Source organism: Podarcis filfolensis (assembly GCF_964270895.1).
Source record: "Podarcis filfolensis genome assembly, chromosome: 12".
Taxonomy (NCBI): domain Eukaryota; kingdom Metazoa; phylum Chordata; class Lepidosauria; order Squamata; family Lacertidae; genus Podarcis; species Podarcis filfolensis.
The window spans coordinates 29728336-29853699 of NC_139614.1; the positions used below are offsets into that span (position 1 = coordinate 29728336).

The 125364-nt window shown below is 42.8% G+C and overlaps 2 protein-coding genes and 1 long non-coding RNA gene across 16 annotated transcripts in view; 1 reads left to right on the forward strand and 2 right to left on the reverse strand.

Annotated features, from left to right (window-relative positions):
* Positions 1–1692, reverse strand: part of NXPH1 (neurexophilin 1) — a 171669-nt gene extending 169977 nt beyond the window's left edge. The window contains exon 1 of one of the 3 annotated variants that reach the window (XM_083578869.1): positions 521–1692. The gene's annotated coding sequence lies outside the window, so the exon portion shown is untranslated. Of the gene's footprint in view, positions 1–141; positions 334–516 lie in introns of those variants that run through there. The other 2 variants (XM_083578870.1, XM_083578871.1) reach the window with 2 other exon arrangements.
* A 56821-nt stretch (positions 1693–58513) lies between these two features.
* On the forward strand, positions 58514–121603 carry ICA1 (islet cell autoantigen 1). Of its 12 annotated transcripts, none has more exons than XM_083578688.1 (15): positions 58514–58815; positions 70272–70310; positions 70642–70810; positions 73002–73074; positions 74847–74970; positions 77557–77755; positions 96535–96660; positions 96844–96942; positions 103983–104080; positions 106591–106640; positions 108149–108211; positions 108406–108447; positions 114779–115051; positions 119372–119467; positions 120658–121603. In XM_083578688.1, the coding sequence occupies exons 2-15, from the start codon at positions 70294–70296 to the stop codon at positions 120777–120779; spliced, it is 1551 nt and encodes a 516-aa protein (XP_083434814.1). In that variant the 5' UTR covers positions 58514–58815; positions 70272–70293; the 3' UTR covers positions 120780–121603. The 12 variants fall into 12 exon arrangements, with proteins under 12 accessions (XP_083434814.1, XP_083434811.1, XP_083434817.1 ...); XM_083578685.1 differs by having other exon boundaries at positions 58539–58815; positions 70639–70810; XM_083578691.1 differs by having other exon boundaries at positions 58548–58815; positions 70639–70810; positions 114782–115051.
* Positions 109252–110879, reverse strand: LOC310745869. Its single transcript, XR_014540408.1, has 2 exons — positions 110688–110879; positions 109252–110553 (listed from the first exon to the last, which is right to left on the reverse strand). It is a non-coding gene; the product is annotated as an uncharacterized lncRNA (long non-coding RNA).
* Positions 121604–125364: the final 3761 nt, after the last annotated feature.

Genomic DNA, 125364 nt, shown 5'->3' on the forward strand with positions numbered 1-125364 from the left:
AGGGAGGTGCAGAATGACAGGACTGGGCAGGGGCGGGGTGGGGATCCAGAGCTGACTGCTTATTCTTGTAAGGAAGATGGGGACGGCTGGTGCATCATCGCCAGCGCAGACACCCCAGATATGAGAGAGAGAGAGACTCACACGCAGCCAGGCGCGTGGAAGGTAAAGGAGGAGGGGGCGAGGGATGGAGCTTAGTCTAGGGTCTCGGATCAAGCCCCAGATCCAGGCTCCAGGCTAAAGGTGCCCCAGAGGTGCCAAGGGGTGCTCGGGCGCGCACATACGCCTCCTTCCTGCGCCCCGTCTCCGCGCAAACGCGCGCGCGCACACACACACACACAGATCCCTCGCCCGTCTCCCAACTCCCGTCTCTGCCTCCGCCAGCTCGCCCTCAACCCACGGCGGAGCTCCCAGCACCCCGCCCCTCGTTTCCTTCCCAACAAAAAAAAAAGGGAAGGAAAATCAGATCCGATTTCCTTCCTCCCCACCTCCCACAAAAACAAGAGTAGACGGGGCTACCTACTGCATGGAGGGTCCGAAAGCAGGCGCCGATCTCTGGCAATAGTCCATGGGAAGAGGAGAGGCGAGGCGAGGAGAGAGGGAAGCAAGCAAGCTACAGGGTCTCGGCAGCAGCGCCCAGGGCTGCGCGAGGATCCCCGCCTCGGCGCGGCTGCTGCTGCTGCTGCTGCTCCATGCTGTGGCCAGCGGGGTCCCGCGGAAACAGGCGCCCCCGCGGAGCCAGCCTGCGCAAGGGAGGCGCCCCGCGGACGGGCACGGCGGCAGGAAACTTCGCCAAGGAGGGAGGAGAAGAAGGCGGCCCGGAGCGCACGACCGCTTCCTATCGTCTCTGTCTTGGCACAGAGGCAGTCCGGGCGTGCCGAGCGATTTGTCTCTTGCAAAAAAAATAATAAGAAGAAGGACTTCTTGGCTGCTCCTTGTTGCCTTCTTCTTTTTAACTTTGGACAAGGGATGAAGCAGCCCAGCTGCAAAGCCCTCGGCCGATCATCCCTTCCAGGGCAAAGCGAGGCTGCAGAAGGAGGCCGGCGCTGGAGGAGGAGAAGCGCCGAAAAGCCGCCTCGAGCGCTGTCCGAGAGTCATTCCAGCTGCGAGGAGGAGCGAGAGAGAAAAGAAGAAGAATCGGCGAGACTTGCGAGAGAGGCAGCCGCGTCCCAGCCTCTCCAAGTCCGACCGGCTGGCTGGCTGGCTGGCGGGCGACGAATCAGAGCCGTGCCAAGGCGCGCTGCGGCGCGCTGCCCTGCCGCTAGGGGGCTCCCTCCGCACGCGGAGCTCCGCGGCTGCGGAGGGAGGAGGAAAAGGACGCGCTGATAGGAAGAAGGGAGAGGGAGAGGGAGAAAGAAAGAGAGCAGGAGAGTTTGCGTCGCTTCCCGCTCTTCAACGCGCACATAAACACACACACCCCGTCCAGGCTCCGGCTTTCCTTCCTTCCTTCCTCTTCTTCTTCAATAGCAATTAATATCCCATGAATATGAATAATGACGTCGCCCTTGGCTCCCGCACAAATAATAAAGCACTTGAAAGAGGAGCTTGATACCTTCCGATGGTTTCCTGGAGATGACTGCAGGGGCTGCGAGATGGCTGGAGAAATGGGGCGTGAAGTCTGGCACCCGAGATAAGAGAAGTTGGGTTACAGGGCCAGGAGAGAGAGAGAGAGAGAGAGAGAGAGAGAGAGAGAGAGAGAGAGAGAGAGAGAGAGATGCTGTCTCTTCTGAGACGGAGGGACTGCCTTTTTTCCAGGGCGGGGCGGGAATTGAGAGACGGGGGAACGGACGGAGTGAGCACTCGGGAATTTTGATTTCTGGGAGCATGGTGTGTCTCGCTGCCCTCCCTGTAGCCAGTGGCGTAGCGTGGGTTGTCAGCACCCGGGGCAAGGCAAGTAATTTGCGCCCCCTAACCCATGGATTTGCGCCCCCTAGCCCATGGATTTGCGCCCCCTAACCCTAACCCCCAGATGTTGCGCCCGGTGCGGCCGGCCCCCCCTGTACCCCCCACGCTACGCCACTGCCTGTAGCACACTCCTCCGGCGGGCTCAGAGGCCTCCCCTAACTCGCTTTAACTCCACGTTAGTTACTTCGGAATCATTACCTCGCCTGCTTCTGTGCTCCGCTCAAGCCAGGGAGATGATAACCCTGGCTTCAGTCAGAGAAGAGCGTTGAAGCCATGGAAGAGCACCGAAAGTATGGAATGAAAAATAAATCTTTCTCCTTGCCCAGTATATACACACACCTCCCCGTACTGGATCAGGGCCACGGCCCCTCTAGTCCAGCGTCCTGTTCTCATAGTGGCCACCCATATGCCCCTACGAAACCCTCAAGTAGGACTTGAACACAAGACTCTCCCCCTGTGGCTTCCAGCAGCTGGTATTCAGAAGCGTTGACTTCCTCCGACATCATGGCTAGCAGCCTCTGAGAAACTTCTTCGTGAATTTGTTCAATCCTCTTTCAAAGCCATCGGAACTGGTGGCCACCCTGTGGGAGGGAGTTCCGTAGTTTATGGAGTCACCAGTCAATGCCGGGGGGTGGGGGGAGGCTGTTTAAAGAAGTCTCAAACTTAAGATGGTGTACCACAGATCAGTTGTCCCATTCTGGAGTACTGTACTAAAGAGTAATCTCTCACATATATTCACTGTTAGTGTATGTCTATGCATCAGGTGGGGATTTAAAAAAAAAAGATTAGTGATTATGGGTTGTAATTCATAGTAAAAAGTGTTTGTGAGAGAGGGAAGGCTGATAAGAAGCCATTAATCTATGAGTATGGATGTCACATCTTGATTTTGGAGGGATGTTTCTCTCTCTTTTCCACTCCAGAAGACATGGACATAGCCAAGGGGGTAGGCAGGGAGGGGCAGCTGCTACCCCCTAAATCAATAAAAATACATAAAAATACATAGCAAACCGAGGTTCTGCCCCCCCCAACAAAAAGCCTGTCCCCCTAACATGCCCATGCCCCAGGCTTGTCAAGGGAGACACAGATTGCTACCTATAGTTACTCAAGAGTTAGTACCACTGAACTCAGGTGGGACTTCCGAGCCGACATGTATAAGATTGCACTGGGTGTTTGTTGTAGCAGGGTGCATATTGGATATCAGCTAAGTGGCCAGAAAGACCTAATAAATCACACACTTGCTGTTCGGGCTACACAAAATCCCACTGCTCTTTCTAAAACAAACAGAAAACCTTGCCTAGAAAGCATTGTAAAACCTAATATTTAGAGTGTTGTTTTTTTCAGGCAGCTCTCATATTTGGCACTTTCCCATTATCATTATTATTATTATTATTATTATTAAAATTCCCACCATCTAGATTTGCGGAGTACAGGGTGCGAGGGGCAGGCTTGGTTTGTATTCATTGACATCTGCCTGCTTGCAAATATGTCTGACTTGTGTACATCTGCTCAGCTGGTTTTTCCCACTCACCATGGGACTATCCCAGAATAAAAGCGATCTAGAATATCCCTGGGGTGTGCATATAAAAGCCTAGGTCCAATTCTGGGCAACTCTGCCTAACATTGGGTTGCAGGTGATCTCTGCCTCAGACCTGGAAGAGCTGCATCATCCTGGGGCTGGGCTGAGGAACCTGTGGTCCTTCCAGAGTTGATAGGCTACAGTTCCCACCCCCCTGGATGTTGACCATGTTTGTTGGGGTTGGTGGCTGACCAAAAATGGAGGGTCATGGACTGGCCACCTTTGCCTTAGCAAAATAGGTCCTACATACAAATGCACATACATTTAAAGCACATGACTTCCCCAGAGAAACTTGGGAACTGTAGTTTGTTAAGAGTCTGGGAACTGTAGCTCTCTGATGGGTAAACTGTAGTTCCCAAGATCCTTGGGGGAAGCCATGTGCTGTAAATGCATGGTTTGTAGGCAGCCATGAGTTTAAAGCACATGACTTCCCTCCAAAGAATCCTGGGAACTGCAGTTTCCCTCTCACTGAGCTACAATTCCCAGCATACCTGACAGACTACAATTCCCAGGAATCCTTTTGAGGAAAAGTCATGTGCATTTGGTGTAAATTGGATGGGCTTTAAATATATGTTGTGGATTTGTAGATGATAGATATAGATAGATGATATAGATAGATAGATAGATAGATAGATAGATAGATAGATAGATGATAGATAGATAGATAGATGATAGATATAGATTTAGATTATCTTTACCTGGGACATACATCATCACCTTGCAGTGCATCCAACTATCTTCATCCTTGATGCCCTGAATGAGAGGTACCTGTTTTCTTATTATCATGATCTTTCATACTTGCTGGTGGGACAAAACGGCTTCAGAGTGAGGGGGAGTGGGGAAGGGAAAAGGGCAATCTTTGGCCTTTGAAATAATCACAATAATTTTGTTAAAAACCAGAGTCCCAGCCTTTGAAGCTGTGGGAGTCTGGCATTTGCTTGGGTAAAGTCTAACAAGCCGAGGCTCAGCCTCCTCTCATTACTTGTTGATGAAGGCTGTGATTTATCATCTTCCAAAGGAGGAAACCAGGAGACAGTCATCCCATGAATGCTCTAGCAGAAAAGAAAAGGACTTCATTTGTCCTGCCAAGTACCTGCTCCCTTGGAACACGTCGGGGTGATTAATACCTCCGCTTGACATTTTGATACTAATCTCTAAAATATTGTTTCAACTCAGAGGCCTTGCTTCAGAACATTGTAATAAAAAAACGCTGATTGGTGATTTAAAGGCCTTTAAGATAAACTCTGCTGGAATCTGGATGTGACCAGGATGAAGGCCATGATGGGGACTTTTCTCAGCCTTGAGTGTGGAACCCCCTATTCTGGTGCCCTGAACCCACCAGAAAACAACTTAATTTGTACAGTCAGGCTCCAGCCTTGTCTATTTCATGTTCCTAAGAGCCCTGGGTAATGGCCAAGCTAATATCCCTCACCACTAAAGGGTAGATGAACAACCCTCTCCTTGGGAAAAAGAGTCACTGATTAATGACAGGAAGTCAAGTTGATAAAATAAGCCATCATTCCTACTATTCCCAAAGTTCAGGTCATGATGTCACTGCTCATGTGGCCAGAACGGTCACACACAAGAATGAGGTATCAGCAGCTTTGAGGGAACCCAAGGCTTTTGCAGTAGTACAAAAAAATATTTATTAGATCATAGAATTGTAGAGTTGGAAGGGATCACGAGGGTCATCCAATCCCTTGGAGGTGGTGGTTGTTTTGTCCAGTCTAGGGCTCAAACCCACAACCTTGAGGTTAAGAGTCTCATGCTCTACTGACTGAGCTATAGGAGGGGAAGAAAAACCAAAAAAGGGAGAGGGAACTCTCCCAAAGCAGCCACATGTGGACTGAGCATGCTCAGTGGTCACTAAATGCTGGCTGGCTGACGGCTGGGGAGGGGCCATGGAATGGAGTGGCTGGAACTCAGAACAGGAGCATTCCACAAGGCAACATTTTAAAGGTCCTACTTAGATTCCTAGAGTTAGAAGGGATCTTGTCTAGTCCACACCCTCAATACTGGAACTCCCTGCCACAGGTTTCCACCCCTGCAGTAAAATATTGTAGTGATTAATATTATATTTATATGAAAATTTCCCTGCGTACTTCAAGTTATTTGTATACATTCTCCTAGGACCATTTTCAATAGCTCTGTATTGTGTCTATGGTTTTGTTTTTGTTTTTTTAGCAAATACTGTATTTCCTGGCACTTTTTAATCTTATTGAACGAATCACGAGGACTAGGAAATTGATTCGAATGAAAGCTGAAATTCTTAATCATCCAATGGGGCAATCGGAGTCAAATGGCTCTTGGCACAATTTCAAATTGGCTGTTGACCTGAATTGTTGCCAGACATTGCCTCATGGTGAGAAAAGCGTAGGCTGCTTGTCATTGATTTAAGAGTAAAATACAATCCTTTTAATTGTGTCAGCCAGTGTCAGACAGGTTGTGTACATGCTATACCCAGGCACTGAATTCAGCTTTTGACGTGCCACCAGAAACATAGTGCTTTGAACATAGTGTTTTGGTAGCACACCAAAATCTTCCTTCCTTCCTTCCCTCACTCCTTCCCTCCTTCCCTCCTTCCTTCTGTATTCACAACAACCTGATGAGGTGGGTTAGGCATGGAACTGGTGCCTGGCCCATGGTCACCCCAGAGATCACCATGGCATAGTCATTTGCCCCTGGGTCTCTTCAATCCTAGTCCCCCACTGTAACCCTCACATCTTCCTGGCCCTCTTAACATCACATGCATGGGATTGTTAAGGCAAGCACAGAATTCTATGTGAATCAGGAGTGGCCAACATTCCCCCCCTCATCAAGGACCACATTTGCTCTTGGCCAACCCTCTGACAGCCACAAGCCAACCATGGGCCAGAGCAAAAAAAGAGCACTGTCAAAGTAGGTGTGATTGACCCACACTCAGCCTCACACACACAATGCACGCGTGCACAGATAGACAGACAGACAATTGTGCACATGCAGGCAGACAATGGTACCTGCATGCAGGAAAAGTGTCCCTCCCCATTAGGGTGCTGGAGTGGGGAAAAAATTCCTCTCCATCTCCCTCTTCTCCACTCTGCTGCTGCAGCACTCTAGCAGGGAGAATGACAAGTGTCCCTTCCCCCACTCCACCAAATAACGTAATGTCATGGTGGAGTGGGATGATTTATCTGCATCCCCATCATAGTGCTGGACTGGGCAGAAACATCTCTGTCCAGCCCAGTGCTATGGTGAAAATGGCAATAAATCTACTCATCCCCGCAAAGTGGGCTACCAGGGAAAGCTTGGCAGGGTGGATGAGGTCTCCTGGTCCACCTGAATGCCTTATGCATTCAAGATGCTCAGTTGCAATGCTGGACTACAACTCCCATCATCCCTAATTGGTCATTGGGCTGGGGCTAATGGGAGCTGGAGTCCAACAATCAGAGGGCTGCAGGTTCCACACCTCGGATTTAAATGGAGAGGCGTGTGCCCTATCACCCATGCCATTTCCCCCTCCAATGGAAACCCTTTTTTAAAAATGTGTTTGCCTAGCTTTGGAATTGTAGAGCAGGGGTGTTTACTTGGAAGTAAGCTTCAGTGATTGTAATGGAACTTACTGCTGAAGTGTGCCTATATCGTTCCAGGCATTCTGATTTAAATTGGTCTCTGAAGTGAGCTCAGAAAGAAGGGGGAATGAGACAATCTGTATAATTCAGAACTACAGACCAGATTTAAATCAGTTTAGCTTCATTGACTTCAAGGGAGAATCACAACAACGAAGCAGCTGGGAAGTTAAGTTGTGTGAAAATCTAGAGTAACTTTTCATTCCTATCCTTTTGTGGGGGGGACGGACCAATCTTGGGAAGTGAGCAAAAAAAAACCCTGGAGTCTGCCTCTATTACTGAAGAAATGCAGGTTTAAATGGAAAGTGTCTTATATCTTAACAAAGAAGGACAGGAGGGTCAGAGGAGATTTGGAAGTTGCCTTGGATTCAGACAATGGGTCCATTTACAGCAGTGTCTACAGCAATGTCTCTCTAGGGTTTTAGGCAAAGGTCTGTCCGAACCATTCCTAGATATATGAGGGACCTTCAGGATGCAAAGCAGATGCTTGACCACCAGTGGAGGCTGCTGCCCATTGGGTGAAGACAGGGAGGGCAAGAGTAGATAAAGCCAATGGCAGGCAGAGCTGGAGTCATTGATAGGTAGACCCAACTAATGCTGGTTTTGTCCCCACCCATCTCCTTGTTGTGTTTTATCAAGGCAATGGTGAAATTTAGGAGGATGAGACTGACCTTGACTGTGCTAATGTTTGAATGGTTGTAAGCAAGGAGATGTTATGGACTGGTTGGATGCAGAAGAGTGGCAGGAAGAACCAGCTGGGGAACCACCAAGGGGAAAAGGCTCAGAAAAGGTAGTGATGGTGGTGGGACACCATCTGAGTGGTCAGAGGGAGAAGACTGGGAAGAAGAGGTGTCAGAAGCTGAAAAGGTAACAGGACTTGCTGTAGTCCCACCCAAGTGAACTTTAATACCCTGTTCTAATGGGCAAAAAAAATCTTAATTGCTCATGGGGTCTGAGCTGGTTGTGACTCATGACTGACCAAAAGTGGGACTCTGGCATTGTAGCAGATAGCTCGATGGTGATGCTGATCCCAGAAAGTGGCAGCTGTGAGAAAGGCAAATTCCATGCTAGGGATCATTGGGAAAGGAATTGAAAACAAGACCGATGGCATCATAATGCTGTTATACTAATCTATGGTACAAGTGTATTTGGAATACTGTCTACAGTTCTGGTTACCTCACCTCAAAAAGGATATTGTGGGGTTGGAAAAGGTTCAGAAAAGGGCAGCCAAAATGATAAAGGGGATGGAGTGGCAATGTTCTGAAGAAAGGTTTCAGCATCTGGGACTTTTTAGTTAAGAAAGAGGTAACCTGTTAGAAGTTTATGGAATTATGCATGGCATGGAGAAAGTAGATAAAAGAAAAGTTTTTGCCCTCTCTCATAATACAGGAACTCATGGACATCTAACAAAGCTGAACAAGATTCCAAACAGATAAAAGGAAGTACTTCTTCACTCAGCATTTAGGTAAACTATGGAACTCACTCCCACAGGATTTTGGTTTGATTTTGATTTAATATTTGTATTCCACTTTTCCAGCAACAAATGTTGAGTTCAAAGCAGCTCACAATGATATATACATAAAGCAAACAGCAATAAATTAATCAATAAAATGAATACAATTCAGGAAAACCACAATACTACCAGTAGATGGGTAGCCAGTACAGATGTTTCAAGAATGGTGCCACATTCTCTGTTGGCCATGTGCCCCCAACGACAGTCTGGTTGCGTCATTCTGCACCAGCTGGAGCTCCCAAACCAGGCCTATCCTATCATCACAGATGACTACCAGGTGTATGCCTGTTGAACAAGCAACTTTTATCTAGAGCATATGGGATGGCTCAGTTGGTAGATCATGAGACTATTAATCTCAGGGTCATGGGTTTGAGACTCACGTTGGACAAAAAGATTCCTGCATTGCAGGGGGTTGGACTTGATGACCCTCATGGTCCCTTCCAACTCTGCAGTTCTATGGTCCTGTGTAGGGAAATCTGCATACCTAAGATAAGAATCTTTAAAGGTTGTCAGTGTGATATCATTATACAAGCTGTGCCCTCTTGCCGCCTCTTTAATCCACCCAATTAGCATTTACCACCTAAGAAGACCAAGAATATACCGTTTTATTTTGTAATAAGAGGCAGCCCGATCCACAACCCAATGAAGTAAAACGGTACAACTGACAGCTCAATCCCACCATGTTTACCGAGAGAAGTAAACCCAGCCTGAGTTCAATGGGGCTTACTCCCTACTGCGTCTCCTTGGAATTGTAACTTTATGCCGATATCGCTTCATTGAGTTAAATGACAATGGAAGCCACAACGACCCAATGTATCACCCTAAGCTGCTGCAGTGGCTTGCTCATCTGCAACCAAAGCACAGTGCCACACCAAGGAAGCTTCTCTATCCTCTCCCTTGCTTTATGTTATGGCTCGGTTTTGTGGCTGTTATGAAACAGGCAAAAAAGCTTCATAAAATCCTTCATAATAGCAGATGGTGGGCAACTGGTCCTTCCTTGCCAGAAGAGAAGAAGAGGCTTGCTGGATCAGGCCAGTGGCCCATCTAGTCCAGCATCTGACCAACCAGATGCCTATGGGAAACCTGCAAGCAGGACTTGGGTGCAAGCATTCCTCTGCCTACCTGTGGCTTCCAGCAGCTGATATTCAGAAGCATCCTTGCCTCTGGTTGTGGTGCAGTGAATTTTACATGGCACCAGGGTGAGAGGGATAGTAATGCAGCTGAACTGAAGGCAGCTGTTGTACCAGGCTAGGATGTGGGAGGGGGAGCTGCCACTAACTTGCGAGGACAAAGTGCCTTAGCAGAATGTCATGGACTGGTTGGACACAGAGGAATGGTGGGAGGAACCAGCTGGAAACCACCAAGGGAAGAAGGCTCAGAGCCTGGGGAGTAGTGGTGGGACAGTGATGGAGGGAGGAGGTAGAGGGAGAAGATTTGAAGAAGGAAGCCAAAGAGCTAACAGGGCTTAGTGAGCTGGAAGAGTTGGTGGCAGAGAGAAGACCAGAATCAGAGGCAGAAGCTGAAGCCAGAGAGTGGGATGAAGGAGGCCAAGAGGCAGAGATGAGTCAAGCTGGTGAAGAATCACAGATGTCTTCCCCGCTTCTGCTATGACAAGCTCCCATCCCTGCTTGTCTCCAGAACCAGAAGAGACATGAAGAGGGTGGAGGAGAGGTTGGCTGCATACAGGTTCAGTCTCCAATTGCTTGGGGAAAGCCCTGGTGAGGAGGTGGGAATGTTCAGTCTTGGCAAATGATTTTCATGGAGGAAGACCACCGGGCATGAGCTGCTGTGCTCATTAGGCCTGACAATCCAAGTCTGTGGAGGTCAAGTTTTTGCTAATAAAGAGTTAACTCCACCTTTGAACCTTGTGAATACTGACCCACATGACACAGAACAACCTGCAAAGCCTATGGCTGCAAATGAAGGAGTGCAAAACATACGGCGAGGACCACTTTGACTGCGCCTGGCTGAGAGAATCAGACTGTGAATTGCTTTGGGTTAAAATCAGTGATAGGGAACCATTTTCAACCCAAGGCTCTTCTGGTCAGCCTCCCAAGGCTATATGCCAAGGGTGGAGGGGCCAGGGTAGACCGGTGAATGTAAATTTTACCTTTGTACAACAAGCTGCTTTCTACCCACATACCCCTCTCTAGGCAGAGAAGCAAAAGTTCTTGCTGAACAAAAACACTGGCAGAGCCAGCAAGGGAGGTGTGGCCTGGCTTAGACCCAAGTCACTTGATTCAATGCAGCCTTGCAAAACCTGTAGCAACACTAGCCAGTTGTCATGCGCTTGACAGCCTGAGCCTGTGTGGTGCAGTGGTCAGAGTGCCTGACTAGGACCTAGGAGATCAGGGTTCGAATCCCCACTTGCCCCTGAAGCTCACTTTGTGTGATTTTGGACCAGTCGTTGCCTCTCAGCCTAATCTACCTCACAGGGTGGTTGTGGGGGATTAAGTGAGATGGGGAAGAACCACATATGCCAACTTGAGACCCTTGGAGGAAAAGTTGGGGGTAGAAATGTAGTAACAACAACAACAATAATAATAAAAACTTCTCTGTTGTTGCAGCCTTGGGTGGTCAGCGGAAAAAACCTCAGAGGGATAAATGACGCTTTGGTAGGGCACAGTCCTATTGGGTCACACATTGCAGAAGCCTGATTTGGGTATTATAACTTTCCTTTCCCTTTTCTTACCATTTCTGCAACTTTTCTCATTCCATTGATAAATGAGCTCAGAAACATGCGCTACAGGAATAACATGCTCATTTTTCCTGTTAAAGTCAAAACCTTCCACAGATAAAAGGCAGCGTGCATGCAGCCAAATGTGTTAAAATTGTTCTCCCTGATCAAGGCTCAATTCACCTCTTGCTAGAGTCAAATAAGACCCAGCTTCACTCCCTCAATGACAGCCCAGCAATGTAGCACTTAGTCCCTCGAGCGCCAGATTCTGATTATCACAGCAATACTTTTCCTAGATCTTCCACAGCAGGCAGCTCTCGCCCCAGAAGGAGGAATGGCTGGAGAAGGTGGAGGGACCAACGGGTGACTTTTATTGCCTGCAAGCGAAGAAGTCAGATGGATACCAGAGCAAGCAAGAAGACCAATCCCCATCTGTGAAATGTGGAAGTCAAAAAAGGCAGACTCTCTGCCACTTCAGAAAGGAAAATAAGGAGGGCAGTTCTGCACATTTGCAACTAACGTGTTTTAACTCAAACTTTGGGCAGTTACAGGAAGGAGGACAAATGTTGCCCACCCACCCATGCCCCTTGTTTATTTTAAGGCGCTGGCTGCTTCATGACAACACCCGGCCAACACTTCTGTTCTCCAGGAACCCCTTGGAGCAAGGGCAGGAAGCAGCCATGTTCTGAAGCCAGTTAAGAGTGAGGGCATATTGCGGATCTTAAGACTGTGTAGCTAGAAGCGACTGGATGCATAAAAGCAGACTCCTTTTGGAAGCAAACATTGTCCACGTCCACCCACAAGCTTGATCCAAAGCTTTACTTACAGAACCTTCCTCAGAACAGAACAAAATACAGTAAAAAAATGTATCCAAACAGTTCCACAAGATCTTGTACATGCACAGCACAGGTTCAGCATCTTAGAAATAACTTTACTTCTTCCAGAAATCAAAACTGTGTCTCCACCCCCCCCCCATTCCAGCCTTCATGAGTCTTTATTCCAGCTCCAAGGGGCTAGGCAGCTCCAGAAGAGCACCCTTATCCCATCTTACTTCCACTCGGCTGGGAACAAAAGACCAAACATAACTCCCTTCAAAATGGTGATTTGCAATTCAATACCGTAATCACCTGATCTAAGGTTAAAGACCACATCAGAACTAGCAAAGAACAGCAGTTACCGTATATTTCCATGCATAAGACGCCCCCATGTATTAGAGGACACCTTTTTGAGCCCCAAATTAAGAAATAAATATTTTAAACACCAAACAGAACAACTTTGATATTTTATTAAATATTCAAAACACCAGTATATTTAGTACCGTATATTTAAACATCAAACAGTGAGGCAAACTGTGTAATGCTGGCTGCTCCTGTCAGTTCAGTGTAACTCCACTGCAGCTGCAGCTCCAGCTCTCCCACCTTTGTGTTGCACTTTTGTCTCAGTATTTACGGCATGTACCGTATTTACTCCACAAGCGCCGGCAGATGCAAATGCTGATCGAGGAGCTGCGACTGCCAGAGCTGCCTGAGTGAGTGCGCTTGCAGAATGGGGGGTCTGGCTAGCCAGGACGCAGCTGAGGGTGGAAGGAACAATGTCCAGAGTAGGGGCTGCTGGGGGGGGAGTACCAGACCAGGGTTGTTGTGAGGCCAATAGTGAGGGAAGACTGGGGGGGGGAGAATATGGATGGCAGCAGAATTGCGACATTCTGTGTATAAGACGACCCCCAATTTTAAACTTAAAAAAATTGGGGGGAAATATCACCTTATACACAGAAAAATACGGTAATTATTAACCCATATAGGAGCTCAGAGAGTTTAATATAGCCCTATGGAAAATCCCAGTGTTAAAGCCTTCAGTAAAATCAAGGCATTCTCCATTTCAGTGTGAATTCAACCACCATACTCAACAGGGCAATGCTCTCTTTTTTAAAAAAGCATTGTTAAAAGGCAGCATCATAATTCCACTCCCAAAACACAAATAAAGTCAAGATACCAAGGGTGCCTGTGGAGCAGCAATGGCAAAAATTTCTGGGCAGTGAAGAAGAAGAAGAAAAAGAAGAGGAAAAAGAAAAAGAAGAGGAGTTTGGATATGATATCCCGCTTTATCACTACCCAAAGGAGTCTCAAAGCAGCTAACAATCTCCTTTCCCTTCCTCCCCCACAACAAACACTCTGTGAGGTGAGTGGGGCTGAGAGACTTCAGAGAAGTGTGACTGGCCCAAGTTCACCCAGCAGCTGCATGTGGAGGAGCGGGGAAGCGAACCCGGTTCCCCAGATTACGAGTCTACCGCTCTTAACCACTACACCACACTGGCTCTCCAAAAAGACAAAAAGAGTAATGAAACCAGAGCCACATGTGAGCAACAGCACCAGGGGAACTTGGTGGCCAGCTCCACCTTCTCAGGTATGATGACATGCTAGATGTCCTTGATGGTCAGTAAGTCAGGGTGGTCATGCCCATTTTTGATCACACTCACCATTGGGCTTGCAGCTTCCAGAGGAGTTGAAGTGGGGCAAAACAGGCATCAAGCAAGCCACTTCTGGTTTTGCATGACATGAAAACTAGACCACTGTATGATGAAGTGTCTTCAGTTGAGTGCATTAATTTAGATACACACACACACACACACACACACACACACACACACACACACTTATAGTTCGGAAAAGCAAAGTCTGCGTTCCAAAGCTACCTAGAAACAAACAACTCAGCAGTAGCTGTTGAGGTCATGTATAAAAAGGCTGCACCCCCAAAGGCCATTTACATGGAAGAAAGTCCCATTGAATTGAATGGGACTTACTTCTGAGCGGAGATGTATAACATTGCACTGTAATTTTACCTCAGGCTCCAGCTTCGTGGGCTTCCTTCACCGGAAAGCTGATGTGAAAAAGATTGAAGTGCAAAATATACAATGCATCTTTGTTTGGGGTTTTTGTTTTTTTGAACATCTCACATAGTTAATTTATCAGATACGAGAGGTCTTCTCTAGCAGTACTCTGTGGAATGCCACACTTTTAATTACTCATGCACACTTGTACAAGAAAATACCTTACAGCAAAATTACAAGGAGAGGCTTGTGAGGAGCGAGCAAATAATACATTGCAGAAAAGCAATGAATTGGGTGGTCCTCCTAAAGAGATAATTAGATTTCAAAAATTGCTGTGTGACTAAAGTGAAGTTTGTCATTAAAATCCAATTAGTGGGATTCTTTATGTTGGTCACCCTAGGGACGATTAATTGACAGGTTCCCCAAGGCAAAGAGAAGTTGACAACAAACATTATTATCATAGCATTGGATCTACACTGAGTTGGTCATGCTGTAATCCTATTGATGTCAACGGCACTTAAGCTGGTCAGCTAAATTGTCCCACTTATCTGGACATGTAACTGTTAAGGGCCAAGGGCACTGCTGGGGTGGGGAAGGATATCAGTTTAGGTCAGTGTTCTCCTGGGCAGATTTAGAGTCCCCACAGAAAAATTAGTCTTTACAGGAATAAATCAATAAGGGTAAGCAGGAATGATTTTAAGCTTCTTCTGAAAGTCAATAATGAAGGAGGCAGGTGCACCTTACCAGGGAGGGCATTCTACAATTGGGGAACCACCACCGAAAAGACCCTATCATGGGTCAACATCAACCAGCAACTGACCACAATTTACTCCTGAGGAGACAGGAGTGGAAGCTCTGGAGAAGGAAAAACACTGAAGCAGCCACACCAGGAGAGGAAGCCAGCTGAAAAACTTTGCTTATCAGTTAAAGTTCCCTGGGTGATAGGCAGAAGCAGGAACGTGAAGAAGCAACATCAGCGTACCTTGCAGCAGGCTAGATTTGACTTTCTTCAACGCTATAGTCAGGCGCAGTCAATGGGACTTCTGCAATGTACCTCCTTTGATGTGTCAGTTCATGTGGGGCCTTCTTCTTCTTTGGTAGCCGAGTGAGATTGTCTTCCATGAACACAGTTTTAACAGTGAGTCCATAAGTGACTATGCAGGCCAATTCTGGATCCACACGCCCTTCCACAGTGGGGACATAGGTTTCCGGGCAGGAGTTGATCATGGTGAGGGTTTGCCAAGCGTGACTTCCTCTTAGCATGTTTCTCCCTTGCGTCCTGAGTTCAAGCGTCTTCAAAACCCATGACAGCTTTGGTAAAGGCTGTTCTCCAATTGGAGCGCTCACAGGCCTGTGTTTCCCAGTTGTCAGTGTTTATACTACTCTTTTTTAGACTTGAGACAGTCTTTAAACCTCTTTTGTTGACCACCAGCATTATGCTTACCATTTTTAAGTTCAGAATAGAGTAGTTGTTTTGGAAAACGATAAACAGGCATCCGCACAACATGAGCAGTCCAGTGAAATTGATGTTGAAGAATCATTGCTTCAACACTGGTGATCTTTGCTTCTTCCAGTACACTGGCATTAATTCACCTGTCTTCCCAAGTGATGTGTAAAAATTTTCAGAGACACCGTTGATGGAATCTTTTGAGGAGTTGGAGATGGCGTTTAAAAGTGGTCCATGTTTCACAAGCATACAGTAGGGTTGGTAGTACAGTAAGGTTGTGGGGTACAGCACAGTGTACATATAGAAACAGATATAGACATATTCTCCTGTTTAATGAGACATGCTATCGCTTTGGTGAGAGCTTGAACATGTTTTCTCAAAGAAAATTTAGGAATGGCAAGAGATTAGAAGAGGCTGGCTAGTCATACACGTACCCTTGGGGGGGGAATATTAGTGTGTATTATTAGCCCTTCCGTGTTATATGCTTAGATTTGGCAAAGACTGTCCCCCAAATTTCTGCCTCAATCTTGTGTTGTGACTGTGTAAGATGGGGAATAACCGTCATAGAACCTGTTGTCATTCAGGGATAGAAGTCTATGAGACTAGCAGCTTTCTCAAAACACTCTCAGGAAAAGCTGAGATTTTTACTCTCCATAAGAACATAAGGCAAGCCTGCTGGATGAGACCAATGGCCCACGTAGTCCAGCAACCTGTTCTCACAGTGGCCAACCAGATGCCCATGGGAAACCTGCACTCTGCTCACCTGTGATTCCCAGAAACTGGGATTCAGAGGCATAATACCTCTGACAATAGCCTGGAATGTTGGCACACCTGGAGGCGTTTCCTGCTAGCCCTTCCTGTTGGTCTCCCTTTTCCCAGGTGAACTTCACCTTCTTCTGAACTTTATAAGCCATCACAGGTCAGGGAGAAAGTCAGTTCGGCTGATATGGAACTTACCTTATTTGCACTTCCTGAAACAATACACAACCCAAAACACAGCACTCCTTTGAAATGTGCGCTTACCTAATTTTTACGTTGCGGCTCTCCAACCTCAAAATGTGTCTATTAGACAAAAGAGTGCAGAAAAACCACATTTCAGTGATAATAACATACGAAACCACATTATATCAGGTAAAAATGCTTGCTGAAATGTACACTTTGGGAGAAACACTGATTTTCATTCGGATCTTTAAAATAGATACAGTATGGAAGTGAGAGCTGGACCATAAAGAAGGCTGATCACCGAAGAATTGATGCTTTTGAATTATGGTGCTGGAGGAGACTCTTGAGAGTCCCATGGACTGCAAGAAGATCAAACGTATCCATTCTGAAGGAAATAAGCCCTGAGTGCTCACTGGAAGGACAGATCCTGAAGCTGAGGCTCCAGTACTTTGGCCACCTCATGAGAAGAGAAGACTCCCTGGAAAAGACCCTGATGTTGGGAAAGATGGAGGGCACAAGGAGAAGGGGACGACAGAGGATGAGACAGTTGGACAGTGTTCTCGAAGCTATGAACATGAGTTTGACCAAACTGCGGGAGGCAGTGGAAGACAGGAGTGCCTGGCATGCTCTGGTCCATGGGGTCACGAAGAGCCGGACACGACTAAACAACATAAATTGAAAAGTGTTTTGAAATGTGGCAAACTGTAGATTGGGGGTGGGACTTAGAAACTGCAAACAATGGATTTCTCCATCCCTAGCACGCAGTGCTGCTGCCATGACGTGATGTGAAGGGTGAGGCTTCTTAGCAATATCCGGTTGCCTTTTTTAATTTATCAAAAAAATTAAAAAATCAATTAGGCTGCACTCCTAAACCAACTTACCTGAGAGTAAGGGCTCACTCACACCTTTATTTGCCCCATATAGTAATCAGATTGTATACCAATTAATTCCCCCGGGGTCCAAGAGCTTTTCTCATTTTTCTGTGACTGTGGCTTAGGAAAATCTGATTTTGCCCACTGTATCGAGAGCTCGGTAAGCAAAACCTCTCTTCAGATTTCCCATGCATCTGATAAGACCCATTTCAGCAGGCAATTTTTCACAAGGCAACGAGGAAAGCTCTTGGACCCGGGGGAATTAATCAGTTCATGATATGATCAAAATACAGGTCAAGAAAACGGGTGTATGACCCCTCAGTTTCTCTGAACTCAATGGGGCTTCCTTTTAAGTAGCCATGGGTACGGCTGGGCTGCTAAGTAACTAATTGAGCTATTAGCTGTATGTCATAAAGCATTAAATTAGCCCTGGGGTTGATTTGGTCTAAAGGGTGCATTTTAGCTTTCATTGTGAAAACACCCTTAGCTATTTTAGATACTAGCTCTTCAGATTATCGTGACTGTGGCTCAAGGAAGAGTATTGGACATCTATCCACCAGTCCTGTCCCTCCTGATGTTATTGATGGAGCCAATTCCATGGCTAGCCGTAAATTGAAACCACCATGTGCACATTCTGTGTGATATCTTTTTGAAACAATATGCATCCTTACCCTTTTGCTGTAATTCAGCGAGTGAACGATTGCCAAGCCCACTTCAGTCCCCTGTCTGGGTCAATAGATGCAGTTGCCATCAATCCATTGCTTGCAGTTTCTTCCCGAACTGCAGCACATCTGGCTAAGTCGGAATAAATAAATAAAAGCCGGTGACATGTTTTTCTGCTTCCTGCTCACTTTTAATTTAATTTATGAAAATGATTTGAATTACGGAGCAAGGAAACCATTCTCACCCTTAGTACCATCCCCGTCTCTTCTGACTTTGAAATTACATTACTTTTTCTTTCTTTTTTAATCCTGTCTAGTGTCCCTTTTCACGGTTGAATGCCACACATTAAAAATATATTTTTTTCTGGACATTTTAATAGAAATGCTAGTTGCGTGCATTCATAGAGGCAATGAACCAAGACCTTTTCTGATCATCGGCTTGTTTCAGCTGCCCTACCCAGGATGGGAGGAATCCAACAGGCCTCGCTGCTAGAGAACCGCAAGTTGCATCAATAGAATCCATGACTTCGTTCACTTGGCTTTCCAACGTGGAGGTCACCCACAGTTCTGCGCCACAGTTTAAGAAGGATATTGGCAAGCTGGAATGTGGGCAGAGGAGGGCAAACAAGATGATCAAGGGTCTGGAAGCCAAGCCGTATGAGGAACGGTCGAAGGAGCTGGATATGTTTAGCCTGGAAATGAGGAGACTGAGAGGAGATATGATACCCATCTCAAGGGCTGTCATGTGGAAAAGGGAACAAGCTTGTTTTCTCCTGCTCTGGAGAGTAGGACTCGAACCAAGAGCTTCAAGTTACATGAAAGGAGGGTCCGACTAAACATGAGGAAGAACTTTCTGACAGTAAGAGCTGTTCGACAGGCTGCCCTTTCCCACTCTTCCCAGATGGCTGCTGCTGAAGAGAATAGACATTGAAGCAGGAGCCCTACTCGAGCCACCTTGATAGGGGCACAGACTACGCAGCAGGGGTGAGGAACCTTAGGGCCCCAACCCAGCCCTCCAGGCCTCTCTGTTTGACCCTTGGGGTTCTTTCCATGCCACCCCATGCTGGTGATTTTGCCTGGCTGGAATGGGCGATTCAACTGGGGTGATGCTTTTTTGCTTGTTTGCTTGGATGGAGGGACGAGTGTGCTTGTGTGTGTGTAGAATGCTCTGCCTTTTGCATAGCTGGAATGGAGCCTTCCTGGACAAAGGTACGTTGCTCTGTCCATTTTTGCCTCTAGTCAGCCTCACCCCTGGAAGGTTGTCCATGAGAGCTTGTGTCCCTCTGGCTTGGAAAGGCAATACAGCAGAGCTGGTCTGAATGGCTCCTTCTCCCCAAGGAGCCTGCCCAACGTGTACACACTGGAGATCTGAAATCAACATTTCGAGTACATTAATCTCGGGGTTCCTTCCAACTCTACAATTCTATGGTTTCATTATTCTGACTCCAATATTTGGCATCTTCTAGATACAAGTTGGCGCTGCAACAAAAAGCTGCAGTGTAACTTTTCCTCCCAGCAGGAGTGCTGCTGTTTGAGAATCCCACCAGCCAGACCATAAAGAGCTCAAGCAGGGTATTCAACTCCCCTCCCTCTTCCCCTAAACCAGTTCCCCATTTTACTTTTATTATTTGTTTGTTTGTTTCAAATTTGTGACCAGCTCTTCCTCCTCACCAAAGGGAGTGAAAGGCAGCTCTTGACAACAGATAAGTAGCAAAAAAAAAGGATACATGACATTTAAAAAAAAATGTTTTGAAATGTTCTGTACGGTGTTTTGTTCCTTCTTTGTGTCACTCTTTACAGAATTGTAAAAAAAAAAAAGAAAACAGTTGAGGCAGTGAAAGCACATCTGAATAAAGAGCAATGACCGATTTTCAAGACTTGCATCATTTAATGTAAAAGTCCTTTCTTATTTTGACTTGGACAAGGATGTGATTTACAAAGCCCTCTTAATTGCACGGCATTGCTATAATCCTCTACCGCCATCTTGTGGCAATGTTTAATATCATGTAGTAATATCCGTCCACCAGACAACAGGATAACATGAAGACGTACAGATCTAGATGTAGCTGGTGTGGCGCGGAATAACTTTGATTTTAATACACACACATACACACAATTGTTTTGAAACATTTATGTTTTAAACTATTATCAACAGCCCAGAAGCCTGACAGTCAAAGACACACACTGAAATTGTCTATCAGAGTTCGAGCCCAATTACTCAGAGCCTGAAAAGGAAACTCTCAAGCATTCTCAAGTACAGTATTTTTAAAAATAGTAAATGCTGTTATACCTGTGCTCTGAACAAAGAAACCTCAGCCAGTCTTTAATTCTGAACAATACAGCCCCTCCCCATCCCAAAAAGTTTACAGAGGTTAAGGTTGGCATCCGTCTTTCTCAGGAAACAATGAAAGAATGCAGCTTTGGGGGTGAGGTCAAGCTGTTGGAAGGTTGCAGCGCCTGCTGCGGCTGTAGAGACTGATGCAGGAAAAACATGTTTTATTGCAGCTGGGGCAGATGAAGGCGTTTGGTTGTGCTGCTGCAAATACACCACGGCATTCCTTCTCTCTGCACTCCTCCCAGCGGTCATTTCTCTTCTGGCCACTGCTATGGATACAAGACTTGACTGCCTGTCTCCAGTCACCTAAGGTACCACTGTTCAGAGTCCACTTATAAAACACAGTGTTCATTAATAAAGTAGTAACATAAATCTCCATTGCTACATATTGGGTGTATATTTTAGCAGTTGAATGTACAGCTTTATGGCCATGCTGTAGTGTAGTGCTTATGCGACTGTGAATAAGAGGTGGCTGGGCTCATTGTCTCGGGGTTTGGGGGGGAAGAGGTGACAAAACTGATTTCCAGTAAGTGTCCCCCCCTTATTTCCATAACAAGTCCTTGAGTCTGTACTCTGAATAGTGACACCAGGGACCTAGAAGGTGCAGGGCTTGTCAGTCCATCTCCTGCACAGTCTCATCAGGGCTGACCTTAAGGCAATTGGAGCAATTTGGCCAAATTGGGCCCCGCGTGCTGCTCCTAAGGGGACCCCCGCACCAGGGCAATCTAGATGAATTTTATTTATATCTATAAGATTTTGCAGACTTTGGCTGTGAACTGGGGCCCTACCAAAAGAAAAATCAATTTGTGCCCCACTGCTTCAAATTGGGCCCCACTGGCCAGCCCCGAGTCTCATAGTTGCTGGGCCTGAGTTGCCCTGCCCTTGCATGAAGTCTTGGATTTACAGTTTTGGGAGAGGGGATACTGCCCGCTGGGGAGCGGGAGGGCTGGCGAGGACCCCTAGATTTAGAGGCCCTAGGCTTCAGCCTACTTAGCCTATACGTAAATCCAGCACTGCCCCTAATCTAGTATTGTATCTTTTTTGTGGCAGCGCTTTGTATGCAGTACATTTGGTTGATGTTAAAACCAAGGGCTTTTCAGGTTGATGCACAGGATGCTAACAGGATCTAGAGAAGGAAGTGTGACAGATGCCCCGGGTCTCTCTACCTCCGTCTGAGCAAATGACACATGAAATTGAACAGGTCCCAAACCTCATTGCTGGGATAGTAAACTTTCCTCAGCCAGATTCAAATCCAGCTCTCTCTGTTACACACAAGCAGCCCAAGAAACGCTTAGCTTTCTTATAACTAAGCCTTAAAAGCTTTTACAGTATCTGTGGTAAGCAATAAATCTTTAGAACGAACAACACTTACCTCACCATCCAACGTAAAGAATAATTGGCAATTAAAATTGGCAATTAAAACTAGCCAATAAAGAACACCATGACCTAGCAGAAACCCAACTTTTTAGGGACATCGTGACCTAATGAAATTCCGGTCCTGTGAGCAGTCTGGCCACCTCATTCTGCACTAGAGACAGCTTTTGGACCAGATCCAAGGGCAGCTACATGTAAAATGTGTTGTAGTAATCAAGGCATGAGGTTACTGGTGCATGGACCACTGTGGTAAGGCTATCCCAGTCCAGGAACAGTAACAGCTTTTTGATACTATAATTATTTGCGACTATTTCCAGTATTTTTTACTTGCTACATTTATTGTTCAATTGATACATTGTGTGCCATTTTGAACCACCCCACTTCCTCTTTTCTCCCATTCTGACACCATCCTGGGAAAAAAACAATGTAAATAGGTCAGAAATCAAATCGTTATAACAAAAGAAGAAAAACGCTTTGCAAAACTGCATAGAAAAGTTTTCTGCTCTACAGCACCATCTGGTGTTGCATGTTTATAACGCATTCAAAATGCTGTTTATTGACTAACGTAAGCTGAGTCCACACTTACATGAAGAAGAAAGAAAAGCTACTTTATTTTGTCTTAAAATAAAGGCATTTCTACCCCACTATTCCTGCGTAATTCAAATAATCTTAGAGCAGAGCGAAAAACAAAGCCTAAAATGGTATTAAACACAAAAAGCCTAATTTTTTTTAAAAAAAAAATCATGTATCAGATTGTCAGAAAAATTATTCCATGGAGAAATCCTAAAAGCATGACAAAAGCCCTTCTAGGATGTTAGCAAGAGAATTAATTTCTCATAGAGAACATTGTAGAAGACCAGCAGGTTCACACATTCAGTTTTTGAGATTTGAAGGCAAGATTTTTAGCTGGACTTGGCTTCACCTCAGGCGTTAATGGAATCTGACAGTTTTGCTCACGGAAGCTTCCCGCACTGAAGATGTTATTATATCATCACACCATATATGGGCAGAGGCCTCCTAAACCACCCTGCTATGTTGACATCATTGTGTCACACTGTCACAGAAAGCCTTTGGACAGGCCTACTCTGTCAGGGGAGCCTCTGGAGCCTTTGGAAAGTTCTAGTTTTTAGCCAAATCAGCCAATGGAAGTGGGGTACCCAAAATTCGAACAGTCCCTGGGCACCATAGCAGAATTTGTGGAGCAGGAGAGGGCTGTGGCCTTGGTGTCCTGCTCGTGGGCCTCTCCTAGGCATCTGGTTGGCCACTGTAGGAAACCAAACACTGGGTCTTTTAGCCTTGGGTCTCATCCAGCAGAGCTTTTCTTATATTCTTAGGACATCCAAAAGAGATGGAGAAATCCAGGTTCACTAAACTCTCACTAGACCATCTTAGGAATTTCCCCTGATGTCTGGCTCCAGCTGCCTTCGGAAGCATAAGCCAAGGCTTCAGCTGTGGCACAAACCTTCATGTACATAAAATGGAGCCTTTTCTAAACGACTGCATTAAGCCAATATTTGCGTGCTTACTATATATAGCTCATCGGTACTGAAAATACATCTCTTTTCATAGCGCAGGTGCTTAGGCAATTAGAAGCACGTTACCCAGAATCAAGCCATGGCGTGGAGGAGATGGGAACGAACAAAGCCTTTTTAAAATGGCTGACGCCGCTCTTTCTCCCTCCCCGCCAGATTTCCTAGCTGTTCTGCTCTCAACGCTTCTGAAGTCTGAACTTACAGAGGCCGAGGGCTTCCGCGAGGCGAGAGAGAGGTGCAGATTTTTGTCAGAAAAGGAAATGGAAGAGCTGTTACTCAACCTGTGCTGCGAGATCGCTAAATCTCCCAGCTTGTTTTATAGTGGAGGAGCAGCCAAGCAGGAAATTGCTAATGCAAAGTATTGGGGGGAGACTCGCGTGACAAGGGGATGCTGGAGAAGGGGAGAGGAAGCAGGAGACTTTGAACAAGGAACTTCATCATCCCCATACACAATGAAGAAGGGAACTGGAAGAAGACAGCGCACACAAGGGATGGGAAGGGACCACGGGGGCAGGGAAAAGCATCCATTCCAAAATAATGCTTCTTGACCCTGTTCTTGTATATCCCACTACGCTTTGGAGAAGTTTAATCATCTAATGAGACCGAATGGTGTTGTATCTCTGTAACTATCTGCTGCATTGTATTAAGGAAAGAGGAGAAATTTGTTGAGTCTGCAATTTAAAGCAAACCAGCTTAATTCACTGGCCAGGACTACATAGTAATCAGAATGCATTTATCAATCAGATCACACGTTTTTCTGAACATTGCGATGCAGTTTTGATTCTGTGCCCCCACTCCCCAAAAGCACAGGAAAATGCATACTTTGAGAGGAAAGGTGTAGAATTTAAATGCAAACTTTTCATGTTTAAAAAGCAAATCTGTGGGGTGGAAATGGGACATGATGAAGCTGTGAGTGTACACATCTGAACAAACTGATTCAGAATGGGAAAAGGCCAATCTGTTTGTGCTGTGCATATTAGACTTACCACACTGCTTCTTAGTCTGAAATCTGAAAGTGATGGCAAATTCTTAGAATTTTATTTTATACTAAACCAAATTTGTAGATAGTTCACCATTCAACCCTAAATAATCTAAATGACATTTATTTATGTAAAGAAGACAGGCTTAGAAATGATTTCAAGAGGTGTGAGGGATAGTGGGTGCTCCCCTAAAATATTTCCTTCTACACCAGTCTCTCTGCCTCTGCTTTCCAATCAAGAGTATACAGTATTTGTATTCAGCGTGCAATGCAAAATCCTTGCTCCCTTTAACAATGGTCTCTGTAAGGTGACCTGTCAAAAATGGAAAAACCCCATGCTACCTTCTCTTGCTTCCTGATTGGTTAAAGTTTGGGAAATGGATGGGTGACTTTATTAGATTTAGAGGAGGCCGACAAAAAGGCAATCAGGTCATTGAAAAATAGAGTTTATTTGTATTTTATTGGGACAATAAAGCACAAGATCAAATTAATCTAAGTTCTTTACACAGAAGACACAGCTATAGTATAACATAGTATGATAGAATATAATCCACCTTGTTCTTGCAAAATCTTTCCATAAACTTAGAGTAATTGAAATATAAACATAACTTTTTCCTAGTCTCTTTGTACTCATAAAAAACAGAACAATCACACCATTCCATATAAATGAAGATGAGCTATTAGATTGTTCCCGTAAATCTGTAAGTGGTTTTGTAAGTTTATATGATTATTTTATCTGTGGATCTGCTGTATATCTTTCTGCTTATAACAATATTTTGTATATTTTGCACAAAAAGTTGTTGGTTTTTTTAATGGACTTTGCCACCCCTTTATTCCAACAAACTATTTTTCGTATAGCTGCTCTTTCCACAAATGGGTTGTTGCATTGCCCGTGTTTTAGCATGTTGCTTTATATAGCAATATCTTTGGCTTACCACTAGGCAGAGGGAGGAAAATGCCTTGGGCAGTGAATTGTGTTAAACAGAGAGCACTGGCAAGAATACAGCTATGTGAGATGCTGTCCTGTGCTCCTTTTACCTTGCTGTAGTCAGATGCAACAGACGATGGTGTCCAATCTCCAATATTTATGGCTTCCCATTGGCATTTGGTTGGCCATTGTGAGAACAGGATCAGGGCCATCTTAAGTACATCCGGCACCGGGTGCAAAGATCCCTCCAGTGTCGGCGTCCCCCCCCCATTTCCCAGAGTTGCCGACCTTTCTACGGCGCTGCTAGCAGCTTTGCGGGGCTGGAGGAGGCAGGCAGCGGCTGGAGGGCGGCTCCGGGCGCATCCAGCCTCCGCCTCTTCCCTGGCGCCCTCCAGAACTTGGCGCCCTGGCACCCCACGCCACTTGCCTCTATGGGCAAGATGCCCCTGAACAGGATGCTGGACTAGATGCGCCACTTGCCTGACCCAACAGACGCATCTTATACTCTTAATGTCTCCCCCACCCATCTCCAAGTTCAAGCCTGAATTAAGTTGACTTAAGCAGAGCAGACTGAAAATGAAAGCACAGAAGCAACTTTGAAACATGAATGGCATGATAGTTTAGGGTAGAGGCAGATTTAGGGCAACCCGAGCAGTTCCTCCGCACTGGGCACCAAGCCTAGAGGGCACTGTAGGGCATCACAACTGTCATAGTGAATTGAACAGAACAGAAGGTGAGGAGAAGAAGAAGAAGAAGAGGAGGAGGAGGAGTTTGGATCTGATATCCCGCTTTATCACTACCCTAAGGAGTCTCAAAGCGACTAACAATCTCCTTTCCCTTCCTCCCCCACAAGAAACACTCTGTGAGGTGAGCGGGGCTGAGAGAAGTGTGACTAGCCCAAGGTCACCCAGCAGCTGCATGTGGAGGAGCGGTGACGCGAACCCGGTTCACCAGATTACGAGTCTATCGCTCTTAACCACTACACCACACTGGCTCTCTGGCAGAGGTGCCAAATTTTGGGCTCAATCAGGGCGCCACTGAAATTTGAAAGACCAAAGTCGGCCCTGTTTAGAGGCTGAAACCATGGTTTAGCATGATGGGTATACTCTGCCTCCATGGTCAGAGGCAGGTATGCTTCTGAATACCAGTTGCTGGAAACCACAGGAGGGGAGAGTGCTACTATGCTCAGGGCCTGTTTGTGGGCTTCTGTAAGGGGCTGGACTGAGGAGAAATTATGGGAGCCACCCTCTCTTCTCCTGAACCTTCCCAAGGGCAGGAGGACAGTATTGATTTAGAACAGTGGTTTGCAGAGGGGCATAGTTCAGAGGGAAAAAGCTGGGAAATACTGGGTGAAGAACAGCTAGAAGAGGGAACACCAGGAAAGAGACAGCTGGCAGATTCAGTGTCCTCGGACTCCCCTTCGCCTAGGACTAGACAGGCTCTGAGAGTGATAAAACAGAAAGCTCAGAGGCAACAAACTCAGATTACATGACGTAGGAGTGATGTAAATTAATGGGAACGGAGGGGGTGAACCTTAACTTGGAGCAACGCCATTTTAGAGAGATATTCATTCCTTTGTCTCTCGCTGTGATTATTAAGAACTATCTAGTAAGAGCGCTCCTTTCATTTGATCTGCTTAATTACTGCCACTGGGGGAGGGATCCATTTCCCTGAAGCCTGACTTCTTCCCATAGACACTTGGCTGGTCATTGTGAGAACAAGAAGTTGGACTAGATGGGCCACTGGATTGATCCAACAGGCTCTTCTTATGCTCTTAAAGAAGATTCAATTGTCCATCTATTTGGATTCTGTATGTGGAATGGGGAAGTAGTCCTTTGCCTCAAGCAGCAAAAAAATGTCTTGGGAGCCATTGAGAACCAATGTGGTGCAGTGGTTAGTGTTGGAACAGGACATGGGTTCAAATCCCCACTCAGCCCCAAAGCTGACCTTGGGTGACCTTGGGTCAGCCTGTTTCTGGGCCTAACCTACCTCACAGAGTTGTTGTGAGCAGTGCTATGCCTGGCATACATAACACTAGTTGTTTGTCTTATTCTGTGCAGCCACTCTGAATGCTACCACTCTTCCAGGAAATGCTAAACAGTGTCAACTGAGTTGCCAACCAGAGGGGTTCTTATCAAGTGTAAAGGGGGATGCAGTGTTTTGAATAAGGCAGGAAAAACATCTGATGTGGCAAGAGCAAAGTCCTCCTGGCAAAGGTGAGGTGCGCAAATAGAAAATGCATGCAAGTTGATGGCAAGGCGTGGTGTGGAGCCAGGGAAAGGCCATTGTAAAAGAATGGGGAGCAGGGAAGGTCATTGGCCCAGAAGCAGGGACTGGCAGAGAAGAAAGAGAACATGAGGAAAGACATCTTTTGATGTCCAACCGCAAACGACTCAAAATGGAAACACCTGTTGCGCCACCGTATATTGGCTGCTAGGAGATGAGATGGCAGAGAGGAAAGTGACATCATGCAAGGAAAATGAGGTGGGAATAATAATAATAATAATAATAATAATAATAATAATAATAAATTTTATTTATACCCCTCCCTCCCTGGTCACAGTCGGGCTCAGGGCGGCTAACATCAGTAAAATTACAATAGAAACATAATGGGTGGGGGGAGAGAAAAGAAAAGAAAAACAATTTAAAATACAGGTTGAAATGCAATTTAAAATGCAGCCTCATTTTAAAAGTAGCCCATAGATCAAAACTGTAAGGGGAGGGAAGACATAAGGGTCAGACTGAGTCCAAACCAAAGGGCAGGTGGAATAGCTCTGTCTTGCAGGCCCTGCGGAAAGATCGAAGAAGAAAGGTGCCTGGGAAATATGGAACCACTTAAAGAGATTACCATTGCCTTGGATGGTCTATCCAGTGTTTTAGATGCCATCATCAATTTGGGAAGCAGAAGCACACCTCCATCCTACTGAGATGAAATAAAAGCTGTAGTGGGTGGAAGGGGAAATGGCCAATAAGTTTACGGCTGGGCTGTGTGTGGGCCATGACTTCTGTGTGGGTGCAGAAGCTCAGCTTTCACTAGAAATTCAAGTTTCTAGAACTCACGGCTCTGTATATGTTTAAAAGTGGGTGGGCGGGAGCATCAGTGCCCTGTATACATCCTTGGCCCACTTAACAATTAGCCAGGCAGAAAGATATGCTTATTTTTCAAAATGGAGCTACTAACCATGATGACTATACTGTGCCTCAACGGTTGGAGGCTGTAACACTTCTGAATAGTAGTTGTTAGAAACCCCAGGAGGAGAGAGGGCTGTTGTGCTTGAGTCCTGCTTGCTGGTTCACACGGGCATGTGCTTGGCCACTTGTGAGGACAGAATGTTGTCATTTGCCATTGGCCTGATCCAGCAGGCTTTTTAAAAATGTGCTTTAGTTTAAACAAGGCTAGAGGAGTCTCACTTGAGACTTCTTCTCATACTATGTGCTGTGCACAACATGGACAGCTGGAGTTAGACACCAGCTAGAACCCTCCTGTAAATGACAACCTGGATATCCATCTACAGTGGTACCTCTGGTTACATACTTAATTCGTTCCAGAGGTCCGTTCTTAACCTGAAGCACCACTTTAGCTAATGGGGCCTCCCGCTGCTGCCGTGCCTCCGGAGCACGATTTCTGTTCTCATCCTGAAGCAAAGTTCTTAACCCGAGGTACTACTTCCGCGTTAGCGGAGTCTGTAACCTGAAGTGTCTGTAACCTGAAGCGTATGTAACCCGAGGTACCACTGTACAAGAACAGTCATGAGCAAGGGCATAATTTAATAAATAGGTTATATAAAGGAGGCAATGAAAGTCTTTAAAATGCTTATTGTACTTTGGTAAACATAAGCATTGACGGGCTAGATTTTGCTCTTTCAGCTTAATTCTCTTAACACAGAAAGGATCAGCATTCTTCATAACTTCTGTCTAGCATCCTTTATGTGTTAAAAGCCTTTCCTGAAATGCATATTAAAGGATTATGTGAGTCAAAGGTATATTTGCTGGAACCACAGCATGAACCCTCAGCATAAGAAAATTATATGCTATGCCGAAGTGTTGGACTCCAGCCTTCCTAAAGAAGAGACGCCCTCTTTGTACACCCTGACAAATATTCTTTGGTTTGCAATCACAATTTGCTTCTCTGCCTAGCAGCACTGAGCGATTGCCTCCCAGCACCCTCACCTTCAGACTGCATGGACATTATCCCCGAGTCATGCAAAACAAAACAAAACAAAAACACCAGCCACATTTAAAAGAAGCCTGGCCCAAATGCAAGCAATTATATAAATCTTCTCCAGAAACAAAGGGAGGTAGGGATGAAAAAGAGTTTGCTTTGGCAGCTATTCAAGCATGCTTCCAGAGAAAAAAGACAAACCTAACTAGGAGGCAGCAAGTAGTTAGTCTTTGCTCTCAGCCACCCTCTCATAGGTCTGGTCTCTTCAGTCAAACGTGACCCAGCCATATTTCTCAGCTTTGTTACCAAACCTCTTGGGCACCGACAGAAAGTCACTGCTGGCATTGGTTCAAGACTGCTTCCTGTGCCATCTTCAAACCTGAGGGTAGTGTGCTGTTGTGAACCGTAAAAGCAGCAGGAGGATAAAACTCTACATGCTTTCTTGAGAGGACATAAATCAAGATAGCAACAATAATAGTAAGTTTTCCCCAAGATCTCTTTATCACTCTTGGGCAAATCCCTCCCAGAACTTCTATGCATCTGTAATCATTTCTCTGGAATTTATATGGCCAAAAATGCAAGAGAATCCATCTCTCTCCATCTATCATTTCTAGGACTGAGTATATAATCTACAGTGGGCAAATGTTGTTCAGCAAATAACTCGGTTTATAAGAAGCTGCGGCCGATCCTACACACTTGCTGATATATATATAGGCAGGGCAATCCCAGTACGGAATGTTTTATTTGTTAGGACTCTCAGCTCCACCTCGCCCAGAAATCAATTACGGAGAAAATGCTTCTGGGCTGCGTATGTATTTTCGTAATCAATAGAGCACCATGTCTGCCGCTTCTATTGAATTGGGTTTACAAAGCTCTTTTGTTCTCACCTGCCTCTAAGAGAAATCACTCATGGCATCCTGGATCTCTGCTCGCATAGAGCGCATGAATCAAAAAGGTAAAGCATTCAGTCTCCGGGGAGGGTGCCAGCTGCCTCATTGATTCAACACAGCTCTTGGCCAATTCTGAAGGAGCACTGGCATGATTTCCAGAGAGAGCTATATAATAAGGGTCCATTAGGCTTGCTGTTACCAAGCAGAAATAGACTGTCTGGTCCGGAACAAAGAAGAAGTCCCTAGCAGGAGCTTGGCTGTCAGCACCTGTGTGTGTGTGTGTGTGTGTGTGTGTGTGTGTGTGTGTGTAGTGAAGGGCACTATCTTGTGCCAAAAGCATTTGGTCCAAAAAGAAAAGATCTGGAGGGAAAGCGATTCCACCACCCCTCCAATCTAGGAAGAAGTTCAGAAAAATAATGCTTTTCCCTCACCATGGTTCACTGTTATCTGTTAAGAGTTATTTACACACTTTTATTTGTTTGTTTGTTATTTCATTTCTTAATTGGTTCCTATGAAGCATCTCAAAGCAATTTCACAATACAATATAAACCATATACAAAGTAATTGCAAACGTAAAATCAATTAAAACAATTGCATGTATAAAACCAGGTGTGGGGGTGTGGGTGTAACAATTTCAAATAAATTCAGACGTTGACCGGGATAGAGGATATACTGCTAATGACATATTAAAAACCTAATCAGCCAAAATGAAGAATCAAAGAGATATTACTTGAGATATTGTTGATCTGCTTTGTTGATCTGCATGTGCTTTTCTCTAGTTTATCATCTTTATCGTAAGAGCCCTGCTTGCTCAGGCCATTGGCCCATCTAGTTTAGCATCCTGTTCTCACAGTAGCCAACCAGGTGCCTGTTAGAATTCCTGCTCCGTGACTGCAGTCATGGGATTGTTGTCTTTCGCATGACGTGGTATGTTTTGACTCCACAATGTGGGAAGTGATGGAGACAGGATGTTTGTCTTACTGTGTTCCATGAAGTAGGATTATTGTCCTTTATTCTTTCTCTTTGCTGACTGATGCTAGAGAGAGAGGGAGCCATGTTGCAGTGCTCCATGTGTAAATAAAGTAGATTAGCCAATATGCTGAGTTGCTGAGGTCTGTTATGCGAACTGCGAAGACTCTACGGATCCTTAAGGTTGCCGGTCTTGGTTGGCATTGGTCGCTGTGATGTTCGGGCTGAAGAAAGCTTTTGAAGCTCCCAAACGATCGACCAGGAGGGAGAGAACATGCCAGTCGGGCATGTGTCTCTGCCAGGGTCCTACTCGAGTGTAGGCCGAGCTCCTGAGAACAATGCCTGTTAGCAGTACCTGACCACAAGAGTACTCTGCCCTCCTGTGGCTTCCAGACACTGGCATTCAGGCACATACCGCCTCCAACAGTTTGTCTGCTTTTGCTTGTAACAATTAAAAGACAAATGACCACTGGCAACAAGAACCTTACAAGAGGTTGCCTCCTTTGTTCTTCCGCCCATTGGTTTCTGAACATTGCTAGCCTGAGATGCTTGCTGCAGGCGAGTGGTGCTAAATATGGATCCCTGGAATCTGCCAGGGTGTGTGGTTTTTTTTCAAAATCGATGCTTGGGCTGACTTTTAGCCTCTCCCATCTGGCTGTGTGTCACAAGAGCTTGATGTGATATGCTTGAACTGCAACATCAAAGAGAGCTGTCTAGGAAGGAATGAGGGAATAAGATAGCCATGACCCTTCTCAACCAAAATGCAGATTTTCCCATCGCCTTCCTTATCCTAATAAAAAAAAGAGTATCAAATGCACACAACTGTTCTTTTTCTTTTTCCTTTAACCACTTCCTACGAACACAAGCACACCGTATCCTGATGCTCTTGTTGCAAAGGCAAGGCCAAAACATGGAAGGAAGTGGTCAGGAATGAATAAACCCCTGAAGTTCTGTTCCGGTTTTATGAATGAATAACACGTGTAAAGATGAGTAGCTAATATGGTGGAGTTACCTCCTTCTGCCCACAATGCCCCACCTCTGTGAAGGTGTGAAGAGGGCTTCTAAGCTATGTGCTTTTTCTCTTCCTCCTCCTCTACACAATAATGCTTCGAAATACCAGTTGCTGGAAACCCTAGGAGACAAGAGAACTCTTGTGCTCAGGTCCTGTTTGAGGGTTCCTCATGGGCATCTGGTTGGTCACTGTGAAGATGCTGGACTAGATGGGCCACTGTGAAGATGCTGGACTATGTGGCCTAGGACCCACGTACCTACAGGACCGCCTCTCCTGGTATGCCCCGCGGAGGACCTTAAGGTCCACAAATGACAAATGTCCCACAAATTTTGAGGTCCCACAAATTTTGAGGTCCCAAGTCACAAGGTGGTTAGGTTGGTCTCAACTAGGGCCAGGGCCTTTTCAGTACTGGCCCCAACTTGGTGGAATGCTCTGTCACAAGAGACTAGGGCCCTGTGGGACTTGACATCTTTCTGCAGGGCCTGCAAGACAGAGCTGTTCTGCCTGGCCTTTGGTTTGGACTCAGTCTGACCGTTATGTTTCCCTCCCTTATGGTCTTGATTTATCGGCTACTTTTAAAATGAGGCTGCATTTTAAATTGCATTTTAACCTGTATTTTAAATTGTCCCCCCCCCATTATGTTTTTACTGTGATTTTATTGGTGTTAGCTGCCCTGAGCCCGTCTCTGGCTGGGGAGGGCGGAGTATAAATAAATAAAATTATTATTATTAAATTTATTACTGTCCTGACCCAGCAGACTGTTCTTATGTTCTAACTGTTATTGCAAACTTGAGCTCACTAACTTGTGAGGGGGATGTACTTTAGAACACTTTGCCCAAGCCCCCTTCAAAACCTGCCATGGCCCTGTCTAGGGTAAAATAATTATAATGCATTTACCCAGTTCAACACCTTGGGGCGGGGCAAGGGACCTGAGGCCCTCCAGATGGTGCTGGAATCCATCTCCCATTAGTCCCAGCCAGCATAGCCAATGGGCAGGGGATGATGGGATATGTAGTCCAGCAACATTTAGAGGACCACAGGTGCCTCATCACTTCCCTGGGAGATGGACAGGCTACAACTGCATTTTTTTAAAAAAATGTGTTTCTCTTATTCTGGCTGTTATCCAATGTACAAACCCATTCAGAACCAGACTGAAGCAAAGTAAATCACAGAGAAAGAGAGAGAGGGAAATCATCTTAAAATGGAAAGTGTCGGAGTCTGTTTTTCAGGCCCAGCTGTGTGAGCCTGATAATAATTAATAATCTCATCACTCTTCCGATATTGTTCCTGAAATCACTTCTTGAACATTTCCATGAAAACAGTTTTTCTTCTTCTTCCTATTTCGGCACATGGGACACTTTTATTAAAGGAGGCACTTATTTAAGCTTAGTCTTCTGCTTCTATTTATAACCCATTGAAAACGAGTTGGAAGAAGCACGTGCTTTCCTTCCCTCACAGTCCATGGCTGGTCCCCAAGGAGCGGAAGGAGAGGAACGGCATGGAAAGATGCAGGGATCAGCTGATGGGCCAGGGCTGGGGGGCAAGGAATAGACCATGTCTCATTCACAGAGCAAAGGTTTGGCAGGCAAAAGCACAGCATCACTATTTAAAATAAGGGTGCTGGTGGACTCCAACTCCCATTAGTGCCAGCTGGAAGGGAAAAATGGAGGGGAATGATGGGTGTTTGGGGTCTGACAGCAATTGAAGGGCCATGGGATCTCCACCTCTGATTTAAAGGGGTCTTAGGTACCAGGCAGGGAATAACCACTTTCTGAGCCCTTGGAAAAATCCCATCAAGGTAGACTGTCCTGGACTAGATCCTAAAGTACATGCTGCATTATAAAGGACTACAGAAATCAAATCTGAGTAGATTATTTATGTAACCACTGGATCTATTTGACTTTCAGAAAATATCAGGGAAGTTTTTAATGGCTGATGTTTTACTGTGTTTTTAATATTTTGTTGGGAGCCACACAGAGTATCTGGGGAAACCCAGCCAGAAGGGCAGCATATAAATAATAAAGTTGTTGTTGTTCTTATCTTGGGGAGTGACTGGCTGGTTAGCAGCAGCAAGCGGTCAATAATAATATAATATAATGATAATAATTTATTATTTATACACTACCCAGCCGGCTGGGTTTCCCCAGCCACTCTGGGCGGCTCCCAACAGATTAAAAATGGAAGACATCAAACATTAAAAGCTTCCCTAAACAGGGCTGCCTTCAGATGTCTTCTAAAAGTCAGATAGTTGTTTATTTCTTTGACATCTGATGGAAGGGTGTTCCACAGGGCAGGCGCCACCACCGAAAAGGCACTGCAGCTCTGCAGGGGATGTGGGGTGGAAACAGTGGGTGATGGACATAGGCACCGGCTCCTAGGGGCTGAAGCATCAGGGCCCCGAAAATGTGGGGGTTTTTTGAGGGAGCTGGGCCCCCTCAATGTTCAGAAGGCATTTGGCTCCGCCCCCTGGCTCCTCACACATTGCACACACCATGTCAGGACATCGTGTCAGCTTCATCATCCTGAGAAGCTGGCGCCTCTGGTGATAGGTGAGAGCAGAGGTCAGAAAACTTTTTCAGCAGGGGGCCAGTCCACTGTCCCTTAGACCTTGTGGGGGGGGCAGACTATATTTTGGAAAAAAAAATGATGCAAGAGCACCACGAGCCCCGGTGGCTGCTTACCTGTGTCTTGTGAGCGGCAGGGGCTGTCGGCAGAGGGACGATGAGCAGCGCGTGAATGGGTTCTGGAGAGGGGCTGCTTTAAATGGCGGCCGCTCAAGCGTCGTTGCTGCTGGCACCAACAAAGCCCAGCCCCCTTCCTCCTCTAGGCAGGGCAGGGAGAAGCCAAGAGGAGGGAAGGAGGAAGCACCACCGCTGCCGTGTGAGAGAGAGGGAAACAACCTGGGCGCGCTGATGATCCACGCAGCAATTCCTGGACCATCCGCGGGCCGGATCCAGAAGGCAGTTGGGCCTGATCCAGCCCCTGGGCCTTAGTTTGCCGACCCATGGGCTAGAGCATGGGTAGGCAAACTAATTGGCCAGGGGCCAGATCCGGCCCAATCGCCTTTCAAATCCAGCCCGCGGAGGGTCCAGTAATCAGCGTGTTTTTACATGAGTAGAATGTGTCCTTTTATTTAAAATGCATCTTTGGGTTATTTGTGGGGCCTGCCTGGTGTTTTTACATGAGTAGAATGTGTGCTTTTATTTAAAATGCATCTTTGGGTTATTTGTGGGGCCTGCCTGGTGTTTTTACATGAGTAGAATGTGTGCTTTTATTTAAAATGCATTTCTGGGTTATTTGTGGGGCATAAAAATTCGTTCATTTCCTCCAAAAAAAATATAGTCCGCCCCCCCCACAAGGTCTGAGGGACAGTGGACCAGCCCTCTGCTGAAAAAGTTTGCTGACACCTGGGCTAGAGGCATTGATCCGCCACCCTGGTAACCAACCACTTGAGGCAAGCAGCTCACTTAAGCTTATAAGTGAGCTGACCCTGTTCACACAGCAACATTTTATTGCAGCTTGTCCTTATCCTTACTATTTATGTAACAATAGTAGATGAAATAAGGAACGCTTCCGACTTAATACATAAATCTCTGACCCAGAAATGAATGTTTTGATAGCCTGTCGTGTGATATTGCACTCCGATGACTGATAAAGAGAGACAGTGATTTAATTTATTGCATCAGTAAAGATATTAATTTAATTTATCTCTGTTGATTATTATTGCCATCAAGAAAAGTGCATGTTCTAAAAAGGGAGTTAAACAGATAACTGAATTATGATTCCGTTTCAGGGGAAATAAAGGGTTGGAAACGACAAATGGAACTTCTTTAGGACAATTTGGAGGGCTCAGAGAATGAGTAATTCTTTTCATAAAATACGCTGATTTCTGTCTCATTTTCTAACCCTTTTAATAAGTATTTCAGAAACTCTGGCTTAGCAATAGAGAGAAATGGCATATACTGTTTTGGCTCATCAGGCTTCAAGCAGCCTCACTTGATACTAAGAACTTTATTAAGTTGGCGTTTCTGCTGAAGATCAGGAGAATGTTTCAAAGATAACATGAAGAAACAGTGACTGCAAAGCAGACTGTGAAGGGTTGTTTCCTCTAAGAAATAATATGCTCTAATTAATTTCAGAAGTTACATTAAAGTTACTCTGGGGATGGCTTGAACTTAGAAAAATTATGACGCTAATTAAATTCCCTGCACATACATTTGGATTATAAAGGTAGGGCTTTAAAAATGTCACTTTTAATTTCTTCATTCTTCTTTTTACAGATCTGCAATGAGACATTGTAGTCCTGGTGGGCTATCGTGGCTGTTCGGGTGACTCACCCTTTGAGAGTCATCTCCCCTAATACACAGGCAGCCCAAGGGCTGGTTTGAGTTTTACACTGCGGGAGGCATGGTGAATGCACACAAATTACTTGTGCTTTCCTGCATACCCACTAATAATGTTAACACCAAATTGCTGACTCACGCATCTCAACATGATTCTCTCAAAGTGACCTGAAGTGATCTCTGGAGCACCTGGATCTGACTGTGGGTGAGATCCATGTGGCAACAATCTGGATTTTACTATTTGATGAGCATTTACACACACACAAACACACACACACACAGAGAGAGAGAGAGAGAGAGAGAGAGAGAGAGAGAGAGAGAGAGAAAGCGCTAGTGAATCTCAGCTCTGCAATATTGTGCCTGGTACAATATAACATTTGAACTGGCTCTGATGCCCAAGCAAGAGAAGCACATGTCGGACATGGGACAAAATGCTACAGCAGGGGTAGCCAACAAGGTGCCCTGATGTCAGGGATTGGACTCAAGAGGGTGAGATGGAGGAGGAGGAATGGTGGAGATCACACACACCCCTGCTCCTGACGCTGTAGGGGAAGAGGGAGACAGCCTTGAATTACAGCAGGGGTTTGAGGAGTTTGAGGAAAGTCACAGCTCAGAGAGAGAGAAACAGAAAAGTTGGGAAGTGTTAGAAGAAGTAGAAGTGGGGGAAACTGCGGCAGGGCAGCCAGATGACAGGTTGTCACTGGAAAGTATTTCTGATCCCCCTTCTCCCAGAATGTGGTATTCGTTAAGAGTACAGAAACAAAGGACTCAAAGACATTTGGCCACAAGTGGCCACTATAAGAGAAAATGCTGTTTGCTAGGAAGGTGTCAGGAATGAACCAGCTCCAAGTGGAACTTTACAACCAGCTGCAGAATACGGGCAGGAACAGAGAGATTTAGATTTGATGCAGGCTGACCAGAGGCCAGCGCTGACGCCCTCTGACCTTGGATGGCCAGTTGCCAAGGGAACAACTGAGAGTGGGCTGGAACACAGCCAAAGCTATCAGGAAACTCAAACAGGTGCTAACAGGCGCAGAGACAGTCTTTCGGAACAGGAAGAGGTTGCAGCTGATCCAATAAGTCTGAAGGTTCGACGAATGGGAGGGCTGCTACACAGGAAGAAAAGCAAGAGATGTAAGGGGTGAAGGTTCAATATCTTCTGTAGGAACTGGAAGGAGTCTTCAGAAGGGTCATCTTGAGTGATAATGTAGGCGGCTTTGTCAGAGCCGTTTGCAATAAATCCTCCTTTTTAATTACCTACACTTACTGTGTTATCGAGTCAGGAACCTGGACTCCTGACAGAGGGAGGGAGGAGGAGCCCAGTTTGGAGCAATGCCATTGTTGAGGCTTGTTGCATTCTTTTGTCTCTCACTATTAGGATTGAATAAAGCTCATTAAAAAAAAAAAGACTCTACCTTGTTTTCTCTGCTCTTGCTGCAGCCAGGGGAGGAATAGCTTTCCCAAAGCCTTAGCAGAGCCTTGACACCTGCAGGTGTCATGGGACTCCAACTCACATTGGCCCCAGCTGGCATGGCCAATGGTCAGGGATGATGGGAGTTGTATCATCTGGAGGGCACCAGGTTGGCTACCCTTGTGTTACAGTGTGGAAGGCTCCTTGTTCAATATTCTAGTCTCCCTCTCCTCCCACCAACAGTTCTCCATCCCTGCCCCCCTCCAAACCATCAGGCAGCATTCTCTGGGCACTGAGAACATTCTGACTTAATTAAGGTTTTTGGTTTTTCCCCCTGAAGGGGAGGTGTTTCATATTTTCTAAAACTCTAATTTCATTGTACTTGCATGTTGGTGGTGCCATTTTGGCTCCATCAGAAATCAGAGAAGCATAGTATGGGGATGAACCCCAAAGTCATGAAGTCTACCCTCCAGGGATCTACAAGCAAGACATTCATCCCTCCGTGATCAGCACACACAACCTGTTGGGATTTTTGACTACATGCCATTCTGTGCAGCTTCACACACAGTCAATTAAGCGTTGGCCGAAAGCCAAGATGACTGAGCAGAGAGGAGTTATTCTGCCTAGAAATATGAAGCCTTGGAGGTCTCACAGAGGCATGATGACTTATGACCTTACTCACTGGAGTGTTTGTTGGTCAGTGTGGTGTTCTGAGTTCTGAGAGTCATTTGGAGTTTGTTAAGAGAGAGCTAGTTAAGATCCGTTTCTGTTCTTGTATATAGTAATGTAATGGTTCTAGGGGTTGCTCGTGCATAAGCAGGTGTCTATCTCCCCGGCTGGATGCAAACACCTGGGTGGGTTGCCAAAGTGAACCTTTTCTGTCCGGACAGCCACTCACCCGTGGCTGACTCAATCGCTGGCAGAATCCGTCAGTGGGCGTTTCTTAAACTTCTTCCAGCAAAGAAGCTCTTTGACGCCTAGTCTCCTCCTACTCTCTCTGCGCGAAAGCCTTCTGCGCAAGGAGGGTGTGGGCAACGGAGGACCCCTATTCTCCCCGCTGGTCCCAGGCAAGGAGTCATGAGACCGCCTCGCCGCTTCCCCCATCTGCCCCCCTTCTCCGCTGGTGCTACGCTGATTCTCTTCCCCAGAAGATGGGCTGCTTCTCCCGATCCCTGGACGCTCTCTGGAATCCGTCTGGCTTTTGCTCTCTCCCTCCGGCACTGATGGCAGTTCCCTGACAAGTAACTTGTAGAGACTGCTGTAAATAATAAACACCTCTAAGTAACCAAGTTGCTAGTAGCAGCGTCTTGTTCCTGCTTCGTCCATCATGCCTGCAACTGATTGCTTTCTGGAACTCTGCGTATGCTCTGCTAAGGTCTGGCTAAGGTCCTGCAATAGGTCAAAGTTGCGAAACACCAATACAACCTGGACAACAGTATAATTTTATTCAGTCACAAGGAAACCAGTCACAAAGAAATCCCATTACACACACACACACACACACACACACACACACACACACCACATTTAAATGTGTGTTTTCAAAATGGGATTTAGCTAAAAGATATATAGGGAGGCGGATGTTTGATGCCATTCTCTTTCAAGGCTGTCTTCCTGCTTAGCCCTCTGCCTCTAGAGAGCTCTCCTTTCAAAGGAAGCCAAACTGCCCCTGGAACTTCCACACCATTCGCAGAAGTAGGGAGCTAACACAACAATGCTAACACAGCACCTCATCATCAGGGTGAGTAACTTGGGTGAGTAACCTTGGAAGTCTTTCCCTTCACTTCCACGGACTTCAGATCCAGCTCTTTATCATATTTGTTAATGTCAGTTGCCTTGGGGAGACACGCGCTGAATTCATCCTGGCCCTCTTTCTCGCTCTTGTTATAATCTTTGTTGCGGAGATAATAGCAATCCTGATACTTTGGCCTTTTCATTGTTCAGCAATTTGATGGCAATTCCCATTCTCGGCATTAATAACCTGTGGGGAAGAAGTGAAACAGAGAGGTTGTTCAAAATATAAAGAATACAGAAATGGCTTAAATAACTGAGTCATTAAGATTCTGATAGCCTCTTTTCCATGACAAAGATGGTAATGAGAAAAGGAAATAGCATACTATGCATGTATTCATTGGTAAAATGACTATAATGAGACCTGAGGACAGGAAATAATAGGAATGCAGACCATTTTCATTATAGTCCAGAGACTGACATTTAGTGTTCATCTCTGCATTCTATCCATCTTGATATTTTCCTTGCATGACGATCAAATTCTCTCCCTCTCTCGATCTCTCTCACTCTTTCTTATTTCCTTGAAGAGCTTGTTTCAGTGAGTATGCTATGCTTCTCCCAATCTTCAAAGAGATAATTGTAGATCAAAACTGGGTGGCAAAAAAAAAGTTGATGCATTTGTTCTGTCACCTGCAGATATTAACATTAAAAAGTCTCAGTTGGTCAAAGTCACATAAAATATTTTCCAACGGATCAGTCACAGGCATTTTTTTTTAAAAAAAAGCCTTCTTATGTCCATGACAGATCTCTCTTGATGCTCAATGCAGCGGAGAGGCCATGTTATTTTGGGAGGAGAAAAGAAGAAATGGATCCAGTTTTTGTGGTTTTGTGGCTTGGCAAAGCATTTTCTGGTGAGCCCCTTCCTTCATCAGTAAGTTCCCACGGGCTTATCCGGCAGCAGTAAACAACAGCAATACTCTGATCAGCATTCAGAATGTTACAAGCTGCTGTGTCGGGGTATTAAAACATACTTAAGGCAAAAGAAACCCACAGTGTGAATGTGAACTGTCCAATTTATTTTACCTCACCATTATGCTCTTTAAGCCTTAAGACTGTCAGCCTGGGTAGCTCAGTGGGTTAAGAGTGTGGTGCTAAGAATGCCAAGGTTGCAAGTTTGTTCCCCGTATGGGAGAGCTGCGTATCCCTGCAATGCAAGGAGTTGGACCAGACGATCCTCAGGATCCAGTGGCGTAGCGTGGGGGTGCAGGGGGGCCCGGCCGCACCGGGCGCAACATCTGGGGGTTAGGGTTAGGGGGCGCAAATCCACGGGTTAGGGGGCGCAAATCCACGGGTTAGGGGGCGCAAATTACTTGCCTTGCCCCGGGTGCTGACAACCCATGCTACGCCACTGTCAGGATCCCTTCCAACTCTACAATTCTATGACTCTATGACCCAAAGAGCTTAAAGGTTAAAAAACAACAACAACCATGAAAGTTCTATCTCGTTCGCTTTCTAAAGGGATGTTTGTGAACTGGTTTGAGTTCCTCCAGGGACATGTTGAACCTGAACTTTAGAACCAGCTCTATGTGGGGCTACCTTTGAAGGTGATCCAGAAACTACAATTAATCCAGAATGAGGCAGCTAGACTGGTGACTGGAAGTGGCCACCGAGACCACATAACACCGGTCCTGAAAGACCTACATCGGCTCCCAGTACGTTTCTGAGCACAATTCAAAGTGTTGGTGCTGACATTTAAAGCCCTAAATGACTTTGGCCCAGTATACCTGAAGGAGTGTCTCCACCTTCATCATTCACTGAGGTCCAGCGCCAAGGGCCTTCTGGCGGTTCCCTCACTGCAAGAAGTGAGGTTACAGGGAACCAGGCAGAGGGCCTTCTCAGTAGTGGCCTCCGCCCTGTGGAACGCCCTCCCACCAGATGTCAAGTAAATAAACAACTACCTGGCTTTTAGAAGACATCTGAAGGCAGTCCTGTTTAGGGAAGTTTTTAATGTTTGATGTTTTATTGTGTTCTGCTGGGAGCCACCCAGAGTGGCTGGGGAAACCTAGCCAGATGAGCAGGATATAAATAATATATTATTATTATTATTATTATTATTATTATTATTATTATTATTACTGGACTTCCCAAGCTCTGCAAGGATGACTAATGTCAAGAAGAACAGGGTAGAGCAGAGAAGGTTGGTTAAAGGTCAGGCTGAGTCAACAGCAGTGCCAGGTGTTCAGAAGCAGAAGAGGCACAATGTGACCATGACTTTGTGTCCTCTTCCATTGAGCAATCACTTCATACACAGGGACCAAAGCTCAGTGGTAGAGCATCTGCTTTGCATGCAGAAGTTCAGAGGTTTAATCTCCGGTATCTCCAATTCAGGTTGGGAAAGACTCAGTGCCTGAAATCTCACAGAGTCATCTGCCAGTCAGGGAAGACAAGACTGGGCTAGTTGGACAAAGGGTCTGACAGGATAAGGCAGCTTTCTGGTCTCATGGTGGTCTGCATCTTTCCCTGCCCACTCTTCCTCAGAACCCCATGACATCCATGGTCTTCTGCCCTCGCAAGCAAATAGAGATGTAGGTGTCTGTTTATCACCTACTTAAATCCGAAATGGTGCCTCTGGAACCCCTGGATTCCAAGGAATATGGACACAGGAAAGCTACAAAGATCTGAATAGAACCAGTCCCAATGGAACCATTTGGGATGCATTGAAAACGTCTGCCATTATCTGAAGATACGCATGATATCCTCAGATGAAGCTTTTGACGTCTAGAGAGAGCTTGTGTCCTTTTTTCATTGACAGCTGCTGAGAAGAAGCATCGCCACCCAGCTGCACAACTTCACGCTTTTCTCAGCTATGGATTGAACAAGCCTGGACTTTGTGTTTAAAGCTCGCTGAATGTTGCAATTGCCTCTTGACAAAGGGAAATCAAACGCACTCCCTTCCCCCCCCCCCCCCGGCCGCTCCCCACTGCCAGACTCAGAGGGGGAAGAAAAGAGACTCATCCTGATGGAGTAGCAGACAGGATGCACTCATCTTCTTTCTTCTTTCATTTTATTTAATTACCTACTCGAGGTTAACTATCAGGCAGTGGGCAATCTGGTCGATGCAGAAACATAATAGCCTGACTACAAAAAGCCAGTGGAAGCCTTTTCCCAGAAAAAAAAAAAAGTGTTCTAAATTTCTAATCACATTAATCTTTTCATGCAGGAGCTTGCATCGGAGAGAAAGGCTTAGAAGACTTGCTTGTAAACAAGTCCACAATTTCTCTGTAATCTAAAGCAAGGGTAGCCATCTTGGTGCCTTCCAAATGGTGTTGAATTCTGATCAGCCCCAGCCAGTGTCGCATGGGGTTAGGGAGGACAGGAGTTGTTGCCTGAGGGCACACTGATAACCTCAGATTTCACCTCTGAAAGTTGAGGTAGAATGTAGTCATCATGGCAGGTAACCATTGATAGCAGTAACTGGCCTTCGGCTGTGACTTTCTCTCAGCCTACCCTACCTCAGATGACTGTTGTGATGATACATAGGGGAAATGGTTAACGGGGCCATAATGAAATGAATGACATAATCATACATCGTCCTCTTGACACAAACTGTCACTTGCCCCTTAACGAACTGCTCTCGGCCTAGGCAGGAATTTTGCTTAAAAAATGTTTTTGGGGTTCTTCATTTTTGCAACATTTTTCATGTCTCATTTATATTTTGATACAGAGCCCAGTTCAGTTCAGTTCCATTACAGGCCTTTTACATCCCCGAGTTAATTTTGTCTTCATTTTCCAAAATGGGCATTCGCGTCATTTGAAAGTAACTTTTAATTAAATGTACCAGTAGCGCTGTCATTATTACACCTGAAAGATCCAAATGTAGATGAGAGCCAAACAGCCACAATAGAATCCACTGAATTCCGCTCATATTCCTTTTTGGAGGCTGATCACCTTTAAAAACTAATGAGAATGAACAGTGGGACAATATAGGACAGATCTAATTAAGATAATGAACTGGAGATTATGAGCATTGCTACTGTGTGTCTGAAGAATTTTAATAGAGCAGGTTAACAGAAGGTTAAGCAGCCATCAAATATATTATTTAGAGACAGACAGATAGACAAGCATAAAACTGGGTTTGGAGAGTGTTTGATTCACCAATGAGAAATAGATACTTTGGATCAGTAAAACCTCTGTGCTTAATTTACTCCGTGCTCTTGTTGCGAAAAATAATTCTGACAACACACACCAAACTATGCAGATTGAGAAATGTAAGGAATCCATCCAGGAAACATTACAAGAAGCAGATAGACATGTATATGGTTGCAACTCTGGGATAACATTTCTTGTTCTGGCGGACGAGACCCCAGTCTCCCTCTCAGTGCATGAAAGGTGTTTCATTTGAACACCCCTAAAAAGGGTATTCAGGATGGAGAAGAGCCATAAATCAGAAGGTCCCAGGTTCAATCTCTGGCATCTCCAGGTTGGACCAGAAGAGACTCCTTGTCTGAAACCCTTGAGAGCTGCTGAGAGCATTGTGTGGGCAATACTGAGTTTGATGGACCAATGGTCTCACTGAAGCCTTATCATAACTTACCATTCCTCCACTCTTTCCAGGCATGCTCTGTGTTTCGAAGCTCCATGTCAGGGTGCCCTATTTTTCCTACAGAGCTTTCCCCATGAAAACCTGTTCTTTAAAGCTTAATCAGAGCAAATAGCAATCTGCAGAAAACCTGAAGTGATGTTTGTTCCAAATGGGTGATAAAGAGTGGGTTTTCACGGGGAAAACTCCAGGATAAAAACAAACCAAAAACCATGCTCAGGCACAGATTTTTTTAGCACTGACCTGTGCCTGGAAACTGCGGGGCAAAAGATAAGTAAGGATAAGCCCTCAGCAGGAGGCAGCTTCCTATGTTCCTAAGATTGTTCCAGAAATGCAATCCTGAATCAGTGCAAATAAAACATGGAAAACAGCTGGAATAAAAGGATGTGCAAATATGCCCAATTTTGATTTAGTTTCAGATGGACCAAAAGCTGTTTCTTCAATCCTAGCCAGAAAAAATGTAAGAGTAAGATTTATTCTTCTTCTTGTTGTTGTTTTATTAATCCATGAATCTCCCTTCATGCAAGTTCCAAGGCGATTTGCAATCATACAACAAAAACAAAAGAAAATAGGTTTAAAAACAGTACAAATAAACACTCAGGGTAGGAGAGGCCCCTGTACAAACTGATGTGGTATATGTACAGAAGATGTAGTTCTCTCCACAATTTAAGGTTGGAGAAAAGAGAAACTGAAATGGTTGGCTTAGCCCAGATTATGTGGAAAGGCATTTGCAGCACTGCTCAAAAGCACACTGCTGTATTTGTTGCATAGATTGTGGATTCTTTGTATGAACACATGTGAAATATGTTTAAGATGTGGGAAATGAAAGTAAAATTGACAGATTCACCCACCTCTATGGGGGTTGCAGTCCAACAATATCTGGAAGGTCACAGGTCCCCCAGCCCTGCTGTGGAAACTGGGAATGTGGCAGATAGGCTGGATCTCGGGAGGCGTTTCCAACACGAGAAGAGAAAAAATAGGTAGCTCAGGGATGCTTGAAGTAGCTTGAGAACTATTTATCATAAATGACAAATGAAGAATGCAGCGGTGAACTAGTTTCATCAAAGCTTGTAATTCTAATTGCTTGAGCACAAGTCTCTGGAGCCCTTCTAACTGGAATGAGTTTTGATGAGCTCAGGGCAACAGCGGACATCTCCCCTTCCCATTCGAGCTTTCATCTCCGTAGCAGAAAATAAGACAAAGTCAACTAGTGGTCTTTCAGTTCCTTTAGCTAGTGAAAGGGATGGTTTCCTTTTGAGTATATTTCAAGAGCTAGCTCTTTGTGTGAGGGGGCACAACCCTATTAAAAATGCCTATATTAGTGGGAATACACAAGTGTATCACAATAGGGAAAATTACTTCCCAATATGTGTGCATTAGTCAAAGCTACATACAAAAAAATGTGTTTACTAAGAGAAATGTGCATTAAAATGGTGACATATTTTTGTTAGGCTTCTATAACAGTAATAGTAATTACCATCATCTGATGGGGAAATTTAGTGATCTGAAAAATGAGAATCTGAGAGAAACTGGAAATTGACAGATTCACACATCCCTAGCTGTAAATTGCACCAGAAGAGTAGCCACGTAATTCTTTCAGTGGTTGGGAAAATTCACAAAGCATATGCTTTTCACCTGTTTTGCAACATATTTAAGGCTTTAAACACGTTTGCTCAGTTTCAGACTATTAGGTCCGTGATGCAATTCTCACTAAAGATACCAGAATGACCTCTGAATAGACGGGAATTCTCTTTAGTTTGGTATATCAGAATTAAATCCATCAGATATGCAATTAACTCAGCTTGTATTTGAAACCATGCCTTCAACTCAGCACCTCTTGTCCAGGGCCCCCTCAGACACTACTGGTCAGAAGTGTTGGGTCCGGAGATGGTGGCAAAGTGTTGGGTCCAGAGATGGTGGCAAGGAATGCTGGGACCTTGAAAGTTGCTTGAGGATGACAATCCTCAAGTATGATGCTAAGCAAAGAGGTGGGGGGGACGATGACTAAGCACTAATGCAACCTTTAGACAACAAGAACCATGATGCATTGTGAGTGCTGGCTGCATGTGCCTGTTCCCAGCAAGGGGAAAAAAAACACACACACAGTCAAACTCAGTAGGATTAAACCTACTAGTGAGTGGAGGGTGAAATCCTGCTGGCTGCAAGGGTCTGCTTCCACACCATGTTTGCCACAAAGAATGCTCTGCAGAAGCAGACACAAGCAGGATTGGATCCTCCACTCATCACGAATTAGGTAGGTTTGTCTTTAAATATGAACTGAATAATAATAATAAAATCCTCATCCCTAGACAGGAGGGAGTAATCTTGCTGTTGAGAGAGACACATGCACTTTTTTAAAAAAAAAACAACAACATAAAAATGTGCTGTGCTCTGTACAAGAACCGTAATCTGGTTAAGTCTTTTGTACAATCCTATTACAGAGGTTGTGTATTGCAAAACAATTGTGGTGAATGCAAACAGCCGCCAGGTGTCACTATTGCTGCATACAAATGGTGTTTTGCTAGCTTTGAGGTTAAAAACCCTTGGACAATGAAACACAGTGAAAAGGACCCGAATTTATGGTGTAACTTTAACCACAGTTACTAGTCAGACCTATCAAACTCAAAGTCTCTTACATTCGATGCTCTTGAGCTTCAGCTCCCATAATCCCTGGCCATGATGGCTGGAGCTGATGGGAACTGGAGTCTGATAACATCAGGAGGGCCACAAATGGTTCTCCATCCTTGGTCTTAAACTTTAAGACTGAAAGAGGCATTGGGACAACAGTGCTGTTGGGTACAATGTATAACCAGGAAAGCACCAGCTTTCTGTGGGCAAAGTATCCATTTGCTTGCCCAAACTGGATCAATCAATCTGTTGAAAAACTTTGATAGGTTTTTCTGAGCATTCAAACCTGAAAAGCTGACCTAGGGAAGGGAGACAACTTGGCGAAAGCAGAAATGTGGCAACTGTGTGCTTCCAGATCCTCTGGGACTACAACTCCCCTCATCCTTGACCATTGCCCCTTGCTGCCTGGGACTGATGGGAGTTGGAATCTAAGAATGTCCTATGGGCCATAGGTTCCCTGCTCATGACATATTGCCTTCACACTCTCACCAGACATTATCAGTGCTGCTGTAGGATGTTCAGTTAATACCTGCTTGTGAGAATATGGGCCCGAGATCTTACAGCTCAGCAACCCTGGTTGCAACCAAGTTCTCTGGAAAAACTGTGATAGCAATAACACAACTGGCATCTTCTTTCAGGAAGCAAAATTGAAAGACCACTTAACTGCTGCAGAACAGTCCCCCAGCAGCTCTTTCCCTTCAAGGTGCCTTCAGTGGAAGTTTCAGGCACTAAAAATAAAAGCCTTAGATCATCAACCCACTTCTGGTCACTGAGCTGGTTAATGCAGACCTTATGGGGGGAAATATATATATTTGCAGTACTTTCCGATGAGCTGTGTAATACAATCCACTGGGCATCCCTATATTGATCTAATGTAATTATTTTCAGCAGAGTGGAGTTTGGAAAATATAAGGTCCTCTAATGAATACCATGAAGGGAAGGGGAAATATAGCTTCAATGCATTAAGTCTTAATTGAAAACACCAAAGATGGAAAGATGAGGATTATTTAGAAGCAGGAGGGAGAGGCTGTAATGTAAGTCCTCTGTAATCACAAACAGGGTAGCAGTTATAATTACAGAGAGGCATTATATAACAAGATCTAATAATTTAACCGACTCAGCCTATCCTCAAGTTAATTCTGCTGTGCTAGATAGGATAGCTCTTCTTGAACCCCCTTTTGCCTGCAGAGAGCAATGTTATGCTGGCAGACAAGATTATGCAAGAGGGGAAACTGAGGCAAGATGAGGGCATGAGTGACAGAAAGCTGCTGTGTGCTAAAACATACCATTGGCTCATTTCTCTCAATTTTGCCTATGCTGACAGGCAGCTGCTCTCCATGTTTTCCAGTAAGGATTTTTTTCCAGCCCTACCTGGGGATTTTGCCTCAAACCCTCTGCATACAAGGTATGTGCTGCTCAATTGAGCTATAGTGGTGCTGTGGTCTAAACCACTGAGCATCTTGGGCTTGCTGATCAGAAGGTCAGCGGTTCGAATCCCCACGACGGGGTGAGCTCCTGTTGCTCTGTCCCAGCTCCTGCCAACCTAGCAGTTTGAAAGCACGCCCGTGCAAGTAGATAAATAGGTACCACTGCGGCAGGAAGGTAAATTGTGTTTCCGTGCGCTCTAGCATTCGTCACAGTCCTCTGTGCGCCGGTAGCAGTTTAGTCAAGCTGGCCCATGACCCGGAAAACTGTCTGTGGACAAACGCCGGCTCCCTTGGCTTGAAAGCGAGATGAGAGCCACAACCCCACAGTCACCTTTGACTGGACTTCAGTCCAGGGGTCCTTTACCTTAGACAGACTTCCAGAGGAGGAGAGTGCAAATGACACAGAAATGAGCACTGAACTTTCCCTGTGTTCTGCTATATTTCCAGAAATGGCTTTTACATCATGTAAAATGCAGTATAAAGGTAAAGGGTAAAGGGAACCCTGACCATTAGGTCCAGTCGTGGCCGACTCTGGGGTTGCGGCGCTCATCTCGCTTTATTGGCCGAGGGAGCCAGCGTACAGCTTCCGGGTCATGTGGCCAGCATGACTAAGCCGCTTCTGGCGAACCAGAGCAGCGCATGGAAATACCATTTACCTTCCTGTCGGAGCGGTACCTATTTATCTACTTGCACTTTGACATGCTTTCGAACTGCTAGGTTGGCAGGAGCAGGGACTGAGCAACGGGAGCTCACCCCATCACAGGGATTTAAACCGCCGACCTTCTGATCGGCAAGTCCTAGGCTCTGTGATTTAACCCACAGCGCCACCCCCGTCCCAAATAGCAGTATACATCAAGTATAAATGCAGAAATCAACAGTTAGGGAAATCTCAGGAAAACAGAATAAACTGTCTTGTGAACACAGCCACAGTGTTGCAACCCAGGAAGCAAGAGTCACAGTTCAAAACACATTCCAGTCAGGGAAAAGCACTCAAGGAGGGTGTGGAGCAGGGCAGGTGAGTGGCATGGCATTGAGAGAGGATAGGCGTGGCCTGGATGGAGTCTCGAAGGCCTGATAGAGAAATCCAGAGAGCTGCATTTGATCCCTGGGCTTGCAGTTGCCACCTCTCCTTTAATGGTTTCCTATAAAGTTTAACACTGGCAGAAATACTCTGTATGATGTGGTGTTCTGCAGAGTATATCATATCAACAGCTCTTCTGAAACCCAGATAGTCTAGGTCAACTGCCTATTGAGAGTGAACCAGAAAATCTAAGCCATAAGTCTTCAGAGGAGAAAATAATAACTATTTTACATGGTCCAGGAAACAGTCCTTATTACACATTAGAGTGCAGGTTATCTTCTGAGCCAGATGATCTCTGCCCTGAAAAAGAGAGAAATTGTCCTTAGTGTTGTATAAGCGATTGATCCGCACTTTGAAAAATAGCAGTTTTGTTGGACTCACATTGCAGCCACTTTTCCCAAATCAGAATTGCAGCCACTTTTTCTCAATTCAGCAAAGGTGCATGAGATAATGAGTGACACTTGTACCTAGAGATGGAGCTGGAAAGACTATTTTCCACAGCAATTGGTAGCTCTCAGCAGACAAAATACAGTTTTTCTTCTTTAAACAAGTGCTGTTTCACAACAGGACAACGGCTACAGCTGTCAGGAGAAGCGACCTGGCAACCCAGGTAAGTTACTACAGAGAGACAGAAGTAAAAGAGAATCTTCTGCAGATGACACAAAAAGACCTTAATATCCTATTTTACGGTGACAACTTACCAGAGTATTTTGAGTGGCTTAACCATGAGCCTTCTGACCAATTCAAAAAATTAATGTGCATATTACCAAAAATGGATCAATATTGCAGCTATTGAAAGGAAAAGCAAATTACAATTTAATAAACAAACATTTCCACCTCATAGTCAGGGAGAAAGGCCATTTTAATGTTTTATTTTTCACTTTCTCCTACTGTGTACCAGAAACAAAACAGTCTCAAAAACAGAGAGTGTGTATCTTTAACTTGCAGCCCTACCAGTTAAAACTTCACCTCACTAACAAAACTTTTCAGCACAATATCCAGTGCAAAATAGGAAAGAAAATTAGAACACCACAATTTTCAGGTAGATTGTGCTCTTAGCTGGCTGATCTACTGCCAAACCAAGGGCTGAACTTTAACCACTGAAGTTGCAGCCGCTCACTTTCTCTCTGTGTGTCTTAGGACTAATTTTCAGAATCATTTTCATGGTGGTGGGGGTTAGGAAAAAGATCAGCACATCCCTGTAAACCACGGGTGTGGAACCTCCAACCCATGGTCCTGATGAGGCCTGCCAGGACTCTCCATTTGGCCAACCAGGTTCTTTTGGCCAAGCCATGCCCACCTGACATCAGGCTGGTCCTTAGCTATGGCGGGAACAGCAAGAGATACACACCCTCTTTGTAGCCCGTGCATTCCCTCAGACTTTCGTTAAAGAGACCTCGCTATGCTACTACCATAACCTCCAGAAGGTTGCTGAAAGCAGGGAGCAGGAGAGAGAGAATGGAGTCCTTCTAAGTTCCTGTCTGCTGTGCACATAGTGGTCTCAGAAGGAGATACAGTAGAACAAAATATATAGGAGGAAAGACAGAAGTGGCATGAGTGGTATAAGAGACAGATGGACTGGGAACAAGCAACATGATGAGTATGGGAGCCAGCTGATAATATTCAGTGGCTGTGTGTATGTGTGTGTGTGTGTGTGTGTGTGTAAGAAGGTGTTTAAAAGAAGTGTGTAACTCTATAAAGGTTTAAAAGCATTATACAGTGGTACCTTGGGTTAAATACTTAATTCATTCCGGAGGTCTGTTCTTAACCTGAAACTGTTCTTAACCTGAAGCACCACTTTAGCTAATGGGGCCTCCTGCTGCCGCTGTGCTGCCAGAGCACGATTTCTGTTCTCATCCTGAAGAAAAGTTCTTAACCCGAGGTACTATTTCTGGGTTAGCAGAGTCTGTAACCTGAAGCATATGTAACCTGAAGTGTATGTAACCCGAGGTACCACTGTACTAGAAAACATTTATATTGCATGGCTTCCTTGTCTGGAATTTCTGGCATAGGTTCCCCAAGAACCAAAGGGACCACCTTCTTACTATGGAACATGTGAAAGAGAACAGAGCATCTTCCTGCATGAGTTAGCCTTGGGGTGAGGAACCTCAGGCCCAGGGCTTGGATTCGGTCCTATCTGGCCCTTGGGACCCTCCCCAGGCCATGTCCCCTCTTTAGCTGATAAAGGTACCCGATTCCTGGATTTGACACTGCATTTGCACCGGTCTGGGACCAAGGAACCTGCGGCCCTCCAGATGTTGCCGGACTCCCATCAGCCTCAGCAAACATGGCTAATGGTGGGGGATCATGGGAGTCCAACAACATCTTCAGAAACAATGGCTCCCCAGTCGTAGTCTACACTGTAATTCTAAGTTCCTTCTTCTATCACCCCCTACAAGCTCTCCAAAATCATGAAGCATCTCTACAGATGTGACCATACGTGCAAAGTAACTTCTGACTCTGTGTGACTATGCTGTGATGGGCCCCACTGGTTGGTAGTGATTTGTTTGAGCCTGTTGGTAAAGAATGGACCACCATGCTACCACAGACCAATACCTGGGAGCATACTGCAAGAGTGATTGTCAGACATTACTTCCTTTCTCCATCTGCATCTACAGGGACAACCTATGTGGAATATTTTTATTTTTCTTTAGAATGTTTAAACCAAACTTCTAATGCATCTTTTGTCGGGGGGAAACTTCTGCTTCGTCCTTTTTTTACCACTAAGCACATCCAGTAGACTATCTGGAAGCTTACTGGTTTACTATACTCCAGTGATCAGTATCTTCTTCGATCTCCTGTCCTACTTCTTGTTTATCTTTGTAGCATTATAAGGTACTGTAGGCAATTAGTTCAAATAAAAGGCAGTGAGAAGTTGGGAAGGGAAAGAGTTACTGAGTCTGAACTTTATTTCCCAGACATGCAAAACCAAAAAAAGGGTAGTATGGCATTTTTAAAACCAAGCTGGGAAGGTGCTGAAGGATTCCAAGTACATTCATTATATACTTTCAAACACACCTTGTAATTTCCCCACAGAACTAGGTCATTTTACCTAGAAGCCTTGACGGTGAACGAAAATTGTTGGCAAATCTCTTCAAAAGAGGAAAAACCTCTTAGGACGGCTCTACTGAGAAATGGCAGGAGGTGCAGTTGAGGTCAATTATAGAGATGATAGGTGAAATATATTTTATGGGAAAAGACCTTGGAGTCATTGAACACCATCCAGAAAATATTATATATGCCTGGGTGAGAGTGGTTGACTTGTGCACCATTAAGCACTCACACCCCATTTATTTCAATGATCCTTAAGTGCACCTAACTTTAACTGGCTTGCGCTCATTCACTAGCCAAGTTACCAGCTCAGAAATTCTATAGTTTATTCTTAGTTTTACATCAGTACACCTGTTTACACCAGCAAAGGGCCCTAAAGTTAATAGGACTCAGCATCATCGATGTCCATTTGTGATTCAGTGAATTCCAAAAGAATATCCTTATTAGTTTGTTGCCACGTTTTCTTCAATCCAACTGTAGCCCTAATACCTACACAGATGTTTTTCTTGCCATCTTGTTTCCTAATCAGGGCTTCTTTTAAATTCTCTGCATTTCAGAACCTGAGCGAGCCAGTTAGATAGATAATTCTGGGGTATTTACAAAAACCAGACAGCATTGAAGAAATTGAGTTGACATTCCGTCTGTTGATAGCAGAAAGGGGCCTGATAATTCAGTGTAGCAGTGGAGAGCAACTCTAAATAAATTGTGGGAAAATAAAGTCTGTCATTAGCTGTTTGAAATTAATGTAACTTATTCATTTTAGGGACAGTAGAAAAAACACTTTAAAGAAATTTAAAATGCTTAATCAATTTGTTCAATACTGGGGAATTAGAAAAATTACATGGCTGTACTGAATGGTAATGTACTGAGATTATATACAGTGGTACCTTGGTTCTCAAACGTCTTGGTACTCAGACAACTTGGAACCCAAACACTGAAAACCCGGAAGTAAGTGTTCTGGTTTGTGAACTTTTTTCGGAAGCCGAACGTGCTCTGTTTTGAGTGCCACACTTCCGATTTGACTGCCACACTTCTGTTTTGAGTGCTACGCTTCCATTTTGAGTGCCACGCTTCTGTTTTGAGTGTTACGCTACCGCTTTGAGTGTTACGCTAAGGTCTGCCTGTTGTTGCTATTTATTTTGCATTTTTGTTTTTGTGGCTCTTTTTGGAACCCAGTTCAGCTACTGATTGATTGATTGGGTGTGTGACTCCAGTACATTGTTTATTGCTTTCTGTAATGGTTATATGGGGTTGCTCGTGCGTAAGTTGCCGCCACTCCTGGCGAGGTTGCCTGGTTAAACCTTTTCCTGGCTGGACAGCCCTTCACTTCGTGGCTGTTTCAGTCGCTAGCAGAATCCGTCAGTGGGCGTTTCTTGAACTTCTTCCAGCAAAGAAGTTCTTTGACGCCAAGTCTACGCCTACTTTCCCTGCGCGGAAGTCTTCTGCGCAGGGTGGGTGTGGGTAGCGGAGGACCTGTGCTCTCCCCGCTGGTCTCCGGCGAAGAGTCCTGGAGCGCCCTCTCCGATTCCCCCATCCGCCCCCCTTTATCCCTGGTGTTACGCTGATTTCCTTCCCCAGACGATGAGTCCCCTCTCTCCCTGCTGGGCCCTTCTCCGGCATCGCTTCGGAGCCTTGCCTCCACTTCTGGCTCCGATGTCAGTTCCCTGACACTTTCATTTTATGGCTCAATGGTCTTGTTAGATAGTAAAATTCATGTTAAATTGCTGTTTTAGGGGTTGTTTTTAAATGTCTGGAACAGGTTAATCCATTTTGCATTACTTTCTATGGGAAAGCACGCCTTGGTCTTGGAACGCTTTGGTTTTGGAACAGACTTCCAGAACGGATTAAGTTTGAGAACCAAGGTACCACTGTGTATATGTATATGTTCAGATTTTGTGGAAAGCTATCATTTCCACTTTGTGGAAGGAGTTCGCTTTTAAGTTAACTGCTCTTCCATGTGACCTCCAAGCCCAGTAAATTGTGGTTTGTATCCACTATCAGTTTTGGAACAAGCCAAGATCTGAAAACATGCTTTTGATCCTGGCTTGTTATCATTAGTCATAATTCAAACAAACCACAGTTCCTTGAATTTAGACTTTTTCGTGGTGCATAAAAGGAGGGCAAAGTATGAGCTTGAGGTATGTGCAGGCTCATTCACATTGTTCCCTGAGGCAATATTACAATTGTTATTGATTGCTTGAGAGAGAGAGAGAGAGAGAGAGAGAGAGAGTAGTAGTAGCACTCAGGGTTATTATGAGGAAAGAATGAAATAATCTCATGGGTGCCACTCTAAGGTCCTTGGAAGAACAGTAACATATAAATGTGATTGTTCCTCACCCTGCAAATGATGAATGCCTGTACACAACAGTTTGAGTAATATAATCATAAGTAGTGTGACAATCATAAAGTACATTTAAACTGAGTATCCTTAATGTGAACAAAATCTCTCCTGCATTAGGAATAGATTTATAAAGTTCATTTTGAATTATGACTAATCAAAGCAGTTGCGCTGCTTAATGAAATCAAGGATGAAAATAAGTTTAAATTTTATTTATGTAATAAATGCATGAACAAATTAACACTTCAAGTGGATGCATAAACGGCAGATTTTGTTCTTTTAAAGTGAGAACTCACGATGTCTTATCCTCCCACTATGTTGTTCCATTTCAGTGAAAGAAAGGAATATTCCTATCTTGTGTAAGTTAGATTTCCACAGAATATCCACTAGATTTTCACTCCAGATGTTTCATTCTTGCTATTCAAATTAAAAGCAGCCCACGGTTCCTTTGTTGTCTGCATGTACATTGCATACCAAAATATTGGCAAAGGAATAAGGCTATCAGTGACAGAAAATTAAATGGAAGGTGAACAGCGTGCACTACAGTGCACTATATAAAGATATGGAAGAGAGTGGAAGTTGAAATAATGAGAATATTGCAAAAGTAAACCACTATACTAAACCCCAGCAGGAACAAAAGGAAACTGTTCTTAAAATGATAGCATTCACATTCCATGAGCCATCTGCAGTACAATTGCAAAACAGTACAATTGCAACATATAACAGCAGACATTTATAACTGAAAATTCTGGACATGGGCAGAGATAGCAGAGAAGTGATGTTGGATTTATTTTTTTTAAGTAACATATTCATAATTATATTTTACCTCTTGAACTGTTAACGTCCATCTTCAAACTTTCACTTTTTTTAGAGGAAAGCTTAGGTTTGTGATTCTAATGCCAAAAACCTACACATACTTATTGGACCAGCTGCTGTTCAGTTACACATAATTGTTATTTGAAACTTAGGCATTCAAAACAAGAATCAAAAGATGTTACATGCTCAGTGCTGCTGCTTGTGTAGTTGAGTTTTTGTGATCTTTAGAAGTAAAGTGGAGTGGGGAGTTAAACAGACAGTTGCTACAGGAGAAGGACTGAGAGCAACATCATGAGAGGGGTGTTTCTAGGACCAAGCAGAAACTGCAAAGTTCCCTTGTTATTTTTGTTATTGGATCCTGGATGTTGTTTATGTAATCATGTTATATTTATAGTTCTGAAATGTTGTTTTTTGTAAGTTATTATGTTTGCTATTGTGTTGCTTGGCTATGTTATTAGGAAACTCTTTTTGTACCATTTTGTTTAGATATATATTGCTTTCTTTGTGCAAGTTGCCTTGAGCATAATTTTGGGTGTGTGGCAATGCGGCATACAAATAAATGAAATGAGACAGCGGTGGTTCGTGTTCATTGGAAGTGCCAGTTATAGTTTTGACCTCAGCTTTCCTGTTAAGTTTTACAAAGGGTAAGCTGAGTCTAAGGAGCAGGAAACCGACACGCAGTGCCATTCTCTAGACTGGTTGTACATAGGCAGGCAGGTGAGGGCTAGCTGAGGGCAATATGAGGATGGTTGGATAGTGCCCCATATACCTAATGGAGCAGCCCCCACTGTAAACCATCTTATATTCTCTATAGCTTCTTCTCTTCTCTTCTCTTCTCTTCTCTTCTCTTCTCTTCTCTTCTCTTTTTTCTTTTCTTTTCCAGATGGATCATGCTACCCAGAGACAAACCAATGGCAGGACATATTTATTTATTAAATTTATATCCCCCACATCCTTCCTTCCAATATGCGAGTGTAAACTGTTTTTTGCTATTTTTGGGTGCCGTCCAGAAAACAACTATTCTGCAGTGCCTGCTAATTAGAATGAGTGTAAATCAGAGGAGAGGTTAGGCCAGCCTGGCACCCAGAAATGTTGGACTACAACTCCCACCACACCATTGGCCACGCTGACCGGGGCTCAAGAGAGTCATAGTATGAAACATCCAGAGGGCGCCATGTTTGGAAAAGATTGATCTCTAGGCACATATCTAAATACACCGATGTTTCAAATCTGTTTCTTGCATAGGGAAGCTGTTGAAATCCCTACTCAGCCATGAACAATAGGTGCCAACTCCTAAGGGCCCTTTGGCCCCCCAGTAAAATATTTGACCTCTTAAAATTGATGGGCAACACCATTCAAATGGTGTGTGTGCACCGCGTGATGTGATCGATTATGCAAGGCAGGACTTACCTCCCCTTTTACTCAAGTTGGCACCCGCTGGCCACAATGAAGCTCACCTTGGGCCAGTCACTATGTCTTAGCCTAACGTGTTTCATAGGGAAGTTTTGAGGATGAATGGGGAGGAGGGGATAACCATGCACACACCACCTTGAGACCCTTAAGAGGATTAAAGGTGGTATATAGATGTATAAATAAAGCGGGAAGAGGGTTACTACGCTTTTTCTCCGGGAACGTGTCCTGCAACGGACTCTCCCAGTATCCCTAATTTCCAGGGACAGTCCCGGATTTGCAGAAGCCATCCTGATTTCTGTTTTGACCCCAAAATGTCCCGCTTTTCCTTCCCTATTTCCATTGGAGGGTATGGACTTATCTAACTCCTGAGCCATCTGAAGGAAGCCCTGTATAGGGAAGGTTTTTTAAAAAATGCTTTATGTTTTTCTTATATAATTTTTATTAAATTTTCTGTTTTACAATTTAAAATACTTGTTTTGCATCCTTAAGATATCAATGACTTCCCTTCTTCTCTTTCCATGGTTCATTTTACATATCATCCCTGCACATTTTACAAAAAAACTATACCATTCAGTCTTCCATTATTGCATCCATCTAAACTTGTTTACACTGTTGAATTTATCTTAATGCTGCCAGCGTTTTCAGGTGCATACAATTATTTCCCATATATTCAATAAAACGTTTTACCAATCTTCTTTAAACATTACGTTCTTCTTGTTCTTATTCTATATGCTAAGTCTGCGAGTTGTGCATATTCTCTCAACTTATGTTTTTAGATACAGTGGTACCTTGGTTCTCAAACGCCTTGGTACTCAAACAACTTGGAACCCAAACACTGCAAACCTGGAAGTAAGTGTTCTAGTTTGCGAACTTTTTGGGGGGAAACCGAACATGCTCCGTTTTGAGTGTTACGCTTCCAATTTGAGTGCCACACTTCCATTTTGAGTGTTACGCTGAGGTCTGTCTGTTTTTGCTATTTATTTTGCATTTTTGTTTTTGCGGCTTCTTTGTTTTGTTTTTGTGACTGTGTGGAACCCAGTTCAGCTACCGATTGATTATGTGACGACAGTACAATGTTTATTGCTTTCATTTTATGGATCAGTGGTCTCGTTAGATAGTAAAATTCATGTTAAATTGCTGTTTGGGGGGTTGTTTTTAAACGTCTGGAAAGGATTAATCCTTTTTGCATTCCTTTCTATGGGAAAGCGCACCTTGGTTTTGGAACGCTTTGGTTTTGGAACAGACTTCCACAACGTATTAAAGGTACAGCTGTATGTTGGAAGCCGCCCAGTGTCTGAGGCAATATATATCATCACGCCCTTGTTGGAGGGTCTGCGACAAATTCCATCAGGTGAAGTGGGACGAGCTTCACCTGTTGAATGTCCAAAATAAAAGAAAAGGACAGGGGCCCTATTTTATTTGTTGGGAGAGGCGGGAGGCAGCAGCGGGAACACTTCCAAGCTGCAGTGCCGTCTGGGCGCTTTGGTGGCGAGAAAGGGAGAACAATCGCAGGAAGCCACAGCCGCGCCAGGCGCCTCCGGGCCCAGAAGAACAAACAAGCCCGTCAGGCCGCCCGGGTCTTTCGCCCGCCTGAGGCAAAGGAGGGGAACCGGGCGGTCGGGACTGGGGGGCAGGCTGAGGTAACAACGGCAGCGGCGGTGGCGGCCGAAGCTCCTCCCCTGCTCGGGGCCGTTCTCTTCCTCGGCGGAGGAACATTGTGACGCTGGCGGCGCTGGAACACCTGGAGCCACGGCGGCCGCGGGCGACGTGAGGTAAAAACAAAAGCAAACCATTCTCGGGCGGAGGAAAGGGGAGGGGAGTCCCTGGCCAGGCAGCGGCCGCCATGAGGCTCCCCCTGTGAGGAGGGGCGCGAGGCCGCGGAGCCCTTCGAGGGAGTTGGGGGGGGGGCGACGCACGCAGCCGCCCTCCGCCCTCTTCCCTCAGAGCCGCGGGCAAGGTAAGTGGGGAAGGAACGCCGCTTCGGCCCAGCTGGAAAAGCAGGTTCTTCCTCCTGAGGCAGCGCCGCCGCCGCCGCCGCAGGGCGGAGCCGCGCATGCCGGGCAGGGACCACCAACCACCTCGGCAGGCGGCAGGCGGCAGGCGGCGTGTCTCTCACGGAGGAGGAGGAGGAGAGGCGAATAGCTCGGGGATGCCTGGAAGCAGGAGGTGGGTCGGGGTGCGAGGGTGGGGCGCGTCCCTGGCAGAGGGAGAAGGGAGCTGCAATGAGGGGGGTCAGGATTCAAACCCCCTCCCCAATCGCTTCGCCTGGGTAACCACAATTCCCCCGGTTCCAAAATGGCATCTCTTCCCCCCCCCCCAACGCCTCACCCTTTGCTTGCTCGGTATCCCCCGCCCTCCCTTCTCATCCTTTTAGCAGATATGACAACCAGCAGGTGCATTTGCTTCCTCCTCCCCGGTTTGGTGTTTGTCTTTTTTTTCTTTCGTCATTTGCTGCATGATTTGCTTTCAGTCGTTAACTTGGGCGCCTGCTGTTCGCAGGCCAGGGAAGCTGCTACTGACACTTTTTAAGGTCAGCAGCACAGTGTTACCATTCAAGCTGATAAGGAATAATAATGAGTATTATTATTATTAAACCCGGTGCTTTTTTTCCGGGGGGGGGGTATGCATACCCCTAAACATTTTGTGAATCTAAGTTTGGCCTCATTGAGGGGCAATATTTCAATATGAGTAGGAAAATGAGAGGACCCCTAAACATTTTTTTTAAAGGAAAAAAAAGCACTGATTAAATCTACAGCACTGGTACCAGAGGGGCCAACTTGAATGAAATATTGGGGGGTGGCGGCACATAAGCCCGGTCCCACGTAATCACAAGATGCGGCACCCACCCACTATTTGAATGGCAACGTCCATTAACTCGGGGTGGGCGCTAAGCCCCCTCAGGGGGGCAAAGGGACCCCGGCCCCTGAGAGTTGGCTCCGAGGACTGGTACTTTGGGTGCCTGCTAGGCACTGCACAAGCCCTGAATTGTATGGTCTTGATCTGTGTTTTAGAGATTGCATTATCCAGTGATAAAGACTGTGTTGGGGTGGTCATGTCTCAGCTTCGTAAACTGGAATATGAATGAGCCTTTTGCCCACACATGCGTGCAGCCCCTTTGCTTCTTTCCCAGCTGATTCAGCAGACAAATCAGGACGGGGTGCCAACTTGAATAACATATTGGGGGGCATGTAAGCAGCACCCCACATAATTGATCACAATATGCGGTACATGCACACCATTTGAATGGCAATGCCTATCAACTTTGGGGGAGGGGAACCAGCCCCCTCAAATATATTATTTGGTGGTGCAAAGGGACCTTGCCCCCTAGGAGTTGGCTCCTATGAATGGGGAAGTTTCCAGTCTTATCCAAACCAGGAAACTATGGTTATCAGCTGTGGAACAAGCCAGTATGTTAAACCATGGTTTGAAGTTGTTTTAATATCCTAGTTTGTAACCATAGATTCATGGTTTGGATGATACAGGAAATGATGGTTAATTGGAGACTTACTGGTTTGATTGCAAGGAGTGGTGGGGCTGCATGCATAGGGGAAAGGCTCATTTGTAGCTTGACCCATTAAGTATTCAATATATGATCATCTAAAAGCAGAAATCATGAATTATAGCTTATAACTTGCACCATCTGAAATGTTTAGGATCATGATGGCAACTGTATTGCACTCCTGTCCTAGAAATAGTGGCAGGTTAACAGGAGGACAGGGAGAACAGGTGGATGGAAAGCTCCCCGGGGGCTTATTTAGACCTCATCATCATTGTATGCTGTCTTTCCATAGTTAAACCGTGCTTACAATATCAATATGAAAACATCATTAAATATGCAATAAAATCAGACAATCCCTACCTAATTCATCATAAAGTATTGACAAGAAAAATACAAAAACAGTTGCAGTATCAGTAAAAATGCTTCTCCAAAATAAACTCTCAACCCAACAGAAACCCCCAAACACACCACCACCCCGGTAGTTTCTAGGCATCCTGAGCAGGAAGTCTCTTTGGGCTTAAGAGCAAGATAATCTCTGACCCCTTCAGCAGCAGCTTTGTAGTTGGAGTCTGTCTACCTTCCCTAAGCCATACTTCTCTGTATGTATTTTACATGTTGCCAGTGTTCTCCATGCATTGCTTCACGTTGTATATCCCACCTAGTCTCCAAGGGCACTGTGAGATGGGGACTTGTCCAAAGTCATCCTGTGACCTTCACAGCCGAACAGGGTTTTCACCTGAGTTTGACAAGTCCATGCAAAACTTTCAGGAAATGACTCTGACAACAAACTTTAGGGAAACCCTTTCAAACCAATCCAAGTGAGAATTTCTGACATCTCTGAAGTAGACTCACAGGAAGTGTGGCATTCATGCCAGACTGTATTTGAGCAACTTTTTATCAACAAAGAATCAAACTAAACAATGAGTATTGCGGTTTTGTTGATGTTTCTAATTACGTTTTGCAGATACTGTAGTTATTTATTGATTTCATTGTATTTATGTTGTAAGCTGCCTTGATATTTGTTGCGAAAGTGCAGGTCACAAATATACAAATAAATGATAGTTTGCCTTCCAGCCAGACAACTCATTCACCAGCTGGAAAGGTTCTGTTGTCACAAGGTAGCAAACTACCCATCATTGCCACTTCATAGGCCTGGATATAGACTCCCTGGGATATGCAGTCATTTTTTTGCTTGGGTCTTTCTCCACTGGTGCTCAAGTTCTTTCCTAGCCCATATCTTTCATAGATCCCAGCACTTTAATATACTAGGGTGTCAAGGAGGCATTTGTTTAAGCCCTCTGCAGTCACTATCTGGTTCTAGGCATGCCACCAGCATCAGTTTTCTATCTGAAAAAATATTGTTCATCATAATGGTTCCACAAGTGGAAAATGGAAATAGTCGTCATGTACTGTAGAGAGTTGTTGGAAGAACAAACCAAAATAAAGTTGTAAATCATTCAGTACATAAATTGTGCTGTATACCGAAGAGAGCAGCTTAATGAATATTTTGTTCTACTAAGAATGCTAATTTTATTTGTCAAATGTACATATATTTATTTATTAAATTTGTATACCCATAGATCTCAGGGCAGTTCACAACATATGTTGTCTCTTTCCTCCATGCAGTTCAAAAATGGTGTATATTCCCTGGTCTAAACAACTTCAAAAGCAGATGATGTACCGTATTTTTTGCTCTATTGGACGCACCGGACCATAGGACGCACCGGACCATAGGAGGGGGAGAACAGGGAAAAAAATATTTTCTCTTGTTCTCCCCCTCTAAGTCAAGGTGCATTCTGTGCATTCAAGGTGCGTTCACCTGAAGCCTCCGGAGCCCAGCGGGAGTTCCCGCTGGGCTCCGGAGGCTTTGGATTCCTTTCGACCTGCTCTTTGGGGCTGGCGGGGGGGGGAGCGCTGCTTTCCCCCACCACCAGCCCCAAAGACCAGGTCAGGGGACAGCGGGAAGGTGGCGCTCCGCCTCCCCGCTGTCCCCCCAGCTTGTGGGGCTGGCGGTGGGGAAAGCAGCGCTTCTCCCCACCGCCAGCCTCCAAACCAGGTCGGGGAACAGCGGGAAGGCGGCGCTCCGCCTCCCCACTGTCCCCCGAGCTTGTGGGGTTGGCGGTGGGGAGAAGCGCTGCTTTCCCCACCGCCAGCCTCCAAACCAGGTCGGGTTTGGAGGCTGCTATCCGCAAGCCTTGGGAGCCTGGCAGGAACTCCCGCCGGGCTCCCCAGGCTTGCGGATATCTGCCCGAAGCCTGGAGAGCGAGAGGGGTCGGTGTGCACCGACCCCTCTCGCTCTCCAGGCTTCAGCGAAAGCCTGCATTCGCTCCATAGGACGCACACACATTTCCCCTTCATTTTTGGAGGGGGAAAAGTGCGTCCTATAGAGCGAAAAATACGGTAAATAACATAACTGAATGCTTTCCAGTGTTAACCAGATAAAATCTTTTAAACATAGAAACTAGCAAATCAATGGAAGATTTCCACATGCAGCTTCGTATTTATTCATTTGATTAATTTATGAATCACTTCCCAATGAAGCATGCAGAAGCAATATACAATATAATATAATATAATATAAAAGAAGTCACAAATATTAAAACAGTTAAAGCAATTGCATATATAAGAACAATGGGAAACATATAAGCATGTGACAGGAAACATTTGAGCATGTGATTGCTGACTTGCAGCATCCTTGGAAGAGTATAGCCACATGAAGTTTCTGAATATGAAGTTTGGCTCTTAAACATAAAGACTCTTACAGACAAAAGCAACCTGAACGAATGGGTATGATTATGCAAGTTTTTAATGTTCATTGGGCCCAGGATCCCAAGAATTGTTTCTCTTGAAGAAAATTTGAAGAACACTTAATATTATCCCAGTCAAGTAGTTTATCATGTGTGAAAAATGATGCAAAAATAGAAGTTGAAAATACCTGTGTATCAGCATAAAAGCAAGAAAGCCGCACATAATTGCATTCTTCTGCCAAACTTGGTGCATGATCAGGCTGGAAGTTAACATTTTAGTTCCACTGAATCTAGATAATGCTTAATGCATTAAATTACACTGGATCGCTCAGTGGACCCATATATCCTTTAGAATACCACATTGCCAGACCAGACAGGACTCTGTCCCTCATTCTGGTAGGGGGTGGGGAGGCAGAAGTATTTCAGCCTTCATCAACCTGGTACCTTTCAGATGATTTGGACTACTACTCCCGTCATCCCCAGCCAACAAATGCTCATTAGGACTGATGTCACCAATTTTGTTTTTAGATATGGGTTACCATTTTAAAACTAACAGATGGCTATGCTAAAAGCAATATATGCTGCTAATTGCTAGTGTGGAATGCTGAATAAATGTTGGACTCAGTCTGGTGAGACTTGGCTTTGTATTCCTATGTGGCCATGAAACTTGCTTAACCTTTCTTACAGAGTTGTGATAAAATGGTTTGACCTTGTGTATGCCACCCTGACTTCTTTGGAAGAAGGATGGGGTGCAAATGTAGCTAATTAAATCTCAAACCCTTGGAAGTTAATCCTTTGGAGTGAGAATTCAACAAGTGCAAGTTATCATTGCTGCTCCACGAATCACTGCTCTTCATTGCACAACGAATTTTGTTGGAGAAAACATTACAACCCTATTTTTCCACATTTTCTCTTTTTTCACATGGTTAACTTGCAGTAAGTTCAACTAGGTTCTGCAAGAACTGAATCTGTGTATGTCCTTTAGATGTATCATACTTTAAAACTTTGCTTATATAGTATCTAGAAGTTGGGTCCAGTATAGTTGAATAAGGTGTCCAATCCCAAGTAAGGGATTTATTTATTTTTAAGATGAAACAATTAACTTGCTCATTTTAAAAGAAAAAGAAGCTAACTTGCTGAACAACCAGTGTGTCCTTGGCTATTTACTATGGCTTGGATTCTAAAACGAGTGAATGGAAGGGGGGGAAATGAAAGGTACTCACCCACCTCACTCCTTCCGACACCTTTGCCCATGGATAGCCTCTTTGTAGGATGAGTATTCCTAACGAACAGCACAGAGAAGGATGTGTGTGTGTCTAAAATTAGGAGCAGGCCTCTGCCTGATTGTGGGCTGTTCTTCCCTTTCCAGCAGCCTGTGTGCTATATCCTACATTATTTAGAAGCCCCCCACCTAATCCTCCAGAGTAACTTTGGGGATTGGTGCATGGGAAATTTCTGTGGAATTTATTCCATTCACTTGTTTTAAGATTCACCCCCATATCTGTTACATTGGGTTATAATTTCACTTTCATGCTAATAGCTTCGGGATCTTTTTCTGACTTGGTCACTAAGGTAGTTTCATTGGCCTTTGAAAACTTTGGTGTAACTCAGAATCAGGGATAGCCAATGTTTTATACTTGGAAGCTGCTTGCTTCTGAACCTATATGTTCGGGTGCCTTTTCATAGCAACAGAATAAGGTGCATTAAACTGCAATGGGGGTTGAGAGATGCCAGGTGGCTATTCATTGTAGCTGCAGGCTGAATTACCTGGCAACAAGACTGCATGAGGCCTGAAAATGTACAGTTGTTTCCATGACAAGTCGTCTCATTATTTCTAGGACCAGGTTGTATTGAATGTCCCCGGTAGACGCTTCCCACCATTCTCTGTCACCATCACTTCCGTTGCATTGATCATCCTTGGCAGCTCTTCCCTTCACAGTCCAGGAACTTTGAGTTAAAGGTGCTTTCCTGCCTCCAGGGTAGTCAAGGCAAGAGCAATATCAGGGTTGGGAGTGGAGTGTGCCCTGCGCATGATCACTTAGGTTCCCAGCTGTGGGGGAAATGTAAACACATCATTCTTCCCTTTACAGACTCTCTGCTCCTGTTTGTGGTGATGGGGAAATGAAGGCAGGATCAGTGGGCACAGCTCTCCTATCCCTCTCCATGCGCTTACATATGTGTGAACAAAAAACCCAAATAGGGCTACAATGTCCTTTTTTAAAACTGACAGTTCATTTGGAAGGCTGAGAATGTCATTTATATATTCAGTTCATACTGAGGGGAAGGTCTGGTTTTGTGTAGTGCAGAGTTTTTCCCAATAGATATTCCTACTAGGTCAATGACTGTTTGCTTCAGCTTTATATATTTAGCTTTTTATGTTTCCTTGTCATGGTAGCTTATAATATAGCATCAAAATATCCCACATCTTTGTATAGTAGTTTCCAAGAGTGTGTAAATTTTACCTTGGATACCATGTTAATCTCCCCCCCCCCGCCCCCGGTATTTTTCTTACATGAATATTTTAAGCAGCTGTTTAAATTGGCAGGTAAATCCTGGTTTTTGTTTTTACAGGTCAAGAGTAGCATTTCTACTTGTTCTTTGTGTTTATTTTAAAAACTGGTTTGCTGTGCCTCCAGTCATTATATATTAGTTCCGTTGTTAAGGCAGGTGACTAGTATTTTGCAATGGTATAACCTTGAAAGCACTTTTTTAGATTAAATCCTTCAGAGTATGGCTTAAAGCATTGCAAACAGCTAAGGTCCTTGAAATGTTGTACTTTCCATCTCTGATAATACTAATGTCAGCAATCACACACACACACACACACACACATATGCCTTGCCAATGTTCAGACCAAATTTATAAATAACTGCACACCTGGATTGCCTATGGCAGTCGAATTGTTACTGGGAATCTAGGCAGGAAAGCTTCTAGGCCACAAATGGTTGACATGGGAATGTGTGAACAAGCAAGCTACTGAGAGGTAATTTTGTTTAATTGAAATCTATTTTCACCCTCTCTTTTTTTACCATATATGCTTGCCAGTCAATTGACTGCCTATCCTTTTCTGCAGTCAAAACCTTTCATGAAGCCAATAATGCTTTATGAAATTCTTGGTAGCAGCTTAACTTTGCCTATTTATTGATAGCATTGTTTACTGTAAAGGGCAGGCGCAAGAGCTTAAGGCTGGTTAAACCTGCAGTAAATACGGGAAAATGTAGCAGCATAACAAACCTTCTCTTTGTGGTCACCCCTTGTAACCGCAGGTTTCTCCTGACTAGACCACCTCAGTAGCAAAGGTCACTGTTGGACCGAGCAGTCCAAAAGGGGTGGGTAGGAGTGGGAGAATCCAAGGCAGAGGAATCATGAAATCACAAGGCCTGCTGCACTCAGTGCAAAAGGCGGGTGCGTATCTTTAGTTTTTCTTTCTGTCCACTGTGGTTTCCTTCATATTTTCTTTCCCATTGGTCCCAACAGTTGCTGGAATTGGGTTATTTGCAAAGCTGACCTATATTGACAAGAAGCAGGATGAGGCTGCTGTGTGGAACAGCCAACAGTCCATGCTTGGAGATCTTTGGCTGTAACTCACCCACCCTACCCCCCCCCCCCCCCACTCTTCACCTTAGCCTGTCTGTATTTATTCCTTTGTTCCTCTTGCTTCTTGGCCTGCCCATTTGTTACCTTTCCTCAGCCTTCAGTTTTCTTTATTATCCATCCTGCTAAAAGCACCTGGTCCAGCAATGCTTCTTTTACCCCTGTAAGACCCCTGACATCTAATTTTACTTTAACCTTTGTGCAAAATTAGGGACAGCTGGAAACTCTCTGCATGTTTTCTGAAGTTAAGTGCTGGAGGAGAGGGTGCACTGGGAGCCTGAAAGCAGAAAGAATGGGGAAGGGAATATTTTGTGGGGTGGGTAGAGCTTACAAGAGTGGCTGATTATACAGGGGAAAGAACCACTTGGGTAGTGACCTGGGTAGAAATAAGTTTAAGGCACATCAGTTAAATAAAAGCCGAACCTTCTATCAGCCACACCCTGTGTTGGCTAAGGGTGTTGAACACAAGGTAGTGAAACAGAAACGCAAAATGGTACTGAGGGATCTAAAAGGTTACATATAGTTAATCAAGAGTATGTTGGCTGTACAGAAGAATGTATTCTCCCCCATGTGCTCCAGTGTAGAAGGGTTGGATGACTTCTGCATTTAATCTTCCAGGAGCAAGGTAAACATATTTTTCACAAATCTAGTTAAATGAGTTTAGAATTGGGCTATAAGTAGTTCAGGTATAGGATTAAAGAACAATTGAAGCTAGGTCTGTGCACCTCAAGGATTTTTGGACATCCTACAGCCTTTGTGCTGTGTGATAAACCACTTTTGCAACTGAAAGGAGCCTCAAGGAATTTTGCATATGGTATATGGGGGTGATTCTGGTATTTCAGAGGAAAAAGAGGGGGAAATGTCTCTAGTGCATAGGTCAGGGGTTGTCAACCTGGTCCCTACTGACCACTAGTGGGCGTTTCAGGATTCTAGGTGGGTGGTAGGGGGTTTTATGGCACAAGCTGAATTCTCCTTCCATCAAGCACTGGTGGGCAGTAAGGAAATTTTACCATCAAGAAAGATGCATTAGTGGGCGGTAGGTATAAAAAGGTTGACTACCCCTGGCATAGGTCTTCAGCTGTTGGGTCGGGGCCCAGTACTGGCGGGTTCAAGAAACTGCTGCAGCTGCAATGGACAGCATTGGAAGCATGGTCTGTTCTTCCTGAAATTTAAAAGCTGAGTAAGAGGAGCAAAAAGCATTTCGCATTTTATAACTGAGAATTTTGTATTGCAGAAAGAGGTTTCTAAATGCATTGAGGATTTTTTTGCTAGATATTAGTTGCTAACTAGGTTTTTACTACAGCTGGAGGAATATTCATTATAAAAGCTACAGATTCCCAAACAACTGTTTTGATGCAAAATTGCAGCCATCAACTTGAATACTTTGCAAGAGGGTATTTGTTTTTGCTTTTTAGTTGGTGATAGATTTAGGAACTTAAAAACACAAAAAACAAAATAACTGCCACTGACAAGCTACAGCTTAGTCAGGTCACAATGAAAGGCTTTTTGTTTTCATATTTGTTACCTGTCTGGTTGCATAAACAAGTAATTGTGTCTGCAAAACCCAAATCCTGCCTCTTCCATTAGGAGTATTCCTTTTAGGCTATTGGAATCTAAGGGTTCTTCAAATGATACCTTAACAGCATAGTGGATTGTTATAAAAACAAACCTGCATCAAAAGCAGTTAGAAAATGAAGTTACCATACTTTGTTTAGCAACATTTTTTTGCACTTATCCTCCACTAATTTTACTCAAGAGTTGAAGAAATGAAATAGCTCTAAGGCAGCAACAGTCCCCCCCCCCTTGGCCTTTATTCAAGATAGCAGCTGCCGTCTTGTTTTGTGAGAAGCTGAAGGATGTCCATAAAGAAGTCACAGTCCAGAATATGTGATTAAGACATCCATCTACCCTTATGATTAAGAAATGAACAGAAGGTAGCCCAAGGATGAAGGAAATAAAGCATGTTATAGTCTTAGTTATTGCCAATCTTACATATATTCATTCCTTTTTAGAGTATTTCCATTACTGCAGTGGGAGTACATGTAAATGTAAATATCATGATTGGTACGAAACTAATATCATTGGTAATTGGCTGCCATACAAAACATACCATCAGCATAGCTGGGCTTAAATTGATGTTTAGCCTATTACACAATCCTGTGAATCATTGCTATATAGTTGAAAAAGCCCATTTTCATGTAAAATGCTGTTTCCAAAGGTAAATGTTTTCTGACAGTTTGAAAGCCCCAAAGTATAAATGGAAAAGGTAATTTTCCTTGTCTCTTACTGACATTTAAATATATATTAAAAAATAATACTTGCTAGCTTTATTCGTGGATGGAGATGTAATGCTGGCTTCTACAAACCACAGTTTGCACATGGACATCCAGTTTCAGTAATGTGCTCTCACTTCTCTGTTCTCTGGAACAATTTCCCCTCACCCTTCATTTCCTTGTGTCAGCCATGTTTAGCATGGTTGATGAACACTACCCCTAGTGCTTTACTAGCCCAAAATATAACCATGGTTTGAGGTAGCTTATGAGGGAACCTGATTTATGTTGATGATAGTTTGTGTTGGTGTAATTGTTATGTAGCATCATGGTTAACTGGAAAGAAGGAGGGAATAAAATTTCTCCATAGAAAGGTGGGTGTGGCATGTGTTCATAAGATAGGTTCCATATTTGCACCTAATGATTTGCAAGAATCTAGTGTTGTACCTGTACTGGGTTTATATCTTCATTCTGAAAGTTTATGTGAGTTGTTAGATGTGTTCCAGCCGCCCTCTTTTTCAACATTAAATGAAGTATATATCCAGCAGTACCAGGGGCAGTACAGGCAACTCCCCATTCACATGCATTCAAGGCATGTGTGATGGCGCACATGTGCATCACCATGAACCTGGAAGTGGCACAAAAGGGGGCAAAAATGGCCCTAAAAGAGCTTATTTTTCTTGTTTGTTTATTATAGTGAAACTGCTGAATATCTATACCTTATATATCCTGTGATATATATCTCTATATAGTGCATAATTGGTATCTGTCAGCTAAATGTTGTCTGTGCCATGGTTTAGGGCTACCATAACTGAAATGATCTCATCCACTGATGCAAAAGAAAATGTGATGATTCTGCAATAACATTTACTAAGGAGAACTTCATTATCCATACGTGAACTTAGCTGAATCCTTGGGATTCACTGAGGATACAAGAATTTATCTTCTCTGAGAAATGGATAATATTGCAACACAGAGGGGTTTTGGAAATACCCTCTATAATTTCAAACTGCTTTATGCATTATATTTTTCAAAGTAAACAGTATAAACACGACAAAGGTTTGGGATGCATAATCACATCAATCATTTTGCTGTGCTTTTCTCCCCTTATTTCATAGTGTTTGAAGAAAATAACAAAAGATGGACGACCACAAATAGTAAGTAGATTTCTCTGTGTTTGTATCTGTATCTGTAGCAGTAACGAAGTTAAGGCACAGCCTTTCTTAAAACTGACAAAAAAAATTTCAAGCTATAATGCATTAGTTGCAGAATAGTTCATCCATACCCCTAAGTATGAAGAAGCCAGGAAAACTGGGATGGTTGTAGTAGGAGCTAAGGTTGGGAAAATGCAAGTCAGTGTAGAACTGTACAAGGAATGTAAATACAGACAGAGATATTGCATCAAATGCTGCTTATATGATATTTTACATGATTTCAAATTGTCTCTTAAATCTCTTGTAAATAAACTAGCATCTTGCTTCCTAGCAGTTATTCAAGGGAATTTTATGATCGGTATGCCCAAGGCCAAGAGAAGTCTGTGGTCAATAAAATGCAGCAGAAATACTGGAAGACAAAACAAACTCTTATCAAAGTCACAGGAAAGAAGGAGGATGAACATGTGGTGGCCTCAGATGCAGATCTGGATGCAAAACTGGAGGTAGGCATGGCAGCCCAGATATTTCCTCACAAAGGGGGAAAATCCTATGTTAGGAGGTCACAAAAATTGGGCCAGGTTCCAAAAAGCCATTCATGCCCTGCGGCTTTTCAACCCTACCTTCTCTGTTGCAGCTCCCCTTGCCACTCTACCCCTCAAATGCACCCTAAAGTTAGAGGGACCCTTGGATATGGCATTTCATGAGGCATGAAAACAGTGGTGCAGCTGTTAACATTTATCTCCTCCCAGCACCATTCTGTACTTTCCAACTGCTTTTTCTTTCCTGATAAGTTAGAGCAGACCTCCCCGCACCAAAAAAGAAAGAAAGAAAAGAAACCCAACACATTTACCAACCTCGATAAATGAAAAAAATATACAGAGCACTTGCAATTTCTCATTTTAAGACTCGCTTAAAGCATAGCACCATCATGAATACAGGAATAAAATGGAGTATGCTTCTGCTTCCCAGATGATAAACAGATTTTGTTGTAGAAAAGGACAACATTCTTTTAATAGTAAAATGAGCATCTGTAATCCCTTATGTGTCTGGCTGGCCTCCCACTGGCAATTTTTTTTTAAAAAAACAAAACAAGTAGAAAGAAAGGATACTGTGGCAACTAGTGTGAACTTCAGATTGCCCATGCCAGCCTAGATGCTGGTGCTGGGCCTGATGTTTGCCTCTGCCTCCATCATTTCCTTTTCTTTGGGTGGTAATTTGAGGGCCCCCTGAGCTGCAAGTCCCTGGACTTAGGCCTGGATATCTTAGCTGCACCACTGCAGGAGAAACTACATTGGGAGAAATCAAGAAACAGCTACATGCACCTAATTGAAATCACTGTCCTCTGGCTCATGTACCTGATTTAGTTGTAAAGATAAAAAAGTGTCCCCAACCTCTTGGAAGAATGGGATACAAATGTAGCAAATAAATCAGTGTTATGCCATAGAAATCTGTTTTCAGCCATTTTCTTTCCTTCTTTTGGTGTGCAATTGCTGATGTTTTTTCCATTTTATTAGCAAGGTTGAGGGAATTGGATATGTTTAGCCTGGTAAAGAAGAGACTGAGAAGAGATAGATAGCCATATTCCATATCTAAAGCAGGCTTCCTCAACCTCGGTCCTCCAGATGTTTTTGAGACTACAATTCCCATCATCCCTGACCACTGGTCCTGCTAGTTAGGGATCATGAGAGTTGTAGGCCAAAAACATCTTGGGGGCTGAGGTTGAGGAAGCCTGATCTAAAGGGCTGTAAGATGGAGCAAGCTGTTTTCTGCTGCTCCAGAGGCTAGGGCCCAAACCAATGGGTTCAAGTTACAAGAAACAACTAAACATCAGAAATAACTTTCTGACAGTAAGAGCTGTTTGAAAGTGGAACAGACTCCCACGAGAGGTGGTGAACTCTCCTTCCATGCAGGTTTTTAAGCAGAGGTTGGATAGCCATATGTCATGTATGATTGAGTCAATATTCATGTATTACAGGGGGTTGGACTAGATGACCCTTGGAGTCCCTTTCAACTCTACAGTTCTATGAGTCTGATTTTAAAGGATATTCGTTACCTAATGGTAGAATTAAAACAAGCATAGCAGTGTTATAGAATTAGCATAGATAACAGAGAACCTGTTAATCCCTCTCTGGTCTCTCTTTAAATAAGCAAATGTTGATGTCTGATTTGGACTCCTTTTTTTTTTTTTTTTGGTAACTATTTCCTGAGAAATTCTAAAACTAAAATAATATAAACCTCATCTCTGGAAATATTGAATAGTTTGAGTGTTTACTTCTTGGAGTGGTTCCAGCTTGCAAATTACATTTTACATATTTACTTTCTGCCTGTGACCTTAATTATACCTCTTAAAATCTGTGCCGTCACATTCCTTGCACAGAATGGCCTTCCTGCTATACTGTAAACATGGTTGCATTTCATTGGCAGAGAACATATCACAGAGCATAAATGCCCGTGAGACAAACTGATTTGCTCAGACCATCTCAAATGCTTTGTATTTATATAGGAATTGTATCAGAAAATTGCTGCACATGTGATGTTGTACATTGGAGGAAAACACTATGAATTCATAGGCAAGGAAAGCTGATAAGGTTTCAGAAGCAACATAATGCTTTGAAGGGAAATATAGTTTTAAGGAAAGTGTTTTTTCTGTGTCTCCTGTCTCAACAATAGTTTGTATTTTATGTTTCATTTCAGCTCTTCCATTCAATTCAGAGGACGTGTATGGATTTACTTAAAGCAATTGAACTATATCAAAAAAGGATTTGTTGTAAGTATTTTAGCTGTAGTTAGCCTTGCCTTTTCAGCCTAACTTAATCAGTGGTAAAATGAAGATAATTGTGAGGTATTCTGCAGCATTAATCAGAGTTCAAGTTGATACTAAAATTATTTATCAGTCTAGGCTTTAAAGATAGCTTTGTACATTTGGCGGAAACAAATACTATGACAAAGAAAAATATGATATTACATCGAACTTGATCAGATCCAGTCCAAGCGATTTTGCTGTCTGAGGCCAAAGATAAGATTCCTCTCCCCATTCCATATGCAAATCATGCTTGCAATTACATCTTACTTCAACGTTGATGACAAGACAGCATCCTCCACCACACCTAAGGGGTGTGGGCTAGCTTATTAGGTGCAGAGCAGACCACATCACACACAGAGCTCTGTCTGCTGACAAAGGGAAATGACCAGCAATGGTGTGTGCCTTAGGACAGATGACAGGGGTCCAGCACTGCTGCTCCTCACCCCAACTGCTGCCTAAGGCAACTACCCCACTCTTTCTGATAGTAGGGACAGCCCCAAGATTGATAAACTGGTCCAATCTTTGTGTTACGCAGAAAACATGAGAAATGTCTCCCTAGCATGTTCTTATATATATAAAAAAGGAAATGCAATATCAGAGGCTGTGGTAGAGAGTGTGAGGGAGCTGCTTAACTTTTTCTCCTCCTGTTGTTTGTCCTGTCAAAGCGTGCGCCCCCCTCCAAGCTGCTTTTTATGGCAGAAAGGGGGGCTGTATATTTTGTCCTGCAGAGAACAAAAGCAACTTGAATATAGCAATTTGGGGTATCCTCTGTCCCTCTGCTTGAAGCAGCACCCTCCTGTACCTGTTTTTCAGTGTTAGCTGTTCAAGCAAAATAATGGTTCCAGAGTATGGTCTGAAGGCATAGGAGGCCACTCACCTGCTGAAAATAAGCCAGCCTGGTGGTGGTGGTGTTGGTGGTGTTATCATCATCATCATCATCATCATCAGTGAGTGGATAAGTGACTACCTGGGAACCACTTGAACTTCTTGAGTAACTTCTTGAGTTACATGATGGAAGAAAGGTAGGATATAAATGTAAGGAAATAGAAAAAAGTAAAAATCATCCATTGAGAGATTGCATAACTTGATACCTTTTAATTTGGTCCTCACATTTGCTATTGTGTACGGACCTGTAGGACATGCTTTGCCCTGCCTTAGTTTGCTTTTTAAAAAATAGATCAATATTTTAAAACATTTTCTTAATTTAAATGCAAACTCTGTGAAACCAAATCTTCTAAATAAAAAAATGCAAATATACAGAGGGAATAGAACTGAAGGGTGTATGATGCCCAAGTTGTTTCAATCAGCATCCATTTGACGAGCCCCTGTGAACTTCTGTCACTTGAGCATCAGGCTCAAGGAGTTGAAAGAGAGTGTAAAACAATCAAGGGAAATTCTAGGTATTGTAGTCAGGTCACAGCAGTCTACTTCATCTGATCCCACCAAGCTTATAGCTCTATTCAAGCAAAAAATAGCACGTTCTCCTGTTGCCTTTTCAGCGTAGAGGTCATTTTGCAGTTCTTGTTACATTACACTGAGCCCATGAAGGGATGTGCTGAAGTGAACCCGATCGTCTGTTTCGTAAGTGCGTGGGATTCATGAAGGTTAATTAGAAATTGCAGGGTTATGTTGGAGGGTTATTCTGTGACCTGAATAATGGGGGCAATGCAACATTTCCCTTCTTTAAACTTAGTGGTGCATCACCACTTTCTCTCTCTCTTTTTTTTTAATCTCAGTTCTGTCTCAAGAAGAAAATGAATTGGGGAAATTTCTCCGATCCCAAGGTTCTCAAGATAAAACCAGAGCGGGCAAGATGATGCAAGCTACAGGAAAGGCCCTCTGCTTTTCCTCTCAACAAAGGTATGTTTGACTTGAGAGACTTCATGTATGACATAGCTTACCATCCTTGCCCTGCCTTCTGAAGCAGGCCTGCACAAGAAGCCCACGTGAGGTTTCAAGATTTTCCTGTCTCCTGCCTCCCAGCAGCCCCAATAAAAAGCAGGAAAGGACTGCTGGTGGCTTGAGGTCAAGAAAGCTCTCTGGCTCTATCTTTTGTCTGGTTTTTTTTTTGAGGGGGGTGTCTTTCTTCCTCAATGTCACTTATATATTACATTTCTATCCTGTCCTTGTTCCAGTGAGTTCAAGGCAGCATCTACAATTCTCTTTCTCTTCCCCACCTCATGTTTTATTTTCATGACAACCTTGTGAGTTTGGCCAGTAACTCTGTCTCAGCCTAATATCACCCAGTGGGAGCCTCATAGCTAAATGGGGTTTTGAACCTCAGTCTCCCAGGTCCTTACACAGGATTTTTTTCTGCCTCCTCTCTGAATCCTCCCGAGACTTTTTACTTGTTCCCTGCCTGTCCTCCCTGAGCTTCTCATTCAGACACAGGAGAATAGGCAGGAAATTAAAAGATTAATTCCTTCTCTGATTTGAAGAGCTAATGAAACGTACATCCCCTTCTGCAGAGAGGATCCCTCTCAGTTTCCAGCTCAGCCTTCTGACAAAGAGGGCCACACATCTTGACCTCAGGTTTGTTAAAGCCAGGAGTCTTTGCCAAATGTGTTGTCGCTAAGAGGGCTCCCTTTCTCAGAAAAAAAGACTCCAGGCACTTCAGGTAAACTCAAACACCAACAGCTATATTTAAGTACAGCAGGCAGGGACCCACACTCACTTCCTTCCCCCACTCGCCTCTACAGGACAGTCCCTCTACAAGTATTTCCTCTTGACCCAGGAGCTAACCATATACACACTTTCCGCTTTTCATTTTAGCTCCAGTATGATCATATACCTACACTCCTTGGCATCAGTTTCAAATGTGTATGTCCATCCTCTGGTTTAGTATGATGCACCACTAACTAGAAAATGGTGTTTTCTTTTCATCAAAGAGTTCATCTGTATCCTTGTGATCAGGTTGGTATCTAGAGACAGGGTACACCAGGACATTATTGCACCTTCCAGTGTCAAAAGTATCACAGCTTCATTGTCAGGAGGATGGAACAGCTATCGTTCCTTGGTTTGTGGTATTCAGCCTTGCTGGACACAAGCCAGGGAGAAGCCATCCTTGTCCGAGAAACCTATCAGCTGGAAACACCTTAAGAGTTTGTCATATCTTCCTGATAGCATGCTTTGACAAGGCTTTGTTCCATACAATCTCACTAGCTACTGTTGTCCCCCCCAACCCAGCTCCAGATTGCACACAAGATCATTGGCCAGGTCATGATACCTTCAGAGGCAAGGAAATCCTGGACTGGTGTGGACCCACCAGAGTAATCTTGTGAGGCATGTGTCTCACAAGAGATGAAAGCCTGTTTGGATGGTGGATGGTGTCGCATTGCCAGAAGTTGATAGCCTAGGACAGAGTACAAAAAGTTCGCTCCAATACCAGTGCTATCTTGTATAATTTAGTATAAATGATATGTGAACCAGGAACATCAGAATGGAACGCCCAATCAAAGAAGAGTCCTTTGTGTCTCCTAATGCTTAGAGAGATACCGTATACCATTATGAGTAGTTTGAGATATTCAGGAGTTTGATGGCTAGGTCACCCATGCATGCACCAAACCGGAATTCTTTGTTGATTAAACTAGCTTTGCTCCAGTTTAAATGGAGAGTGAACCTATGTGTGAGTAGGCTATTGTATCTCCAGATAAGTGATAACAGAAAAAGGTAGTGTGTGCTGTATTCCGAGAATTGTCAAGGTGTGTGATTTGGAGGGAAGGCTTCTCTTGATCTCAGGATGGAATAGGAACCATATTCTAGAAACTGCAAGAGGGAACTTTCATCTGTCGCCCAGACTGGCTCCATACTTTGAATGCTTAGCCTGTTATCCACATGGCCAATAACTTTTACCTTGTGTCTGCATATTAAATATTAGCTGTTTCACCACAGCACCAGCATACTGTGCAAATTAACTAGGGCTGCTCACTGATGTAATAAATATTCTGTTTAGGCTGCAATGGGACATTCACTTTCCTGGAAGTAAGGCCCATTGTACCCAGTGGGACTTACTTCTGAGTAGATGGGCATAGGATTGCCTTGTTAATTAATTGGTTACTTTTCAACAGGTTATAAAGCTTCTCTGAAAGTGCCATTTTAAGGATTCTGAAGGAAAGCTTCAATCTTTGAGAATGTGGAAATAAATGAACTGTTAGTGAGAACAGGCTTTCTTTTTTTTTTTTTTAATACACCAGAAGCAATCAGGAAAAAATGGATTTGCTGTGTACTTGTGAAAAAATTGTCCTAAATGTTACCATCCGAACTGAACCTTGCAGGGGAGGAGTCCATTCTAATTTGCTTTTTGGCATTCCTTCCGTTGGCATTTCCTTTCTAGCAACCCTTTGTCTCTCTGGTTTGCTAATCAAAATAAAGCCTAAAAAGTCTCTTTTGGTTTGGTTTCAGGAGTCCCTACACTTGCCATTTTTGTTTTTGCTTTTTTGGTCACAGGTTGGCATTGCGCACTCCTTTGTGCAGGCTATACCAAGAAGTGGAGACATTTAGGTACAGAGCTATTTCCGATACGTGGTTGACGGTCAATCGAATGGAGCAGTGCCGAACTGAATACCGAGGAGCTTTATTGTGGATGAAAGATGTGTCTCAAGAGCTGGATCCTGATCTTTACAAACAGATGGAGAAGTTTAGGAAGGTATGAAAATTCCCACCATTTGCTAGAGAGCAGTGCTTGAGAAATGGTAATGGAGAATGGGTTTTATCCCAGTAAGAGAAATATAGTTCAACATCTAGCACTGAGGGTGAAATTAATCATAAACTGATCTTTCCCATGTGGCAGGATACAGTTCATCTGATAGTGAATATATTTTCCATCTTTGAAAGATGCAACTACCAGAAATGTTTTCCTAAGAGTGTAACCCTATACATATTTACATGGGTGTGAGCCCCATTGAATTTAATGGGACTTACTTAAGAGTAGATACAGAAAGTAACTGTATTACAGTTGATTATATGTAAACATACATAATATATTACTCAAAATGGATCAGATATTACCATAGTAGGCATCTTTTTAGGGTTTTGAGGAAAGACAGATATAAATGTTTTAGGTGAACGTCTGGGCAATTCTATACCTGAGAGGAATTCAATTGCACTTACTCTCAGGTAAACATAATAGATTGCAATCTATAGAAGATGCATGCAGTCTGTGCTTTTCCATGAAGACTGTATTGATTGCTAGCTTTCTTTGTTGATTCTGCCTCTATACCCAGGTGGAATCTACACACATGTTAAAAATGTTTTGAAAATGCTTTTGTTAAAAATCATTTTGAAAAATGCATTGAATTTGCCATAGCTCACAGTCACCATCTAGTGTCACAATTGCATATTGCACTTCACAACACATTCAAAGTGTTTTATTTGCAGCTCTGTAGCTGAGTCCGATCAGCAGGTTGGTGGTTTGAATCCCCGCAATGGGGTGAGCTCCCGTTGCTCAGTCCCTGCTCCTGCCAACCTAGCAGTTCGAAAGCACGAAGTGCAAGTAGATAAATAGATACTGCTTCGGTGGGAAGGTAAATGGCATTTCTGTGCACTGCTCTGGTTCGCCAGAAGCGGCTTAGTCATGCTGGCCACATGACCCGGAAGCTGTATGCCAGCTCCCTCGGCCAATAAAGCGAGATGAGCGCCGCAACCCCAGAGTCATCTGCGACTGGACCTAACGGTTAGGGGTCCCTTTACCTTTGCTGAGTCTCCAGTGGTTCCAGTCCTCCTGAGCTACAAGTTGCTTCTCAGCTCAGTGAAGGCATCTATAGCTATATATATATATATATATATATATATATATATATATATATATATATTATAAACTGGCTAAGTGGTCTCTGGAGATGGGCAGAGGACATTTTGTGTAGCCAGATTCTGCTGAAAATTTTTGCAAGATGTTTGGTTGATTGGGGCAAATCTGAGCTGCAGATCTACAGTATGTGCTACATGCCCTGCCATCATTTCGGAGACACTTGGTTTGTCAAGAATTCAGGCCTGCATTTGAAGGTCTGCAAATCCCTAACCTTGTTGATATGGAGTTGTTCTAAGAGAGGGAGAAAAACGTTTCTCAATCAACTCTCCATGCCATGCATAATTTTATAAACTTGTATCATATTGCCTCTTACTCTCCTTTTCTTTAAACTCAAGTCTCAACCGCCGTGACTTTCTTCATAGTCGCTCTATCCCCTTGGTCATTTGGGTTGCCCTTTTCTGAACCTTTTCCTACTCTTACTGAACTTGCCATTTAGAATTGTGTTTAATACAAAACATCAAGCTAAACACCCTGTAACTTTGAAGAAGCTAACTTCCTCTTCTGGACACCAGGTTTTACATAGCACATCCTGTAACAGCAGTGGACATCTGCATTGCTTCATGGTTGAAAATTTGATAAGCAAATGTCTTACGTTTCCTTGATGAGAATTAACACAGAACTACTTCCGTGTTTAGGTCTTCTGTTCTGAAGGGACAGTGGAGCTGCTTTTGTCTTTTAGTGTGCAACTCTGATTTGTGCCATTGGGTGGCAGTATTTTACTAGATCTTTCAAGTTATTTGAGGATTTGTATCATAACAAGGGGGACTACACTGTATGTCTTTGTTCAGGAGGTTGTAGATGTGCTAGGAAAAGAAAAAGCTGTAAATTCTTTTCCTAATCATGATGAATGCAGTTGACAATGCAGGTGATGTGGCAATTTTTTATTATGATTGGGTGAATGGAAGTTGTGTGTTACTACATTATTAGAACATTTTTAATACTGGCATATTTGGGACAATTTCAGTTTTCAAGTGAAGTCATTTGTTCGTCCACACTTTGCTTGTCCCACAGGTCCAAGAGGGTTTCTATGCTTTCTAGACATGGGTCTGAGTGGTTTTCCATTTGCCCCACTGCTTTCCCCAGGAAAAAATTACTATATAGCACTGAATTGGAGCAAACATCAATCCACAGAAAAAACAATTAACATTTATTCCAAATCAGAGGTAAAGAGCAGGTTTTTCCAGGAGAAACCGGCACGACAAGTGGAAGTGTGGATGAGACCTCATTGCTGAATAATGTTTATTTTTAGAAAAGTGAAGGTAGAGCTGAGTGCCCCGGAGCAGATGGGATTTTTATTCATTTTTGGTGTGTTGAGGGAAAGGCAGCACTTTTTTTCTAAGGGGGATGCAGGGGTACGCATACCCCTAAACATTTTGTGAATCTAAGTTTGGCCTCATTGCGGGGCAGTATTTCAATATGAGTAGGAAAATGAGAGCACCCCTAAACATTTTTTTAAGAAAAAAAGCACTGGGGAAAGGTGAGTAAATTTCCTAGGTATGTAACAAATCTGTTAGTTAAGGTACCTACTGCTAAACACCTGAGTACGTTCCATAAGAAGTTGGCAAGGGAGCAGTAGTCTTTTTCATAGTTCCTCGGGAGTGACTTATGTGATGGTTTTATCCTTGCTGTGCACACATTGGCATTCCAACTACTGAATGTCGGGCAAGCAATATCCCTGTGTTTAAGGGGTCCAGCTGCTTTGTTGGGTTATCCACCACTCCAATTAGATAGCCCCAAATACCTTTTGGCATTGTTACTGAGATCAAGAATGCTCAGTTCTGTACTGTGCTACAGGGAAGTTGCCACACTGCATGCTTAGGTCTACTTTAGATGTTTATATATGCGTATAAACATATTGTGATTATATATCCTTGTGATTAAGGTGTTTTATCTGAAACAGGATATGGGACCTGGCATCCCATTAAGGACTTATCAGGAATGTGCACTTAATGTTTGGGCTTTATTAAAGCTTTTACAGAATTGCATTCAAGACTTGCTTTGAATGATGAGCAGTTTCAAAATACAGGGTATTTTGCTTCACGTGGCCTTTTTTGTTTTGTTCCTCAATTATGCCAAGCCAAGAGAATTGCCAGCCATTCATTTCTCCTCCTTCTCTTCCTTCCCGCAATTGCAACATATAATTTCATACATTTTAGGCACCTCTTTGCCTTCTTTGTGTGGGGGTTTTTGTTGTTCTTTCCATAAATTACATGGAACAATGGGAAGGCTATTGTACTGCCTATCTGAACTTTACAGCTAACCTGTGTATGTTAGGAAGTACAAAGAGAATCTATGTAGGTACTCAGTAGCATTCCACCAACTTAAATCTAAGCATTACTGGATGGCGACTTTCAGTATGACAGTTTAATGCTCTTTGCACTACAATGAAAACTTACTGGGAAAGGAGCTGCATTTCTTGAAGCATATTGTCTTCTCTCTTTTTCTGCATTCAAGCTGGGTGGGGGGAAATGCTTTACTCTATTGGCCTTTGTTTTCACTATTTCTATTCTTTGGACCTTCATCAGTACAGACTGGTGAGTTACCTGTCGGTTGAAAAAAGCTGGCAGATGGAAATTTGTCAGTCCAACAGAGCTCCCATCAGTCATGTTTACAGAGCAAAAGCAGGGCTTTAGCTGATTTTTCCTACCTGCAAATGTTCTCCTCTTTTGCTTATTTATGTCAGGCAGCCATTTTGCTAGTGGGTTTATAAAGTGTTCTGGCTCTGTATAGCAGTGGATGCCATTTTATGGATTTCAGCTGATAGTAAAAACCCAGAGCTGTGTGTCTTCCGCCATTCTGCATTTGTACACATAAGTCAGTATCCTGAGAAACTCACACATGCAACCATGCAAATTCAATCAATTTGTACATTTTGCTCTGTGCAGAATTTGGAGGAGGTGTTTCGCACAGTGTTCATGGCAATAAGTTACAAAGAGCTGCTACGTGGTTGGGGCCCTGAACTCAACCTAGCACCATCAGGGTCCTCTGTTGAAAACAAAGGAAATATAGGAAATATCAAATTAGACCATTGGTCCATCTAGCTGAGTACAGTGGTACCTTGGTTCTCAAACTTAATCCGTTCCAGAAGTCCTTTCCAAGACCAAAGCATTCCAAAACCAAGGCATGCTTTCCCATAGAAAGTAATGCAAAACAGATGAATCTGTTTCAGACTTTTAGAAACAACCACTAAAACAGCAATTTAACATGAATTTTACTATCTAACGAGACCATTGATCCATAAAATGAAAGCAATAATCAATGTACTGTACTATAAAATAAATAAGACAGTATTGTAGATGATAAAAATTAAAACTACTTTTTTTTCCTTACCTGCACTGCTGATAGTCATTGTTTGGAGGAGAGGGCTTTTATCCATTTCCGCAGTCACACAATCAATCAATCAGTAGCTGAAGTGGGTTCCACACAGTCACAAAAACAAATTAACCGAAAAAGCCTCAAAAACAAAAATGCAAAATAAATAGCAAAAACAAAAGCACCAAACTTAATCTATTCTGGAAATCTGTTTGACTTCCGAAATGTTCGAAAACCAAGGTGCAGCTTCTGATTGGTGCAGGCGCCACGGAAACAGTAGCCGACAACCGCATCAGATGTTCAGTTTCCGAAAAACGTTTGATAACTGGAACACTTCCAGGTTTTTGGTATTTGGGAACCAAGACGTTTGAGTACGAAGGCGTTTGAGAACCAAGGTACCACTGTACTGGCTACACTGATGAGCAGAGCTCCACCAGGGTTTCAGTTTCAGGCAGGGTTTCCCCCTAGCCTAACCTAGAGATGCCAAGTATTGAACCTGGGATCCTTTGTATGCAGAGCATGCATGTTATACTCAGCCACAGCCTTTTGAGGCAGTCTGCATTGGGGCGGGGGGAATTACGCAATGCCCAAATTCACTATTGGGAGAGAAAATACAACTGTAACATTTTCCCCCTTTTGATAGAAGTGAGTGCAATTTGTAGCCTCTTCAGAGTGGATTAAGCACGACAAATTACAAGCAAACGGTTCCAGAGTTATTTATTCTGGTCTCTTCTTAAGGTTTGAGGTGGTGTTTTTTAAGGAACCATCTATAACTTTTCTTTATTTCTTTGTAGAATTGGACCAAAGTTGAAACAATTGCTACCCCTTCAGAGGAGGTGAATCCTGCCAATTTGATAGCTGCAGTTGTTTTCCAGCAAAGGCAACCTTTTCAATTTTAGGGGTGGTCAAAATGATACCACTTAATGTTCCTTAGGGTTTCTTGGAGAAATAGTCTGAAAATGTCAGACTTGAGAAAGGCGCTCCTAGATAAGAAACTGTCAAATTTCAGGCAAATTGACCCAGAGGTTTTTGTGCTAGGCACCTTTTAAAGTTGATTTTGAGTGTGTGTATGTGCGGAACTAAAAGGGATGTGAGTCAGGTTAAAATAATTTCCTCCACTTACAAACCTGACGTGTCAGTCACAACAGAGCTTTCCCTCTCTCCACCCTGGCATTTGCTCTTCCTATCACTCCTTTCTCACTCTCACTCACACACACACGTATTTTCCTTATATGAAAGACGATATAAAGGTGTGGGGTTTTTTAAGCAGTCATTTGTCTGTAGTTTCATTTTTGGCTCTAGGTCACCACAAGGTCCTTGGAGCAGGGTACTTTGCAGGGTACTTTGAACAGATCCTGCTTCACTTGGACAAGCTCAGAAGCACCCCACTGCAGCTAAGGGCTTGTCTGATGCCACTGAGCACCCCTAGTGCAAACTCATCCTCGGTCAGTGTCATTTTTCAAACTCCTTTCCATTCCAGAGAGTTGCTTTGCAACAGGAGACAATGGATTTCTTCTTAAACTGGATTGTGTCTGGCCAGCTTGTGATCTTTTCACTCACTGATTACTCAGAGGGAGAGAAGGAGGAATGGAAAGGAAAATTCACTTTAGAGGAATGCTCTAAGAATATTTTTAACGCAAACATATATACTTCATGAATTTTAATTGCCATAGCAGGGCTACTGGTTAAAGCATTGTAGTTACTCTATGATCAATAACTGTCTACCTGCAGTCACTTAGTATGTATTAAATGGCTGGGAGGACTACATCATTGCTGTTCATAGGTTAAAAGCAGTGTAATAATGTGTGATAGAGATGCCCTTCAAATCCATAATGAAAACTGCTCTTTAAAAATAGAAGCAAGCTTCTGGGAACATATTACATCATCTTAAGATGTATTGCTTGTAGAATGTTGTAGTAACTGTAGACTGAATGCCCTTGAGTGATTTCCTTCCCCATCTGCTCCATTTTAGTCTTTAAGAAATAGAAAACTGAAATGATGTTCTAGGAGAAGTGCTTTTAAATTAATGAATGGAATTAATATAAAAGTGGTTTTGTAGATACACAGCTCTTCCAGTTATTCCCACTTGCTCTGTGATGCAAGTGAAACTAGGGTAACGGGCTCTTTTTAAAACCCTTGGGCACATGCAGAATCCAGCAGAATTCAATGTATGTATTACAGTGAATAATACAGTTTCTGTATCAATGTTCCCCCCAAACAGAGACCTGAATGAGTCACTGGGAATGCTTAGATAATCATATGTTGGCTTAATAAATGGGGATATAAAGGAGCCCTTTGCTAGCGTGCACAAGCCCTTCACTCCTCTGAGGTGCAATCAATAAAATTGGACAGCTCATTATTAAACATAGTTTCCCATTTTGTCCAAACCTGGAATAAGCCAGGGTATTAAACTAACTTCAAACAGTGGCTTAATATCCCGAATTGTTCCAAAGCTTGTATTTTCCTGGATTATTTTTTTAATGACTGTTTATTGTGTACTGGTTGTTGTTGTAGTGTTTTTTGAAGAAATGCGAAGCCATTGTTAGTTAAAGACTTCCTGGCACATGCTTGTGTATGGGCTGCATACATTGGCAAAATTCTTGACCATATCTCAGCTTCTTAAGATGAATTCAAACCAGCTCACTGTTACATCTCAAAGGGAATATATCTGCCTTGGGGTTGTTCACAACCTCTAAAGATTTTCTGTTGATATTAAACAGTCACTGTATTTCAGATCTTCACTATAACAATAAAGAAAACAATGTGTTAATGCACTATGTTAAAGGTTTATCATCATCATTACTATTACGGCTATACTTGCTGTTGTACTATAGCCAGTGTGGACAAGATAACTATTGGAGCTGGATCCAAGAGAGGTATGCTGTAGATTTACAGAATGCCCTTAGGTTGCTTTCTCAACCATAATCATGAAATTATATTTTACACTCTTTTTCTTCTTCTTTGCTATCTGACTGTTGACTTCATATTAAACTATTGATGTAATATCTGATTACATTATAGTGTGAATATTTATAAATGTAAGCTGCTTGCTAGCTCTGGGAAGCAGTAATTGCTCACTCTTCTTCTTGACTTTGCTTCAGTGTCAGAGGCATAGCGTGAGGGGTGCTGGGGGTGCCCCCCTCAGTGCAGTTTCAAGGTAGGCGCCTTTCTGCCCGTCATGAGCCATCGCATCCTTCTCAGACACCCTCCAGCAGGAGGGAGCCTGGGGAAGCGGCAACAGCTCAGGCATCCTGAAAGCCCTGTGCTGCTCGCAAAAGGAGCGTTGGGCTGGCGCTTGCCTGTTACCTCCTTCTCAGCTGCCCTCCAGCTGGAGCTTGGTGGGCGCCTGAGAAGGGCGCAACAGTTCAGACATCCTGCGAGCTCAACGCCATTTTTGCGAGTCTCACAAAGTGATGCTGGGCTTGCAGGGCGGCATGAGGGGCAGCCAGGCAGACCGTGTAGCATGGCCCCCAAGCGTTGGAGAGACGGCGCTGCCCCTCTATCCGATGCTAGGATGATTCAGGGCTGTGAGGGTGCCCAGAAGGGTTGTGGCAGCTCGGCCTCCCTGCAGGTCCCGCACTGCCTGCAAAAGCAGAGAGGGGCTGGTGCATGGAGCTGCTGCATCCCTCCAGCTGAGAAGGATGCAGTTGCTCCGGTGGCGCATGCTACAATCCAAGCAGAGTTATTTGGAAGCAAGTCTCACATAACAGAGCAAAAGCTATTTCTGAATAAAGATGCATAGGATAGAATGTAAGCACTCAAAACCTTCTATAAAGCAATAACTGGTAGTTGGAGGGTATAAGTAGTGTTTCTCCATGAGATGGGAAGACTGTCCTATCTGCTTGGTAGAGCAATAAATATTCATAATTTGAGAAGTGAACACATTGTGCTGTTCAGGTACTTGGGGTGCATAAAACTGGAATGTAGCCATGTGGGCCCTGCAGATGATTCTGGTGATATGGATGATGACATCTCCTAAATCACAAGTGGGAAACCTCTGACCCTCTAGATGTTGTTGGAATCCAACTGCTAACAGCCCCAGCCATCGCCATCATGGCTGGTGGTCAGGGATGATGGTAGTTCTTACCTTCCACGTGTTGCTGGACCTAAAGTTTCCCATCCTTGTCCTACATATTGGCAGTTGTGGGAGCATGGGTTCAGTTAGAAGCCCGCAATAATAAGTGCAATACATCACTAATCATGCCACACACACACACACACACACACACACATATAGTCATAATACATAAATAAGCTTACATAATTTTAAATAACTAATTCTGCTCATAGTTTTTTATATATTTCCTTAATAAAGGGTGGGGAGGGGGAACATTACATAACAATATCATTCATGTACTCAAAGCCTAGAAAATATGTATCAAACGCTACATTTCATAAAATTCTTAATTTGCACTTAATAATGCACATGGTTGTACAGAGTCCTATACCTTCAAATTCTCATACATAACAAAAATACTGCACTTTTCACAAAACATAAATTTGTCTACGCTTTTCTTGCTGTAAGAAAATGTATCAGTTTGATCATATAGACAATATTCCAAATTCTCCATAACAGTTCTAAGAAGGTTGCATTATGTTTCCTGTTCCTCATAATTGATAAGACATTCTAGATATGACAAGGGGGTGTATAATAATCTCCTGATCCTCTGTTGGAACTTACATAGCTAAACAATAAAATTAGGGGATCTGAAGGAAGACAATAATGAGAAATTTTTCTATATAGATAGGAATTAATTTCATTGTTTAAAAACTTAAGAGACATCCAGTAAATATGACTTACATTTGCTCTTACTGTGTTTTAGTGACATTGTTAGCCCCTGAATAGATTTGCCTCAATAATTAGATTCAATATTTTCCCCCATGGTTTTTGGTTTTTTATACTGAGGTTAAGTAGAGATATTATGATCAAGAAAAACAAAGTATATAACTTGAATTAATGATCTAGGTTACTAGAGGCATGATGCAATTGAGTTGTTGTTGTTTTATTAAAAAACCAGTTCATGGTGGTTGTTTTTTATCCTCCCTCTCTTGACAGAAGAGCATGGAATCTGAAGCGCTACCATAAACATTTTTTTTTCTCTTTAACGATGATGTGTCTGAGCAAGATTTGTTTCTTTCAAGCAAAGCTGCAGCAGCACCTGGCAAACATAGATGCCTTTAGCAAAACGATAGCAGTGAGACTGTTCACAGATGGCCCACAAGGCATTTTTTCCCCTCATCTGTCCCAGAGGTTCTTGTTAAAAAAAAAAAAATCAATGGAATCTCCTGTTTACATTTTTTTTCTCTTTGACTTTTTTCCCACAGCCATAAATCAAAAGGTTTTTATTTATTTTTTATAAAGAACAGCTCCTATGTTTTTTAATATCTTTGCACACTGTTTTGTACTTTTAAGCATGTGGCTTGTTGAGTGAACCTGTTGAATTCTCTACATCAGATGCATTGGCCACCTCTACTTCTTTTTTTTAGGGGGGGGTTGCTTCAGCAGAGATGCTGTTCCCACTTTTTAAATATTTTATCAGCCCTGGAGTAAGTGAGTGGTTGCATTTTAGAGTTCTGTTGCTGCAGGATGTCTCCTGTTTTCTTCTGTGAGAGGAAAGCTATCTATGCTTGATCTTAATGAATGAATAATTTGTTAAGTAGAAAAAGAAATCTTCGTAATGCAGGCCAGGTTAATATAAAAGGCTGATTCCCTATATTACATGAAAACTAATGTTACTGGGTAAAGAACTGGACTTTTCTCAGCCTCCAGGCAGCACCCCTCACTCAGCCCAGCTCCACACCCTTGCTGAGCGTTTTCGCCTGAACGGAATGTGCCCTTGAACTGTAATAAAGCCCTTCACTTGTCTAGATGAAGGACAGAGGAGGGTGAGTGAGCGTATGCAGATGCTAGCCTATTATACAAAAAATAAAATTTTACAAACATTGCTCCATCCAATTTTGCCTCTGGTTCTACCTACCACTGGCATGTGGTGCTGGAAGTTTACCAGGAAGGGAATGTGCCCCACCCCTTGTTTACAACGGAAATGATCCTAGTGGTCTGGTAGCCAATTTTTGGCTGGTAAATTTATTCTCATTCTCTCTGCCTCTCCGTCTCTTTTTCTCCCTCTCACACATCTTTCCAAACTCTTAGTCACCTTTTTTGGAGTTTGCTAACCCATATACTTCAGAGTTTCCTTTGCATGCCCACTCCATTTCACTCCACTGATGCCAGGTCACAGAACATATATCCCAATGTTGGCATCCTTCCTCGAAACCGTTTTTTCATAGGTCTTCAGCTTGTTGCTCACGTCCTGGTGTTTTTCTTCTTCAATTCACATATTCCCCAGCCTCTGCTTCTCAGGAAGCAAGGGACTTGAATCCGCACACACAGTTTCTTGTGCACATATGAATCAGACCAAGCACACAGAGAAAAAGGTACCCTGCCCAATGTTTCCTTTGTGCTATGAGTCACCAGAGATAAAGCCTGGAATCGATGTTCAGTATCAGGGAAGAGTCTTGGAATATGCCTCTCAGCATGTGGCAAGCAGGTTTTTCTTATTTCTGAAGAACTACAGATTATTTGCACACGGCCTCACAATTAAAGGTGCAGGTTTACAGGGCATATGGAATGACTAGCACACATACCTGAGTGGTAGCCTCTCTTTTTAGCTATTGAGCATGGCTTCCACCACATGAGGCTGCCACCTTGCTGAATCTAAGTACATCTGGGTCTGGTCAGTGCTGGGATAGGTGACAGTGTGGAGTTTCCTGGTGGAAGAAAGGTGGACTGTAAATACAAGTTGTAGAATCCAATTATTTCCATAAAAATCCACTCCTTCTTTTCCTCCTAACCCCTTTCCTGTGGCTGTCAAAAAAAAAAAAAAGACTCTTCCAGTGCAACAACTGTCTTCTTTCCTTCCCTCCCCACAAAAAAGCAGGCAAGTGGAATAAAGAAGTTAGTTACTGCATCCATGAAGGAAAGAAGTCAAGTTTCTAACACTAGAACTTAGCCCAGAAATTGTCTCGTTTTCCTACACACACATCAGTTCCCAGTCTCTCTCTTTTCATTTTTCCATCCACACTTATGGAGTTCTTCCAAAGACAATAAACTTCTAGAGAAGGATAGGACTGGCTTGGTAGGAACTTCCCTCCCTCAGGCAAATAAAGCAACCTGGCTCTTTGGGCAGGAAAGCAGCTGAGGTGAGAGAAGGGGCTTTCAAAATGGTGTCACCATTTCTCTTCTCCTTTCCTCCCCCCTTCATGGCTAGCCATCAGAGGACTATGGGTCTCTTCCCCCTCTCTCTCCTCTCCTTCCCTGGTGTGTGCCTTGTTTATGTCATCAGCCACAAGTATATTGCAATATAGACAATCAAAAGCACTCATACCGTATTTTTCACCCTATAGGACGCACCGTCCCATAAGGCGCACCTAGTTTTTTGGGGGGGAAATAAAGGGAAAAAATTATTCCCCCCCCCAGGCGCGGGGCTGCGGCGGGGGAGGCCCGAGCTTCCCCCGACCCCAGCCCCCAAACAGGCAGCTCTCTGCAAGCCGTGGGAGCCCAGCGCTGGCTCCCGCTGCTTGCGGAGAGGTCCGCGAAGCCTGGAGAGCGAGAGGGGTTGTTGCGCACCGACCCCTCTCGCTCTCCAAGCTTCAGCGAAAGCCTGCATTCGCCCCATAGGACGCACACACATTTCCCCTTCATTTTTGGAGGGGAAAAAGTGCGTCCTATAGGGCGAAAAATACGGTAATTCTTTTTTTCACATATTGCAGTTGGGAGTGGCAGCCTTAGTGGCATGGTCCATATTGGGCATATTGTTCTGGAAAGAGAGAACCATTTTCCTTCAGTCTTTTTTGCTGCGTATTGGCTGAAGATACATTGTAACAGATTGAATGTGAATACGAGCCATCATAAAATATATACTTTACCTAGGTTCTAAGTCTGTTCAGAGTTTGAAGCCTGCTGTACAAGGAAATGCCAATGTGGCGAGAGGAGGCAAGGAGAGCTCTTCCCTGACTGAAAATCTGATTGGAATGATTTCACCAGGGCCCTTCAATCACAGTGCCTTGGGGGAGGGAAGTTAAAGTAATATATCACCTTGTAATTGTCTGTTCTGCATTCTTTTCTAGTTCTGTTAATGGTGCTTGTTTGGAAAATGTGGGATGGTCAATTCCTTCTGCCTCTGCCATATTCATTCCTGCCAGTTCAGCTTTGCATTCGATTTCTGAGATTTTTGGTGCCAATTGAGCAGAAATCAAGCCCAAAACTTTTTTTTCCATTTGTCATAATTCTCTAGCCCCTACAGCCATCTCTATCTCCTGCACCCACCCATTCTATGATGTATGCCATTTTCAAACCAAAAACCATTTTCTACAAAACTGCATTCCTTTTAGACCGATATCTAAATCAGGCATGGCCAAACTTGGCCCTCCAGCTGTTTTGGGACTACAACTCCCATCATCCCTAGCTAACAGGACCAGTGGTCAGGGATGATGGGAATTGTAGTCCCAAAACAGCTGGAGGGCCACTTTTGGCCATGCCTGATCTAAATCAACCTTAAAGGGGATCGATCTTGCATCTATCCTACTGGAATTCAGTAGATTTCTTACCTCGAAGCTGGTGTGTGTGTCAAAAAAATATAAAGCTATAGACTGTTCCTTTATTGCTCCTGTGAAATTTTGTCCACTAGCCACAGAACCTGGTGTTGTAGGGCAGTCTGTGAATTGTATTCTGTTATTGCCAAAACTAGATAATGTTGAGCAGTAGTTTAAGAAAACAAAAGGGGGTTGCATCATGAACTGTGTGTGCTTACACAAAGATAAGTCTTGTAGTGCTCCACAGTGCTTACATGTGGATGGGAGTATTCAGGTAAGAAGACTAAAATGTAACCATCCCAACCACCCCTTCTAAGAGATGATAAACACAACTTAGATCCTAAAAAACCCAATTATTACCAAACTAAAATTCTCTTTTTCTTAGTAAAAGTGATGTGTTTCTGCATTGCTTCTTAATGGAACAATAATAGTTTCAGTTTCCTTGAATATCAACTGATGATCATTTTGCGAAGGATGCCTGTAGTGTCAGAAACGCTTTCCTGCCGGGTGCCATTTAGACTCTCCTGTCTGCCACCCTGCTCAGGTTTTACTTGCTTTCAGTGTTGAACACTGAGACAAGAACAGTTAAAATCCGAAGGGAGAAATGGCATGCTTAGCCCAGTCAGCTGTGTGTTTTTCCTTTAATTCAGTTCAGTCAATATTTGTGTTTGAGTCTTGAACGGAGAAAAAGAGATGAAAAGTAAGCTGCATTCTATGCTTGCAATTAATTTATGTAGCAAAAGTAAAGCAGATGGACCACATTAGGTATAATCCAACCCTCTACCAAGTCTTGAAAGCGAGAGTGGCAATCATAGCAAATCTGTTCTGTAAAAAACATCCGCCCAGCAGCTGTGTTTCCTTCCTGTTTACTTTTCCATTCATCCCCTATTTCTCTACTCTTATTTCTCCATTTCAGTCCAGCTGTAAATCATTTTTATCACATAGTTCTGCAGATGACCCACTAACTGTACACATTATGGAAATGTAGAAGCTTTTTGCTTCCTTTTGGTTTCTGTCCTTTGCAAAATCTGAGCAGAATTATTTTATAGAGAGTGGTGTAAGGCCTTATTTGGGCTGGCTATGATTGAACAATCAATATGCCAAAATTAAGTTTGTGTTGACACACATGTTTAATGGTGGTTTCATCCATTAGAAACTGAAGTCAGAAGCCAGGTTAGAAATTGAAATAATAACTACACTATCATTGAGGGAATTTATACCCCGCCCTTTGTCTCCAAGCAGCCCAGGGCAGCAAACAGATACGACACTTTAAAAGCAAAAGCATTCTAGTATTCTGACCTCATGGGTGCCTGTTGTTTTCTCCAGCTTTAGTGGCCTAAATAGAGCCTGTTTGGGGTCTTTCTAAAACCTCAGCATTTGAAATGATCAGAAAACAAAGCAGCAAAGAGTTCTGTTTTCCTTCAAATATCAGAAACTACAACAAGCAATTAATAGAGCAATCCTATCCTCTAGTTATGCCTGCTTGGTGGGGTAAGATTGTTTGTAAGAACATAGGAAGAGCCTGCTGGATCAGCTCAATGACCCATCTAGTCCAGCATCCTGTTCTCACAGTGCCATGTCAGATGCCTGTGGGGAAACCTGCAAGCACGATTTGAGTATAGTTGCACTTCCTCCTGTGTTTCCAGCATCTAATATTCAGAAACATTACTGCCTCCAACTGTGGAGGCAAAGGATAGCCATCATGGTTAGTAGCCTTCAATAGCCCTTTCCATGAAGTTGTCTAATCTTCTTTTAAAGCCATCTAGGTTGGTGGTCATCACTGCCTCCTGTAGGAGCAAGTTCCATAATTCAGTTGTGTGTGCACTGCTAAATCACCTCATCCAATAGAACACAATGCAGTGCCAACAGAAAAACATACATAGCTTAGTTAACTAAGGCTGCAGTCCTGTGCGGTCGTATTGGGGAGTAAGCCCTTTTGAATTAAGTAGGACTTTCTTCTGCATAAACATGCATAGGAATGCGCTAAAAATACATTCAGTATAACAATACAATGGTACAATTTGGCAGGACCAAAATACCATTTACATTGTAAATCTAAAATATCTCCTACACAGCTCATAGCATTATTGCCCCTAAACCCTTTCTGTGTTCTGCAAAAGTAGACACTCTTCTGGTAACTTGAATACTTGAGTTAACTTGAAGATGTTCATTCAGATGTCATGGGAAACAAGTTTAAGCAAATCACATTTGGAGCCAGCATGTCAAGGGAATGGGGAAAGAGAAATGTTTGAGCATGACACTTGTTTTTGGCTCAATAAACCAGTTTATGTATCCAGAATTGTTTTGCCAGAACCAGCCCATTCTGCCACATTTTACTCCATTTTGTAAATCTCAAAGCTCAATTTCTGTTTCACCAGCAAATATCCAGTAAAATATCTTGCCCTCCCTGGCTCAGTTCTCTATATCAGTTTTGGGGACAGGGAAGACTAAATGTGCACTGACATTCTTACAGGGGGGAAAACAAAATAAGTTTAATAAACTTAATATTACTGCTGGACATCATAGTGCATCCCCTTCAGTTAGGAAATTCCCAGTGTTTGTGGTTAGAAAACCGTATCTCATCTCCTTTACAGCAAAAAAGCTGCAAGTGTTCCCCTATAGATCCTGATCCAGCATAAGGGGTATTGTCATCTGAGAATAGAGGGTGGAGAGGGAGGCGTCAGGTCCTGTGAATTAACAGATACTTCTGTTACCTCTCAGTACTCGGATACTGCACTGAGTACATAGATAATGTCCCAACATTAATAAGGCAAAGACTTTTCTGTGACCTGTATCTGAGGTAATGTCTGAGGAAAAATTCCTGGAAAACATTCATGGGAACATTCACAGGAGTAATAAGGGGGTAATATGGAGAAAGACATTTGTGGAAAATATTTCATTGCAATTTATCGCTTTCTGGGATTTCTCTCTAAGAGTAGACCCAATCCCTATTTACTCCAAGAACTGTAATGCATTGTTTCCCTCATGTGAATGAAGCCTGTACTCCAGTTCCATTATTTCTTGTGGGTGGTGGATTCTAGTGCATGCCCAGATGCAAGTTGTTATGTAATAGCTTTCCCATTCATTTAAATTGATAGCTAAGTCATGGGGCTCTGGGTTCAGTCACACAACTTGAAAACATCTGCAGTTGCCTTGGTAATGATTGGTAGGAAAGGATTAGCCTGTGTGGAATGAGCTCATTTTAAAGACTATATATTTTCATTCTCCTAGAAGACCATGACTACCTCACAAGCTCTCACACTCTTTTCCTCATATTTCCTTCTCTTGTGAATTACCCCTCCCTTCCCAAAGCTAACTGTGGTTTGCCAATGTGACTTCCAGTATTAATGATAAATTTGGCTAGCTCCAAACAAGAGTTTGTCAACCTATTTCTGACCATGATTCTAAGAAGGGCTGCCATCAAGCCAGCCCTTGATTCCATCTATAGCTCCTTCTTCGCCATTCCTGTAGAGAGAAGCAGTTCTTTTCTCCACCTGCTTAGTACCTACTTTGCCTCTGTCTTCACTGAAAAGGAAAGCAGTTCTCAACATAATGATAATAGAATAAAAGATGCAAAGAGGGAGCTACAGCCCAAGATAGGAAAAGAGGTGGTAAGGAAACAACTAGCTACCTTAAATGAATTTAAATCTCCAGGGCCTTATGTGTTGCATTCAGTGGTAGTAAAGGAGCTTGTGGATGTAATCTCAGAGCCTCTGTCTATAATCTTTGAGAATTCTTGGAGAACAGGTGAGCTCCCTGCAGATGGGAGGCAGGGAACTGTCCCCATCTTCAAAAAGGGGTTGTGTGGCCATCTGTTATGGATGCTTTAGTTGCATAGCGGGGGGTTGCAACTAAATGACCCTTAAGCTCCCTTCCAACTCTACAATTCTATGATTCTGCTGTTCTGAATTCTGTACTCAATGCCCTGCACTGCTGTGTTGGAACCTCTTGTACCTTCCAAGTATAAAATAGAATCCATCCGTGTTAATAAAACTTGATACTGGAACATTTCCTGTCTTGGCAGAGGAAAACATGTAGCATTTGGTAACACCACAGTGCTCTAAGTATTATAATAACCGGTATTGACACAGAAAGCATATGGCCTTATGTTACATATTGGGTCAAGTACATCTAATGTTAGTCATCCTTTCCTGTTTATAAGTTATCCATCCCTTAAAAAAGAAAATAATTGTGGTCTTGCATAAGAAAAAAACTATTTTTCTTAAGAAACAACAGTTGTAATAAACAAAGACCGCATGTATGAGTTTTTTGGTGGATATGACACTATGTTGTGAGACAGGATTCTAGATTATGGGATGTTGGTTTAATCATACTTTTCCCAAAGACAAATACTTGGAAGCTAATGCCCGTTCTGCTACAGTTAATGCCCATTTTGAAGTGCTCAGGACTGCTACTGACTAAGCTGTTTGAGTAATGAATCCTGGGGTGCATTGACATATGGGTAAAGCATATTAGATTTTTTTATTATTATTAAACCAGTCACTAGGTTAGACAGTATATTTTGAAAATGAAATGGTAGGATCACAACTGCAATCCTTTGCAGCCTTACAGGATGGGAGTGGGAATAGAAAGATCAGTTTACATAGATACCATTTCTGTTGTCTTTTCAGCCCTGCTGTATTTTTAAGTCCAATACTCTAATACCACTTGCAACAAAGTGAAGTCAAGCCAATCCACAGTATTTGCATTTTGAACAAAAGCTTACATGCAAAAAAAAAATACTCAGATTTGAATGGTTTAAGTTAATTTTCCCTGCTTATTATATTTCATTTTAATGTTTGTTTCATTTTGCTTTGGGTCACTCCTTGTAAAAAAAAAGAGAGACTAATAAATGCAATTAGTAATAATCAGATGAAAAAGCATGTGTTGTGTGTTTAAGTGAATGAGTTCACCTGCAATAAATAAAAAAGGTGAAGTATGATTCTGTTCCCATCCCCCAGCCACTGTTGCCTGAGTGAGATAATTCAGAAGTACATGCATCGTTTGTGTCATGTATCTTTTGCCAGTTTAAGCACAGAAGCCTTTGTGTCTAAGTTAATGTGTGAACATGGTAGGATTAAAATGTAGACAGTCAATATATTACAGAATAGGGCAGGAACATTGTCAAAAGACGTCCCAGGTGGCTTGAGCTCTGGAAGTGTCTGGATTAGGTTCCAGGGTAATGTTTGAAAATTCTTCTATTGACAAAAATGTGGTCTAAGAAAGAGTGGGTCACCTGAGAAATATGACCTTAATATATTGATGGAAGAATAGGCATGTTTGAGAGCTGGACCTACCATTAGTCACTGGTATTCATTGTCTGTCTTTGCCAAGAGTGAGAGAGGTAGCAGCTACGTCTGCAACAAACTTGGGGTTTTGTTGTTTTGCCCTGACATAGATTTTGTTGAGACTGCACTGTAAGTGTGTGTGTGTGTGTGTGTGTGTGTGTGTGTGTGTGTGATCTGCCTTTTTCAAGCATAAAAATTTATTTGCTTCTGTGGATATTGCTTACCTCTGGAGAATCAAATTTATTCGCTAGTACTTCCAAGAACTTACTAATTGAAGTGTGGTCTATAAATCCATTAAATAAAACAAATAATGACTCTGCTGAATAATTATTTGGAAATACGACAGACATGCTGATGAGTGGTGTTTTCTGGGATGTCCTGGTATCTGAAGAAGCTCTTACTCTCTGAAACTCTCTATATTTATAGGTCCAAGCACAAGTCCGCCATGCAAAACTGAACTTTGACAAACTGAAAACTGACGTTTGTCAAAAAGTGGATCTTCTCGGAGCAAGCCGATGTAATCTTCTGTCTCATGTGCTCACAACATACCAGGTATCGGAAAAGAAAATATCCACTAAACCAGAACTTCTGCTTAATAATGATGCCCACCTGCCTTTATGTAGCAGTCCAATCAAGTTTTCCTCCCCATAAGGCTAAGGTTGGGTATATGAGCAGGAAATCTTAAGTGTCAGTCAACATGCAAGTGTTAACTTTCATTGGTTCTTTCCATTACAGACAACCCTACTTCACTTTTGGGAAAAAACATCTCATACCATGGCAGCTATTCATGAAAGTTTCAAAGGGTATCAGCCATATGAATTCATGATGCTAAAGGTAAGGCATATATAGTAGTTTGTTCATTTCTAGCCTACCTGGCAAAGTAATTTGGATAAATGAAAGAGGGGTGTCAAGCTTCCTTTTTGTAGAACTTTTTTACACTTAGGAGTGTTCATCAATTTCTATATATCGTAAGTGCAAGTAGTCCACACACACTATGCTAGCAGGCACTTCTAACATGTATTAAGAAGAATGTTAAAATGTATGTTGTAATCCCATACATTTGGGTCAACCCATGTATGTAACCCATAATGTTGGGTTGGTATGCATGTAATTCTAAACCATGGTTTGGTGCTCTGCAGACAGTCTTCGGTCGCCTAGAGCAAAGCATCTGCCTCACCCCCTCTCCCCACCCCTGTGTGGCCTGGCGAGGAATTCTGTCAAGTTCAGAAGAATCACTGCTCAGTGCTATATGCAAACCAGGAATTTTGGTTTAAAACAAACAGTGGTTAGTTAAATAAACCAGCTGCACAATCCATATCACATCTAGTTTGGCCTTGAACTTTGTTACAAAGCAGATATTTGAATTTGAAGCTAAGCAGGTACGTAAGTTTGGTCAGTAAGTCCAACACAATAGCCACTACAGCATACTCCTAGTAGTGAAGCTTGCTTATAAGTGTGCTCTCCTGTTATCAGAAATGAGCATACGGGAAAATTATCTTTTGGAATGCCTTGCCTTCCTAATGCAGAATAAGCCTGTTCTTAGTTTTGTTAAATAATTATTTGCACAGACCACACTGCAGCTGTCCAAATTAAGGAAGTGTGTCAGTTTTCTAGCATCTGAGTACAACTTGGTGAAGGTTAGGCTTTTTAAGTTCATCAGGTTTACTTTTCAGTTTTCTATTTTAGTTAATAATATAATTAATAAATCAACAATTTTATGAAGTGATCATTTATTCATGCTAAAGTGTTATCTCCAGAAAGAGAGACTCTGCCCTTGGGAACGTGTCTGGAAATAATACATTGCTTTAGCAGTGGGAGTTCTTCTCTCTTCGCTAAACTCTGGTAATGAACAATCTGATAAAAATTGTTTTCTTAGCTTCAGGGTATATTGTGGAAGTAATGTAATTGCAGCTGTGTTTCCTGATAGTTGTATTTGTGTTTAAGAGAATATTTTTAATGCACTAACAAGTCCAAGAATTTTTTTGCTTGGGGGTAACCAGGGGAGTTTGTTCAAGCTTTTAGGATTCATTCTTTTTGTTGTTAGGAGAGTGTTGATTCCTCTTGACTCCTTTTTTTGTTAAAGATTAACATTTTAAGTTTTGAAATATGCTGAATAGAGAACATGGACGCACCATTCATATGGTATTATTAAACTTGGATATTTTGTAAACCACTTAGCTTTGTAAACTGCTTAGAGGTTCTATTTACAGTCAAGCAGTATATAAATTTTGTTAGATAAATAAATTTATTTTAACTGCTTTAATATTGAAAGGAGAGAAAGAAAAGAGGACATAGGAACAAATAAGAATGGTAATATGTGAGGAAGGAAATGGTGGAAGGATAAATTGCAGTAACCTTGTATTAGGGGACCTTCAGTGTTTTCTCAATTTCCCTTTTCTCAATGGCCAGTAGTGAAGCATCACTATTTTATGATTTAGAAAATATTATTGAAGAAATGTTGAAGATGAGCTCAGGAAAATATAACTAGGTCCCTTGTCATCTCCACAACCCTGAGAAGGAGGCTAAAATTCTTAAATGTTGCAGTAGAGTCTGAAGACCTAGTAATCATAACTACTGCTGTGAGCCTCACCATTTCTCATGAAAAGGCAAATAGGATTTGATGGGGTTGTATCTGGTATCTGTTACATTACAAATTGTATTATATGGTTGCTGTGTATCTTGCAAAAGGGAGGGGGGAGTCCATTCCTAATTTTAAATGAGTTTGATTAGACACAGAGGCAGCTACAAAGCCTGTGAGATAAATTAATGTCTTTACAGTTTCAGCAGCAGCTTCTATCTGCTGCTTTCATGTATTCTGTATTTTAACATTATCATCGCCAGAAGATACGTCATTGCTATTACTCAACCTTATTTATTTAAAAAATAAACCTTATTTACAAGTACCTAGTTCTTCTTGTCAGGAGTAGTTAAAAAGAAAAACAATTTGTATAACTTTGTACCAGAATGCTACTGAAACTGCCATAACATATTCATTTAACGTGTATTTTGTTTTAATTTTCTGCTTGGCATAAATTTCAAAGTTTGGATTTAGTACTTGTACTGTGTTCATTTTCCTAATCCAGAACGCAGTTATTGTGAGTGTGCTGCTTTCTTTGCCATTTCTTTCCATGTTCCCTTTTGTCTGTATGCTTAGGGTTATCATGTAGGCTTTTGGTTAACTTATTCAAAGTTTGAATTTAGCGGTACCTTTTTCTGACCAATTATGTAGTTGTTAATATTGCATAAGCTTTCATTGGTTACAATCCACTTCAGTTGCGAAGATGGAATGACCAGAAGTAGGTCAAGACAGTTAATGGAGTGTCTACCTGTAGTACTCCTCTTTTTTCAAAGGGATGCTAACCAGAAACATTAAACAGATGCTAAACAGAAACATTAAACAGATGCTAAACAGAAACATTAGAACTTGTGAATCTATTTCTGGGTTTTATGTCCATTCATATGTTTTCTTAAGGATGGTTCCATTTGGGTGATGTTAGATTTTTTAGAATGTTGCACTATTTTATTGTTGTTAGCCACCCTGAGCCTGGCTTCGGCTGGGGAGGGCGGGATATAAATAAAATTTATTATTATTATTATTATTATTATGTAAGAGCACAAGGTTATAGGGTGATATTATTTAGTCCTGAACTCTGCTGCTGCCGTTACTGATCTAAGTGGTTTAACTGGTATCTGGGTCAATCAATCAAATACCTTTATTGGCATCACAGTATAAAACATTTCAAGTAACTGGAATAATTAAAAAGACAAGGGTGAAGCTATCAAGGGTTATAAGGTCACACTATGGTCGTGTGCATTTGGATATTCTGCTACAGAATATCTGTGGATATTCTGTGGATGGAGACCACAGTGACGCCACTACCCCCAGATATAAGAAAAGCATAGAAATTCCTTAATGAAATATATTCTTTCAAAATCAGTCTGTGATCTTGATCAAGTGACTGTTTCAGATGTGGAAATATACAAAATTAGTAGCTCGCAGAAATGTTTCCTAGCCTGCTTTTACACACTCATTGTTACTCATTGTCACATTAAAAAAACCTATACCAACTCTCATAAATCATCTGGAGGCAATTTCTTAGTCTCTAAAGGTAACCGAGCCTAGACTATGTATAAATAATTATTGTGTAAAAAATAGTCATCTTATATAAATTGCTTTTTTTTTGCAAGCTTAAATCTAGGTTCAACTAGGCAATAATGTTCCTTAATAAGGGTTTTGCTGTTGCCTCTTCTGTTAATTCACCTGCTTGAGGAATATATGCATCTCCTGGGCTTCTAATTCATGTAAATATTTATAGAAAAGCTTATTGTGACGGGAGGAAGAAATGAAATTGCCTGTTTGTTAACTAAAAACACTTTAAAATACCAGAGGTAACTTAAGTACAAACAGCTGTTTTTGGATCAGCATTACATTGGCAGGACTTTGCAACGCCTCCACTAGTGAATCAGTTTGTTTAGCTTTGGGCCCAACACAGGAGCTAATGGAGATAAGACAGAATATTCTCCACTTGGCACCCTGTTTGGAATTAAGAACCTTGTGGTAGATCATCTGAGAATGTGTGAAGAAAATCTGATTGTGCCCCACTTGGTTTATTGTGTGCCCTAGTATTTCAAAAGATGGATAGATAATTTAATTTTAAAAAACTTGTTTTTGCTGTTTGTAACTTGTATTTGCATAAAACAATATTCTTCCTACATGGTAGAATGACAACATGTTAGTCAAACATCAGAATCAGACTCATCAAATCATAGAATCGCAAAGTTGGAAGGGATCTTGAGGGTCCTCTAGTCCAATCCCTTGCAATGCAGGAATCCTGCCCACAGGTGTCTCTGGGTGGGTTCGAACCATCAACCTTCCAGTTACCGTATTTTTCGCTCTGTAGGATGCACTTTTTCCACCCCAAAAATGAGGGGGAAATGTGTGTGCGTCCTATGGAGCAAATGCAGGCTCCTTGGCTTTGCGGCGACGTGCCTGACCTGGAAGCCAGAGTAGGAACAGAAGGGACTCCGTCTGTTCCTCCTCCCTCTTCGCAGCGACGCCCGAGGAGGAACAGAAGGAGACCCTTCTGTTCCTTCTCCAGCTTCGCTGAAGGGCGCTGCGCCTTCTCCCTCTCTGCGCAGCACTTCTCATGTGAAGGAGAGGCGCTGTGCAGAGAGAGAGAAGGCGCAGCGCCCCTTCAGCGATGCGCCTGTCATGCGAAGCCGGAGGAGGAACAGAAGGGTCTCCTTCTGTTCCTTCTCCAGCTTCGCTGAAGGGCGTTGCGCCTTCTCCCTCTCTGCGCAGCACCTCTCATGTGAAGGAGAGGCGCTGCGCAGAGAGAGAGAAGGCGCAGCGCCCCTTCAGCGACGTGCCTGTCCTGGCTTCCGCTTTAGCCTTGCGCAGCCTCTTCGGGCAGGGGGAGCCTTCATCCCACTGCCCTGAAGAGGCTTGGCGCGGTTATCCCAGAAGCCAGAACAGCCACACGGTATCCCAGAAGCCAGATCCCTCTTGCTGTTCTGGCTTCTGGGGTTCAGAATATTTTTTTCTTGTTTTCCGCCTCCCAAAACTAGGTGTGCCCTATGGTCCGGTGCGCCCTATGGAGCGAAAAATACGGTAACAGCCCGATGCATCACTTTCCCTATCTCAGAATGCAGACCATGCAACAGCAAATAGCATGAAACAGAAAACTTTTTTAAACAAAATTAATCTTAAGTGGGCAGAACACTGAAAATGTAACTGTAAACTTATAAGTGGAATGTTCAATCTTTTGGCAGCCTGAAAAATGCATGGTGGTAATGAGGTTAAGAGTATGATTCTTGGAACAGCATTTTATTATATCTTCTATTATAAACCCCACAACTTGCAAAACTACGCAACATGCTTCTTTCTTTTCAAATAGATTAACTTGTGTTAGTCTGTTGCAGCAGTCTTGTGACTCCTTAAAGCAGTGCTTTCCAAACTTTTCATGTTGGTGACACACTTTTTAGACATGCGTCATTCTGCAACACAGTTTTTCAGTTTTACTAGCAAACCAGAGATTAAACTAACCCCTTATAAGAGATACAGACACTTATCGCGCAACACATGTACACACTGCAGCTGACAAACTAACGTGTCACAACACACAGTTTGGAAAGCTCTGCCTTAAAGACTATGGGAGGAATCCTGCTAGAGCCATTGCACTCGTGGAAGAGCTTTTGATCCTGTGAATGCCTCTACTAATGGATGAAAAGGGGAGGCGATTTTTGCCAATTTACCCCTGTAGAATCCAATGTCACAAAAAATGAATCCAGATAGTGGGGGACCCTTCAGAACATCTAGATGCTTCAGGAGGAAGGATGAACTGGCAAACAAAAAACACCCCACCCTCTTCTCTTCTTCCATTAATGGAGACCTCTGCTGGATCAAAAGTGCTTCTTATGAGCACAAGGCCACCAAAGGAATTTCCTCCCTAACAAACTAATTGTGGCATGCACTTTAATAAAATTCACTCAGTGGTGGTACTAGAACTGAACGATGCATCATAGCTCCATGACCCTGGTGTCCCCAGGGTGGGGAGATGACCGCAGCCCATCAGCAACAGTTGCCCAAAACATCTTTTCTTCACCTCCTTTCATTCCTTCACACCCACACCATTTTTTAAAATAGTGGGCATGATGTGGAACAACCCTTCCGAACCACCTTGGTTTCTCAAAGTGCTGAGCCTCTGGGCTCATGAGGGACTGTGAGAATTTAAGGTGATGGGCACAACTGTCTGGAGCTTTGTTCTGCCTTTGGAAAAGGAAAGACATAGGAGTCACTATTGCCACTGTCACATGACCTGAAAGGAGGAGAAAAGGAGAAAACCAAATGGAAGATTGCATGAGCAGGTGGAAAAGAACAAGCCACTGTTGCTTTCTTCAGCTTTATTTCACAAAGGTTGGTGGGTATGCTCAACAACCTCCATAAAATGTTTTGAAGAAAGCAACAGCAACCCTCTCTTTCCTTCCTTCCTTCCTTCCTTCCTTCCTTCCTTCCTTCCTTCCTTATGGTAAGCCAGGTCTCTTTATCTCGTACTTAACCAAAGAAGGGAAAATTGGCCACTTTGTCCGCAAACTCTCTCCAGGAAGGGGACAAATGGGTCCTTTTTTCTTTCTATTTACAAAGTAAAGAAAGGGGGATCTTGTTCCTTGAGCCCCTTCTTTCGCTCACTTATCAGGCGGCAGAAAGGAAGGAGTTTGGGGGAGGAGGGATGTGTGTGAGAGGGAGAAAACATGCACAGTCTGGGAGGTGGGCTCCCATAGAGCATTTTGTCCAGGTTGTCGAGCCCATTTCTTTTCTCCCCCCCCCCTTATTTATTAATTTTCCCAAAGATCCCCCAAAATACATGATACCCAAGTGAAAACCATTGATGTTCCTACATAGTAGTCTTCTCATGTGTAGCATAGTTGAATCACAGATGGGAACAAGACAAGAAGAAGCTTGTTGTGGTATTTTACCGATTATTCGTAAGAACCTTGTATATCAAAGCTGCCCTTTGCCTCTGTTGCCTAATATTAACAGTATTTTTTTAATGCATATGAGGCAGGATGGGTCATCTCTGCCTATTTGCCACAGTGTATATTTAGCTTTTCTTTCGAAAATCATCTCTATTACATTTGAATCAAATTTATCGAACTACCTGCCTGTTTTCCATTCTGTTTCCATTAAAGTTATTTTTCACTGAATTTTAATTGCTGGCCTCTTAATGTTTCAGGAGCTCTCATTTTTCCTGTTTAGATAAAAGTAATTTCCATCACTATGAAACTGTTTTAATGCAACTTTGGATAAGTTTTCAGCATTCCTTCTTGTTGTCTTTCTATATTCTTTTTCATACGTTGATTGGTGGGTGACCCAGAGCTTACAAGAGCCTGTAAATAAACTAACGGAGAGTGAAGAAAAAGAGGAAGAATTGCGGCTAGAGAATGCCAGATTAGAAGATGATCAGCAGAATCAGTAAGCCATATGATAAGAATCTTTTGGAACAAAATAATACTGTGGATGACAATGAGCTTTCAGATCATGTTTAGCTCTACGGTTAGGAAAATGCATATTTTCCCCCCAATCCCAAAGTGTATGAGAGACAGACAGTGGGAAGGAGGTGGAAGCTTCTCTGAGTTTGCCTGGAAATCACCTTCTCATTTTAAAACACACAAAAACTGGTTGAAGTGAATGGAATAACCTTTCTACACCCATTCCTTTTAATGATCTTTTTGTTCCCCTAGCTGAATCTCTTTCTTATTTTCTTCTTTCCCCTTGTAATATTTTTCCCTGCAGACAACACATTTGAAAAATATTTTGCAGGCATGCAAAATACGCATTGTCTTTTGCCTTCCATGCACATGTTTCATGAGTTTCCCTACAGATGCCCTTTTGCATAGGGAAAGTGTTACATTGCATAGATATTAATTACATTACATTAGTCCACCTATCTGCTGTGCCTGGGCTTTGCTCCCGAATGCTGCCACTTTCCCTTTTTTGCTCCTCCTCACTGACATACTGTGGGTCAGCAAAGCAATAAGCATCTTAGGTATATCATATAGAAGATATAAGCACATTTCTCTCTATACTTTGCCTCCTCATCACTGCTCCTATTGCATACATGAATTGGAACATATCCATTGCTCACTTTGAGCACTGATTAGCTTTTGTAATCTATACAGGGTTTGGCAAGTGATCCAGTAGAGCGGCAAGTACGCTGTAAGAGTATACCCTGAGAACTAAGCCTGGTGGGATTCTAGTTACTGGTGTCAAGAGGCACTATACAGATAGGCTGTATCTTAATCTTTGGTAGTTTGGCTGATGGGGACATGTGAAAAGGAGAAAGAGATGTGATCCTGCTTCTATGGAAACATCTAGAATCAGCGAGGAGGGTATGAGCCTTGCTGTAATCACATGGCCAGCTGTTTAGAATATTCAAGATTAAGGGAAGGCTAGTTGTTGATTCATTGAAGAGCAGCTTTCAGTGTTTGTCATTAGACCTCATTTCGTTGGCTTTTTAGTTTCTCCAAAACGTTTTTTGTTTGTGAGGGAAATGTTTTTAAGTAGCAGTGTGACATAGATTAGATAATTTTGCTTTGTGTCTTTCTAATTTTGGATATTTAAATGAGGGGTGGGAACCTGTGACCTTCCATATGTTTTTGGACCACAGCTTCCACTGTTCCTGACCTTTCGTCACACCGACCTGGGCTGATGGAAGTTGGGAGTCCAGCAACATCTGGAGGGCATCAGATTCTACATTACTGGTTTGGAAGCTTGAGAACACCCACTGCTGAATCACTTTTCTAGATAGCCATTTTCACTCCACTTATTGTGTTCCAAGGGAAGCAGGTTAAGACTCTTCTTCACATACTGTCTTGCTTAACAGTATACGAGGAATTCTGAAAGACTGCTGTGAAGAAAATTCCCACATGGAGCCTCTTCCTAGATATAGAGACTTCACATCAACAAAGCACTTCTAACAAGCATGAGGACCACCAAAAAGAACACATAAATGTGTTGACGGATGTTAACTTCCTTTTCAGCCTGACTGCATAAGTGGCTCAGAAATTCATGCTGTGTTCTTCTTTTTTCTTCCCTCTTCTGTCCTGCTTTGCATCAGAGCTTTATTTCTAAAAGCTTCTGCTACTTGACTTGGCCTGTGTTCTTCTTGCACACCTAAAGATGCAACTGATATGTCCTCAGCGCTGGGCTCATGGTTCAGATAAAATCACAGAGTGACAGCAGGCAGAGTAATAGCAATGATCCCTGCCAAGCCAGTACATGTCAGTTGCCATGTAATCAGTCCTCTTGCTTATTCAGTGGTTCTGCTGGCCCCTCCAGACCGTATCAGGGAGAGTAGTTCCTCTTGTCCTCCAGACGGAACATTGAGTATCTTCTGCTCTCTTTAAATCTTTAGAAGAAAACAAAATAAACCAAGTTCTAAATCTCAAAAGCAAGGATAGCCAACATGGTGCCCCCTGGATGTTGTTAGCAGCATCCATTGTTCCTAACCATTGGCTTTGCCTGCTGAGTCTGATTTGGAGTCCAACATCTGGAAGGTACCACATTGACTTCCCTTGCTCGTGAGAGTCTCCAGTGAGACTGCTTTAAAATGATGTTTTGCATTAGTTAGAAAATGAGGAAGAAGTGAACACGGCTGTAGTGAAATCACCAGGCCACAAAGAGAGCTAGGGGAGATGGGAAGATTATAATTTAGACAGGGTCCCCAAACTCATTTTGATTCAGTCACTGCACTGACCATTACATTTAGAAGGATTATTCCTCCTGTCACTGTACCTTTACTGCCTGAAATGCCAACATATTTTTGTTTTCTGAAAACACCTTGGAATTTGAGTGTATCTCGACATGGTCTGTAAAAACTGAAAGGGGGCAGAGACATTTGTAACTTTTTGCCATTATTTCCCCCAATAGCATGCTACACCACAGCATAAACTAAGTTCTCGTTTTTTACCTTCCAATTTAAGGTTGATTTCGTTAGATGAGGACAGCCACACCAAGGAATCAGCCAGCTCAGGTATTTTCTTTTATTATGTCTTTCAAACGTTGAGCCTGCTTAAAAGTCTCTCATTCATCCTAATAGATGCTATGTGCCAGTTTGTTCCTGCAAGCTACTTTAGTGTCTCAGTCAGGGTTTTCTTATCCTAGCTCTAAAAATCAGAAGCACATGAAATCAATTAAGAGCAGCGATCTAAGAATAGAGATTTTATTTAACAACTCTAAAGGCACCTTGGAAAATAAATATCATGGAGTGTAGGCCTCCATATCCTTCTACTTGCTGCCATAACTTTGAGTGACCTCCAGCCTGTTCTCTATAACACAGCACTCACTGTGCTAGAGCTATTGCCTGTAGTGTGGTACCGTCACACCTCACCTCTTTCCAGAAAAAAATAGATTGGGGCCACTGCTAAATTAGTTGCATTGCTCTGCTGTGCTTCTCCAAACACACCAGACTTTTTTACCTTCCCTGCGTCCCCTGCATGCTTTTTGTGTGGTGGAGCTGGGCTTGGTTGAGGTTTTAACTTGTTCCAGGTGAGGGCCTAAGAGCAAGGTTACCTAACATTGTCAAAAGTATTTTAATTCAGCTGGATTTATGGATAATTAACTGGAGCAAAAACATAATCTATTTCTAATTGTAGGCAGCCTGGCGGGGGGGGGGGAAATCTGCATTTTTGAAATAATTTCATTGTAAACCAATTACCTAACCTGGAACAGATGCACCTCACTATCAAAATCACACTGCAGCTGCAGATTGAGGGGAGACTTTGACATCATCAAATATACTTTGAAGAGCAAAATGGGATTTTATCTGTAGGTAACAGAAGTAGGAACCCAACCCTTTCTCTGTTATTGGCAGTATGTTCTTAATTGCACAACATTCTGTCTTGTGCTGGTGATTAGCTTAGCTGGGAGGATGGCCAAATAAGGAAGATTAGAATGCTGATATTTATCACTTCCTTAAATGATTAAACTTGGTAAATGGTCGACCATATTTGGAACTGATTCAGTGGCCTTTCCTAAAGTGGCACCCATTAGGTACACTAGACCTAGATCATGGTGTTTTTGTGAAACGAGTTTTGCTTTGGAAAGACATTGTGTAATATTCAGTGGTAGTCATGCTCAGAGTTGACCCATTGAAATGAATGAACTCAAGCTACTTAAGTCAACTGATTTCAATGGGTTCATTCTAAGCATAACTACTGTTTAATACAACCTACTGAATTAAAGGAGACCCTTTAAGAACCGCAAATAGTTTTTGTGAGTGCCCAGTAGTAGGCTACACAGTACTGAAAAGAGAGAGAGAGTGTGTGTGTAAGAGAGTATAAATACATAGAATGTGTGTGTGTGGTTCTGGAGACTTTTAAGACACCACCGGTAAATAATTTATCTGGGATAGTTTCAGGTTAAATGTGAAATCCTAACTGCAAGTTAACGGTGCAAAGAGTGTCATACTAGAAAACCTTTGAAGCACATTCCATGTTTAAAGCACTTTAGGTTCTGACCTAGAAAATATTTTGGTTACAGCAGAAGAAACTAAGGACATCCTGAGTACTTTTGGGGAGAGCTTCAACCACAGAGAGAATTCAGGTATGTCTCCTAGACATGCAGTGCAGCCCTATACATGCCTACTCAGAAGTAAGTTGCATTGAGTTCAGTGGGACTTACTGACAGACAAGTTGCATATGATTGCTGCCTAAAGAAAATGGTATAACTGCAAGTATGAAATGTACATATAAGAGCCTACAGCTCAATAACTTTCCCTTATGTTTTGCCATTTTTAGGAGCCATAGATGACTTATTAGACTTGAAACCTGAGGAAAATGGTATGTAATCTTTTTGTCTGACTGTTTTATCAATTCTGCAAAGGGACACCAAACATAGTATTTTCTTCTTTTTCTTTGGCGATCACTCGTAGCCGAGTAAGATTGGCTTCCATAAACATGGTCTTAACAGTGAGTCCGTAAGTGACTATGGAGGCCAATTCTGGATCCACACGTCCTTTCACAGTGGGAACATAAGTTTCTGGACGAGAGTTCATCACGGTGCGGGTTTGCGAAGCGTGCCTTCCTCTTAGCACATTTCTTCCATTCAGCCTGAGTTCAAGTGTCTTCAAAGTCCATGACACCTTTGGTAGAGGCTGGTCTCCACTTGGATAATTTAATATTTTAAACAATTGCATTATTTAATCTTTACTAATATAAAAGCTAGCTATGTCTCGATGTGATCATCCACTTTGGGCGCTTAAGAGTTGTAGAAGAACATTCACCTCAATTTGTGAACCTTTTAGTATGCTATTGATGTAGAAAAGTATCTCTTTCTGAACTGATAGTGATAGTAATAGTGTCTATCAGTTTCCTTGACTTGAAATGCTGTTGTAAGCAACAACTATTCTTCCACTGAATTTTTCAGCCAGGCAAAATTTGCCAGCTATGCTTCAGTGGTCCATAGCAACTGTGCTTTTGGGGGGACAGGTGTGTGCGCCATAGTACATTCATCCTGGCAAGAATTCTATGGGTGGTATTCAGCTAAGTTTTACTCAGTGTAAAAAGTAACATGACTAAATCCATTAATTTCAACAGGTTTGCTCTGAGTAAAACATACCTATTCTTGTACCTATCCCTCCCCCCTTCTTTCTTTTTTTTGCCTCTGAAGCTAGATTCCCACATTTGGTTGCGACATGCTGAAGTTATCACATCACTTCTGATTCTGATTGTTTCAGTACAACTCCCACACATGGGGGTGGCTAGTATTTACTGTGTAAGGGAACCTATTAGCTCACAAGTTTTTCCCAGCAGTAGCTGCATTTACACAGATACTTATTCATTAAAAAAAACCCACTGTGTGTAATGTATGAAGCAGAACCATCTTGTATTGACACTTGCAACCACATTAGAATTGACTGTGAATTAAGCTTGGCTTGGCCGACCACTAAAGTGCTAAACATACAGCCATCTAATAGTATGCCACATGAAGGAGTAAATCTGTATCAATGGAAGGTAAAAAGCAGACTTCGTTCTGTAGAATTTTATTTCTTCAATACTGTGATGGCAAAGGACAATTTATGAAAATAAGGGATAGATTTACTGTTGGAAAAAGGAAGCGGCAAGGAAATGCTGAACACAAAGCAAAGAACAAAAGGGAAGAGAAGGGAGAAGTAACAGCAGTGCAAATAGTTTATTGATAAAAGCCATATTGGCCCTTCTTTAATAAGAACTCTGTTCTTAGTGAGTACACAGCTACAGTTTTTAGAACACAGAGAAATTGTTTATGTCTATTATACATGACTTCTTTGTGAAATACCAGCAGTATATGATGACTGCATCAAATAGCCTTGTTCTTTGCTGTATTTCTGTTAGATTTTTTAATAATAATAATAATTACTATTATTATTATTATCTTTATCATCATTATTATTTGCTATTGTGGTAGATGTAATTTCTAGCATAGCAGAGGAATGGTGAAATGTTACTATTAAAACCAGGTCTTCAATATATGTTGTAACTTCATGATTCCCTGCTAGATCTGGAAATTCCAGGAAGCAAAACAGGCTCTCTCGAACACATTAAAACACTATGTAATATATCAGGGCAGAGAAGTCAAAATAAAGAGGAGTCTTACAACGTAAGATGTGCCTTACACCAAGGAGACAAGAGTTGCAGTGTTTTATGTCACATTTATCAAGAATGTTTTGCCACTTCTAGACCAATAAGAGAGTCTTTTGGCACAATTGCTTTTCGTTTGAGCCACATGGGTCAGCTGTGGCTTGTGAAGTGAAACATCAGTGATGTCACCCACTTGTAACATGAGCTTTACCATGACTGAAGACTGCTTATATTTCCTGTATTGTGACTTTCTGGCTGTAGTAAACTGCTAACCACAAATCCTGTTTTCTTTGAGAGAGAGGAGGGTGGTGCTAATTTTTTTAATACCTAATCAATCAATCAGTTTATTACAGTCATAGACCAGCAGTCAGAGAATAGAATATTAAGTGGATAAAAAACAAAACTGATAAACAAAACTGATAATCGCTTCTCGGCCTTTTGGCTAAGATCAAGTGTAGTACCTAATTCATTCCAGATTTGGTATGCTAGGATGCAACTTTTGACTGCCATTTTTGATGCAGCTGGAAACTCACACTGGATTATACCAGTATAATTGACTACTTATAATATTGGCCTTTCTTGACAAGTAAGTGTGTAACTGCAAAGAGGATTGAAGATGTAAACAGAAAGTTCAGCCCTCAAAATTGTCACCCATCATGAATAATAATAATAATAATAATTTATTATTTGTACCCCGCCCATCTGGCTGGGCTTCCCCAGCCACTCTGGGCGGCTTCCAAAAAAATATTAAAATCCTCTAATACATCAAACATTAAAAGCTTCCCTAAATAGGGCTGAAGGTTAAAGCTGCTGTTTTCTTTCATCCAAGTTGGTTTTATTCATGGTGTGTAGGTGTTTTTTTATTCTCCCAAGTGGTGTTGACTCATAGGCATTTTTTAAAGTCAACTCTGTCCCCTAACTTCTCCTCTTTTCACGCCCCCAATAACTTCACTCTACGTGTTTGAAAGAAGACTCAGTCACTTTTGAGTAAGACCTACTTAATGTATAGATGAAAGATTCTTTCATCTATACATTTCTGATATGCCCAACTCATTACAAGAAAGTATTTATCTTTGCTGTGTTATGTGTGGATAATTTAAGTGCACGGAAGGTTACTTGGCCAACTGAGGCTTTTATTAGAGAAAGCTGCCTATTGTACATGCTACCACTTACTTTAGGTAAGCTACTGAGCTCCACAGTGATGAAGCAATGACAGGAAGATTTCAAATGACAGGAAGATTTCAAATGACAGGAAGATTTCAAAAAATGCCTAGCATCATACTCATTGTGGCAGTTTTGGAGCAAAGCTTCAAGCACTTTCATGCCTGTTTGGAGACAGTAGCCTTTTCTACCCTGGTTCCCTCCAGATGTTTTCAACTACAGCTTCACCATTGACTAAGCTGGGTGGGGTTGATGGGAATTGCTGTCCAAAAGATCTGATGGGTACCAGGTTGCCTCCAACAGCAATGTTTTGGGAGTTTTGATCATCTGCTGTCCCATCACACCTCCCAAATAAACTCTTCTTTTCAAAAGTCAATTTCTGGAGAAGACGAAAAGCAGCAATGCCAGATAAAGGACCTACTGGGGCCTCAGGTAGTTGCACTGAAATGAAAAGCATGTACAGTTCCAAAGCTCACATTCTGAAAGAGATCATGTTTGAGGAAAAATGGAGAAGTATGTTGCTGGTTATACTAAATTCAGTTTCTAATGAGGTCAGTGTTCAGTCTTCAAATTCACTGTAGAAAAATGTTCCAATAGTAGATGGAATTCATTCTCTGAAATAATTCAGCTGTGACAGCCCCCTGGAGTATGCTTCCTTATGAGTAGGTTGAAATGAAGTTCACCAGACTGGCATTGCCAACTGTTGTGAACCCGAAGTTGTGGCAAGGATGGCATCAGACAAATTCTAGCATCAAACACATTTTTATTCTCCCAGGCACTTGGACAGCTTGGGCTTTTGGCAGCAACTGATGCTCACCTTGTACGGAGTGAATGGATAATTTGTGTTGCTTTTGATGATCCTTTCTCCCCCCCCCCCTTTTGGATGACCTTTTTTTTAAGCATATCATATTTGTATTGACTTATTAAATTTATTGTGGATTGTGTATTTTTATTATTGCAAATTGTTTTGGAACACCCCTGGGATGTGTGAATAAATATTGATTGATTTAAAAGCATTTCTGAACTGCTTAATATGTAAACAAACTGTACAGAAATATAAAAATTTAAAATGTAATAAAAACAGTAAAAAGGGATTATAATAACTAGGAAAAATATATTATGAAAACAGATAAAAGCAGGAATACAGTAATAACAGGGTGTATTCTTTTGGTCAGGGAAAGCTTGGGCAAAAAGAATACATCTTTGCAAGATGTCTGAAGCAAAGGATGGATAATTCTTCACGTATGGCAGAGGAAAATGCATTCTGGAATGCAGGGGCAATGGCAGAAAGGGGCCCTTTGCTGAGTTACCACCCTGTTATATTCTGAATAAACTTTCCCCAGATGTTCTACAGATCTTGCAGGTCTTTACAGGGACAGGAGGTCTTACGGGTAACCTTGTTGTTCATTGTCTACTATATTTCTTGCCCACCCTTCATCATAATGTCCCAGGGTGGATTAACATCTGAATATAACTGATACAATACAGTGGTACCTCCAGGTTACAGACTCCGCTAACTCAGAAATATTACCTTGGATTAAGAACTTTGCTTCAGGATGAGAACAGAAATCGTGCAGTGGCAGCAGGAGGCCCCATTAGCTAAAGTGGTGCCTCAGGTTAAGAACAGTTTCAGGTTAAGAACAGACCTCCAGAATGAATTAAGTTCTTTACCCGAGGTACCACTGTACAATCAAACAAGTTAAAACTAAACCATCAGTCCAGAACAGAGTAGATGTCTTGGTAAAGATGGTCAGGGTTATTTCTGCCACACAGTTCTTCCCACAAACATGCTCTCTAGAGAAGGGGAAGAAACATTGTGGCTGGACAGATTCTCAGGGTAGAATCACATGTCCATTTCCCATGGAGGTGCTATTTTAAAACTTCCCATATGGTGAGGCTCGCTTTTGAAAGCTGGTCCGTATTTCAAAGAGGCTAGGGGAACATGGTAATGGAGAGCTCTGAAGCTTCCACCATTCTTTCCATTGTCTCCTTGAGAGGGAGGTGGAAACTAAAACGATAGGCTAGCAGTAGGCTTTAGTGACTCATTTGCTGGTTCATTGAGTTTTCCTAAGACCATAAGAAGAGCCCTGTGGGATCAAACCAAAACTTAAGCTAGTCTAGCATGCTTTCTCCTACCGTGGCCAACGGGATGCCTATGGAATCCCATAACCAGGAAATGAACACAAGAGCTCCCTTCCCCTTCAACAGTGACTGAAATTCAGAGGTCTACTACCTGTAGCTGTCATGACAAGCAGCCCCTGATAGCTTTATCCTTCATAATTTTCTCTAATTCCCTTTTAATGCTGTCCAAGCTGGTGGCCGTCACCACAAATTGCAGTAGCAAATTCCATAGCTGACTTTGCCATTTCTGAAGAAGTATTATTATTACCTAGAATTTTCTACATGCTAAAATTTAACTCATTTTGCCCAACAGTGGTTGATTGGACACTGTTTGTTATCCCTGAGCATCCATTCTTGCCCCTCCAGTGCATGGGCACATAATCAATGTACAGTACAATGAATCACTGTATCTCTTTGCCTTCCACACTGGTAAAGCAGCCAAGTCATATTCCCTTCCTGTTTACTTGTCATCCAGAAGAGGGGGCATTCTCTGCTTCTCCATTATGTATTTCCTTCATTTTTCATCTTGTAGACATCTGAGCCAGCATAAGGTCAACCCCATTCAGCAAAATTCCTGGTTGGAATGCTTTGCTTAGTAGGAATAGTGTAACTGTAAAGTAAGCTCTTCCTTTTCTAGGTAATCCATCATGAACCTTCTGTTTCTTGTCCATATTAAATCACATTTCTATTACAACAAGGATAAGGACTTCTGCAGGAAAGGGGTTTTTCATCATTTTGGATCATTGGTCAAAGTAGTTCTTTTGCTGAAATATCTGGTTTTTATCTGGAAAAGTGGGGGTGTACGCCACTGGAGGTTTCTGCATTTTAAATAACTGTCAAAACATGAGTTATTGCATGAACTATGGCATCTAGAGAGGTTAAACTGAGAGGTGAGAAATCATAAATGTCCAGACTGAATTCCAGAATGTGAGGAATGAGAGGTGCAGTTGGAAGATCATCTAGTTTAGGTGCTCCCCATAAAATTATTTTATCTATGCCTCAGTCTCTAGGGCCTATACCAGGTCTCTTAGCTAATCACTTATTGTCTACTCTGACTGGCAGCAGCAGCCTAGAGTTTCAAGCAAAGGTCTATCCTGTTCCTTTTAACTGGGACTTCTAGAGATTGAACCTGGAACCTTCTGCATGCACCGTGGAGCTATAGTTCCTTCACTACTGGTAGATCTGAATGGGCATTCCTTAAGTATCTTCCTCAACCCTTACTTGTGTTTTTTCTGATTTCTTTCTGCTTTGGTACTCCTGCTTCTCCCAGCAGCATCAATGGACCCGCTTGCAAATTCTTTGGAGACTGAGGCTACTGATAAGGATGATATGGTATTACTGAACGAGATTCTCAATGCGTCTTCTTTGGACGACGGCGAATTCAGCAGAGAGTGGACAGCTGTATTTGGAGAGGACCCACTTGCTGACATGCCCACAAGCTCTTCCGCAGGAGAAATGGAGAACAATAAGTCATCAGCGTCAGGCTTCCTTCCTTCTCAGCTTTTAGACCAAAACATGAATGACTTGCAGTCCTCCCTTCAAGGTAGGTTTATTTTAGGCTGATTAGCAAACAGATGGGCTCAGTCCACCAACCTGATGCCGAGCGCTGTGCCATGCATGAATGCATGTGAACTAAGACACATACTTACTTGGGAGGATATAGCCATAACCACTAAACCAGAGCTTTCCAAACTTTATGTTGGTGACACACTTTTTAAACATGCATCATTTTGCGAAGCAGTAATTCCCCCCCCCCCCATCCCCGGGAGGAGCGTGGGGAGCGATTGCATGACACACCTGCATACTGCAGCCAACACACTAACATGTCGCGACACACAGTTTGAAAAGCTCTTCACTAAACCGTAGGATAGTGTTACGTGCATGAACCTTGGGCTTAAGTGCTCTCTCCCTCTCCCTTTACAACCATGAGGAGATAATTAATTAATTTATTATTATTATTTAATTTTGTATACTACCTTATACTTGATCAAATAACTGGTCCATCGAACTCAGTATTGTCTCTAGTACTGACTGACAGTAGTTTCAGACGGGTTTCTCCCAGCCCTACCGACAGATGCCAGGGATTGAACCAGGGGCAATTTGCATGCAAAGCATGGAATTTTAACCTAACCAGTTGGTTGTTTTGTCCAAATTGGGACAAACTGTGGTTAGGATAAACAGTGGTTTGTCAGAACAAGCCAGGATCAAGCCATGGCTTCTGATCCTGGCTTCTTTGGATAAGCATAGGGAAACTTAACTGTAGTTCCCAGTTCAGACAAAACAACAAATTGCAGTTAGTTTAAAATGGAAATGAATGTCTACAATCTCCATGCAGACAGGAGGGAAGTAGGCTTGTTCACATAAAGCTGAACTAGGTCTTAGCCAACATTACATCTGAATCAGGTCTCTTCTCTCAGTCACGCTAACACTCTCCCATGAGGTTTGTAGGTGTGACTTCCAGTAAATAGCTCCTTCCCTTGGGTTACTCACACTAAGCTCATTTATGCATTTTCCTCTCCCTATTTTTACCCTGCCTTAAGTATCAGTTGGCTACTCTGGTGCTGTAAAATAGATGCATCTGCACAACAGGCTCAGAATGAAAGTGCTTTGTTAGTTTGCAGCTCTTGTTGCTTCAGTGCTCCGTGCACAGCAGACCAGCCTCCTTGCTGCCAATATTCTATGTTAATATCTCTGCTGTTTCTTGGGCAGATGGTGGTTGTGGGAGGGAGGCGTAGAGGGTGAAAGGAAAAAATTGTCTCATTATTTTTAGAGTGAAGGGATGACGTGTGTGAAGGGTTCTTAACTCCTCCAGGGTGTTAACGTGGGCTGGTTTGCTTGTCATTTGTTGATGGGAAAATTATTCCTCTGACATTCCTCAGGTAGAAGAAAATAGTAGAGCCTGGAGTAGCAATAAAAAAAGCTGTTGTTAAAGGGACCTTGTCAAGACTGGCATGCCTAAAATAGGAGCGTGTCATCAGTGAGGCTTCAGTGGCTTCAATCCAAGCACTTTGGCTTAATAGGCCTGTGGACAGGGGCATATCTGGCCTCTTTGTCTAGCGTAGTGCAGATGCTTAATGGAACTGAAGTACTCAGATTTTTAAGGTGATATGGCGTAGGAAAGTCACTAAGAGGCAAACCAGACACAGTGGGGCAGATCTGCGAACAGGATCTCCTATGATTGTTGGTAGCTGCTTTTTTAATTACAAACTATCACCAAAGGTAGGGAGGGCAATTAAATTTAAAAGCAGCCAGTGAGTGGGAGAGATGTGTGATACCTGCATATTGTTGTGGCAAATAGCTGCTTTTGGATGAGTGTGATTTAAATCGGGAAATGGCACAGATGGGGAATGGTTAGACCTTTCTCCCCCAGCACTGTGGCCCCAGTGTAGATCAGCTACTTTTAAATGAAAACTATTGTTCACAAATCTTCCGCATTGCATACGGTTTGGTGCTAAAAGACTGAATAGTGAGCCAGGAGGTCTCTAGTTTGAATCTTGCTTTTGCCCTGAATTGAAGGCTGCTGTATCCCACCCCACCACACCCAGTTTGGACTACGGACCTGTTCTCTTCCCAACTCTTTCGAACATGCAGTCTTGTACATTTGTTGTTACGCAGTTGAGGCTGCAACACAGTCACAGATCACTTAAAGGAACGGCTGGTGGGGAAATGTATTATTTACGACATTTGCAGAACGCTTTCTTTTTTGCCAAATGCAATTATGTCATTCCTTTTCTAAGAAACCCATAATGCAGGCTGGGACCCCAGGCTGAAAGAGCATGACTTCCCCAAGGCCAGTGAGAGAGATCAGGGTGGAGCAAGGGCTGGGGTTCGTGTCTCCTTGGTTCAGTGCCAACACACTTCCCTTCAGAAAGAACTCAACTGTTTCCAGTGCTATTGGTTATCTATGACATCCAGCACAATATGGAGAGAGGTTGTTTTCCTTCTAAGTTAACCAGTAAAAGCTATGCCCTGTTAAATAATTGAAGGTGTATTATAAATGCAAGTAACCTCTCATTTTGCATGGCTGAGGAGCCAACCGTGGCAACTATTTTTCAGAATTTCCATTCCTAGTAATGCAAGTGGTTTTCTTCCAAAGTACACAGGCTTTATTTGTTAATTGAAAATGTCTCTTTGCTAGGATTATTTTTCAGAGATCTGTTTAGCGTATGACTGGCAGAAAACAAGTCTTCTTCAACTTCAAATTACTGCCTTATTCCACAATGCCTGTTAAGTAAACTAGAGAACTTACTGTTGCGTGATCAAAGCAGTTATGTCCAGGTTGCTAGCTTTGGGTCTCAGTTTCCCATCTAGCTATTCATTATCTTTGATGGCATCATATGTTAATAGAGCAGATGTTTTTGCTTGTATAAGGTTCCAGGTAAAATCCCAAGCATTTACAAATAATAAAATATGTTGGAGCAAACAATGCTATACAAAAGAATCCTTGCTAACACCACAGTTGAAGATCCCAGTGTTCAGTGTTACATCTGAACCAGATCAGTTTGTGGGGAAGCTCAAGTTCAGACATGGAAACAAACCATGGTTTACACAAGTACTCTGTGGTTTTGTGTTGCCTCTGAATTTAGCCTGTGCACAACATTTCAGCAATTTTCAACTAAGCATGCCTGTTAATCCCCATTGACCAGCAAGGAGGCAGGCATCATAGAGGCATGCTTCACTTCAGACATGGGTTAAGAATATATGGAACACTTTACATCCACCGGAAATTGTCTTAATTATATTTTCCTGTTCCCTTAGTCTTTTATCCAGTAAATACAGCCTTTGTCTTTTAGTCTGTTTTGTCTGCCTTTAAAACTGTACTGTTACTGCACCCATTTATTCCCAGTCTTCAACTGGTCCTCCAGGCACTATTGTACTGCAATAATAATTATAGGAATCATTTTTAATTTATGTGTACAGGAGCTTTTTTCTGTGGCTGAACAATCTAGCTGTTGCTTCCATTTTTAAATTTAATTGAGGCCAAGAGAATGACTGCTTGCTTCACCTTTTCCACATTTGTACAGTTGCTGGCAGAAGAGTAGGAGGTTTGGTTTCCTTAATGTCTCACTGATAATCTTGCGTCTAGTCATATCATGAGCTGCTCTTTGAGCAGCCAGCTAGTAAGCACCAATATTTTTCCCCCAAAGGCCAATTTCCCCTGTGAACTTTGCTTGTATTAGCAATGGAGAACACTACTTTGTAACATTATTCAAAAGTTTTTCCTAACCACCCTTTTGGACCAAACGTACAGACCCATAGGGCACGTGTCAGGCACCTGAACTGCTAGTAGTAATACTAGCAGATCTATTACAGAAGGGCTGGAGCCTGTTTGTTGTGGGAGCCTTTTCCAGACGGTAGGCTGGATTGACTCCTGTTCACTATTTGAAACGGCAATCTAAAGGTCCCCACTCCCAGTCAGCAGATAGCAGAGCTCATGAGCAGATCTAACAACTTCAAAAATATCAATTGTCAAAACAAGTTGTACTGTTAGTTTCAGTAGATGAATGGATTTGATGGAGCAAGCAAGACAGTTAAAGTGAATGCAAAAAACAACAAAAAAGCAGACTGAAATACAACCCTGTTGCAGTAACCTGTAAGGAAATGAGAGTTGTTTAATTTCTATCCCAAAGTACACAAGAAGAATTTACAACGGGGTTAAAGTAACATGATACAAAGTACAAAATGTAAAGACCTACATAAAGCAATGAAGCCAGAGCTGTAAAGCAACAGATCGGGACAGGATTTTTAGAATTTGTTTTTAACAGAAGAGTTCAAGCTTCAATTATTACTGTCGTGAGCAGTGTGAGCTCATTAAGTAATTATAGTTGATTGACAGAAATGCAACTGTGTTATTGAATTTTAGGTTGGGCAGCCAGCAGCATCAGCCCTACGCCTGTCCCACAGACCGCCCAGAAATCCAACAGCCTGAACACGACCGTCAACAAGACACCTATGAAAGGTGACAAACACGTTACGCTTTGATTGTGTGTGCACCAACACAGCAATACAAAGCTTAGAGTTTTCCAGGTGTTTGGTTGTGTGTGTGTGTGTGTGTGTGTGTGTGTGTGTGTGTAGTCTCACAACTATTTACATAGAATGGCTTCCTTTCAGGAATTATCCTTTAATTGTGCCCTAATTGGCATGTTATTTAAGTAATCGGCACTTGAATATCAATGCTTGCTTGTTGGTTGACGTTAAAATGTTGCCAAGACTTGAGTGGAGATGTCTTGTTTCAGTAACGAAAACTCCACTGGGTCATCACTTGGTCACACTCTGTGTTGACAAAATCCCTTTCTAGAGACGCTCTATGAACTCAAGTATTCCTGGCTGCAGGCAGAATGGACCCTTGGGGCCCTCCCAGTGTTGGGTCTTTGGTGATCTCCCTTTCCATTTTTGTACAACCTCCAAAGGCTCATCCAAGTGAAGATGAATTCATTTAAATGCTATGAAGTGGTTGGGAATGGAGAAACCATGAGCCAGTCCACCATTTGAGGGAGTTTGTGGGCCACCCTCCTCTTCTTCCGATGTCCCTGTGCTTAGGAGCCAGGGAAGTGGCTAATTGCTAAAAAGGCCTTCTCTGTGATGGCACCTAAATTATCAAACTTCCTCTTCAAATGTGTTTTCTGAGCAACATCGTTATCTTTCAAGAAAAACCCATCCCAATCTCTTGTTTGTGTTCTTAATGACGTTTTAATGGCAGTTGAGATCCTCTCAATTTCTTTTTACTGCTGTCATCTGATATCTTCGTTTTTACTTGCCAGTTATGCTGCTTTAGTTTCCATTATATTTTACTGCAATATATTGAGTTTTTTCTTATTGTAGTCAACTTTAAGGGCAGTGTGTGTGCTGCAAATTATATAAATAAATAATATAGAGCTGTAAACTGCTTTGAGATTTTTCTTAAAAATATAAGAAAAATATAGAAATGAAATAATAATAACTGCAGAATATTTAAATTTTCTGTCAAAAGCAATACATGAATATGAGTTCTATCAGGCATATACTACATATTTTCTTCAGTAGTGCATTCTAAGTCCATACCATGTTTGTTTATGTCAGCATTAGTATATATATATATATTTAAAAAAACTGTCAAGCAAAAATCTTAACTTCTTGGGGATTGTTTGTCTTTGTTTTTCCTTTTTGCAGAAGCTGCAAGTTCCTCTAAAGATCTAACGGCTTGGTTTAGCCTCTTTGCTGATCTGGACCCCTTGTCCAACCCAGATGCAGTTGGGAAAACAGATAAAGAACACGAATTGCTCAATGCATGAGTTGTCTGCCTGTGGTAACTCTCACTTCACCATTCAAAAATGCATTTCTTGGGGCTTTAGAAGAGTTTAAAACCAGATCAGTTTACTGTTGTACGACTTACTTCTCACTTCTGTGCCATTCTAATAAAATCAAGGGATTGACCTAACCCCTTTCTATAGGTAACAGTTATTTGCTCTTGTTTTGTACAAAGAGTTTGCAACTTCTTTTTTTTGTATGTGAATGTATCAAACGAAGTTTTGATTTAGAGAAGACTACTGAATAGATTAGTGTACTTGCTGTAACTTGGCTCTTGGCAGGCAGAGTGCCACAGCTAACTCAAGAGTGAAATATAAATAATAAACCTATTTTTTATATCTCTTTCTTTGTGTAAATCAAAACAAAATCATGTAACTGGAGACTGCATGACCCAGTGGTATATTCGATACTACCATTTAGAAAGTAGTATATAACATACTGCTGTGATGTTAATTTATAATTTCTTTTGTTAGTATCCATAGTGAAAAATCTATACTCTGGGGCTAATTATTAGAGAATTATATTTGAGTATCTATGAATCTACTGTGCTCATTCTCTAATTTTAAATTATTAGGCAAATGGCATTGTATAAGTCCAAGCCAACTGCCCAAACTACATCCTCCAGGCATGTTCAGTTGTACCAGCAGTTTCGGCAATTGGAGACCAGGTGGTATTGACTTTGCCAACGTGTGTATTTACAGTAATCATGGTTTCCATACAAAGCACTTTTCATCAAAGCTGGTTTCATACACACATGTTCTGTCACGACACTCTCCTTTAATAAAGATGGTTTTGACAAAAAGAAAAAGTGTAGCTGAACCTTTGTCATGGGGAATGGGAACAATTCAATGGGTGCAATCATGATTTAATAATAAATTATTGTTGTTATTGTTATTTATTTAATTTATATTCTACCCATCTGACTGGGTTGCCCGAGCCATTCTGGGTGGTTCCCTGCAAAATAATAAAAACACAATAAAACCTCAGATGTTAAAACCTTACCGGTATAGGGCTGCCTTCAGATGCCTTTTAAAAAGTCATTTGGTTGCTTGTTTGAAATCTGATGAGAGGGCCTTCCACAGCGCAGGTGTGACTACTGAAAAGGCCCTATGCCTGGTTCCCTGTAACTTCTTACAGTGAGGGAACTGCCAGAAGGCCCTTGCAGCTGGACCTCAGTGTCTGGGCTGATCAGACGATATCATTCACTGCCTTCAAAAAATAAAATCAGGTGATAATTCTGAGACCAACAGATCACAGGTGGGAATAATCTTTTTGAATGCTCCCCCTGCTTTTTAAAAATAATAATAATCCTGTTAGACTTCTCCCAACTTTTCTATATCAACTGTTTTAGTTTCCGTCCAGTTAGTTTTCATATATGGAAGCCTCAGAAACATGATTACTTGCTGAAATGTTACAGTCCGTTCTGCCACGTCTCCTTCCACCTCATTCTGCTTCATGTGCAGATCCAGTCTACTTAAGAAAAGCATTTATTTTGCCAGCCAGACATTTACTTTGACACTGTTTCCATGCAAGCTTAAATTCATGATGCAGGATTTCTGAATTTGAAACTGATAGAAACCTTCCTTCAGGTACCTGGATATTCAGAGTGCCCTAAAACAGCATAAAAGGCTTATTGAGAAGAACACACACACACCCCTGGCTTATGATAGGCTTTCCTGGATTAGGCTAATGCAACAAAGGTAGAAGAAGTTCTGCACATACCTGTGAAGTTTTGAACCTTGGCTTCCTGAAGTAGATCACATGTTCGAGGCTCATAGGAACACACATTCTTTTGGGTGTACTTGTTTAAAGTGTAATTTGTGGAATGGTCCTTTGTCGTCGTCACTTTAACTAAATCTGATGTCTAAAGTGCTTCTGACAATCGCCTCTTAATACTCTTCATGTTGTTTGTCCTTATTGGGATGGAGGAGGGGGGAGAGAAAAATCCCAGTGCAAGCTAGCATCTCACATCGCTTGAATTTATATTTCATATTGTTGAAGCCCCGTAAGACGGTGACTCAGAGTCTCATATAATTATATGTTTAAAGGCAAAGCTAAATTTTGCTGGAGGCAGCTGGTGGTCTTATCAACAATGGATTGTGCATTCCAAAATATATTGAGGATTCTTCTGCATTTCCATGTACTGTTTACAGTGCACTAAAAATCTCTGGAGCTGTTATTTTGGTCCCAATCTATGTTAGATCTACAGCCAAACAAACGAACTGAAGCTGTAACTTTGCCAGTTTATAGAGGTAGAATGTTTTTTTTGGGGGGGGAGGTGCTAATAATGTGAATAGATTGCAGTGGCTTTCAAGCAAGCTAATACGCTACTGTGTCAGACTTAATTAGAGCTGTTTTTAGGTCACAGATCATAGACATCTGAGCTGCAAATGGCTCCCACTCAATCAGGGTATTGTGCAGAGAGTACTGCACAAGTGTAACAAAGGTCTGCGTTGCCACCAATTCACATCACACTTCAGATACAATAGCTGAACTGACACATGATTTGAGACAGAAAAGCCGGAACTGTATTTGCAGCAATTCAACCTCCCTTCAGATATATGTGTTATGACTGACAACCAATAAAAACCTGTGTTGTTTAATGCAAAGAGTGCATTGTCCTTTAGTGTTGCATAATGAGCAATGTATATATTTTTGTATTTTGCTTTAAACAATGGAAGTTATAATAATGAGAGTCTAGAAATGGAACTTGGCAACCAGACTCCTATTTTTGAGTTCCCAGACACATATAATTCATAGTATCTTGTAATTAAAAAACTATATATTACATGGAACTAAAAGTCATGGCATGTAGAATACTTTTATAAGATTTTGCTATGCTGGCCATATGCACATTCTCCATTATATAACAGGGCAAAGCTCTTAATCATTCTGTTAACAATTAGAAGTCCGTTATCGGACCAGCTTAAGGATTCCTTTTGATTTGCAGATACTGCCCCATAGTTGCATATTTTGTTATTTTAAGTCGCATATTTTTAAATGCTGCAGGAAGTTTATGATGGGGTGGGAGGTGAAGCAGCGATGATGGATTTGCTGTCCTCAGAAGGTTTATTTTAAAAAAACCCTAATGATTTCAGCTAGCATGAATTTCTGCTAAGTTAAGAGAGGCTGCCTTTGGGGACCTCGGATGGAGTCGTTGAGAGAACAGATTGAGTAATTTTTATGGACTCTTATCTAAATCTGCCTAAATAATCCTTTAAGCATAACAGGAGCAGAAACATTATGGGCCAGTCAGTGGCTTTCCAAAGAGTGTGTAAAGCAAGTAAGAAGTGACATGACAGAATTTTTTTTAGAAATTATGCATGGCATGAAGTGGAAAAGTTTATGCTGGAAGTTTCAGGGCAGATAAAAGAAAGTGCTGCTTCTTGCAGTGCATAGTTTAACTATGGAACTCAGTCCCAAAGGAGGCAGTGATGGCCACCAATTTAGATGGCTTTAAAAGAGGACTGGACAAATTCATGGAGGATAAGGCTATCTGTCAATGGTTACTAGCCATCATAGTTATGCTCTGTCTCCACAGTCTAAGGCAATATGCTTCTGAATATCAGTTGCTAGAAACCCCAGACGAGGAGAGTGCTGTTGTGCCCAAGTCCTGCTTGTGAGTTTCCCACAAGTATCTGGGTGGCTGGATTAGACGGGCAGGAGTCTTCTTATGTTTTTATGTTAAAACATAAGTGCAGGCCCCAAAGTAAGCTCTTAACAAGATTTATTCTACCTTGCCTTTCAACTTGGGGCCAGTTTCAGCCCCGCTCAGCATCTCCAGTTAAACCGACTCAGGTAACAGGTATGGGGGAATGTCTCTTCCCGAGACCCTAGAAAGTGCTTGCCCATCTGTCTTGGACTAGAACAGACCGAGAGTCTGAAGTGAAGAAATGTTGTCCAGTTCCAAATGCAGCTTACAACGAAGCAGTAAAATAATAAACTAACTGATTTTCAAAATGCAATCAAACATCAATAGCAGCAAATGGGTTTTACTAAAATTCTGGCAAGCATTTGTGTGTGTCGGCAAGTATCTCTCTGCAGGGAGAAAAAGGGCTGGGGATTTGTGTGTTGCTGCAGGTCTTAATATGACAGACTTTCAGTTGATCTTGGGAAATACATGTATGAACCAACCCTTGGAGACGTTCAGTCGGTCTTTTGTTTGCGCATGCACATGTACGTACATCCTGGAAGTCTACACCGGCATAAATCCTCTTCTGTCAGAAATTGCGTGCTTGCCATCCAGTGAACTCACAGCCAATGTGAATTTTTCACTAAGGGCTCCCTGGCTCCCAGTTTATTTTCTTCACCACTAAGCTCTTTTGCAGCTGCCACTGTTTTGGAAATGGCTGCAGGCAGTGTGTAACCCATTTCACACAGACGCAATTCTATACGCAAGGGGGCTCGTGTATTCCTGCTTTTAAAAGGGGACTAGTCTGAAAGCCAACTTGAGAGCAAAAAATATTATGCTTAAGTATGCAGGAATTGATGAGGCAGGTGGGACTGGAACTAGCAGTCCTGCCATAGGATCTTAATGACAGATCATGGCTATCAGTTCTGGGAATCAAA

What these genes read in the sequence shown, in the direction of transcription:
- ICA1 (XM_083578685.1), top strand. An exon ending in ATATCAAAAAAGGATTTGTT is followed by an intron (nt 73,075 to 74,846) that starts GTAAGTATTTTA and finishes TTTTAATCTCAG; the next exon opens with TTCTGTCTCAAGAAGAAAAT. An exon ending in CAAGGAATCAGCCAGCTCAG is followed by an intron (nt 106,641 to 108,148) that starts GTATTTTCTTTT and finishes TTTTGGTTACAG; the next exon opens with CAGAAGAAACTAAGGACATC.